The 131,741-nt window shown below is 53.3% G+C and overlaps 14 protein-coding genes and 5 non-coding genes across 28 annotated transcripts in view; 13 read left to right on the top strand and 6 right to left on the bottom strand.

Moving 5' to 3' along the window:
• Nucleotides 1–5,880, top strand: part of LOC135304572 (glycine receptor subunit alpha-4) — a 9,912-nt gene extending 4,032 nt beyond the window's left edge. The window contains exons 4-10 of one of the 3 annotated variants that reach the window (XM_064427132.1): nucleotides 1–53; nucleotides 184–266; nucleotides 468–608; nucleotides 691–905; nucleotides 1,151–1,300; nucleotides 2,078–2,182; nucleotides 4,415–5,880. The exon at nucleotides 1–53 is cut by the window's left edge and continues 171 nt beyond it. In XM_064427132.1, the coding sequence (XP_064283202.1) occupies nucleotides 1–53; nucleotides 184–266; nucleotides 468–608; nucleotides 691–905; nucleotides 1,151–1,300; nucleotides 2,078–2,182; nucleotides 4,415–4,702 (1,035 nt within the window). In that variant the 3' untranslated portion in view covers nucleotides 4,703–5,880. Of the gene's footprint in view, nucleotides 54–183; nucleotides 267–467; nucleotides 609–690; nucleotides 906–1,150; nucleotides 1,301–2,077; nucleotides 2,183–2,314; nucleotides 3,278–4,414 lie in introns of those variants that run through there. The other 2 variants (XM_064427134.1, XM_064427133.1) reach the window with 2 other exon arrangements.
• A 5,069-nt stretch (nucleotides 5,881–10,949) lies between these two features.
• On the top strand, nucleotides 10,950–16,393 carry GLA (galactosidase alpha). The gene is given in 7 exon segments (XM_064427092.1): nucleotides 10,950–11,158; nucleotides 11,160–11,439; nucleotides 11,606–11,783; nucleotides 13,267–13,358; nucleotides 14,191–14,352; nucleotides 14,924–15,121; nucleotides 15,272–16,393. Coding segments are annotated over 7 exon segments (1,350 nt in total). The 5' UTR covers nucleotides 10,950–10,982; the 3' UTR covers nucleotides 15,536–16,393.
• A 967-nt stretch (nucleotides 16,394–17,360) lies between these two features.
• RPL36A (ribosomal protein L36a) lies at nucleotides 17,361–20,328 on the bottom strand. Its single transcript, XM_064427096.1, has 5 exons — nucleotides 20,173–20,328; nucleotides 19,830–19,935; nucleotides 19,139–19,206; nucleotides 17,515–17,637; nucleotides 17,361–17,429 (listed from the first exon to the last, which is right to left on the bottom strand). Exons 1-5 carry the CDS (start codon nucleotides 20,173–20,175, stop codon nucleotides 17,409–17,411), a joined length of 321 nt encoding a protein of 106 aa, XP_064283166.1. The 5' UTR covers nucleotides 20,176–20,328; the 3' UTR covers nucleotides 17,361–17,408.
• Nucleotides 20,329–20,353: 25 nt separating this feature from the next.
• BTK (Bruton tyrosine kinase) lies at nucleotides 20,354–32,406 on the top strand. Of its 3 annotated transcripts, none has more exons than XM_064427089.1 (20): nucleotides 20,354–20,713; nucleotides 22,186–22,263; nucleotides 24,098–24,278; nucleotides 24,441–24,539; nucleotides 24,784–24,852; nucleotides 25,380–25,461; nucleotides 26,885–27,013; nucleotides 27,120–27,187; nucleotides 27,673–27,854; nucleotides 28,137–28,199; nucleotides 28,453–28,507; nucleotides 28,836–28,918; nucleotides 29,028–29,155; nucleotides 29,304–29,378; nucleotides 29,729–29,900; nucleotides 30,170–30,386; nucleotides 30,639–30,703; nucleotides 31,171–31,289; nucleotides 31,396–31,553; nucleotides 31,660–32,406. In XM_064427089.1, the coding sequence occupies exons 3-20, from the start codon at nucleotides 24,138–24,140 to the stop codon at nucleotides 31,729–31,731; spliced, it is 1,977 nt and encodes a 658-aa protein (XP_064283159.1). In that variant the 5' UTR covers nucleotides 20,354–20,713; nucleotides 22,186–22,263; nucleotides 24,098–24,137; the 3' UTR covers nucleotides 31,732–32,406. The 3 variants fall into 3 exon arrangements, with proteins under 3 accessions (XP_064283159.1, XP_064283158.1, XP_064283160.1); XM_064427088.1 differs by having other exon boundaries at nucleotides 23,832–24,278; XM_064427090.1 differs by lacking the exon at nucleotides 20,354–20,713 and adding an exon at nucleotides 21,033–21,221.
• A 143-nt stretch (nucleotides 32,407–32,549) lies between these two features.
• Nucleotides 32,550–33,751, top strand: TIMM8A (translocase of inner mitochondrial membrane 8A). The gene is made up of 2 exons (XM_064427094.1): nucleotides 32,550–32,683; nucleotides 33,005–33,751. The coding sequence occupies exons 1-2, from the start codon at nucleotides 32,561–32,563 to the stop codon at nucleotides 33,164–33,166; spliced, it is 285 nt and encodes a 94-aa protein (XP_064283164.1). The 5' UTR covers nucleotides 32,550–32,560; the 3' UTR covers nucleotides 33,167–33,751.
• Nucleotides 33,752–34,634: 883 nt separating this feature from the next.
• LOC135304558 (magnesium transporter NIPA2-like) lies at nucleotides 34,635–39,019 on the bottom strand. Its single transcript, XM_064427095.1, has 5 exons — nucleotides 38,733–39,019; nucleotides 38,574–38,630; nucleotides 37,119–37,209; nucleotides 36,835–36,995; nucleotides 34,635–35,887 (listed from the first exon to the last, which is right to left on the bottom strand). The coding sequence occupies exons 1-5, from the start codon at nucleotides 38,848–38,850 to the stop codon at nucleotides 35,265–35,267; spliced, it is 1,050 nt and encodes a 349-aa protein (XP_064283165.1). The 5' UTR covers nucleotides 38,851–39,019; the 3' UTR covers nucleotides 34,635–35,264.
• Nucleotides 39,020–39,023: 4 nt separating this feature from the next.
• On the top strand, nucleotides 39,024–44,514 carry TAF7L (TATA-box binding protein associated factor 7 like). Its single transcript, XM_064427093.1, has 11 exons — nucleotides 39,024–39,162; nucleotides 40,019–40,097; nucleotides 40,254–40,387; nucleotides 40,720–40,846; nucleotides 41,027–41,085; nucleotides 42,104–42,176; nucleotides 42,579–42,695; nucleotides 42,797–42,985; nucleotides 43,087–43,199; nucleotides 43,477–43,536; nucleotides 44,108–44,514. The coding sequence occupies exons 1-11, from the start codon at nucleotides 39,097–39,099 to the stop codon at nucleotides 44,150–44,152; spliced, it is 1,062 nt and encodes a 353-aa protein (XP_064283163.1). The 5' UTR covers nucleotides 39,024–39,096; the 3' UTR covers nucleotides 44,153–44,514.
• Nucleotides 44,515–44,627: 113 nt separating this feature from the next.
• LOC135304553 (aryl-hydrocarbon-interacting protein-like 1) lies at nucleotides 44,628–48,614 on the top strand. 2 transcript variants are annotated; one of them, XM_064427087.1, is made up of 6 exons: nucleotides 44,628–45,091; nucleotides 45,689–45,868; nucleotides 46,060–46,248; nucleotides 46,322–46,498; nucleotides 46,622–46,763; nucleotides 47,135–48,614. In XM_064427087.1, exons 1-6 carry the CDS (start codon nucleotides 44,996–44,998, stop codon nucleotides 48,400–48,402), a joined length of 2,052 nt encoding a protein of 683 aa, XP_064283157.1. In that variant the 5' UTR covers nucleotides 44,628–44,995; the 3' UTR covers nucleotides 48,403–48,614. The 2 variants fall into 2 exon arrangements, with proteins under 2 accessions (XP_064283157.1, XP_064283155.1); XM_064427085.1 differs by lacking the exon at nucleotides 44,628–45,091 and having other exon boundaries at nucleotides 45,385–45,868.
• An 880-nt stretch (nucleotides 48,615–49,494) lies between these two features.
• DRP2 (dystrophin related protein 2) lies at nucleotides 49,495–78,718 on the bottom strand. Its single transcript, XM_064427084.1, has 24 exons — nucleotides 78,295–78,718; nucleotides 70,466–70,587; nucleotides 66,448–66,581; nucleotides 65,491–65,647; nucleotides 64,368–64,488; nucleotides 63,495–63,763; nucleotides 62,802–62,948; nucleotides 62,222–62,300; nucleotides 60,986–61,046; nucleotides 60,518–60,579; nucleotides 60,188–60,262; nucleotides 58,062–58,263; nucleotides 57,344–57,429; nucleotides 56,519–56,676; nucleotides 56,228–56,394; nucleotides 55,801–55,912; nucleotides 55,289–55,425; nucleotides 54,972–55,037; nucleotides 54,219–54,284; nucleotides 53,793–53,936; nucleotides 52,939–53,176; nucleotides 52,697–52,817; nucleotides 52,456–52,542; nucleotides 49,495–51,713 (listed from the first exon to the last, which is right to left on the bottom strand). Exons 2-24 carry the CDS (start codon nucleotides 70,556–70,558, stop codon nucleotides 51,694–51,696), a joined length of 2,802 nt encoding a protein of 933 aa, XP_064283154.1. The 5' UTR covers nucleotides 70,559–70,587; nucleotides 78,295–78,718; the 3' UTR covers nucleotides 49,495–51,693.
• Nucleotides 78,719–86,526: 7,808 nt separating this feature from the next.
• On the bottom strand, nucleotides 86,527–104,513 carry CENPI (centromere protein I). Of its 4 annotated transcripts, none has more exons than XM_064427079.1 (21): nucleotides 104,363–104,513; nucleotides 101,585–101,895; nucleotides 100,796–100,933; nucleotides 100,350–100,468; nucleotides 99,164–99,271; nucleotides 98,021–98,069; nucleotides 97,662–97,708; nucleotides 96,900–96,989; nucleotides 95,333–95,461; nucleotides 94,919–95,083; nucleotides 94,564–94,684; nucleotides 94,272–94,360; nucleotides 93,845–93,962; nucleotides 93,685–93,749; nucleotides 93,077–93,162; nucleotides 92,528–92,663; nucleotides 91,652–91,776; nucleotides 90,556–90,604; nucleotides 90,164–90,397; nucleotides 88,276–88,317; nucleotides 86,527–87,486 (listed from the first exon to the last, which is right to left on the bottom strand). In XM_064427079.1, the coding sequence occupies exons 2-21, from the start codon at nucleotides 101,781–101,783 to the stop codon at nucleotides 87,355–87,357; spliced, it is 2,241 nt and encodes a 746-aa protein (XP_064283149.1). In that variant the 5' UTR covers nucleotides 101,784–101,895; nucleotides 104,363–104,513; the 3' UTR covers nucleotides 86,527–87,354. The 4 variants fall into 4 exon arrangements, with proteins under 4 accessions (XP_064283149.1, XP_064283152.1, XP_064283150.1 ...); XM_064427082.1 differs by having other exon boundaries at nucleotides 104,339–104,365; XM_064427080.1 differs by lacking the exon at nucleotides 104,363–104,513 and adding an exon at nucleotides 104,299–104,346.
• A 2,415-nt stretch (nucleotides 104,514–106,928) lies between these two features.
• Nucleotides 106,929–110,584, bottom strand: TMEM35A (transmembrane protein 35A). The gene is made up of 2 exons (XM_064427078.1): nucleotides 110,239–110,584; nucleotides 106,929–107,460 (listed from the first exon to the last, which is right to left on the bottom strand). The coding sequence occupies exons 1-2, from the start codon at nucleotides 110,356–110,358 to the stop codon at nucleotides 107,074–107,076; spliced, it is 507 nt and encodes a 168-aa protein (XP_064283148.1). The 5' UTR covers nucleotides 110,359–110,584; the 3' UTR covers nucleotides 106,929–107,073.
• A 938-nt stretch (nucleotides 110,585–111,522) lies between these two features.
• On the bottom strand, nucleotides 111,523–118,849 carry TRMT2B (tRNA methyltransferase 2 homolog B). 2 transcript variants are annotated; one of them, XM_064427076.1, is made up of 13 exons: nucleotides 118,461–118,849; nucleotides 118,054–118,327; nucleotides 117,267–117,321; nucleotides 116,692–116,811; nucleotides 116,180–116,279; nucleotides 115,961–116,031; nucleotides 115,387–115,533; nucleotides 115,168–115,262; nucleotides 114,426–114,640; nucleotides 114,226–114,327; nucleotides 113,941–114,060; nucleotides 112,966–113,065; nucleotides 111,523–112,425 (listed from the first exon to the last, which is right to left on the bottom strand). In XM_064427076.1, the coding sequence occupies exons 1-13, from the start codon at nucleotides 118,723–118,725 to the stop codon at nucleotides 112,299–112,301; spliced, it is 1,791 nt and encodes a 596-aa protein (XP_064283146.1). In that variant the 5' UTR covers nucleotides 118,726–118,849; the 3' UTR covers nucleotides 111,523–112,298. The 2 variants fall into 2 exon arrangements, with proteins under 2 accessions (XP_064283146.1, XP_064283147.1); XM_064427077.1 differs by having other exon boundaries at nucleotides 118,054–118,526.
• Nucleotides 118,850–119,422: 573 nt separating this feature from the next.
• F8A1 (coagulation factor VIII associated 1) lies at nucleotides 119,423–120,793 on the top strand. The gene has a single exon (XM_064427075.1). The coding sequence runs from the start codon at nucleotides 119,472–119,474 to the stop codon at nucleotides 120,537–120,539; it is 1,068 nt and encodes a 355-aa protein (XP_064283145.1). The 5' UTR covers nucleotides 119,423–119,471; the 3' UTR covers nucleotides 120,540–120,793.
• A 1,108-nt stretch (nucleotides 120,794–121,901) lies between these two features.
• On the top strand, nucleotides 121,902–130,743 carry DKC1 (dyskerin pseudouridine synthase 1). The gene is made up of 15 exons (XM_064427071.1): nucleotides 121,902–121,988; nucleotides 122,137–122,198; nucleotides 122,357–122,443; nucleotides 122,918–123,009; nucleotides 123,492–123,676; nucleotides 124,129–124,193; nucleotides 124,748–124,874; nucleotides 125,292–125,422; nucleotides 126,333–126,476; nucleotides 126,914–127,034; nucleotides 127,750–127,868; nucleotides 128,845–128,948; nucleotides 129,351–129,417; nucleotides 130,002–130,160; nucleotides 130,524–130,743. Exons 1-15 carry the CDS (start codon nucleotides 121,973–121,975, stop codon nucleotides 130,590–130,592), a joined length of 1,548 nt encoding a protein of 515 aa, XP_064283141.1. The 5' UTR covers nucleotides 121,902–121,972; the 3' UTR covers nucleotides 130,593–130,743.
• On the top strand, nucleotides 124,291–124,536 carry LOC135305544 (small nucleolar RNA SNORD17). Its single transcript, XR_010366663.1, has one exon. It is a non-coding gene; the product is annotated as a small nucleolar RNA SNORD17 (small nucleolar RNA).
• On the top strand, nucleotides 125,131–125,206 carry LOC135305529 (small nucleolar RNA SNORD83). The gene has a single exon (XR_010366648.1). It is a non-coding gene; the product is annotated as a small nucleolar RNA SNORD83 (small nucleolar RNA).
• On the top strand, nucleotides 125,563–125,697 carry LOC135305540 (small nucleolar RNA SNORA36 family). The gene has a single exon (XR_010366659.1). It is a non-coding gene; the product is annotated as a small nucleolar RNA SNORA36 family (small nucleolar RNA).
• On the top strand, nucleotides 127,261–127,506 carry LOC135305543 (small nucleolar RNA SNORD17). The gene has a single exon (XR_010366662.1). It is a non-coding gene; the product is annotated as a small nucleolar RNA SNORD17 (small nucleolar RNA).
• On the top strand, nucleotides 128,153–128,228 carry LOC135305528 (small nucleolar RNA SNORD83). Its single transcript, XR_010366647.1, has one exon. It is a non-coding gene; the product is annotated as a small nucleolar RNA SNORD83 (small nucleolar RNA).
• Nucleotides 130,744–131,741: the final 998 nt, after the last annotated feature.

Genomic DNA, 131,741 nt, shown 5'->3' with positions numbered 1-131,741 from the left:
GACAACAAGCTCCTGCGCATCTTCAAGAATGGCAACGTGCTCTACAGCATTAGGTAGAACCTTCCCCTCTGGTGCAGTGCCTGAGTGGGGAGGCAAAGCTTTCCTCTTGCCTTTCATGTGGTGACTTTCCCCCACTGACTGCCCCAGCTCTAACAACTCCCTCCTTTCCTCTGCCTCCTCCAGGCTGACACTGATCCTGTCCTGCCCCATGGACCTCAAGAACTTCCCCATGGACATCCAGACATGCACCATGCAGCTGGAGAGTTGTGAGTACCTCGGGGGGTTCAAGCTGTGCTTCATTTCCCTCTTCCCATCCCATCCCCTCCCATTCCATGCCATCCCAAAAGGTGTCAGCTCACTTTTTCTGAGGGACATGAGCAGGAAGAAGCAGTTGTTCAGGAAGTTGTTCAGGGTGGGGTTGAACGGGGTACGTGTCCCCATCCCATGGCTCCCTACATCCCCTCCAGTTGGCTACACTATGAACGACCTCATCTTCGAGTGGCTGGAGGAGCAGGAGGCCGTGCAGGTGGCAGAGGGCTTGACACTCCCACAGTTCATCCTCAGGGATGAGAAGGACCTGGGCTATTGTACCAAGTACTACAACACAGGTGAGCACCCCAGGGACCTGCTGCCACCCCCTGCCATGGCCCAGGGGTCCCTCTCACCCACTGGGGCCGCCTTTCCCTGCAGGAAAATTCACCTGCATCGAGGTGAAGTTCCACCTGGAGAGGCAGATGGGTTACTACCTGATCCAGATGTACATCCCCAGCCTCCTCATCGTCATCCTCTCCTGGGTCTCCTTCTGGATCAACATGGATGCGGCGCCAGCCCGGGTGGGCCTGGGCATCACCACGGTGCTCACCATGACCACGCAGAGCGCCGGCTCCCGCGCCTCCCTGCCCAAGGTCAGCACTGCCTGCCTGCCTGCCTGGCTGCCCCGCAGCACCCCAGGGGCAGGGAGAGCCTTTTCCTGGGAATGGCTTGGCTTTGGAGCCTCATCAGCTGGGGCAGCACACGTGCTGAGGGGAAACGCTGGCTGCTCTGGCCAGTGCCCAGGCTGAGAGGGCTGCCACGCTTCTTGGAAGCTGGCAGTGGGGGGGACGAGCAAGGTGGGGGGCAGTGGGTCCCTGAGCCCCTGTCACCCCAGCAGGTGTCCTACGTGAAGGCCATTGACATCTGGATGGCCGTGTGCCTGCTCTTCGTCTTCGCCGCCTTGCTGGAGTACGCAGCCGTCAACTTTGTCTCCCGCCAGCACAAGGAGTTCATGCGCCTGCGCCGCCGCCAGCGCCGCCAGAGGATGGTGAGTCCCCCTCTTGTGACATCTGCTCGTCCTCAGCCCCTGAGGGGACACCCCAGGGCTGCAGGGACAGTTTCTCAGCAGCCCCCAGGGCAGGGCTGCGTTCCACAGCAGCAGATGGCTCCTCCAGCACCCCGGGGACCCACGGGCACAGCAGCACAGGGCTCAGCACCCATGGGTGCTTCAGGCCCTGCTTAGGGTGCTGTCCTTCTCCTGCTGGGACATCCTCAGGCTGCAGAAAAAGAAACAGTGAGGATGGGGGAAACCAGCCTTTCCCCTTACCCAAACCTGGGCCCTTTGGCAGTGACAGGGACTCGCTGCTGTGTCAGGGAGGGACATGGTGGCACCCAGGGACAGGTCTGGGCTGCAGATGGGAGCACAGCAGGACTGGAGAGGCAGGATCACTCACTCATGGAAATTGTCCTCCCCTCTGTCAGCCCATCAACACAGGCATCAGGCCTGTATGGAGCTTGGGGAAGGCATGGGCTGCCCCACTCTCATTTTAAATAATGTTAGGCACCAGATCTCCACAGAAGACACGAATGCACACACACACACCACAGGCTCAGTACATCTCATGCAACCAAATCACTTCACCATGTGCTGAAGACAGACCCCAGTGCCAGGGCACACTGCGGGGCTTTTCCCCCCAACACACAGAGCCCCATCTCCCCACCATCCCCATCCTGGCGCCCAGAGCCACTGCCCCGGGGCCAGGGAAGAGCCCTGGGTCACCCGCTGTCCTGTTTCTGTTTGGTGCACACTGCTGGATGCCACAAGGGCCTGAGCAGCGGCACGGCCAGCCTGGAGTCCCTGCGGCAGCTGAGCAGCCGGCACAGCAGCGAGCACACCTACGCGACGCTCTCGCAGCTCTCCAGCTCCCGGGTAAAGCACGACCCTGCAGCCCCCGTGCTTCCCCAGCAGCCTCACCCTCCCCTCCCCAAAGGAGCCCCCAGGAGCCCAGCAGGGCCTGTGGAAGGAGCAGGCCAGTGATTCACACAGAATATGTGCCCGTAGGATGTGGCTGACAGTGCCTGGGCTCAGAAGTGTTGAGAGGGACGGAGTAGATTTCCCTGTGGACACCCCCACTCCATGTCTTGGGTTGCCCTTCTGGAAAGCAGCACGGGCACAGTCCCCTTTGCTGAGGGTGAACTGATGGCTGCTGCCAGCTCCCCAGCCGTGCCCACAGCTCTGGCAGGGTGAGGGCTCTGCCTCCCTGCAGGTTCCAGGCACTGCCAGCTGCCTGCAGTCACTCCTGCACAGGCAGCTGCTCAGGGAACGCGAGCACTTTGAGGCACAGGGAGAAGTGTGGGGCAGGACAAGCTCCCAGGATGTTGGGGAGATGCAGGGGATCAACCACAGCTCCAGGGAGGAGATCAGGCCTGCTCAGCCTCACCTCCTCTACACCATCATCAGCCCTTGGATGCCAGGAGAGGCATCTTTGCACCCTGCCCTTCACAGATGACTCCTGGAGATCAACACCCAGCCAGGACAGGGAGGGGGAGGCTCTGTCCAGCCCAAGGACCATGTGCTGGCTCAGAACAGACCAAAGTGCAGCTGCCCTGAGGTGGAGGCTGCAGAGCACCCCGGGGTGCTGCTGGCACAGCACTGGATGCAGCCAGGAGCACCCTGGGGTGCTGCTCAGTGAGAGATGAGAGCAGAGCCCTGCTACAGCTCCTGTGCCTGGGTTTCACAGCCTGAGGGCAAATCCCTCCCACAGACCACCCAAATCCAGGCTCAGGAACAGGCTGGGCCTGCTGGCTCCCCGGGCTGGGGGAGCAGCTGCTGGTCCCCAGAGCACACAGAGCACCCAGGTCCCCCATCCAGAGAGGCTGCAGGACTCAGCCTGAGGCAGGGAAATAAAACTGTATTGCAAATGAGAACTAACCTCAGCAATCTCAGCCACTGCTGCTCTTCCCACTGTAAAATCTTGCTTAGCTGGTGGATTGCTGAGTTAAATAAAGATGCCAGGGTACAAACTCTCTGCATGAGAGCCCCCGTGCCAGCCGAGTGCCTGCAGGGGCTGACCTCAGCAAGCAGCCCCTGTGTCCTGGAGGGCAGTGCCGGCCAGAGATGGTGTTTGGGATCCCAAGCAGCACCCAGACACAAAGTGAGGCACTGACCTGCAGCAGGCCCTGGAAGGAAGGACCCACCACAGCCAGATACAGCACCAGCAAAGGCAGAGGGGAGCTGAGCTCAGCCACAGAGACCAAATGAGTCCAGGGGCTCAGCAAAAAGCCAGATGTGCAGCCTGTGCTTGCACATGCCCATCCCTCATCAAATCTCTGCACACATAACCCTCTCCAAGGCTAAAACAAGGCAAGTGGCTAACAGTGCACAGCTGTGGATGGGGAGGAGGGCAGGCACTGCCGGCCAGCCCCTGAGGCACCCAATCGGTGAACAGTGGCAGTGGGCTGCGGCCAGACACTCTCGCGGCAGTTTTGCAGCCTTGATCATGAACATGCAACTCCGTGGGCACGCTGCCCCCTCTGCAGCAAGGGGAGGGAGAGGGTGAGCAAGGGCAGAGAGACCAGCAAGGAGTCCAGCTCTCTCAGCCTCCCTCCTCTGCTGCCCCAGGCAATCTCTGCCAAGCAGCCATGGGGAGAAATGAGGCCCTGGTTCTTGGAGGGACTGGGGTGCCCTGCAAGCCCTGGTGGTAGCCAGCTTCCTGCATCCCTGTCCTGCTCTGCCCCAGCAAGCTGCCTGTCCCCTCCCATCCACCATCACAGTCACACTTCCACCCCCCAGCAAACACAGCACACTCACAGCAGCGCCTGCACACCTCAGCTCCCTGCACCCCTGGGTGCCCCCCTCCACCAGTTCACCCCCCATCCCTCTGGCTGCCGGAGCCAGGCTGGAGCTGGGAGGAAGCCGGGGGGCTGTGTCGGGCTGCCAGGGTGGGGTTGCACCCTGAAACACGCGCTGGACGAGAATGAGGGGCTGGGTGCTCTGCCCTGCCCCGTGCACAGCCCTGGCAGCCCGTGCTCCTGCCTGCATGGCCGGGGCTATCTGACAGCCTGGCACGGGCACTGGCCACCCAGCACCGAGGGTGTGCGGGACGTGCAGCTCACCCCGCAGCACCCGCCGTGCCCCGGCTGAGCGCCTTTCCCTCGCCAGGAGGAAGAGCTCAGCCGCGAGAGCCGCTTCTACCTGCGGGGCTACGGGCTGGGCCACTGCCTGCAGCCCAAGGAGGGGGCTGGGGAGGGTCCCGGCGTGTACAGCCCCCCGGCAGCCCCCGCCGTGCTGCGAGAGGGGGAGAGCCTCCGCCGGCGCTACATCGACCGCGCCAAGCGCATCGACACCATCTCCAGAGCCGTCTTCCCCTTCACCTTCCTGCTCTTCAATATCTTCTACTGGGTCGTTTACAAAGTGCTGCGCTCCGAGGACATCCACTTGGTGCCCTGAGGCTGGAAAAGTACGGCTGCCTCTTGGTGTGACCCCCGCAGCGAGCCCAGGTGCCACAAGCTCGGCCAGAACTGCATTCCCTCTGTCCCGGAGCTGGGCTGGGCCGCAGAGCCTGGGCATGTGGCAGCCCCCGTGCCCCACTGGATCCCGTGGCACAGAGTGGGGGATCAACAATCACAGGTCCCCGTGGTCAGCTGGAGAGAGGGACCCCTCCTGCTTCCTGCATGGTGTCACCCCAGGTCCCCCGGGATGCTGTGCTGTCAGGGCACAGGGAAACAACGGCTCCCCAGGAATGCTGAGCTGCTGGGGATGCCTTGGGTAGCCAGGGGCACAGGAGAGCCCCAGGTACTCTGGCACAGCCAGAAAACATCACCTTCCAGAAAACTACCCTCCCCTTCTCCACACCTACCATGTCAGACTGCTGCTTCTCCAGGCAGCATCACTGAGCTGTGTGCCCCGAGCAGCCAGGGATTAGGTGCAGCCCTCTCCTCTGGCCTGGAGCCTGGCTGCAGGGAAGAGCAGGCAGCACCCCTGCCTGCACCTGCACTGTACAGGGTGCAGGCTATGGCCCCACAGCCCCCTGGCCATCAATGACAGGGCCCTGCAGCCCCAGCCAGCTCCAACACACAGCAAAGCAGCAGGGTGGGGCTGCTGCCCTCCCTGCAGAGCTCAGAGCTGCCCCTGAGGCCCAGGGCTGCAGGCAGGACTGTGGCAGGGACAGTGGGCAGCTCCAAGGAAAGGCCAGCCCTGAGGCAGGCAGCAGGCAAGCTCAGTCCTGCTGAAGGGGCCCAGATGGAGTCACTTAGCACTGGGGAGATGGCACTGCATTATCAGCAGGGTAGGGCCCACAGCCCACCTTCCAAGCAAGATCTCTTGGGATGAAAGCAGTGGGGAAAGCTTGGCCAGTCTGTTTGGAGGAGCAGAGTGAGTGGTGGCATCCCCAGACTGCTGCATTCCCACAGCACCACGGTGCCAGAGAGATGGAGGTGAGAATTGCCCCATTCCTCAGCCCAGCATCTGGGTACAGCATCCCCTGGGCAACTTCATCCATAATACTCTTCCACTGGAGAGGAGAGCAACTGGAACCCCAACAGGACAAGCTCAGCAAGGCTTCCAGCCCTCCAGACCTGGATACCCTCCATGCTTTGCAGGAAATAAAAGCAGCAGGTGATGCTTAAGTCCTCCAGAGAGGAGTGTGGTGATGCTCTCCTTTCCCTCTGCCCACAGTCAGCCTGGAGAAGGTTGCAGCCCAGCAGGGCCCAGGGCCATGGGTGCAGGAGAGGGCCCAGAGTCTTCCAGGCAGGGCAGGATGGAAATCAGATTCACCCTTTTTCTTGAGGCACAGTGAGTGCTCCAGTGACCCACCTGCCATGGCAGAATGGACCCTGCAGGGCAGGGGGACATGCCAGGAGCCAGCACTGCCTTCTGAAAGCAGAGCCAGGCAGAAACCCCTGCTACGATCCCTGGTCTGGCTCCTCAGGCACCACTCATCCCCCTCTTCCTCGCAGGACTGACTGGCAGCATCATCCTCTGAGCCCCCTGAGCCCCACAGAGTGCTCAGCCACAGGTGGGGCAAGCAGAGAACTGGCCCCAGGCCACCCCATGAGGGGACTGAGGGACCCACAGGGCCAGGCTGAGCCAGCTCCATCCCATTGCAGCCCTGTGCATGCCTCCCTGCTGTGGGGCTCCCCATGGGGCCCCACTGTGTGTCCAGGCCAACTTGCTTTAGGGGAGGCCCCATTTGGAGGCACCCTTGGCTCCCCAGCACCCGAGGCAGTGCCAAACAGGGAGGTGCCAGTGTCTGAGCAGCACCACAGGCACTGGGCAGCCACGCCAGCCTCCTGCAGTGGTGGGTTTTTAAAGAGCATCGACCTTCCTACGCAAATAAAGCTTTCTGGGATTTTCAGTGCTGTGTGCTGGGGATTTGTCTCTGCCAAGAACACTGCAGCCAGCTCCCACTCACGGCGTGGGGAGGGGACAAGGGCACAACTGCCCTGTGGGGACAGGAGCCCTGACCCACCATTGTACCCACACAGATATCATTACCTTTCCACGGGTGACTTTTCTGACACAACTGGTGACTGTCACATTTAACTCCCACGTGGGAGATGCCAGGAGGGCTGGGCAGGAGCCCCAAACCTCATCACCTTCTCTCCCCAGCCAGCTCTGTGGGGTGCTCCCCAGAGCCACCCCAGCCCTTTTCACCCACCCAGGGGACAGGAAGGACCGAGGATGAGGCGGAGCTGGGGCCGGGGGGTGCCAGCTCGGGGGTGGAGCTCAGACACCCGAGCATGCAGCATCCCCAGGGCAAACCTCCCTGCGCGGCCCCGCAGCCCCTTCACTCCGGCTCGCTGGGCGGGCGCCAAGCTTACAGAGCTGCCAGCTGTCCTGGGGGCTTACGCCAGCCCTGCAGTGCCACCCGGGGCCGGGGCTTTTGTCCCCAGCTGGCGCAGGGGTGGGCAGAGCCCGCAGCTGAGGGCTGAGCGCCCGAGCAAACATCAATCTCCCTCTGTGCTCCCGGCCAAGTGTCACAGAGCAGCTCTGTTGGTACCTCGCAGCCCCATCGCCCGCCCGGCCCCACCGAGGGCCTTCAGAGGCAGGGAAGAGGGAAAGCAAGCTGCACCCACCCCACTTGGGGCTGGGGTTGTTCTTTAGGTGGGACAAACGAAGCTTCCCCGGGGTCTTGCTGCTGTCCCCACCCCAAACTGAGAGAGGATGCAGCCAAGGGGAGAGCTGGGAGGCATTTCACAGCAGTATGGTACCCCCAGTTCCTTCACTCCCTGCTCTGGAGTCAGGACATCACGTCTGGGCACTCTGTGTCTGTTTGGAGACAAGCACTGCAGTCAGCCCTGAGCCATTCAGCTCCAGGAAACAACACACTACCAAAGAAAAGAAAAATGTAAAAACCCAACATATCCCTCCCAAGCCAAAGCCCCCAGGTCCCAGGCACTGCTCACAGCAAGGTGGGCAGCTCATTTCTGGCATCACATTTGAAAAGGCTTAAGGAAGTCAAACTGCCCCATGGCTCTGCAGGTTTTGTGGTTCAGGTGCCCCTGGGGGCAGTTTCAGAGTTGGGAGCAGCACTCAGGCCCTGCCCTTGGTACTCCCAGCAGCCCAGTTTGAACTGGGAGCCACTGGGACACCCTCAGAGCGGCAGGGCTGCCACTGCCCTCCAGCACAAAGCTCCAGAGGGTCCCTCACATCTTGGGATGGGGGTTCTGAGCTCCATGCCCTCTCACAGCATGGCCAGGGACCAGCCCAGGTGGCTCAGCCCCTCAGCAAAGCCCACAGTCTTTGGACAGAATCAGTTTTTTATTTCCTGTTCCAGGCTGTGCAGTGGGTGCATCCCAGCCACCACAGACAGCAGCTGTGGGCACAGGACCAACAGCCATGGCCAAGTTAATTGCTGGTTTTAAAGGAAGTTAATGAAGTTAACACCAGGTTAATGGAATTCCAGACAGTAAAATGAGCATCATCAGCACTGGCAGATTCCCAAGCCCTGCTTGCAGCACGCCCAGGGCCAGGAGCACACACAGGTTGGGGACAGCACAGCCCCTTGCCAGCCCCAAGGGCTCCTTGGGGGGCCAAGGAAATGTGTGAGGCCAAGGAAACATGCAGTGACATGCCAGCCTGGCCCCTGCCCCACCAACCACAGAGGGCCTGACCCTGCTGGCACTGAGCTCTGCTGCTGTCCCTGGCAGCATCAGGGTGTCAAACCTTCCCCTCTTCCCCCGCTCCCCCACCAGGGCCTGTCCCCACATCCACAGCCTGGAGCTCCTGTGGGGCCACTCCCAGTGCCAGAGGCTGAGCAAAGCTGTGCACACAAAGCAGTGCCTGCAGGACAGCCTGTCCCCACTGACCCCAGCCCAGGGCACTGCAATGCCACAGCCACAGGTGACAGCTCTTCTGGGGCTCTGAGCAACCTCTGCACACGGCCTGAGCACAGAATTCTTTCAAAGAAAACAGCAAGCTCCAAAAGTCAGCCAGGCAGTCCTGAGCAGGCCAGGGCTGCCCCTTTACAAGAGGGAAAATGGACACAAGAGGAAAGGAGCTGGACTGGCTTTGTGCCCTGCTGGGATCGGCCATGCCACGGGCACAGGACCTCCATGGGGCCAGGAGCCTGCTGGCACAGGGAAGCTCCAGGTGCAGGATGCACAGCCTCAGCACAGCCCTGCAAGAGCTGTCCCCCCATCAGAGCATCCCCTGCACCCCGGGGCATCCCCTGCCACTCAAGCTGTGGCATCACACCACAGCTGTCACCTCCACCTGCTCTGAGGCTGCACCCCAGCCTGCCAAACCCCCACCACCACGGCCACATCCCCACAGCATGGCCTGGGGACCAGCCTGTCCCACTCTGGGGACACCAGCCAGTACATGCAGGCCCCACTGCACCCCAGAGCTCCCCATCCCGAGGGCTGTGGGGGTGCCAGGTACTGCTGGGGACAGGCAGGACACCTGGGGAGCAGCAGAGGGAGAGCTGGAGCACAGAGAGCAGCAGGGATCAGCCCTGCAGCATCCAAAGCGCTGGCAACAGGGGACAACTGCCCGGCTCTGGAGTGTCACTTGGCACAAGAGAAAACAAAGCCGTGAGGTTTTTCAGCCTCCAGAGCGTCTTGTTTTGCCCCACTTTGAGAGATCTCTGCGCCTCAGCTCCCCAGGGGACAGGGGGAGGGCCCCAGCATGAAACAAGGAGTGATTATCAGCCCACGGGCTCTGAGGAGCTTTTGTTCCCTGGCTGTGCCAGAGCAGGGATGGGAGGACACCTAGCGAGCTGCCTCGGTGGCACCCGAGCCTGCTGTGCTTCCATCCTGCCCCTGCTGCCTGCTGGGCCCACAACAACAGCTCAGGGGGCTCCAGGGCCGGCCCAGCCCTGGGGAGAGGCACAGGGCAGACCTGGCTCCTCACATCCCATTTCCCACGGCTGCCTCCAAGTCTCCTTGAGAGGCCACACGTGCCACCAAGGCTGTGTTTCTCCTGCAAACACAGGGATTCAATGCAGGGCTCACCCCAGAAGTGCTGCCTGGCACACGGGTGCCCTTTCCAGCTCTCCAGGCCCTGCTGACACCAGCACTGCCCTTTCCACAGGTTCTCATCTCAACTGCCAGTCAGATGTAACTGGTGCAGATGGGGTGATGCCCAGTGACCATGACTTATTCCTGTGGCTGAACTTGTTGAAGAGAGACCAAAATCTTTGAGTGCAGGGATCTGGATGGGCCCAAGCATCCCAAGCAGAGACAGGCTGGATAAAACACCACAGAGTGCACACATGCAGGCAGAGAGGCAGCAAACAGCCTGGCCATAATGCACACTCTGGATCAGGCAGGATCTGATCACAGGGAGAGGTGCTTGGGAGGGGGGCTCATTCAGGAGCTTCTCACGGAGCTTTTGAGGCAGAGCTGAAAGCCCAGGGCCAAAGCCACATGCTGAGCCCATGGGGTACAAGCCCCTCTTCCCCAGGACCCTGTGCTGACACAGAGAACACACAGAGCCACACGCTGCACTCAGAGCAGCCCCCAGCCCCCCAGGCAGCCCCAGCACTGCTGAGCACTCCATCACTGAGGCCAGAAAAGATCCCTGAGATCGAGTCTAACCCGTGAGCAATCACCAGAGCACGGCACTGATTGTCATGTCCAGCCCTGAACACCTCCAGGGACCCTGACTCCATTTGCTGGGCAGCCCGTTCCTATGTCTAACCACCCTTTGTGTGAAGGAATTACTGCTGATGTGCAGCCCGACCCTCCCCCGGCACAGCCTGGGGTTGTGTCCCGCGGTCCCGTCCCTGTTCCCGGAGCAGAGCCTGGCCCCTGCCGGGAGCTGTGGGGAGCGACAAGGGCCCCTGAGCCCCCTTTCCTCCGGGCTGAGCCCCCAGCCTCCCTCAGCCTCTCCTCACGGGGTTTGTGCTCCTCCAGCAGCTCCACGTCCTTCCTGAGCTGAGGGCGCGGGGCTGGACACGGCTGCGGCCTCAGCACAGGGGACAACGCTGCCCTGGTCCTGCTGGCCGCTCTACTGCGGTCCCGGCCAGGTGCCCCCGCTCTGTCGGGCGGCTGGGCGCGCTGCTGGCGGGCACACAGGCGGTGCCGCCCCGGCTGCCCGCACCGCCCGTGCCCCTCACGGCCCCGCTGCCATGGGCACCGCACCCGCTCAGGTGACACAGCTACACGTGACCGCGCGGGGGGCGGGCCGATGCGCGCCTCGCCTCCCGCGATTGGCGGAGGGGCGGGCGGCTCCCCGAGGATTGGGCAGGCGAGCTGTCAATCAGCGGCAGAGCCGCGGCGGGGCGATGGCGGCCGCACGGTGGATGCTGCGCTGGGTCGCGGCGGCGGCGGCCGCGGTGGCGGCGGCGCTGGCGCTGGACAACGGCCTGGCGCGGACACCGCCCATGGGCTGGCTGCACTGGGAGCGCTTCCTCTGCGGCACCGACTGCGCCGCCGAGCCGCGCCGCTGCGTCAGGTACCGGCGCGGGGCACGGGGAGCCCTCCCCGCCCGGCCCCGTGGCCGTGCCGCTGCTCACGGCGGCCGTTCTCCGCTTCCTTTCCCGGTGGCGCGCCCCGGCCGTGCGCAGCGAGCAGCTGTTCGTGGAGATGGCTGACAGGATGGCTGCCGAGGGCTGGAGGGACGCCGGCTACGAGTTCATCTGCATCGACGACTGCTGGATGGCCCCGACGCGGGACGGGCAGGGACGGCTGCAGGCGGACCCCGCGCGCTTCCCGGGCGGCATCCGCAAGCTGGCCGACTACGTGAGTGCCACATGGCACTGGGAGCGGGGGCAGCGCGGGGTGGGCATCACTGCTGAGATGTGGCCCTGCCTGCCGCAGTGGGGCTTTGCTTCCCTTGCTGCTCCAAATCCTGCTCCTCCTGCCTTGGGGCTACCCCATCCCAGGCTCTGTTTCTCTGCACACACAGGTGCACTCCAAGGGCCTGAAGCTGGGCATCTACAGCGATGTTGGGAGCAAGACGTGTGCTGGCTTCCCTGGCAGCTACAACCACTATGACCTGGATGCCCAGACATTTGCTTCCTGGGGTGTGGACCTGCTCAAGTTTGATGGCTGCAACTCTGACTCACTGGAGCTGCTGGCAGAAGGTAGGCATGGGCTCAAGGCAGCTATTCCCATGGGTGGGAATATTCTGCAGGCAGCAGCAGTTCCAGGCCCAGCATCAGGCTCCAGGGACTCGCTTTTTCCTGACCATACTCATTTAAGGGACTTGCTTACAAAAGCAAATCTGAAGCTGTGTCCTCAAGCCCAAGGTGCTGAGTGTTGCTGTGTTAAGAGTTTTTACCTGTTCAGCCTCCTGGAGCTGTCCTTCCAGCACAGCTCAGGAAAGGAGCTCTCAGGCCTTTCTCAGTCATTTCTGGATCAGGCTGAGCACAGACACATCAGCTGTGTGCTCTGGGGGGGGCTGTGCTCCCTCAGCTCTTAACTCTGCACAGGCTTTGCCCTTCTGCAGGGGCTGTACTGGAGAGCCCAGAGCATTTCACACACTCAACCCTTAATCCCTTTGGTGGGGCCTCGTCAGCATGAATCAGCCTGAACAGTTTGTGTCAGCCATGAAAAGAGCAGTTAGGAGGGCTTTTAACAGATAAAAATGAAGGCAATTATGGCATAAAAATCCTACTGGGGTTTTCCTCTTAAAGCACACCAGTGTAAATACCACTTCAGAAGTTATTTGCACAAAGGCTGGCGAGCCAGCAGCTGGAAGCTCAGCAGCTCCCTGTGCTGAGGGGATTGGCTACAGCCTCATTTGAAGCACAGGCAAATCCCAGTGCCACAGGAGTAGATTTATGGGAAGAGCACTTTAAGTTAGAAAGCTTTTTCTCTTGACTGGGCTCTCTGGCTGCTGGCACAGTCAGCACCACCACGTTTGGCAGCAGGAGTCCTGCAGAAAGCCCTGTCTGTGCCTGGCAGGGAGAACCTGCCCAAGTGACAGTGCCATGAAGCCAGATGGTGGGGCATATGCCAGCTGCCAGAGACAGGAGCACAGCTCAGCTCCCTGAGTGACACTGAGCTGAGAGCTCCTGCTGCCTCGTATGTGTGACCCAGATACAATCCAGTTGCACTGAAGCAGTTCCAGAGGAGAGAGCAGACTTTTCATTCCCTCTCTGCCAATTGGAAGGGACTTAACAGGGCTGTTTGGGGACAAGGACAGGAAAAACCAGAGCTTTTGCATTCCTGCCCAGTCCATATGGCGCAAGGGCCTCACGAGAACCTCCTCCTACATCACCCAGCAGAGCTGCACTGCCTGATAGATACTGACTTGTGTTTCCTGGGGATCTAGAGGGAAAATGCCATACAGGAAAGCTTTTAAGCTCTTCCCCTGGCTGTATGTACAAAGGGATCTGCAGTGTTGGAGCGACAGCCTGCCCAAGCAAAGCTCCTGTCCCTGGGAGGCAGGTGACCAGCTGCAGACTTCAAATTCCCCTGTCCTCCCTGTGGTGTCTCAACCACAAAAATGTGTTCAGTCTTAGTTTTGTAAGAGTTGAACTGAAACCTGAACCTGTGCCATTGGCTGAGTTCTGCTGTGTGACCAAGGAGGTTGTGTAACCTCTGTCTGTGCTCTTCCTGCAGGATACAAGCGCATGTCTCTGGCCCTGAACAAGACTGGAAGGAGCATTGTGTACTCCTGTGAGTGGCCTTTCTACTTGAGGCCTGTGCAGCAGGTAAGAAGTGTTTATCCTGGGGCTCAAGTGGGAAGAAGAGAAAAACATTTTAACATTGCAAAACAGCACCCTGAGAAACTTGCTGCTCTCTGTTCTGACAGAGAACAAGGCTGTAAAATGGAGGAAAAAACCTTTTCTTCCAGAGCCCTGAACCATTGCTCTGCTGAAATAGATTCAGTAGGATTCTGCAGCATGAAGGCACAGCCCAGATGGAGCGTGCCAAAAAAACCACAACATCCATCTGCTTCCTCCCTCCAAGGAGCCAAGCAGCAAACCATTGGCAATGCAGACACACAGCCCAGCAGACAGCTCAGTGCAATTCCTCCTGGACACAGAGTGCTGCAGGCTCAGCCTTACAGACAGCTCTGGGGACCACGAGAGAGGCTTTGTGACATCCTCCACACTGTTCAGTGACAGATTTCTGCCAGCCAGGGTCTGTGATTGACACACTGCCCTCCACCCACAGCTAGAATTAAATGTATTACTCACAAAAGGGTGTAAACCCAAGAAATGGCAATAATTACTGGGATATTACAGTTTAATCCCACTGGCCTTGTCACACCTTCAGTAAAATTGTGAAGGAATTTTGTAACAGAGCTGGTGGTCACAACTGTTCTCCCAAGGGGAGCAATAGTGTTTTCTGGAACATCAGAGTGGAGTTACTGGGCACAAAGCACTCAAGAAAATCGACATGCACTGCATCATCCAGAGAGCTGGTGATGGAAGGTGTTACCTGGTTCTCCCCCAAGCTACCTTTGGTCCAGTCTAGCCTTGCTGACACTCCTGTTGTACAGCCAGGTACTCTGTCTAATCACACTCACTGTTCTGGCAGCCCAATTACACAGAGATCAAACAGTACTGCAATCACTGGAGGAACTTCTATGATGTCTATGACTCCTGGAACAGCATCAAGAGTATCTTAGACTGGACAGCACTTCACCAGGACACCATTGTGAAGATAGCTGGGCCAGGGGGCTGGAATGATCCTGACATGGCAAGTACAGCAACACCCACCCCACCTGAAGCATCAAAACCTTTCCTCAGCTGCAGGCTGAGAATGGGAAGGGAGAGAACTGGGGGAGGAACATTAAGGGGAGGGATTCTGATGGGACCCTAGGATCAGGATCTTGGTGAGAAGGTCCAGGGTAGAAAGGGAAAGAGAACTGCAGCTATGGCAGTACCAAGGAAGCACCATCTTTGTGTCATGCAGCCTCCACAAGCAGTACCAGCTCAGGACACAGGTGTGGCATTAGAGGACAGTCTCCAAAGTGCTGATGTCCCACCAGAGTGAAAACCCCTGGGTGCCAGCACTGCAAGAGTCAATCCAAAAGCATTCTCAAACACTGCCTAGCCACTTAAAGAGCTCTCTTCACTTCCACCAGGGACTCATCCTAAACTGCCACCCAGTCATGCCTTGCTTTTCCCAACTGGCTTGTCCTGCTCCTGGCCCTCAGCCTATCTAGCCAGGCTCCAGAGAGGTCCCACCCTGTGATTTCCTGGTACTGGTGGCCCAGTTTGTCCTCAGCAGTTAGTGTTACCAGGCACTTTTTGTTTGCTTGTCGTAGCTGGTGATTGGAAACTTTGGGCTGAGCTGGGAGCAGTCGGTGACTCAGATGGCCATGTGGGCCATCATGGCTGCTCCCCTGTTCATGTCCAACGACCTGCGGCACATCAGCCCCGAGGCCAAGTGGCTGCTCCAGAACAAAGAGGTGATTGCCATCAACCAGGACCCGCTGGGCAAGCAGGGATACCAGCTCTTCAAGGTACAGCAGGAGAGGGGAGGGATGGAGAGGTGCTCGGGGTTTGGGAACAGGAGCCCATTTGTTCCTGAAGCCTGCTGGAACAGACAGGCACAAAGACCACCACGTGAGCCTTGCACAGCCTAAGCCCTGGGTTTGTTTTCTCCTTGGCAGGACAAGAACTTCCAGGTGTGGGAGCGGCCCCTGTCTGACCGAGCCTATGCTGTGGCAGTGCTGAACCAGCAGGAGATTGGGGGACCCCAGAAGTTCACCTTGTCCCTCACCTTGCTGGGCAATGGGCTGGCCTGCAACCCGGCGTGCTCCATCCGCCAGGTGCTGCCGGCCAGCCGCGACTGCGGCGTGTACAGCTGGCTCTCCTCCCTCAGCGTGGAGGTGAACCCCACGGGCACCGTGCTGCTCAAAGTCCTGCCACTATAGGCAGCACAAAGACAATCTTTTCCTAAGCCTCAGGCTCCGTCTGAACTTGTGGCAGGAAATTCATCTCCTTCTTCCAGTCAGGTGCCTTTATTCTCAGGCATTCATTATCTGAACCTTCAGCCTAATGTGACAAATTGCCATCACTCCATCATCAGGAGGTGACAGGGAAAGGGTGAACAGCACAGCAGGGCCCCTTTCCCTGGCACCTCACCCAACTCCTCCTCCAAGGGGCTCGAAGGGCTCCAGCAGGGCACTGCCACTACCGAGCAAGGAAAGGCAAGGGATGCACAGGCAGCATCTTACAGCTGTCCTTGAGCACTTTAGGGACAATAGGGAAACACGCCTTGGCCACCTTGCTCTCTTTTCCAGACCAGGACACACAGTCCAAGAATTGCTGCTCCCACCCCCGCTAAGGAAACCAAACACTTCACTCAGAGCATGGACATGCACTTCCATCTTCTGACAACTCAGGGACTGACATGAACCGTTGCACTTCTTAGCAACTTCCTTGACAGCTGCTATCAGGCCTTAGGACTCGAGTTTTTGAGGGTTTCCCCTCACTCCAGGAATCTCTCACCAGTGGCTGTCACTTCCCTTTAGATGATAATTCCCTTTCCCCCCTTCATATGGCCACTGGAGTCCCTTTCTCCATGAATCCTGCCTCCCAGAAATCTCTGAGTGCTTGCTTCCCACTGCTGGCAGCAGCCTTTAGGTTCAATAACATGGGCTCTCCAAGACAGGAGATGGATAATCACTTAAGCAACCATCATGTACAAGTATATTATCTTCTGATTACAATGCAATCAGGATTTCTTTGTTCTTCTGTGATTAAGCACTTTGATTAAAATCCCTTTAAAAGGCTATGCTTTTTCTTACTGGCAGTGTACAAGAGTACAGCATGGTATCTGAAATTAAATAATGGTTTAGGAAACAGGCCAGTTTGTTCCAGTCATGTAAGTTTTTGTGAAATTTGTCATGATTACTAGAAACAGCACTCAGTGAAGCTGATGTAATACAGCCATACAGTCCACCCCACAGGCCAAAGCCACCACTGCCTACACAAATCTGAAAAGGCCATCACATCAGCCAATATTTAATAAGCAAAACCACAGATTCCCTTACAATTCAGTAACTGAGTGCTCTCAGTCATGATGAAGATGTGAAGAGGATCTCTCCATCCTCCAGCTCCACTTTACTACAAGAAAGTTGCCTGTAAGGGTGAACTCTGCATTGCCTTCCCAGCACCTGCTAACAGCAGACTTCCTACTCACAGAAATGTTCCTCTCTAAGGGGAAGCTGTCCTGGAGGCTGTCCCCACACTCTGGTTGCTGCCCATTTGAAACTTCACTGCTGTGCTTGGCCTTCTTCCTTCAAGGAAAATGCAGAGGAGCCAACAGCAGGGGAGGTCAGCTGAGGCTGTTACACCATGTGCCAGGAGCAGCCACAGGCCCGGAGCTGTGCCTCACCTCTGTGAGCTGCCACAGCTCATGGCACCTGCCTAATGGTGCAGGTGTCAAACCCACTGGCTGCTCCAAGGCCTCTGCTCCTCAGCTGTCTGTAAAAAGGGGCCTGGAGCCAAGTGCAGGGGCTGTTCAGGGGAGCTCATAAACGAGCCTGCACCATGCTCATGCACAGAAGTCACTGGCACCCATTACAGAACACCTCCTGGAAACACAGTAAAGAGATCCCAGCTACTGACAGGGATTTCCCAAAAGCCAGGTCAAAAACTGGTCTGTTAAATGGTTCTGCAAGCAACACCTCCCTGCTGAGCTGATGTACTCACAGCAGCCACCCCAAGAGAAAACACATTAAGAAAAGCAAGGGATCAATCTAATTACTTTAATGTGGTCCATAACGATGATCAGGACAATGCTCAGAACTGGATCACCTGGCCCTGTAGGAAGCAAGAGACAAGGGTGAGTTTATTCACCACTGAGTATTGCCCCCCCTTCTCAGCCACTCACAGAATACCAACTCACCTTTCTCTTCTTGTCTCCTCCCAGCTCAAAGTGCTTGCACCTCTTAATTGCCAGCATCCTCTTGGACCTGCAGTTGGGCTCCACACACTCCAGCCTCAGCACAATCTTCTTGGTGGTCTTGGCCTGGAAGGAGGAGGAGCAGGGTGTTTCAATGAAACACACATCCCCAAGCAGACAAACTCTCAGGGAGAGCTTGTTCCCTGCTCTCCTGAACATTCAGTTTATTCTCAAAGTATAGACAGACTACAAACACAGTTAGGCTCCCTCCACTGAAAAGAAGGCAGCACTTTAAGGATCAGGAGGACTGAAGTGGATTGGTATCTTCACACAAAGGGTGCTGGCAAAAGCATTCAGTGGGGCAGGGCTGGTTCCTGCAGGATCAGCCATGCTGGAGAAATCTGTTCCACTGAACAGAGCAAGAAACTCACACTTTTAGTGTGGAAGCACAGACCAGCAGTGCTCAGGAGAAATCCAGAAGAAAATTGGGCAAAAGAAACACCTGGAAGCAACACCACTGGCAAATTTTCTCTGAAGGAGCAGTGACAGCAGTGACACAACAGGCTCAGTGCAGACCTGCAGCTACTCCGAAGCTGGATGAAAGCTGAAAGACTGCAGAGGGAAGAATCCAAAGCTGGGAGGCTGCTGTAGCAGCTGGACAGGGCTGTAACCACCAGCTAAAAACCTCAGCCAACCATCCATACAATGCTGACTGGGAAAAATCAGAAATGAGAATTGCAATGTACAGGCAGAGAGTGCCAGCAATGCAGCTGCTTGGTGTACCCTGCTTGCAGAAGCATTTTCTGTGAGGTCTCCCCACTTCCTGGCACAAACTCAACTGGAAAACCTGCTGCCTCATTTTTTTCTTCTTGCTGGAAGGCTTCCTGTGCACCTCCAGCAGGACACCAGGGCTTCCAGCAACAAGCCAAGCAGCTCTATCAGCATAACTAAATAATTCACACCAAGCAACAAACCCACCCACTGGGGTTTGCTTCCCTGCTGTAAATACACCGAGCAAGCAGACAGCTCCTTTCCCTTTGCCAAGGCCTTCCCCCTGGGCAAGCAGTGAAGGAAACGTTCCCTTCACTGCAAATATCCCTCCCAGAAAGAACCCACTGCCCTGCAGCATCCAAGCTCTGGATGAGAACCTGCTCTGCAAACACACACCAAGTCACCCTGCAAAAGAGGAGCCTCTCCATGAGACAGGACAGCAAGGAGATGAGCAGTGCTCTTGATGGGAGCTTGAAAGGGAGAATGACTTTGTACAAGGGCACAGAGTGACAGGGCAGTGGGAAACAGCTTCACACTGACAGAGATTTAAAGTGTAGGAAGAAATTCTTCCCTGAGAGGGTGGAGTGGCCCTGGCAGAGGGTGCCCAGAGAAGCTGTGGCTGTCCCATCCCTGGCAGTGCCCAAGGCCAGGCTGGATGGGCCTTGGAACAGCCTGGGACAGTGGAAGGGACGGGAACAAGACTGTCCCTTCCAACCCAAGGCATTTGTGATGAAGGGAGAGCTGAGCCAGCACAGCACTGCCCTAACACAGCCAGGAAAGGGCACTGAGGAGCCCTCCCTCAGCTGGGCAGGGGCTGCCCAGGGCGTTTCCTGCTCCTGAGGAGCAAACCACTCACCTTTTTACGGAAGATGGGCTTTGTCTGGCCCCCGTAGCCGCTCTGCTTCCGGTCATAGCGCCTTTTTCCTGCGGGAGAAACAGCTCTGCTCAGGCAGCAGCCCAGGGCGTGCTCCAAGGCACTGCCTAAACCCCAGCACAGCCCAGCAGAACCAGTGCCACGGCTCCTGTGCTGGCCCCAAAAGTGGAACCTTCCCCTCACTGTGCACCCAACAGACACACAAGGTCAAGGCACTGGATTTACTCAGGGCTCTGTGCAGAGAAGCGTGCTGCGTGGTAAATCCTCTAAGGCAGCACACAAAGGGCTGGAAATATTTATACAGTCCTGTTCAGGTGATATTTGCATGATTAATCCACATCACTGCTGGTGGAAGTACCACTGGATTCACTTTCTTTCACCTGAACTTGAAGGCCCAGCACATTTCAAACCCACAGCAGGGCTGGCCAGCCTGGGCTCCGGCTGTGCTTTCAGAGCCAGCCAGGTTCACCCAGAGCACATTCCCTAACTAGCTAAACACCTCCATACAACAACCATCTGAAACTACTTTGGGCTGACACGTCCTTAGTCTTTCTCCCTGTATCTTATTTTTTCAGCTCCCTTTAGTGCCCCGCACATCCCTTCGGCCCAGCCGTCCTCCCCAGCCCCATGTCCCCAGCCCGGGCACAGGACACCCGGAGCGAGCCGTGCTCACCCTGCGCGTACAGCGAGTCCTTCCCCTTCTTGTACTGCGTGACCTTGTGCGGCTGGTGCTTCCCGCACTTCTTGCAGTACGTGCGGCGGGTTTTCGGCACGTTCACCTGGAGGAGAAGGAGGGGAGCCGGTCAGGGCCGCTGCGCATACGCCACATCCCGCTCCGAAGGCCCCGCTCCCGCCCTTCCCCTTCCCTCGGGCCCTGCGCTGCCATCCGGGGATGGGGAAGCCCCCGCGCCGGCCTGGCCGCTCAGCACGCACCCACGGCGGCGGAGGGAGCCCGGCCCGGCGCAGCCGCGGGGCGGATGCCGGCGGATGCAGCCCGGCCCAGCCCCAGCACTCACCATTTTGGCGGCGGCGGCCCGGAGAGAAGGAGCTGACCGGAAGCGGAAGTGAGTGTGAGCTGGGGACCATAGAGAGGAGCGCGCGGGGCACGGCGCCCCCTGGCGGTGGGAGGAGCGCAGGCGGCGGCCATGGCGGGGAGGCCGGGTCGGGGTGGGACGGGGGCTGTGAGGGGCGGGGAACCGCGGGCTGCAGGCCACATCCAGGTGTGTGAAAGACAAATTGTGTGTCAGCAGAGGTCCTTGTTAAGGTTTAGGGCTTCACATGTTTCAGATACCTCAGACCTGGCTGGAAATAAACAATGCTTGGGAAGAAGGATTTACCAGTGATAGCGGGCACAGAGAGTGCAGAGTTTGGGAGCACGGGAACAGCTGGCAGAACTCCCTAGACAAGGATGTCACTAGCAAAGCTAACTCAACAACTGCGCTGAAGCAGCTCTGAGTGGGTAAGAGAGACTCCAGGTCACAGCACCAGCCCTGGACCACCGACCCAAGAAACCCACTGACCCAAGCAAAGAGGAACACTGAACGTGTGGCCTAAGAAGTGAGGGAATAATTTAACACTATAAAACAGAATATTAATGAACTATGCAATATGTAGTCAATGAAGATTAATGTTTTCATTTGCTAAATTGTATAAACAGTGAAAAGTTTTGATAGTCACTCTACTGGCTTTGTGAATTTGCCACCAAAACATCTTTCCACACAGAACTCCAAATAAAAATACCTCGGTTCTGTGTGGGGGTCAGCCCCATCGGGTGAAAGAGCCCGTTTTGGGACAACACAAGGGTGGCCAGCCAGCTCAGCCAACACCCGGCACTGCCCAGAGCGCGGGGCAGGCTCCGGCCACGGTGACCCCACGGCAATGGCCCAGCTGTCTGCAGGAGGAAACACAAGCGCTGCCTTTGAGTCACAGAAGGCAAAAAGGGGAACCGAAAGGGTGGGGTTGGCCGGCCCCGTCCTTCCTCCCCGCGCAGCCCGCCGCCCGTGCCGTCGCTGCCGCCGAGGCGCCCCGGGCGCGGCGGGCCCGGCTGGCCGAGCGGCGGAGCCCGGTGAGTGAGGAGCTTCTGCCGGGGCCGCGGCCGCGCCGGCGCTGCCTCGGGGCTCCCGGGGAATCGTGGAGCCCTGCTGGGGTGGCTGTGGGCAGCCGGGGCGGCGGGAGGCTCCGTGCGGGCTGCGCGGGAGGGCTCACGCCTCTGCGGGGCTCCTGAGGGCAGGGCAGCCGCGCTGGGCTCGGGCGGCAGGCGGGGAGCCGGGCGGGAGCTCTGCTGCTCCCGCAGCCCGGCCGGGCCCAAGCAGCTGGCACTGAGCCTGTCACCCGGCCGTGGGGCTGTGGGGTGCCACGGGCAGGGATGGGGAGGGGCTGCCAGGGGCTGTGCCGGAGCGGGGATCGCAGCGCTGTGAGGGTGCCGGCGTGGCCAGGAGCCGGGCTGGGTTCTGCCCGTGTCTTTGGCCATTCCTCACCGTGCTTTCGCAGTGGGCACTGCTGGGTGCAGCTCTGGGTTCGCTCAGGAGTCTCTCCCATGCAGGAGGTTAGCACCTCTGTCCCTCACACCCATCGTTTTCGACACCCTCGGGGCTCAGCCGGCGACATGAGGGCTGTGAAGTTTGTCACTCTGTCACCCTTCCCCTTGTCCCAGGCATGCGAGGTCCCTGCCAGCCCCACATCAGAGCTGGCCTGTGGCAGAGGGTGGCCCCGGGGCCATGGTGGGACACAGTGCGCAGTGGCATGAGGCCAGCAGCATGTGGCAAGCCTGGTGGAGGTCTCAGAGCACGCTGGGCAGAGGTGTGAGCATGGCAGGAAGTCACACTGCTGGAGGGGGGACACAGGACGTGTCTGCGCACACCCACTCGTCACTGCTGTCACAGCACACTGCTGGCTGTGGGGCTGAGCCCACCACACCGAGACAGGCAGGGACACAGAGGGTCTGGTGGCAGGGCTGGGGACAGGGACGCTGTGCCATGATGAGGCACAACAGCCCTCTGAGATACTCATTGTCCTTTCTCCTCTGGCAGTTCCATCCAGAGCACACAGTGAGGACGTGTCCCACCTGCCTGGCACTGCTGGCCATGACCCCGCTGCTGTGACTCCAGGTAAAGCTCCAGGGAGCCAGCACTGCAGTTGGGATGGGCTGGAGCCCAGGGCCCCTCTGCTCAGCCCTGTGACTGCCAGGGAGGGCAGTGGGAGCCCTCCTGCTCTTGGCACACAGGATCAGCAGCCACACTTGATAAACAGGGAAAAGGCTACAGGGCACAAGGCTACAGGGTGGTTCTGGGGTCACTGTGGGCTCATCCACCATCCTGCCAGCAGTCTGGGAGTCAGGGGGGCCACACCAGCCACCTGCAGGGACCCCAGATCCCTCCTCCTGAGGCTTCAATCAGCACACTGCTGTTTTTTCCAAAAGACTCTAATTACTAATTTTAAGTTGTTTAAGTTTTTTTTGACCACCCAACAAGCTGGAAGGGTCTGAGACATAAGAGCCACAAGGAGGGAAGAAGGAAGCCTAGGAGAGGGAATCCTGCTTGTCCCCAGCCTCTGTGGGGGCTGTGGGGCAGGGTCAGTACTGCAGGGGCAGGGGCTGTGCTGGGAGGGTCTGGGCATTGCCAACAGATGGGAGGACATCTCTGCTCCTTGTCCCCAAGCTGGGGCTTGCCCTGGAGAGAGGCACAGTGTGTGGGACTGGGTCCTGGCATCATTGTTCCCCACCTGTCTGTGCTGTGAGTGATCCAATGTCCATCTTCTGTGTGTGGGGAATGAATACTCAGCTGGGGAATGGGGGCCTGAAGCCCTGTTTCTGGTCTACCTCTGAGCCTCCCCCTGAGGAGATGGGCTGTGGGGAGCAGGGGAGAAAAACAGCTTCTCCCAGGTTACTTTCCAAAGCTGTGCTTATAGGAGGAAAAAAGGGAACAAGGTGAGGGTGAAGGGGAAGCAGGGACTGTAGGTGGTCAGGCAGGAGACAGGGAGCTGGGCTCCGGGGGCTCACAGGTCAGCAGGGCCCCACACAGCTCACTCATCAGCTCCCAGACTGCAGTCAGCTGCTGGTCACAGCCCACAGCTCCAGCCACGTGGCTCTGGGGCTGCTGGGCCCACCTGGGGGTCACAGTTCCTGGGTACAGCATGGAGGGATGGGGTGAGATGCACAGGCTGCTCCAAGAGATGGGCCAGGGCAATTTCCAGTCCCTAAAGGCTGGGCAGCCGCTGGATGCAGGGCTCTCATGAGCCCTTTCCCGCACTGCCCTTCCCTGGAGAGGCCATGGGGAGATTTCCTGATGGCTGGGGGAGGATTTAACCCCTCTGCCTGCTGCCTGGACATTGACAAGTGCTGCTCAGAGGGGAGTTGAGCTCCATCCTGCACTCCTGCAGGCCCTGTGGACACACAGGGGAAGGATGACTTTGGGGCTACTCCGTGCTCCTGGCAGCACTGTGACTTTTCAGGGCCAGGCCCTACCCACAGCTTTTTAGGGATTGGTCTCCCGTGACCAGCCCTTGCACGCTGCCAAGTCAGCACGTCCCCAGCACGAAGAGGCTGCGGTGGGGCAGGAGGAAACAGCCCACACAGGCTCACATGCACAGAGCCGAGGGGAGGAGCATGTGGGGTGTCACAGCTGGCTTTGTGCTCCTCCCCGCGCTCCAAGCTTCCCCCGTTTCTCTCTTTCTCCAGCTCTCTGTCCATCTTGCATATCCTGGGGGCCTCTTCAGCAGGAGAAGGAGCCATCTGGGTGGTGGCTTGGTCTGCAGCCTGGTGTGGGGGAGATCACATCACAAACAACCCACACTGACCTGTCCTCACCCCTCTGCAGCTGCTCCCCCCCTGTGGGGGTCCCAGCACCCCCTGTCTGCCCCTGGGGCAAGGGGGAGAGTGCACTGAGTGAGGTCCAGCAGGTTTTGGGCTGAGCGAGCGCCGTGCCAGCATTGTCTTGCCCACAGCAAGCCGGTGAGCACAGCTCGGGGGACACCAGGGGCTGACATGGCCAGTGTCATCCTGGAGAGCATCTTCTTGAAGCGCTCGCAGCAGAAGAAGAAAACATCTCCCCTCAACTTCAAGAAGCGGCTGTTCCTGCTGACAGAGAGCAAGCTGTCCTACTACGAGTATGACTTTGAGCGAGGGGTGAGTGCAGCCCCAGGGGCAGTGCCATGCCAGTGTCCAGGGGTCACCAGCTGTCCCTTGCCAGCACGTAGCCCAAGGGGTGGTTGGACAGGGAGAGGGGCTGGTTTGAGTCTCTCCAGGTCTCCACTTGGTGACCATTTGAACCAAGACTGTCTCTTGCAGCGTCGGGGCAGTAAGAAGGGCTCCGTGGACATTGAGAAGATCACCTGTGTGGAGACAGTGGCACCTGAAAACAACCCTCCCCCTGAGCGACAGGTCCCGGTAGGAGAGTCCCAGGGTCCCTGCATCTGTCCCTCTGTCCCCTTGCTGGGGGAGTAGGAAGAGTTCCTGGGGTGGTGGCAGTGGGGGACAACCCTGCTTGGCATGGGGGGCTCTGTCCACACCATACCAGGGGTCCAGCTTGATGCAGAGCTGGGGGATGCCAAAAGCTGTGGGCCTGCTCCAGAGGAGATGCCAGCAGCTGAGTAACAGGATGCCAGCATCCATCTCTGCCTCTCTCTTGCAGAGGAAAGGGGAGGATTACAACAACATGGAGCAGATCTCAATCATCGAACGGTTCCCCTACCCCTTCCAGGTGAGTTTTCACTTCACCCTCTTTGCTGGTCCACTCTGCCTGGTGGCAGGTCCTGAGGGAAGGACCCCACAGGGGCCTGGGATCAAACATGGCATCACTGCCCCAGTGCCAGGTGTCACTCAGCTGCTTGGAGGCACTCTGCTGCTGTCCACACTGCATGGGACAGCAGTGAGCCTCTCTGAGCCCCGAGCCAGCTCTGTTTAAGATGGGAACCTGCTTCTGAGCTCTGTCCTGCCCCTTGCAGTCCCCGGGGTGATGCTGTAGGGATGCTGGCTGCACACTCAGCCCCCAGCCCAGCTGCCTGCCCTGCTGGCACCCAGTGCACCCCCGGCACACCGAAAGTTAGAGAAGGAAGTGGAAAGTCTCGGGGGAGGGGGCTTATTTTTAACCTCTGTGTCACGGTCCGCGAGCACCGTGCGGGGCCGGCAGACAGCGGCAGGGCTGGCTCGGGGTGGCCGCAGGGCTCGGCTCCGCCCGTGCCTGCCCTGAGAGCCCTGCCCGCCGCACTGAGGTGAGTGTTCCTGCAGGTGGTCTATGACGAGGGGCCCCTCTACATCTTCTCCCCGACGGAGGAGCTGCGCAAGCGCTGGATCCATCAGCTGAAGAGCGGTGAGTGCTGGGCTCGCAGCTCCCTTGGGAAGCCAGCCCGGGCTCAGCTGTGCCTGTGCCTCACCCACAGTGCAGGCTCCCAGGGCTCGCTGGCTCATGGTGACCTGTCCTGTGTCTGAGGGAGAGCGAGCTGCTCCTGCCCGGGGCAGGTGGATGCTGTCACCCTCTGCAGCACCACAGCTGCCTCAGTGAGGCTCCTTGCCTCCTCACAAACCTGCTCCAAAGTAGATCAAGCAGGCTCAGAAATCATTGAGGGCAAGAGGAAATAGCAGATGTGGCCATACAGCTGTGCTGCCTTGGCATGTGAGGGTTGGGTGCCCAGTGCTTTAGGAAACATGGACCACAAGCCTGCTGGGAGCCAGGGAATATTCCCCAAACCACCTCAAGCCTTGCTCAGTGCTAATGCCCAGAGCTGGGTGGGTGCTCCCTCCTCGAGCTGGCAGTGTGTTGCAGCAGCACTGTGCCAAGGGGCTCCAACCACCCAGAATCTCCTGGAGCTGGCTGTGTGTGCCTCCTGGCACATGTGTGTGTGTCTTTCTGTGGCTTTGTGCTGGCAGGGTGGGATTAGCTGCTTGAGTTGACACGGGGAAGTTGGCTCGAGCGAGGCGGAAGAGGGGCAGGCTGATAACGGGGAAGTCGGTTATCTCACAAGAGCCCCAGCAGAGCAGCCAGTCCTGTCCCACTTCCCTGCTGAGGGAGGAGAGTTTCTGTGGCAGCTCCAGCCAGTGTAGAATCCACAAGGAAAGGAGAGAAAATGCTGCCTTTTTGCTGACAGGTTGTCCTCTTACTCCACCAAAGAACGGGCTCTCTGCACCCCATGCAGCTGCTGTGGGCCAGCCCCAGGCTGTTGACAGTGTTTAGGCAGATCCAGTTTTCTCTTCCCTCTAGAGAAGTATGAGGAAGCTGGTCAGCCTGCCTGGCAAGGGAATATTCTCCCTGCAAGGGAAGTCTCTGAGCGGGCACAGGGTGGTGGCAGTGCCCTCCTCTTCCCATGGAAAAGCCAGGCACAGCATTGGCCTCCCACACCACTTCTGGGAAAAAAAAAAAGGGCTCAAAAGAGCTGTGAACCATGGGCTGGAGCAGCCTGGGGGTTATTGGATATTTTGGCTGGCAGGAGGGCCAGGTCCTTCTGTGACTGGCTCCAGGCATGCTCATGCTGCCCCTTTGCAGAGCTGCTCAAAAGCTTGAATCAGATCTGAGAGCCAAGCCTGGCCCTTCCCTGTGGCACGGGGCTTGCATGGCCACAGCACTGAAACAAGAGTGGTAAGCTGAGGGAAACCTGAACATCAAGGCTCAGGGGACAGCAGCACAGCTGAGAGGAAATGATTTAGTGCAGCTGACCACTTGCACTCAGGGAGCTGAGAGCTCTTGCAGCAGGCTGGGGACAAGCCCTGGGTCACACACATCTTCCCTCCTGCCACAGTGATTCGGTACAACAGCGACCTGGTCCAGAAGTACCACCCCTGCTTCTGGATCGACGGCCAGTACCTGTGCTGCTCCCAGACAGCCAAGAACGCCATGGGCTGCCAGATTCTGGAGAGCAGGAATGGCAGTAAGACACCAGGCACCCTCCCACTGCCTCGTCCCCCTGCCCTGGGGACCACTGCAGCACAGAGCCAGGGCTCTTTTCTCACCTTAGCCCCTCCTCTGTTCTGAAGGTTTAAAAGTCGGGCGGTCGCATCGCAAGACAAAGAAGCCCCTTCCCCCAACTCCTGAGGAGGACCAGGTAAAGGCCAATGTCAGGGTTTGCTCCAAAGTGTTGGAGAAAAGATCTACTTGGAGAAAGCCAACATGTTCAATGACTGCTCAGAGATGTACAGGCCAGACTCTGCTCTGGGGAGGGAGGTCAAGATGGTGACATAAGGGAGAAGGAGCTTGAAGCAGGGGATGGAGCCCAAAGGCCTATAGGGAAGTCAAATTATCAACTCTAAGGTTTCCCTGAGAGATTAAAGCTCTGATGTAGGCTGGAAGAGTCACAGGTTAAGCCAAAAGGTAAAGAGAAAACAGTTACCTTTTTGTGGAGATGGGGGAAAATATTTGGATAAAAAGTCCAGGGAGAGGAAATGGGTGTTCTGGTAGAGATACACATGGGAGCTGAGACAAACACTGCACTGACTTTGCCTGAGACCACTGCCCTCTCAGCCTGGGAAGGGTCTCGTGTGTGTGCCAGCCTGACTGTGTCCCATGCTCTCCCTCTGTCCCTGTGGGAAGATGGTGATGAAGCCTCTGCCCCGCGAGCCAGCCCCCAGCACAGCAGGGGAGATGAAGAAGGTGGTGGCCCTCTACAACTACGAGCCGATGAATGCACAGGACCTGCAGCTGCACAAGGGCGAGGAGTACTTCATCCTGGAGGAGAGCCACCTGCCCTGGTGGAAAGCCCTGGACAAGAACGGGTGAGAGCTCCCATGGCCATGCCCATGGCTCTGCAGCGCTGCCCTGCCCTGCTGCTCAGGCACTGGGGGGCAAACACACCCCTTGGGCACCCACAGGGGAGGGCAGCCTGCCTGCCCAGCTGTGGGCTGCCCTGGGGAGGAGGCTGAAACCAGCTGTGGTGTCAGCCCTTCCCAGATGGGTTTGCACCAAAGCTTTGAGCCCATTTCTATCAGCCTCCTGAGACAGGAATATTCTTTCCCCTTGGCCTCCTCCATCAGTGTGACCAGCCCTTTTCTCTGCAGGAGGGAAGGATACATCCCCAGCAACTACGTCACTGAAACCAGAAATTCCCTGGAGATCTTTGAGTAAGAGAGGGCATGGGCACCTGGCGAGTTGTACTTGGTTGGAGACATTTGCCATCTGGTTTCTACCCTACACAGCCCATGAGCCCAGCCTGGCTGGGTTATTCTCCCTCTTCCACATCCTGACAGCCTCCAGCCCCCGGCAGCCTCCCTGCCCTGCTCTCTGCACTGCCTGTCCTGGCTGGGCCAGGGTCAGCCTGGGCTGGGGACAGAGGTGGCTGTGGAGATATCCCTGATGCCTGTGTCCCTGTTCCAGGTGGTACTCAAAGAATATCACTCGGAGCCAAGCAGAGCAACTGCTGAAACAGGAGGTAAGTGTTACCTCCTGAGGCTGGGTCTGTTCTACACCAGCCCTCCATGGGCTGTTCTCACATTGTGTCCAGCATGGGACCAACCCTGGCTTTTCTGGGAGAGGAGTGTTGCCCCAACAGCCCCAGGAACCTTCCCTATCCCAGTGTGAGCTCCTCCAGGCAGCCACTTCAGGAGGTAGCCTCCCGTGCAGGGACTGAAAATAGGATTCTTCTGACTCAGTGCATCCTCTCCAGCCATGCTGTGATCTTCACTCACTTCAAGTTTTACCTGTTAGAGTCACACACAGTCCCCACAAACACCCAGTGCCCTTTCCCCTTTCTGTTTTAGGGTAAGGAAGGCGGCTTCATTGTCCGAGATTCCACCAGCAAGACAGGGAAATACACTGTCTCTGTCTATGCCAAGTCCTCCGTGTAAGTGGCTCTAAGAACAGCTTGTTCCTCCCTCAGAGGGCCCCTCCAGGCACCTCTCACCCTCTGCCTCTCCTCCCCATGGCACTGACCACATGTTCTCCCTCTCCAGAGATCCCCAAGGCACAATCCGCCACTACGTTGTCTGCTGCACCCCCCAGAATCAGTATTACCTGGCAGAAAAGCACCTGTTCAACAGCATCCCAGAGCTCATCACCTACCACCAGCACAACTCTGCAGGTCAGTGTTCAGGAGGCAGAGTGAAGCCAGCAGTGTTTGCACTGGCACCACAGCATCCCCACCTTCCTGTGCCAAAGGCAGGGGTTGTGTTCCCTGCTGGAATGTGGCAGGTAAGCCTAGAGTGGCAATCTCTGCTGCTGTGTTTCAGGGCTCATATCCAGACTGAAGTACCCCGTGTCTCAGCACAAGAAAAGTGCTCCTTCCACAGCTGGCCTTGGCTATGGTAAGCCAGCCTGGGCTACCTTGCAGTTCCCTGGTTACAGGGTTTGTTTCTGCTGGCAGCAGCCTTCCCAGGCTGGCATCCTGGCTGTCCCATGGCTCTTAGCCTTCCCAGGAACCACTTCCCAACTGCCCTCTGGTGACAGTATTGACCAAAAGACTCCACAAGCTACCTTGCTCCTAGCAAGCCAGGGGATGCCTGGAGTTACAGGTCTCAGACTTTGTGGATTTTGTGGATGATTTATCAGGCAGCAGATGCTTGTGAGCTTTTCTTGGGCTTGCTAGATGGGATGACTGGGAGCACCAGGCAGGGAGGTCACCTGTACCCACAGTACACTCACACTCTTGTCCTAGGCTCGTGGGAGATCGACCCCAAGGATCTGACCTTCCTGAAGGAACTGGGGACGGGGCAGTTTGGCGTGGTGAAGTACGGGAAATGGAGAGGCCAGTACAACGTTGCCATCAAGATGATCAGGGAGGGCTCCATGTCAGAGGACGAGTTCATTGACGAAGCCAAAGTCATGATGTAAGTGGTGAGCACCATGCAGGGCAGTGCTGGGTGCTCCTTGCCAGAATGGCTGCACTCCTGGGAGGTGTGGAGGGACACTCTTGGGCAGTCCCATACTCTGCAAAATGCATCCAAGATCCCACTCGTTTTGTGATGATTCCTCAGTGAGGTTTTCCACTGTCAGCTGGGCCAGAAGCACCTTCCCTTCCCAAACTCTCCTTATTCACAGGTACTTCTTTGCTCCCTGGCTTTCTAGATGCTCAGAATTGCCTTTGTCCCCAACACAGGAACCTGTCCCACGAGAAGCTGGTGCAGCTCTACGGGGTCTGCACTAAGCAGCGTCCCATCTTCATCATCACCGAGTACATGGCCAACGGCTGCCTCCTGAACTTCCTGAGGGAAACACGGCAGCGCTTCCAGCCTGCCGAGCTGCTGGAGATGTGCAAGGATGTCTGTGAAGCTATGGAGTACCTGGAATCCAAGCAGTTCCTGCACAGAGACCTGGTAGGGCTCTGGCTGCTTTGTTCAGGCAAAATCCTGCTGGGGAAGTCGCCCCTACATAGATAAACAGGATGCTTGGAGGCCTCAGTTGCTCTCTGTTGAGGGTTTTCTAGCTTGCCCCAGTCCAGGTGAACTTGCAGGACAAAGTGAGGTGAAGTGTTTGGTGGGTGGGGATGAGATGAAGTTCACCTGCTACAGGGGGATGGGAGAGACAAGAGCAGGGAGAAGTAACTGCCTGCACCTCTCCCTTCACAGGCTGCTCGAAACTGTTTGGTGAATGACCAAGGCATTGTGAAAGTGTCAGATTTTGGTCTTTCCAGGTCTGGTGGATGTGTTTGTGTCACTTTTCTGTCTCAGTACCCCATCTCCTCCTTCCATCAATTCTACACTTTGATCTTTGTCCCCACCACCGTCCAGCTCTGCTTTACCATTGTCTTCCCATTTCATCTGCTTGGCTCAACCTTCTGCCTCTCCACTTTCCATCATCCCTTTCTTACTTTCCCTGGCCCTTTCCCCACCTCCCTCTGTATCTTCTTTCTCACCCCCAATTCTCCTGGCTGCAGCTTTCTCTCCACATCCCCTTTTTGCTGTGCTTCCAGCAAATTGTCAGCATTTGTCAGCAAATCTCTTCTGCAGTCCTGGCTAACACGCATGTACTGCTGAAACCCATGCATTGCTGCAGCCTCTGGTCATTCTGAGCTGCCATTCCTTTTGAGCTTGGTCAGTTGTGTGGAGGAGGGAAATGTGAAATGCAGGTGAGGCACCCTGATCCATTTTCCTGCTGCAGGTACGTGCTAGATGATGAGTACACAAGCTCCATGGGGTCCAAGTTTCCAGTGCGGTGGTCTCCTCCTGAAGTGCTGCTGTACAGCAAGTTCAGCAGCAAGTCTGACGTCTGGTCCTTTGGTAAGGGCCCAGCATTGCTGATTTGGAGGCTGGGAACCCCTCTGCAAACCAGCTGCAGGCACAGCTGCTCCAGTGCCATGAGCTCTCCGTGCTGTTCCCCCAACAGGAGTCCTGATGTGGGAAGTTTACTCCCTGGGGAAGATGCCTTACGAGAGGTTTAACAACAGCGAGACAACCGAGCACGTCATCCAGGGGCTGCGCCTGTACCGGCCGCAGGCGGCCTCGGAGCGGGTCTATGCCATCATGTACAGCTGCTGGCACGAGGTGAGCGGCCTGCACCCCGGAGACAGCCCTGGCGGGGTGACGGGGCTCCCCAGGGCGTGCCTGGGGCACACACGGGCTCCAGCCACGCTCCCCTCTCGCCCCACAGAAGCCTGAGGAGCGCCCCACCTTCACCGTGCTGCTGAGCAGCATCCTGGACATCGCCGACGAGGAGTGCTGACCGCGGGGACTGCCCGCTGACCCTGCCCGGCGGGACACGCCCGCACACCGGGGAGTGCAGGAGCCTGGGGGACACCCACGGCCGTGCCACGGCTCCACCACATGCTCAGAGCTTCATCACATCCCTGGAGCTCCATCACCACCCCAGAACTCCATCGCATCCCCGGAGCTCCATCACCATCTTGGAGCTCCATCGCAGCCTCGGAGCTCCATCGCATGCCTGGAGCTCCATTGTGTCCCCAGAGCTCCATCACTGCCCGGGAGCTCCATCATCGTCTTGGAGCTCCATCACAGCTCCGGAGCTCCATTGCATGCCTGGAGTTCCATTGCATCCCCGGAGCTCCATCACCATCTTGGAGCTCCATCGCATCCCTGGAGCTCCTTCACATCCCTGGAGCTCCATCACGTGCTCAGAGCTCCATCATCACCCCAGAACTCCATCATCACCCCAGGACTCCATCACATCCCCAGGACTCCATCACATCCCCGGAGCTCCATCATGTGCTCAGAGTTCCATCATCATCCCAGAACTCCATCACATCCCCAGGACTCCATCACATCCCCAGAACTCCATCGCATTCCCGTGGCTCCATCACCATCTTGGAGCTCCGTCACGCCCCGGGGCTCCATCACACCCGGTCGCTCCGCTCCCGGACAATGAAGGGCTGCACGGCCTCCCCGGCTGCGGCCGCTCCGCCGTGCCGGCAGGGGGCGCGCGGCGGGCGGGCGCGCAGGCGCGGCGCGGGCGGAAGGGGCGGGCGCGGCACCGGCGGCACGTGAAGGTCGCGGCGCGGCGGCGCCGGCGGGGAGCGGGGCACAGCGGCAGCGCCATGGACCCGCCGTCCGCCGCCGGGCTGGGCGGGGCCGACCCCCAGCTCCAGCGCTTCATCGAGGTGGAGACGCAGAAGCAGCGCTTCCAGCAGCTGGTGCACCAGATGACCGAGCTGTGCTGGGTACGGGCGGCGGGCAGGGCCGCCGGCTCCGGTGACCCGGTGGCGATGGTGGGGCAAGGCGGGCTGGGAGGCCGCGCAGACCTTTGTCCCCGGGGGGAGGAGGCTGATGGGGACAAAATGGAGCCGCCGTGGGAGCAGCCCCAGCTCCGGTGAGCACGGGGCGGGAGCGGGCGGCTCTCCGGGAGCCAGGCGTGGGCAGCGCTCGGCTGCGCCCCAGGGGTCCCGGGGGCACCGGGACCCCGAGGTGGCGGGAGAGGCCTGGAGGCGCGGCCCCGGTGGGGGGATCGGGCTGCGGTACCAACGGGACCCCGCTGTGTGCAGGAGAAGTGCATGGACAAGCCGGGCCCCAAGCTGGACAGCCGGGCTGAGACGTGCTTCGTGAACTGCGTGGAGCGCTTCATCGACACCAGCCAGTTCATCCTGAACCGGCTGGAGCAGACGCAGAAGTCCAAGTCGGCCTTCTCGGAGAGCCTGTCCGACTGAGCCGGACCCAGCCCCGCGGGCCCGGCCCTCGCCCATGCCCACCCCTGGTCACTCCGCTGCCCCAGGGAGCCAGGATCAGCCCGGGGGTAGGATTTGATTAAATGCCAGTCTCGGGGAAGTCGCAGCCAGATGAGAGCCCGCACCAGACACGAGGACGCTCCGCGGTGGGGTGCTGTGCTGCTCCGGGCGGCCGCCTTTGTGCCGGGAGCCGGTGCCACGCAGGGAGCGTTTGGAACCCTCGGCTGGGCAGGGGGGTGCTGATGCTCGTTTCACTGGATGCTCCCAGCTCTGGGTGAGGCCAGCCTGCCTTAAACAGTGCTGCACAAAGCAGCCCTCCTGGGCACATCCTCACCCATCGCTCTGCAGGCTGGGACAGGCACGCTGAGCAAGAAGAGCATGTTGGGAACAGTGACCATCCCAGGCAGTGCCACTGCTGGAAAATACTTCCAGGCTTCCATAGGTAGATCGTTCATACGGCCAAGTGACCAATTTTCACACTGCAGCACAACTCTGTCGATGCTGACTTGCTCCATTAACTGCTTTCCCTGGGTAAATGTAATAAATATTAACTGGGTCAATTTTTAATATGAGATTCTCCTTTTTTCAGAAAGATGACTACTAAGAATGGAAAATCTGGCCTTCTTGTCACTCCCCCTCCTTCCCAGTTATCCTATTTATGGCAAAATTAGTAGGAAGGAGACATAACTGTCTTCTGGCTAGAAGGCCTTTTCTGAATTCTGATTTGTTGCTCAATTAATCTGTTCTCCTGAATCAGACTTGTTTCTGGGAGAGGCTGTGCCCTTTCCTCTTCTTCCCCAAAACGTTAACAGCTCCTGCTGTCCTGGAGAGTAGTTTCTTTAAAGAGACTAACTGCAGGGAATAACTAACTAGCTGCTTTATAACCTCGTGCACCTTCACCTGTGGAGGTCACTGGCCCGAGGCCTGTGGGTGTGTCTTCTGGACCTCTGCCCCCAGGACACCAAGAGGAGCTTCAAACTGGAAAAACAACCAAGTACTGATCAGCTCTCTGGGAAGGCAGCAGCATTTCAGCAGTGCTCATATGCTGCAGGGCTCTGGGAAGCCTGGAGTGACCCTGGCAGTGGTCTGGAGCTCTACACAGGAGCCTGGTGAAGCAGTGCTGCACACAACCCACTGCAGGGGCTGCTGGACAGAGCGTGGGAGCTCCTAACGTGGGTGGCTTGGAGCCAGCAGCCTTCCTGGGAACAACCTCAGGGTGTGTTCAGCAGCTATGCAGATGTAAACCCATGTCAGTGAGGACACAGCTGTCCAGTTACCTGTCAGAAACTTACCTCAGTAGCTAAGGACTAGGTTCCCAGAGTAGGTGGTTTCCTCTCCTGTCCTAACCTGAGTTTCTCTGGAGCACTCAGAGTTCTACCTACCCCTGCGATCCTCCATGCCTTCCAGTGTTCACCCAGCTCTTGGTATAAATGTATCACTCACCACTGGATAACTGAACAGATCAGTCTTTAATAGAACACAGGAAGCTTCATCAACCTGCATTGCAGACATTGCACAAAGAGGTTGGTCCCTCTGTAAGAGCCACAGCAGCATGTGGCAGCACCACTGAAGTTTCCCAGTTTGGGCTGTATTCTGTTTTTGGATGTGAATCTGTAAATAAATTCTAGCAGAGTGAGCAAAATCAAGTACTTGACAGAGGAATTTTTGCATTAATACTCTTTGAATGTCACCTTTAAAGCCAGACATCCATCTTCTCTCTGTGCAACCTTAGCACCATGTTAGATCATTCTGTAACTGTTAATTCTGGGTTTTAAAAAACAGTGTGAGCCTCCCCAGATGTGTGATCTGCCACGGAGTCAGGGTTAGCACTGCGTTAGTGCTGCAGGCCTCTCTCTGCCCTGATGAGGGCAGATTAATTCCTCACATAAAAGAAGAGTGAAGAGGCACAGGACACCAGGAACTGGGCAGTTCCCAGGCTCCTTCCCTGCTGCTCTGCCAGCCTCCTGTCAGCGTGGTGGTGCCTGGGGCAGGCAGAGGCTAACACAGCTCCTGCAGCAGCACATTCAGCCTCAGCAGTGGGGGCAGGAAGCCAGCAGATCAGATGCTTCCTCACCTGCTTTCACTTCTCCTCCTCCTCCTCCTCTGCACTCTGAGAGCCCTTGTCCTCTGCGGGCAGCAGCGGCTGGTGCTGGCAGGAGTGATGTCTGTCTGCACTGCTCCAGGGCGGGCGTGGCTCTGCCCTGGCTGGCTGCAGGGAGAGGGGCAGCAGGCTGGGGGTGAAGGGCATGTCCCTGAAGGCGTGCAGGAGGAAGATGCCGGACACGATGGTGAGGAAGCCGCTGATGGAGCCGACGATGTTGTCCAGCACCATGTGCTGCCACTCCTTGAAGAGGATGGCAGAGCACGTCATGACGGCCGTGGTGAACAGCACGTAGTAAATGGGTGTGACCACAGAGGTGTTGAAAATGTCCAGGGCTTTGTTCAGGTAGTTGATCTGGATGCTGATGCAGATCACCAGGCACACCAGGAGCACCCAGCCCAGGGGTTCCTTCAGCACTGGCTTCCCAGAGAACAGTTCTTTCAGGGCAATCCCCAGGCCTTTGACACAGGATACGGACAGCGAGCCAATGGCAGAGCAGACCAAAACATAAACCAGGACGTTGCTCTGCCCATAACGGGGTCCAGCCACAAAGATGAGCAGAAGGGAGCTCACCAGGACGCACACAGCAAACACAATGAATCCTTGGGGAAAGAAGAATTCAAGAACTCCATCAGAACACAGCAGCACCAGTGACAGATATGACCGAACAGCAAGTAGAAATGGAGGACAGGCAGGTAAGTGCCCCATCAGCCTTTCTGGCCTCCATCTGAAGGGAACAGGGTTGGCAAGCCTGAGCAAAGCTGCAGAGACAACAGCAGCTCATTACAGTGTGATCACAAGTCAGGTTGTTGGGGATACACTCTGCTGGGAGTGGCAGGGGCACAGCCAGGCTCCACAGCACTACCAGAGCTGGGGGGCTTTTGACCAGTCCAGCAGCAGGCCAAGAAGGTGACAGAAGGCTTGGGAAGCTGTGGCTGAACGCTGCAGACTGGTGGGATAAAAAGGAAAGTGCCACATCACAGGAATGCCCTGCCAGTGCTCCTCCTAATGAGCAGCAACATCTACCTGTTGTACCTGGCTGGTGTAGTCTGCTTTGATCCTCTCCTTATGCTGCTTTCCTCCATCTCTTTTGACTTATTCTGCCATTTGTGCTATTGCCTACATCATATCCTTGTGACTTGATTCATCCTCTAACATAAATACCAAGACTACCTGATCTTGGACACAACTCCTTGAATTCTTTTGCGTTGAATTCTTCTGACTGAATTTCCTCCTCTGTCTCCTCTCAGCCACACCACTACCACCCTTATGTACAGGAATTCCCTCTGCAATTCCTGGCACTGCCACAGGCCAATCCCTTCTGCTGACAGCTGCACCTCATTTCCCTGCTCCTCACTTTTTTGCATCTATACCTCACAGACAGTAAAAAACCAGCCCACCTGGTAACCAGTAATGATTCCAGTGGGGTGTGCAGAACAAGAAACAGCTCAATTGCCATTCAGTTCAGTCTTTTCCAATCTATCCAAGTTGTGTCCCACCTCCTACTGTCATTAGCCTGAAGTCAACAGAAATCCTTTTATTTTAGTACCTGGATCTTTCAGCTTCTCTGCCATTGACTCCAGGCTGGAAACCTCTTCTTCCTGTGGAGCATGGATCACCATGACAGTGGAGCCCAGCATACTCAGGATGCAGCCAATCTTCCCATGAACATTCAGCTGCTCATTCAGGAAGATGGAAGACAGAACTGCGCTGAAAAAGAAAAAAAAATCCAAAACCATTTAGGACAAGAAATGGATACCTGAAGGAAGAGAGCAGAGCAACTGCTTTCATCACTAAGGTAGGTGAAGTGAGGCTGTTTCTGGGGCTGCTTACCTAACAAGGACACTCAGAGCACCCAGTGGAGTTACCAGTGTTGCAGGGGCAAAGGCATAGGCAGCAAAGTTTGCAGCTTCTCCAACTCCCACTGCAAAAGAAACTCCTGTGAGCATCAAAGTGGCAGCAACTCACCACAATACAAGTTTGAGTGTAGTCAGAAAAGCCTCAGCTTCCTCCTGAGCATGCTGTTTCTCTGAGGTATGTTGAGCAAGCAGGGAAGAACAGCACCAGCAGGAACAAGCAGAAGGCCCACACAGGTTCTCTTGGGAAGAGAAGGCTCAGTGTTATGCACAGTGATCCTTAGTCACATGTGCCTCTACAGTGAGCAGCAACCACACCAAAGTATTTCCATAATGTCCACAAAGCTGAAAGGCACCTCTCCTTTTCCTGGAACAGCTTTTACAGCTTTTTAAAGGGTAAATCAGTTACAGTTGGTTCTTAACATTGGAAAGTGTAAAGTAAAGCTGCTGAAATTGCTGTACGTGGTGCTGGATGTGCCATTATCACTACATCCTCAGGGCAGGCCACTTCAGAAGCACTTAACCCAAACCAGCCAAACCAGCTCCTCAGCTCCTGCTTAGCAGAGAAACTTGGTAATGCACGAGACTTTAGAATAGTTTAATTACAACGAGACCAACATCATCATCAGAAACCTGGATAAAACTCAAGCAATCGAACAAAAATGGTACTAATAAAACATGAAAGTGACTGGAAACAACCACAACCACTCTTAAAAGGGAAGGCTCTGGAGTGACCTAATTGTGGCCTGCCAGTATGCAAAGGGAACCTACAAGAAAGAGAGAGATACTTTTTACAAGGGCATGTAGTGACAGGACAAGGGGGAATGGGCTGAAACTGAGTGAGAGTAGGTTTAGATAAGATGCCAGGAATTGTTCCCTGTGAGGGTGGTGAAGCCCTGGCACAGGGTCCCTGGCTCCTTCCCTAGGGAGCTGCTCGTGCTGCTCAGAGCAGGAGGCTCAGAGACAGCCTAGAGGGTTCGGTAGGACTTTCTGTAAGGGTTTAACCAGTGCTGGCTCTTAAGTTGCAGTGGCTGTACATCCCCTTGCTGCTGTTTGTTATGTGCGTAAAGCTGAGGCTCTTTTTGTGTAAAGTGACTGGATGATAGACTAAAACACAAGTTCCACCTCACCATGAGGAACAACTTTCCATTGAGAATGGCAGAGCACTGAAACCGTGGAAAGGGAGGCTGTGGAATCTCCCTGTCTGGAGACATCCCAAACCCACCCGGATGTGTCTGTCAGAGAAGCTGTGGCTGCCCCATCCCGGGAAGTGCTCAAGGCCAGGTTGGACACTGGGGCTCGGAGCAGCCTGGGATGGTGGGTGTTCCTACGGGATGGGATGGAACGAGATGATCTTGAAGGTGTCCACCATCCCAAACCACTCCGTGACCCCACGGTAAGCGTGGAGACACAGTCCGAGCGCGGTACTTACTGCACAGCAGCCCTGCCCACCAAAGCCACTCTCGCAGGTACGCGTGCCCTCCTTGCCCTGGGTGCGGAGGAAACAAACGAGAAACCTCAGATGAAACCAAACATTCTGTTCACAACCCTCGGGGGATCCAGCGGGAGCAGCGCCCGGCAGCGGCCGTACCTGCCCGGGCGCGGCCGCACAGCCGGAGCAGCCCCTTCTTCTTCAGGACGAAGCTGCCACCGATGAAGGCGCTGGAGGCCAGGGCGAGCGCCAGCCCCGCGCCGAACCCGGCCCCCATGGCCGGCGGCACCCCCGGCGGAGCGGGGCAGGGAGCGGGCAGGGAGCGGAAGGGGCGGCGCGCCGGGCCCGGCTTCCGCGGGGCGGCACCGGCCGGGCCGGGAGCGCGGCTGAGGGGGTCCGGGAGCGCGGCTGAGGGGGCTCCGGGAGCGGCTCCGGGAGCCGGCCTGGGCTCGGGCCGCCGGGCAGCAGCCTTCCCCGGGCGAGGTGACGGCGTGTTTGTGGCGGCGCTGGAGGAGGCGGCGGCATGAGCAAGGGCAAGGACGATGCTCCGCACGAGCTCGAGAGCCAGTTCGTGCTGCGGCTGCCCCCGGTAAGAGCTCGCTCCGGGCCGGCCCTCGCGGCACACCGGGCTCGGCCCGGCCAGCACCGGCTGCCGGAGGCGGGAGCAAGGCCGGGGAAGCTGCGGCTCTGGGGTGGGGAACAGGCTGGGTGCTTTGGGGCCTGGGTAGCCCTTCCCACCCTTTTGAACGGATTTTCCACGGCATTCCCTAGGGAGCTGCTCTTGCCGCTCAGAGCAGGAGGCTCAGAGACAGCCTAGAGGGTTTGGGAGGACCTTTCTGTGAGGGTTTAACCAGTGCTGGCTCTTTAGTTGCAGTGGCTGTACATCCCCTTGCTGCTGTTTGTTATGTGTGTAAAGCTGAGGCTCTTTTTGTGTCCAGTGACTGGATGATAAGCTAAAGCACAAGTTCCACCTCACCATGAGAAACCATTGAGAGTAGCAGAGCATTGAAACGGTGGCCAGGGAGGCTGTGGAATCTCCCTGTCTGGACACATCCCAAACCCACCCGGATGTGTCAGTGTATCACTTTCTCCAGGTGACCCTGCCTTGGCAGGGGGGTTGGACTGGATAATCTCTTTTTCCACCCCCAGTTATTCTGGGATTCTGTGAGGAGCTCTAACTGCTCACAGTGCTATGGAGCTCTGGCAGGTGTCTCTGTCAGGGACCTCACACCACTGTCACAGCTGTGTTGTGCCAGGGGCATGGAGAGCACTGGGAATAGCAGAGCCACATTAACGTGGTGTTGGGAGGAGGCTGCTGTTCACCATGGGTCCTGTGGTTGGTGTCCAGCATGTGGATGGCAGTGTTTAAAGCTGGGTAGCTTGGGCAGAAGCCTTTGGTAACTCTTGGAGGAGGCACACCAGCTCCTGAAGAATTCCCTTCTCAGGAATATGCCTCGACTGTGCGGCGAGCAGTCCAGTCTGGGAATGTCAACCTGAAGGACAGGCTCACCATTGAGCTGCACGGTGAGTGAGCAGCACCAGGGCATCCGCTCCAGCCCTGTCCACAGCTGAAGCTGTGCCACCTGCACGTGTTGTCCTGTGAAGTTCCTGCTGCCCTGGGCTGTATTTCCCGGGGTGGCTGCTGAGGCACAGCCCTGACCTGCCCCTGGTTCTCCGCAGCGGACGGGCGCCATGGGATTGTCCGTGTGGACAGAGTGCCACTGGCAGCCAAGCTGGTGGATCTGCCCTGCATCATCGAGAGCTTAAAAACCATTGACAAGAAAACCTTCTACAAGACAGCGGATATTTGCCAGGTATGAGCTGTCCTTCTTGCTTAATTCACTGCTCCCCTCCCCAGGAAAACCCCTGTACACTTTGGCAGTTGGACACCCATTATAACATACCCAATTCCTGTATCTCACAGTATTAGCAGTTTAAAATTCCCCATTCCACTTGGTTTTTAGAAACTTCATTCCTGAAGCGTGAAATGTGATTGTCCTTGTGACAGCTTAGCTGCTGCTGTGTCCAGCTGAGCTGGGGTGCAGCTGTGTTTCCCACACCCTGTGCCCCTGAATCCCCTTGGCTGACAACGTGCAGTGGGCAGTCACTGTTCCTTCACATCCCTGTGTTCTTGTGGGGATTCCAGATGCTTGTTTGCACCGTGGATGGTGATCTGTACCCGCCTTTGGAAGAGCAAACAGTGACCACTGACCCCAAGGCAAACAAGAAGAAGGACAAGGACAGAGAGAAGAAATTCATATGGAACCATGGCAGTGAGTAGAGGCTGTGCACACCCCTCCACCCCAGCACCCCACATCTGAGCCAGGTACTGGCAGTGCTGCTGCTTCTTTCCACAGCTCTCTCTGTTGCAGAAGGGATCTTCTCCCTTCTGACATGTGCTTCTCTCACTGGGCCATCTGCCTGACACATGAAATCTGTTTCCTCTGTCACAGTCACTCTTCCCCTGAAAAATGTCCGGAAGCGGCGATTCCGGAAGACAGCTAAGAAGAAGGTGAGTTGCTTCTCACCCAGATGCAGATGAAATACCCAAGGGTTAGGAGAGCAGAGACATTAGAGCTGTAACTGTGATTGGTCCAAAAGTCATGTGTTTTATAACATTTGTTCACTTTTCCTTGCCTGAGATGAAGATGAGGGTAGGATAGTAGTTTTAAACACTTCTTTGGGTGCTTCCTCTGTATTTTCCAAGATGCTCCTTAGGGGAAAGTCTTGGGTTCAGGGTACTGCTGGACCTCATTCCTGTGGCTGCCTTGCCAAACCACATCTCTTCCTGCTCATAGAGAAAAAAGGAAGAAAGACTCACATGGAAATGAGGCTTCACTCATTCCTGCTTTCCCAGCTTAAATCTTCTCTTTATGCATGGCCCATTCCCTTCCCCAAATAGTACCACTGTCACTTCAGCTGGGGGAGTGACAACAGATGGAGCTCAGAGACTGTCTCTGTGCATATGCACAAGCCAGGCAAGGTGTTGGGGAGATGCAGCACCCTGAGGCTGGGAAGACTTGTTCTTCTCTCCTTTGCAGTTTCTGAGAACAGGGTTGAGTGTGATTTTGCATGACATTTGGGAAGCAAATTACTTGAGACATTCTTGTAGCCCACAGGAGAGATTTGATATCACTGCAGTAAAATTCCTGACTAATTTAAAAGTGAAAAATGAAGTCTTTTTTTAAGTGGGATGGGAAGGATTTGAGTTCAGTTGAGTTCAGTTGAGTTGACCGTCAACACCTCAAGGGCTTTCTGCATAGACACAGAAAGTCTTATGAAATACGTAGTATAAACAGAAAAGTGAGAGCACTCAACCTACCAAGGTACAAAAAAGAGGGATTGTTTTTGTGGGGGGTGCATAAATTACTTCACAGTTAAATCTGAGGAAATTCTGTGCAGAAATCAGAAGATAAGAAAGCCTTGAAACAGTGCTCTATCCAGAGGTGGATCCCTGTAGTTGGCCAGCACCAGCAGCATGCACAAGGCATTTAACAGTGTGTCTGTTCTCTTTCCCCTCTCTGGCCCAGTATATCGAGTCTCCTGATGTGGAAAAAGAGGTGAAACGTCTCCTGAGCACTGATGCTGAGGCTGTCAGTGTCCGTATCCTTCCGGTGAGGAAAAAAGCTCAGGAGGAGGACAAGGGCATGTGTGTGACCTGGGGGTTCTGGGAGGAGCAAGCTGAGCTGTGCATGGGTGTGGGGCACTGGGACATAAACACACAAGAGGCACCAAAGTTTTGGAGCTTCATCTTTGCCTTGCTCAAAGTTAAATGTTTCCTCAGGGTGACCTTTCTTGTGGACTGTGCTGTTGTAGTGAGAAGGAACTGAAATAGTGGAGGAGAAGTCATTAGAAAAGAGGTCTGGGATGTTTCATCCTGGGGATCTATAGGTACAAGGCCACACTGGTTGGAGTGGCAGTGATCTGCCATTTTTAGCCTCTTCCATCACAACTGCATCTTCCAAGTTCCTCTTTTTCCCTTGACTCACCTGTTCCTGCTATCAGGCTGGGAAGTCATTGCTGAAGATGAAACAAAAGAAGTGGACAACCATGGGTCACTCACCAGCCTGGACATCTCCTCCCCAGGGATATCGGGGCATAAGCAAGGCCATGGCTCCTCAGGTGCAGTGGGGAGGGCTGTTTTATTTCTAGGTCTGGTCCCTGGCAGGCAAAGGGCACTGGCAGGTCATCAGCTGTGTTTTAACTCTTTTGCCCCCAACTAGAACACGATGAGCTGCGGGAGATATTTAATGACATCAGCAGCAGCAGCGAGGATGAAGATGAGAGGGATCATCATGATGATGAAGACCTGAACATCATGGACACTGAGGAAGACTTGGAGAGACAACTGCAGGACAAGCTGAACGAGTCTGATGGGCAGCAGCAGGAGAATGAGGGGTCCAACCAGATTGGTGAGTGGCCAGCAGAGCATGGCAGAATTGTTGGGATGCTGGGCAGGCTGTGCTTCCCAGCTCTGCTGCTGCTCTGGGCCTGAGCTCGCTCTCCCTTCCAGCCATGGGCATCCAGAAACAGATTGACAACCTGAAAAGCAAACTCCAAGAGACTCAAGACAGGAGGAAGCGCCAGGAAGATCTCATCATGAAAGTGGAGAACCTTGCCCTCAAGGTGAGAGCTGTCCTGGGGTCTCTTCAAACCTGCTTAACACTGGCTTGCCATTAGATCCAGCAGGCTGATTTGGAGAAGCCAGGAGCCTTTGCCTGCTGGGTTAAAAATAGTTGTGCTGTGGCCGTACACACTCCAGCGTTTCCCTGTGGAGGCAAAGTAATCTGTGAAACTGGAGGAGACTGGGGGGTGGTTGTCACTGCACCATGTGACGTGTGGTAGCAGCACCATTCTGCTGAGAGCACACTGGTAGCTGTGGTCTCCATGTTTGTGTCTGCAGACCCGTCTCCAGGCCGTGCTGGATGAGTTCAAGCAGCAAGAAGAGAGAGAGAAGCAGCAGGTGAGGAAACTCCCCCAGTGGAGTGGGAGGTACTGGGGCACAACACTGCTCTAGGCTTGGTCTGGCAGAGTTCCCTGAGTCTTCTAGCACAGCAGCTGCTCTGAACTCCAGGTGGGGTTGTATCTGTACCTCAGGTGGGGTTGTATCTGTAGTTGCATGGAGCTTCCCAAGGCAGAAGGAGATACAAGGAGTAGGGTTGACTGCAGCCCACCTTCTGGAGGAGCCAAACCATGCCCAGTCAGCAGTCCAGAGCTCTCAGGATTGCTTCCTGGGGTAAAACACAGCACACAAACCTGTTAGCACCCCTGTAGAAGGAAGGCAGTGGCTGGAGGGTTGTGGCAGATTTCCTGCCTGGGCAGCTCTGTTCCAGCCTGGTACCAAGGCAGGAGGTTCTCCCTCTCAGATCCCTGTGGGCAGTGCCAGTCCTGTCCCAGAGGAGCCCAAGCACAGCTCCAGGCAACACCCAGGGAGAGCAGCCACTGGTGTGGGTAGAAGATGTGCAAGAACAAAACTACTGGGGCTGCCTGGGGTCCCAGAGGTGCCTTACTGTAACATCTCTCTCTCTTCCCAGATGGCATCCCTGCAGGAGCAGCTGGAGTCCCTCATGGAGAAGTGAGCAGTGGGCCTGGGTCTGTGAGCAGAGCTGGGAGTGGTGGTCACCTGCCACACTGAAGTCCTTGTTTTAGTCACACACTGCTGCTGCCACGTGCTGCTGGGCAGTGCTACAGGGTCCCTGTCCAGATTTCACATCCACTGTGCTGGGTTTGGCTGCTGGAGCTAAAGAATTGGACTATGCCTGTGAGAGCAGCCAAAACAACAGATTTACTTGTCAAGAGTCAGCACTGGCCAGGACAGCATGGTGCTGGTTTCTGCATCTTACTGAATCTTGGGTTTGGTGGGCTGTGGCCTGGTAAGAGTTTGTTCTTGTGTTTGAGGAGTGTTTGTCTGCAAACCAAACTCAATAAAGTTTCCCTTTCAGCCCTGGTCTGCTCCTTTGTGGTCTCCCACCCACACAGCCCCTGGCAGGGAGCCATGCCTGGGCACCTTTGGTGGGGCCCTGCTGGGCTCCTTCCCCAAAGTGCTCTTCGTGGAGCTGGGTCAAAAGTGCTGGCACTCTGTGGGAGGAAGGAGGCCCTCCTGATCAGGGAGTTCCTGTAATTCCTCACAGACTATGCAGGCAAATCCCAGATTAACCTGACAGGGTGGGAAGAGGATTAGAAGGGCGGTTACAGAAAGCAACAGAGGACACCGGGGGCTTCAGCAAGTGTGTGCTAGGAAGGGACACCCCTCACAACCCAAGGGCAGGGAAGAAGGCTCTGCCCCAGCACAGAAAGGAAAAGGGCAGCAGGAGCCCTGGAAGATGTGTATGTCCAGATAATCCAGAAAGAGACACCTAAGGAAGACGTGGAGCTCCAGAAGGGCCAGAGTGTGCTGGGGTGCGTGTGACCTGTGAGCGGCCATGGAAGAAACCTACCTGCTGAATGTGGAAGGGGTCAGAAAGAAGATTCTGCATGGAGGCCAAGGGGAACTGCCGAAGTTGCAGGATGGGAGCAAGGTAAATGGTCTGGGTTGTTCCTCCAGAGCCCTGGGAGAGGGAGTGGGTCTGACATCCCTGCCCATTATGGTTCACGAGCCCAGCTCCAGTTCTGGGAAGAGTGAGAGCCCTCCCAGGGGTGTAGGAGGGGCTGGTTTGGGCACAGGCAGCCACATTTCTCACAGTGACATCTGGCAGTGCCCACGGCCTCACCTTGCAGTGGGCCTGGGACACCCCCTCCCCCTGGCACCCTCAGAGCTCAGCAGCCTCGGTGGGTTGCTGAAATCTGTCTTTCCTGCCATGTGCCAATGGGTTATTCCTGGGAGATTCCCCAGCCTCTGATGACTGTGGGTTCCACCAGGCCCTGGAGCACACTGTGAGAGCTCTCTCTGCACGGGGCCATAAAGGGGATCCAAAGGGAGAAAGGAGCTACAGCATGGATGGATGTTAGGACATTCCACCATCTGCTTGCTGTCTCAAGCAGGCAAGAGGCACAATCTGCTGTGGAGGGAGAGCTGCCAGTCAGAGCAGCACAGTGCTGGGAGCAGGCTTGACCCCACAGCTGAGGTCGTGGTGGCTGCCAAGGGCGGTCTCACCCCTGGGCCCTCTCTGGGCCAGTTCACCTTCCACTTCCAGACGCTGAAGGATGACTTTGAGCGGATGGTGATCGATGACAGCCGGGAAGCCGGCATGCCCATGGAGATCATCGTGGGCAAGATGTTCAAGCTGGAGATCTGGGAGACGCTGCTCAGCTCCATGAGGATTGGGGAGGTGGCAGAGTTCTGGTGCGACGCCATTGTGAGTGAGGGGCCCAGAGATGCCCACTTCCCTCCTTCCTGCACAGCCAGGACACACAGCCACGCATCCCAGAGATGCTCTGGCCTTGTCTGGTGCAAACACAGCCTGTCACTTGGCCTCAGCACTGGGGGGGCTGCCCTGACAAGGGGGTGCAGCCCCCCAGGGCTGAGCAGGGTGCTCCCTCCTTGCAGCACACAGGCATGTACGCCCTGGTGTCCAGGGGCATGCGGAGGATCGCGGAGGGCCGGGACCCCCTGGAAGGGCAGAAGCACCGCTGTGGCATGGGCAACATGTTTGACTACCACAGCACGGGCTACGAGGACCTGGACGAGCTGCAGCGGACGCCACAGCCCCTCATCTTCATCATGGAGCTGTTCCGGGTAAGGGCGTGCTGGGGATGGCTGCCGGAGCGGGAACAGCGGGACAGCCACTCAGCCCCTCCTGCTTGGGCAGGTGGAGGACCCCTCAGCGTACAAACGTGACACCTGGGCCATGAGCAAGGAGGAGAAGCTGGCAGCAGTGCCCGTGCTGCACAGCGAGGGCAACCGGCTGGTGCTGCGCAGGGAGTTCGCGCAGGCGGCCGCCAAGTACCAGGAGGCTGTCATCTGCCTCAGGAACCTCCAGGCCAAGGTGAGCAGCACCCACACCTCCCCAGCCCTGCCTGGGCCGCACCTCAAAGCCCTTCCCCATGTGCCTCGGTGCCTGGGAGGGGATGGACACAGCCGTGAGCTGCCCTGGTTGCTCGGGGGGCAGGAGAAGCCGTGGGAGGATGGCTGGCTGAAGCTGGAGAGCCTGGTCACGCCGCTGGTGCTCAACTACTGCCAGTGCCAGCTGGAGCTCGGCGAGTACTACGAAGTGCTGGAGCACACCACGGAGCTTCTCCAGAAGCACAATGGTACCTGTGCCCTGCATCCTACCCCTGCTGTGCCCATGGCTCCCAGGGACTCCATCCTCTGAATCCCCCACCCTGACAATGCTCATCCTGTGTCCCTCTGCCTGTGATAGTGCCTGTGTCATCTGGATCCCTGTGTCCCAGTTTGCCCCCACCCACCACCATCCTTCCCCTTCCCACAATGATCCCTGCACTCCCTGTGCCCTGCTGCCCACATTGGCACTGCACAGCCCAGGTGTCCCTGCCCTCCCTGCAGGTTTGTCCACCCCACACTCCACGTGTGCTTGATGTCCCCTGGTCCCCAGGTCTCCAGCTCCCGTGGCTGGTGGCTCTGAGCTGCAGGACGCCCTCTGAGGGCTCTTCTCTCCTGGCAGACAATGCCAAGGCCTATTTCAAGCGGGCAAAGGCCCACGCTGCTGTCTGGAACGAGAGGGAGGCACGGGAGGACTTCCAGCGCGTGGCTCACCTCGACCCCTCCATGGCGGCCGCGGTGAAGAAGGAGCTGAAGCAGCTGGGGGAGAGGATGAGGAAGAAGCACGTGGAGGATCGGAAGCGCTACCAGGGCCTCTTCCAGTCATCCCAGGGTGTGAAGGGCCGTGAGAGCAGGGAGGTGGGTGATGGGGCACCTCAGCGGGTGGCTGGGGTCCGGGAGAGCCCCGGGCAGGGGGAGCAGGGGGCTGAGACCGGAGCCACAGCACAGCCCAGGGCTCCCCAGGCAGAACAAGGGACCCCCAGGGCTGGGGGTGAAGGGGCAGCACCAGGAGGAGAAGAAGCCCGGGGAGAGCCTGTGGGAGAAGAGGTGGAAAGGAGGGATCACACAGCAGTGGGGAAAGAGGAAAACTTGGGCACCTGTGGGGCAAAGCCAGAGAGCCTGGGAACAGAGGAGGGAGATGAGAAAAAGGAGGAGGGGAAAGAGGAAGAAGAGGGGGAAGAGGAGAAGAAAGAGGAAGAAAAAGAGGAGAGCAAAGAGGTAAAGGTAGAGCGGGCAGCAGAGGAAGAAGATGGAAAATTGGAGGAGGAAAAGGAGGAGGTAGACAAGAAAGAAAAGGAAGACAAAGTGGAGGGGGGAGAGAAGATGGAGAGGAGAGCAGAGAAAGAAGATGAGAAATTAAAAGAGGGTGAAGAAGTAGAGAAGGAAGAAGAAAACAAAGAAAAAGAGAGGGAGGAGGAGGCAGTAGTGAAAGGAAAAGAGGAGAAGGACAAAGAGAAAGAGTGTCTACCAGCAAAAATGGAACAGCCTGAAGCTGGGCAATGCAGGACAACAGGGGAGACAAAGGCAGCTGGGCTACTGCAGGGCTTGGGGCAAGGAGCCAGCAGGGCAGAGGGAGCTGGCACAGGCAGTGGGGCCCAGGCTCAGCCAAAGAGAGCCCCACATCTGGGGCCTCCCAGCGAGGGCACCCCAGGGCTGGAGGATAAAACATCTGGGGAGGCTCTGGGAGAGGTGAGCTGCAGGGAGCAGGGAGCAGGCAGGGGACAAGAAAATGCTGGGGAAGGCAGCATCCCCCCAGAGAGCTTCAGCCCTGGGGAAGGCGAGGAGCTGGCTGGAGGGGCAGAAATACCCCCGTGCCCCATCACAGCCAGAGAAGGGGGTGCTGCACCCCTGGAGCAGTGCAGCAAAGAGCAGGGCAGTGCCCAGCCCTGAGCAGGGTCAGCATCCCTGCCCGGGGGGACAGCTGCCAGGCCACTGACAAAGGCAGCAGGGCTCCTGTACCCGGAGAGGAGCCCCGGGGCCGGGGACTGGCCCAGCAGTGACACGGGAACAATGCTGTCCTGACCCTGCCACCGCCGGGCACGCCCTGCCCGACTCGGCGGCTCCAGCGCCTTTCAGCTGGTGCCACCGAGCTCTGCTGGCTGAGAAATAAAAGCTCTTCCCTGGCACCGTGGGCTGGATTTGTTCCTGAGCGTGAGCAGCTTCCCTGAGCACATCCCACAGCTCCTGCCTCGCCCTGAGCCCGTGGCACACGCATGGGGCAGGTTGTGCTGCTCCTCTGCAGTCAAGGAGGCTGCATTTCATCCCCTAAGCTCCTGAATCTCTCCTGTGGGAGTGTCCCCAGCCTGCCCTGCAGTGGCACCGTGTCAGGCCTTGCCCAGCGCTGCCAGCCCTGCCAGGCAGGGTGAGAGCAGCTCCAGCCCAAAAACTCTGTCCTGGGCAGGCTTCACCGTCAGCCAAGTCTGGGCAGGGGAGAGAGCCCGAGTGTCCCTGGCCTCACCCTGAACTATTCCTCTCTGAATCCCTCACCCTGAACTATTCCTCTCTGAATCCCTTACTGTGCCACACGGGCACAGCAAACACGGGCAGCACTCGGGGCTGGGGCATCCAGACACCTCTGGGCACTGAAAACTTCCTGGAGCTCCAGGGAGAAAGGAGGGAGAGGACAGCCTTGCCCACCCAGCACCCCACTGCTGTCTGCCTCCTTCCTGGGGCTGAAGGGTTTCCCACAGCCGAAGTTCCTGGGGGAATGGGGTCTGTCCCCACAGAGCCCCTGTCCCACCCCCCAGCAGCCACATGGCCTGGACAGACCTGGAAGAGGATGAGGATGGTGGCTGGGGGCCAGGCTGTGTCTGGGGATCCTGGGGCTCTGCTCACAGCTCCTGCTCTGCCTCAAGTGCTGTGGGCAGCCAGGGTGACAGTACAGGCTGTCCCCAGTGCAGGAGCAGTGGCAGCATGGCACAGCCACGGGGGCTGGCTCAGCAGAGACACACAGAGAGAAGAGGCCAGAGCACCGTCCAGGAATCAGTATAAATACAAATTTATTCTCTTTCCAGAGCAGAGATGCCACAAAGCAGTGAGGACAGCAGCACCAGAGTACATGGTTACCAGAGCATTAGCCAGCCTGCTCCCCTCCCTGACACATCCTGGCTCCCAAACACAGCCCAAGCACCCAGCCTGGCCACCTCTGCTCCCCACACCTGCCACTGGGGCCAGCAGCCCTGCTCCCAGAGAATCCTGCCCTTTTCCTTCCTCCAGTGCCCCCCAGGGCTGGATACTCCTGATCACACCCTCAGGCCAAGCCTCACCCTGCTGCTCCCCACGCTGCTCCCACCCTGCCCCTGGGAGAGCAGAGGGCTCCAGCTGGGTCTCACAGGCTGGCCCGGGCTCCCTCTCACCACAGCCTGACACAGCATGCCCAAAGCCACCCTAATGCCACCACACTGCCCTCCTGCCACTCACCTGGCTGGCACAGGGGACAGCAAGGACAGCCACCCACACTGGAGCACTACACGCTGAACAGCCCTGGCTGTAAGGCTCACACCGCCTGTCCCTGGCGTGGGCACTGCTCCTCACCTCTGCCAGCAGCCCAGAGCCAGCCCAGAGCCCTGCTCACAAGGTCCCGGGCAGCTCAGCCCGTGTCCCACCCCAGGCAGCAGCAGCAGCCCGGCCCTGTCCCTGCCAGCCCCGCTGACTGGGATCTCACCCCACTAACTGGGATCTCACCCCGCTGACTGGGGTGTCTCACCCCGCTAACTGGGGTGTCTCACCCCGCTAACTGGGATCTCACCCCACTAACTGGGATCTCACCCCGCTAACTGGGGTGTCTCACCCCGCTAACTGGGGTGTCTCACCCCGCTAACTGGGATCTCACCCCACTGACTGGGATCTCACCCCGCTAACTGGGGTGTCTCACCCCACTAACTGGGGTGTCTCACCCCTCTAACTGGGGTGTCTCACCCCACTAACTGGGGTGTCTCACCCTGCTGCACAGCCCTGCCCTGCCCGAGGGCTCCAGCCTCTCCTCTCCCCACACCCTCTGGCCCAAGAGCAGCAGGGCCATGGCAGCCCCGGCTCTGGGCCACCCTGCAGCACCTGACTCTGCCTCTCTCGACATAACTCAGCCCAAGACAGCCAGCCCGCGGGACCCTGGGTACAGGAGCCAGCCCAGGCTGCCCTGGCAGCCCCCCTGCTCTGCCCCAGCCCCAGCTCCTGGGGACAGCAGGAGCTGCCCTGCCTGTCCTGCTGCCACCCGCACTGCCAGGCACTTGCACCACACCAGGGTGGGCTCAGGGCTGGGGAAACCCTCCCTGCAGGAGCTGGGGCTCCCCAGGCACGGAGCTGGCTCTGTGCAGGCTCTGCCACGGCACAGATCGCCAGGACAGCAGGCAGGGTGAAGGAGCTGCTGTGGGCACAGCCTCAGTGAGCTCCCTCACAGCAGCCCTGCAAGGCAGCACCAGCAGCAGGGAAGGAGCTGCTTCCCCTGGGCTGGGCTGGGAGTGAAGGGCAGCTACACTTAAGGTATTAGAGTTTAATAGAGTGAGTCCATGAGAGCATTTAAGTACAGTATATATATATATATATAATATATAGAAATATATGCAAATTAAACAATAAGGCTCTGTTATAAAGACCCTCTCAATATAAGGCTACTAGCTGGGCTGAAGCTCTAACATGGACTCAATCCCTACTCCATAAACCTCACACACTCTCTCCTGGTGGTGTGTGCCTGGCTGGCTGCAGAGCCTGGGGTGGCAGAGTTCAAACATAAGGCTGGCAGCTGGTCGCTGTTATAAAGAGTTATTTTAAAAATTGTGTGGCTCCAGGAGTGTTTTGGTGCCCATAGACCTGGAGGCTCGCGGGCACAGATGAAGAGTGGGATGCTGAGCTCTGCATCCCCCGAGGGCTACAGGCAAAGGCAGCAGCCCCTGGGTGCCAGGGGACACTGGCAGTTTTCATGGCTTCAGTTCTTTCTTTTCAACCACCCCACCCAGGCTTGGACACTGTGGCCAGTGACCAAACCAGCCTCCTGGGGAGCCCACAGTCCCACCCCTGCATGACCTATGTTCCCCTGAGATCTTCTGGAGCTGGCAAGCATCCTGCACCACCAGCTCTGAGGGAGTCTGTGTGAGGTCTGCTGCAGCACAGGGAGCATGGCAGGGACAGAGGGGAGGAAAGCAGCCAGGTAGCTGGTTAGGAAAAGCCTCTGGCTCACAGGAGGTGTTAGATAAGGGAGGTCATACCTGAAAGAGAAATAGACAGGTCAGGAAAACAGGACCCAGAGCCACCTGGTTAGAAGGGGGCTGCTGCAGAGCCAGGAGGATCCTGCTCAGGGATGGCAGAAAGTGGGCAAGAGTCTGCATGGGCACACACCACCTCGTGTTAGTGCTGGCACCAAGCAATGTCTCCCTCTGGCAGCCTGGGCAAGAGACCAAGTGCTGCCCCTGCACTGAGCACAGAGGGAAGGAGCAGAATGACCAAGACCAAAACCCACTGAGAGGAGTGCCCTCCATCCCTGCTGGGGAGAGCTGTCCACGAGCAGCCAGGAGAGCCTGCACCATTGCCTCCATCTCACAGGCCTCTGGGGCCACGACCTCTCCTGCAGAGGGGTCTGGGCAGGGATGAAGGCAGGAGGGGCTCAAAGCTGGTGGTGCTGGCAGCTCTGTCCATCCTCACGGTGGAACCCCGTGGGGTGCAGGTCCTGAGCAGGGCAGAGGCTGCCTTGCAGCTCATCACAGGGATCTGTTTGGTCTGTGCTCTTGGCAGCTCTGATGGCCTCTCCTTGCAGGTGTGAAGCCTCCTCCTCCTCCTCCTCTGCTGCCAGGCCACACGCCCGTCCCAGCAGCACTGCAGCAGCAAAGCTCTTGGCTGAAGCACTGCAGGTCGTCAGCTGTTGCAGGGAAGCTGGGACAGGGCCAGGGCTCTGTGGGGCAAGCCTCACCTGGTGGAGCAGCAAGGAAAGAGAGGAGGATTTCACTCAAGTACCTCGGGAGCTGGGGAAGGCGCTCCGCAGCTTCTCCATGATGTCTTCCAGGCACATGCTGACTTCCTGCGTTTTGGCTTCCACCTCATCTGCAGGGGCAAGGAGGGCAGCTGGGTAGGAAAAGGCTCTCTGGGCATCCACTTGGCTGCCAGCATCCCTGCAGGATGGCAGGGTGCAGGCAGCCTCCTGCAGCATGGGAGCAAGGGAGCAGGGCTGGGAGCCCAGCCCGAGCACAAAGCTCACCTGCAGTTTCAGTGTCAGGGGTGTTGTGCTCTTTCTCCTTTGCCTGGCTGCCTTCTGACTGATGTGGAGATGAAGCCAAGGAGGAGGCTGCTGAACCATTGCCTTCTGACTCTGCTGGAGGCTGGAGCGAGAAGAGTTTTTGTGAGAAGGTTGTCATGACCCTCTGTCCTTGGCTTCCCCTTCTCTGCCACTGTCCCAGCTCTGCTGTGGCACAGCCCGCCCCAGCCTTGCCCTGAGCACACCTGCAGCAGCAGCTCCCTCAGCCTGTGCAGCTGTGACTCCAGCTGCTTGTTGTGGTCCTCCAGGATCTGCATCCGTGTCTCCAGGCGGCTCTTGTGCTGCCGGAGGATCCGTGCTTCTGCCAGCAGCTCCTCGTTACGTGGGTCCTGCACTGACTCAGGAGAGCCTGTGGCCAAGCTTGGAGACTCCACTGCCTCGTCATGCTGCCATTTCAAACGTCTCAGCTCTCCCTGGAGGATCCTGCAGGACAGCCCAGGTCAGCATCCCCTCCATCCTGCCTAGAGGCTGCTGGAAGCCCCCGGGAGCTGCACGCTGGGGGTGGCCACAACTCAGACAAAGCTTTGCCATTTGTGAAGCCTCAGGGCCAGGATGCTGCACTGCAGAGTGGCCTGTCTGTGGTTCTGCCCCACACAGGGGGTTCACAGATATGCAACCACTTCCCAAGAGGCTGAAAACAAGGGCAGGGAAAGCATCAGCTCCTCCTGAGCTGGTGTGCCCTGCCTAGAGCCTCACCCTGGTCCAGCAGCAATACCACTGTTCATGAGGGGCTCAGGGACAAGACAGAGTGCCCTGGACTCACGTGAACACATTTGGAGTTCAGGAGGGAGCAGGTTCTGTAGATGTAGGAAGGAATGTTTTGGGGAGCAGAGTCTTCTCCTTTCCTTGAGAGCAGACTCTCACTGAGTTTTAGTGCTCAGCTTAGCCACCCTCCAAAACTGCCCTCTCAGCACCTGCAATCCCCACCTCCAGACCCAGCAGCATCCCCTGCCTGCACTCTGAGCTCTGCAAGGCTTCTCCAGTCCCTTCCCCTGTCTCAGTCTACAACCCCCACTTTCAGGGCTGCCCATGTCTCTACCTGTTTTCATCCTCCAAGTGGGCCAGGACTCTCTCCAGCTCTCCCTTGTCGTCCATGTTGAGGCCTCCTGGAAGCTGCTGGCTGCCCCCAGGCTCTCTGTCCGTGATGGGGCTGGAATGGCGCAGCAGGTACTGGTCCTCATCCCTGTTCCAGCAGGAGGAGAAACACCTTCATTAGGAAAATCAGGGGGTTTGTGTGCCCTTGGGGAAGGACAGCATGAGGGAGGCAGTTTCACAGGGGAGCTCCTGGCTGCTCCAGAGCTCAGAAGGGGCTCAGCATCCCTGACGTTTGTTGTTGGGGGTGCCCAAGAGCCTCTCACTCAATGGGACTGGGAAGGAAAGCATTTCTGTACCCTGGCTAGGCATGGTTAGAGCCACAGGAGCCCTGACCCATCAGGAGGTGAGGAGAAGGGAAAGGAGAACTCACAGGCTGTCATCGGGGGACAGGCTATCACTGAAGAAGGAACAGTTCTGGCTTTCCATCTCTGCAAGCCTGGAGGGAAGAGAAAAAGGTTGAGATATGGTCAGAGACACCCTCAATGTTTGCTCAGCTACTTGCAGCAGGCCCTGCAAGACCCTCTCTGCAGGGCTTCCCACCTGGCCTGCACCAATCTGTCCTGCACAGGCTCTAGAGAGTTTTGCCTTTTTAAAAACCAAAATACACTGCTGCTCTGGGTATAAGTCTCTAGAATAAAGAGCTGCTGCTGTGCAGTTGGCTCAGCCTCCTCTCTCACAAGCAAAGGAATGGGATGTAAGAATTCCATGTCCAGCCTAGGACCTGAGCTACAAGTACAGCTCCCTGTAACCCCTGAGTCCCCACAGCCAGGGCAGAGGCGCCACAAACCCCAAGGCAGCAGCAGTGGGAAGCTGGCAAACAGCTCTGGTGAGGACACAGAGCAGAACAAGACACTGAGGGATGTGCCTGCTGAGAGCCCACCCAGCAGCTCATCCTGGGGAGAGCAGGACAGCACATGGAGGCTGCTGCATGGTGAGACATCTGCTGTGAGGTGTTTGCTGCCAATTTACACAGCACCACCACGTCCCAGGCAGGTTTGCCTGGCTGTGCAGAGTGTTGGGGCAGGTGGAGGGGTCTGTGAGCACCTGTGTGCCCCAAAGCCCCCCCACACCCAGCAGGGCCGTGCTCTGTGCCCCTGCAGGACAGCAGAGCCCATGGGGGTACCTGCTGGCAAAGTGCTCGATCCTGGAGTGTGTGTCAGCGTGTGGCAACATCGGGGACGAGGCTGGGCTGCAAGAGATGCACACGGGTCAGAGGCTGGGCACAGACTGACCCCACCTGGCTGGGAAGAGCCAGGGAGGGGCTGGACAGAGAGACTGAAATCTCTGTTCCTCCAAGAACAAGGTGGCATATCACCCCCAGAGCAAGTGCTCCTCCAGCCCTCCCCCAGGAGCCCTGCATGAGCTGAGATGCTCTTTCCATCCACAGAACTCATGTCTCACTCTGGGCCCAAAGACATAAGCCAGGGCCCTGCAACTCACGTCTCAGAGAAGTCAGCCTCGAGCACAGACTGGACGGGCAGGTAACCTCTCTGTGGGTGCTTGCTGAAGTACTGCTTGGAGCGGAACTTGTTCTTCAGTGTCGTGGCAAAGTCTCTCATGTTCTCGCTGGATGTGGTCTGCAGAGACACAAATGGGACACGGGCGCCTGTTTGGTGAAGAGTGGGGGACCACAGCTCAGCACCCTCAGTAAGATATCCCCTCAGGATGGGCATGAGCTCCATGGGGGAAGAGGCAGATGAAACTGAGGAAGCAAGGAGGGCACACAGCAGCTCTGTGAGCCTGCCAGGGGGCCTGGCACAGGCCAAGCTGGGCACTGGGGCCATGCATCCTGCTCACCACGAGCCCCAGAACAGGGACACAGCATGCACAGGGTGCAAAACTACACAAGGGATCCACCTGTGGGGCTGCACCAGCCTCAACACCACGAGGCTGCTGCCACCAGTGGGCCCTGCTCTGCACCAGGGCCCCCCCAGCCCAGCCCAGCCCTGTACCGGCGTGTAGTACTCCATGATGGGGTAGTGCAGCTTGTTGCCCTTGCTGGCTCTCCCCGTGAGGAAGCAGGTCTGGCAGATATCCACATTGAACTGCTTCAGGCTGCGATACCTGGGGAGGTCAAGAGGCCATAGGGAAGCACTGGAAGTCATCAAAACACGCGTTTAAAGCCCAAGAAAGTGTCAGTGGGAGGGGACAGAGGTGGCCTGTGTCGCTCTAACACCCCAGTGAACCCACAGTGCTGATGGCTGCACTCCCCAGGAAGGCACTCTGCTCCTTCCCCTTGGCTGGCACCTGCTCTGCCCTGCCAGGAACACTGCTGGCTGCAGAGCTCCAGGCTCCCCCAGGAGCACAGAGCAGCTCAGCCCTGTCCTGCAGGACAGCACACTCTCCCCTGGGGCCGGGGTCCCGTGCCACAGCCCTCACCTGAAGCCCTTGATGGGGCACTGCCGGCACACGGAGCACTTGGTCTGGTGCTTCACCTGCTCGGCCATGGTCACCCGGTGCAGCACGGCCAGCCACACCATGGACTGCGGCTCCAGGTTGGCCCACTCCAGGAACTGGGACGCCTCGATGGCAGACTTCCCGTTACTCTGGGGGGACAGGCAGGGGCTGCTCAGAGCTGGGAGCTGGCTGCCGTGGGGAGCAGCCCCCCTGCCAGCCGGGGAGCCTGTCCCCAGCACAGACACAGTGTGAGCGCCGCGGCCCCGCACTCACAAAGCGGAAGCAGCTGCGGATGCTGGGCTCCACGTTGCTGCCCCCGAACGCTGCCACCTCCCCCAGCTGGCGAGGCACCTGGATGGCCTCGTGGAGCAGGACGCCCAGGTGCCGCTGGTCACACAGGCCCCCGGCGTTGGCCACCTGGCTGAAGAGATCTGCGGGCACACACACACAGCTGAGAGCCCAGCAAAGGGCAGGAGTGTGGGGACACCAGGGACCCCACTGCCCACCCCCAGCACAGAGCTCAAATATGAGTAAAAACCTGAGCTACGATTAAATTACTTTTACCAGTGTCCTTCCAGCTCCTAACAACCAGTTTAGTGTCTTTGGACAGGGGTTACATACATCATTTATTAAACAGCCCCAGCTAGCCTGTCCTCTATGAATCAGCCTAATCCCTTCATTTAACCCCTTGGTGCTCCCTGTGCTACACAAGATTCCCCTCCACAATATTCCATGGTTAAAATGCAGTGAGGAAAGCAAATTGCCTGAAACCTACTTCCCCCAGCCATGCATCCCCTGGTATTTTCCTAATGGAAAGCACTGGATAACTTTCCTGTGTGCCTTCTCTGCACTGTTCCTTACAGTGCCATGCAGCAAGATCACTGCAGCACCAGTCACTCTACAGAAACACCTCCTAATTTTGGTGGCGTAGGCCTGGGGAGGGAGGGAGAGGTGATGATGCAAGCAGCTTAGTCACTGCAGGAAAGCTGTCTCTGTGCTCTTCCTGGGCAAAGAGGGTCTAAGCCAGGAAACAAAACCACTCCTGTTTTCCAAGGTGAATTCACAGCAGGTTCTAGGGGAGGCAGACAAGGGACTCACACTGGAACTTCTCCTTGACCTCTGTCCCGCACAGACACGCGATGCCCGTCTTGAAGGAGAGAGCCCTCATCTTCCCACTGCGGCCACTGCAGGACAAGACATTGCACAGGTCTGAAAATGCTCCAGAGTGGGGTTTTTTGGCAGGGGGGTCATCAAGGCAAGCACACAGCAGGCAGCCTCCCTTGCTGGCAGCCAGAACCTTTGTGCAGCACTGCCAGCTGGAAGAGCAGCACGGGGGTATTTTATTTGCAGGGACCCTCATGGCAGGGAGGAATGATGCATCTGACTCCATGTGCTCAGAAGGCTAATTTATTATTTTATGGTACTATATTATATTAAAGAATACTATACTAAACTATACTAAAGAATACAGAAAGTATTCTTACTCAATGCTAAAAAGATAATAATGAAAACTTGTGACTCTCTCCAAGGTCCTGACACAGCTTGGCCCTGATTGGCCAAAGAGTGAAAAAGAACTCACACCAGAAACCCAATGAAACAACCAGCTGTGGGTAAACAATCTCCAAACATACTCCAAAGGAGCAAAACACAGGAGAAGCAAATGAGGTAATAATTGTTGGGGTTTTTTTCTCTGAGGCTTCTCAGCTTCCCAGGAGAAAAATCCTGAGCAAAGGGATTTTTCAGAGAACATAAATGCCACACAGGGGTTTCCTCCCAGGCCTGGCAGCCCCACAGCTCAGGGGACACCGAGAGGTACCTGTCGAAGACGTTCAGCAGCCAGTTGAGGCTCATGTCCACGCAGAGGGGCACGTTGACCAGGATGCCGCGCTCCTCCTCCAGCCGCTCGTACAGGGCGGTCAGGCAGTGGATCACCTCCACCACGTCCATCGCCCGGTCCCCGGGCTGCAGGTCGTGCTCGTTGAAGATTTCCAAAGCCGTGCCCAAGGTGACCATGTCCACTGCACAGAAAGCGCAGGCAGAGGGAACAGAGGGGAAATGAGAGAGGTGAGAAGCAAGAGGAGGGAGATGCTGTCCTGCCCTAGCCTGGGGCAGTGTTAGTCCCACTGTGTTGGGAAAGATGCTGGAAAGGATGGGTGCAGCTGCTAGAATTTCTCTCCTGCCTGTGAGCTTCTCCCAAAATACCACATCTCCACCTTGAGCCGCCATTCTCTGTGACCTTCCTCCCTCATTTCTGTGTCCAGCCATGGCCATGAAAATGCCCCCCATGGAGGGCTCTGTGCAGAGCCCAGGGCTGGCCCCTCAGCATGGACCAGGTCCCTGTGGGGCTGCTGTGGGGAGGTGAGGGGCACAGACCCACATAGACCCTACAAGCAACTGCCCAGAGATGGGTCAGTCCTGTCTCCAGCTCTGACAGGGTGAGGGAATTAAGGCACAAACCCAAAACAGGGCTAGGACAGTGTGAGCTGCCCGGCTTTCAGATTTCTGTGGCTGCAGGTTGTACGTGCTACTGTGTTAGCAACCAGCAATATTTCTTTCCTGAAAGTCTTTCCATCTTTGAGACCTTTAATATTCACAGTACCCAGGGGACTGTGTGCCTTTTCCACACTGTAACTTCACTCTGGGGATAAATCCTCCCTTCTCCTGTCAAAGCTGCTACACTTGCACTGGGAAGCCCCAGTTTCCATGCCAGGGAGTATCACTCCTGCCCACCCTCGTGTCCACACTGCCCACGACTGCATATGGCTCTGATCTATCCCTCACTGCCTCTTTCCTACACAGCCACTCTACCAAACTTCTCATGATGGGAAAGCTGCCTTGGCAACCTCCTTGCCCTTTTCTCAAGTATATCTGGAATAAAGAGCACTTATCCAAGTAATTTCTGGAGTGGAAAGAAGGTGACAGTGCAGCATGTGAGGTGCAAGAGATGCACAACCAAAGATGCACAAGCAGCACACGGAGAGTTCTCCTTTGCTCTTAGCCCTTGTTTCCTCTCCACACCTTGCCTGCTGCTGCATGGACACCTTAACAGGGTGGCAAAAGCTTTCTTCCATTTGATTTACATCATCCCTGAATGTCCCTGGGACAGGACAGCCTGATCACCACAGTGTTATGAAAATACTCCACAGCCAGGGTTTGACTCCACTGAGAACCCAAACTCCTCCTCCCCTGACTCACTGCCTCCTTCCAGCCCTTTCACAGGATGTCAAGGAGCACAGCTCTGCCTGGGCCCCACTGCTGCTCCCCTTCATGAACAATTATTTCAGGAGGAGGATTTCCTTCATCCTGCTGCTGCTTAATTTTGACAGAGCCTTAGGTGAGAGGCTTTGTCAAAAGCTGTGGGCAGCCAAGGACGCTGCATCTATCGGATTCCCACCTGCCTGCTTGCCAGTTCCACCAGAAACTCCTCCCTTCCATTTCCAGGGAGCAGCTACCTCTTGAAGAGATGTGTGAACTCCTGTTGTATCATATTCACCTGGCTATGAATCCTCCAGTTTTCACCAAGAGTGCAGAAGTCAGCTTTATTAGCTCCCTTCCTCCTCTTTAAGCAGTGCAGCCCTCTCTGTCCCTGACAGTGAGTCTGGTTTCATCTCTCAGTTACATCCACGCCTCCTCCATGCTCCTTTGGAGCTGCTTGGTGAGCTCCTGCCTGGTGCTGCAGCTTTGTAACCCCGAGCTGGAGCACTTTGTTCTCACATCCCTTTGGACAGCACCTGCCCTTGGGTCACCTCCACCCCAAGCTGTGAGGAAGGCACTGACACAGCCTGGTGCATTTGCTCAGCTTCCCAGGCTCATCTTCCTGGTTTCTCGCCTCAGCTACCTATCCCCTGGTGCCTGCTGCCTTTGATGTGCTGATAAGAGCTTGTGTTGGTTTCAGCCTTCACTGAGGGAGAGCCAGCAGGAGGGAGCCCGTGCCTCACTCACATCGAAGGGCTTTTTGCACCCGCCGCAGCTTCATGGCTGTCCGGTACGCCGAGAACTTGATGTTGTTCAGATCCGCTGCAGGGACACAGGAAAACAGAATAAAACCACAGCACAACTTCCTTATCTCCAGGGCAGGAAGCAGCAGCTGCAGCCCTCAGAGCCCAGCAGAGCACGTGCAGGAAGGACAGTGAGGAGCAGAGCCGGGCAGGGGTCACACCCCGCTGCTCTGGGGGACCCTGAGGCACAGAGGGGAGCAGGTGGCCTGGGGGAATCTCACAGGCACCCAAAAAGGCAGGTACTGCTCCAAAGGTTCTGTGACAGCCTCCTTACCCAGCGTCTGGTACAACTCTGTCATCTTTGGGTGGTCCCAGCACGTCGTCTGGGCCTGGTGGCTGGAAGCAAAAGAGATGGAGACCAAGAGTCAATGTGGTAACCAAAAGCTGCAGTGAGAAATTTAAAAAAAGGACCAAAAAAAGGACCTGGCTAGTGCTGGGAGCAAGTGTTTCAGTGTCTGCAGACACTGCTGCATGCCCCGGAGCACAGTCCCCAGCCACAGCAGCATGAAGGATGCCCACAGCAGGATACCCCCACTTGCTGCCAGCCCTTCTCCTTCCAGCTGGGGTTTCCTCTCATCTTGGGATCCCAGCAGCCAGGGAAAGCCTGGATCTGCCAGGCTGAGGAAGCCCTGCTTCACTGCAGGAGAGTTCTCACTCCAGTGTGCCCCCCCCTCCTAATTGCCCAATTCCTGACCCCTCCAGGCCAGAGAGGACCTCGGGCTGTGTCTGGGAGCACACTCACTTGATGTAGTATGGCACTTTGTTGGGGGAAATGGCTCGCTCCCAGGGGACCTGGACAGAGGCTGCAGGGAGAGAAACACGTGTCAGTTCAACACCAAATGCTCCCCTAAGCTGCTGCTGTTTCTGATGCCAGCCCTGGCACGGCAGGACTGTGCCAGCAGGTGGGTGCCTCTGAAAAGGCTGCATCTTCCCAAATCACCAGCTGGAGGTGTTGGGGCAGGCAAGGGGATGCTGCCCATAAAAAAGGCTCAAGACTGCTGGTCTTGTTAGAGACATCTTGCCTCTTGAGCCAGGAGCTTTGTATCTGGCTGAGCTCAGAACTCAGGAAGAGGCATTTCCTGATGTTTTGGATGATGCCCAAAGCAACCTTGTGGTGACCAGTGGGCAGGGCTCATAGCAGATGGGATTTGGGCACACAGACACAGCACTGCCTGTTATGACCAGGCTCAGACACCCAAAGCATCTGGTGTTCCTGCTCTGTGTGCCAGCTGCAGTACCTTGGGAAGATGAGGATTTGTCCCACACCAGCTGCCTGCCACCCTGTGTTACATAAGAGGATGGAAGCCAAGGCATGACCCTTGGATATTTGCCTTTTTCACAGGTAGAGTATCAATTCCAGCAACTGGAAAAGTCATTCTTCCTTTCAGATAGGAGTATTCAGTCTGCAGAGCAGCACAGGCCAACAAATCCACTGACATCCAGAGACTGCAGGGCTCAGCACTTCCAAGGATGGACCCCAGGCTCTGGAGCACAACTGCTGCCCAGCCTTTGCAGGCCTGAGAGCTGTCAGCCAACAGCTCTGATCTGTAAAACCAGCATCCCTCTGCCTCGCCACATGAATGAAAACCTCCCGAAAAGGCACATTTTTAGCCTCCAAATAACTAACACGGGCTATGAGGGACTGCCTTTTCCTGCCATCTGTTGTCTTGCTCTGAGGCTGACACAGTCCCAGTGTCCCCTGGGAGCTGCTGCTGCTGTGAGTGTCACAGCTCTGTGCTCTGAAGGGAAACCACACTCACATCGGTCCCAAAGGTGAGGCAGCACAGTGCCAGCCTGGGAGATGCCTCCTGCTTTGGTCCCAAAGGTGAGGCAGCACAGTGCCAGCCTGGGAGATGCCTCCAGCTCCCGTGCACCAGGCACCAGCCTGGGCACTTTTCCAGCCTCAGGAAAAAGGACTTTGCACCCTGTTTTGCTGTGCCACAACAAAACACAGAAGCAGGGGGACCCACTCACGTACAGGAGAGGAAGTGCTGGGAGCCTGGTCCGAAGTCCCGGTGCGCGTCTTGGAGCTGCTTCAGGCGTTCGTTTATGGAGGCCTGGGGAATTGAAAAATAATTCACTGCCAGTCCAGCAGGCATTTTGGATTGATGACCCATTCAGGAAGGCCTGTGGGTGGACTCAGACATGCCCCAGCACACAGATGCCCCTCCTTCCTCTCCTGTCTTGGTGTTTGTGTCCTCCTCCAGCCTGCTAAGCCCTCTACACCTCCTCCTCCCGGGGCAGCACAGCCACATCTCCAGCTCACCTGCATCCATACTCCCACAGGCATCAAAGCAGCCACAGCTGGCACTGACCCCCTCCAACACATCCTGATTCTCCCTTTGTTCCTCACACTGCCTTCTCCTGACCAAATCTGCAGACTTACCAGACTCTTTCCCCACCCTGAACTGATGCTCTTCTCTTCCAGGAACACCAGCTACAACGTCCTGCTGAGCCAAACCTTACTTTATCATCCTTGAAGGTCAGCAGTGACAGCCCTTCCCAGCACCCTCCTGCCCAGGGTTTATCTGCAGTGCTTGCTCCTGACTCCTTCCCACCTGCAGCTGCTTCCAGCGGGTGTTGATCTGCTCCAGGGTCCGGGAGTTCTCCATGCACAGGTGGACATCTGAGATGGCGAGCTGGTGTGCAAGATCATTGACCACTTTCACCCCGTCCTTCATGGGGGAGAGCTCCTCTTTGAACAGCTGAGTCCAGTGGGGAGGGGACACAGGCACAGAGCAGGGGAAGAAGGAAAACAAGCAGGTGAGCAGCCAGGACTTGGATGTGATTCCTTTGCTACAAGCTAGGGTGGGTTAGTGACTACCAAGCCACTTACTAGCTGACTAACCCTCCCACGGGGCACCTTAGCAGGGGAAAAAAATACCCAACCAAACGAACTAGGCTGCAGATTACTCCTGATAAATGAAATGGGAGGTTACTCCTGATAAATTAAATGGGGGCTGCAGATTACTCCTGATAAATGAAATGGGGGCTGCAGATTACTCCTGATAAATGAAAAGGGGACAATGGCTTGACAGTGCTGAGCCACTGTACCTGTGTAAGGTCTGTGCCATGACAAGGTGCTCAGCATGGCCAGTTGCTCAGGACACTGCTGGCCAAACCCCCCTCACGAAGCAGGGGGGCTGTGGGAAGGAGGCCCTGGCCCTGAGATCCCACTGATGAGGCTGATGATCCCAGGAGCACCTCACCACCTCCACGGCCAAGGCTGAGCCTCCCCGAGCCAGCCGTACCTTGGTGGACTGGATGTGCTCCGGCAAGGAGTCGATGAAGAGGTCCCCGATGGGCTCCCAGGTGTCCCGCACGCTCTCAGCCTGGTCCAGGGTGGTGCTGAGCTCCTCCATGGCCCCTTTAATCTCCAGCAGCTGCTCCAGGGTGCGCTCGATGTGGCGGTGCTGGTCCACGCAGCGGGCCGTGAGCTTCTCCCACAGCTCGCTGGCCACGTTGGCCTGCTTCCACACAAAGCGGCTGATGTTCTGGATCCGGTGCCGTGGAGACACATCTGGGGAGGGAAAGAGGGGGAAATGGGGAAAAAATGAGAGCCCAACCTGAGGAGAGAGGGCAGGGAAATTGGAGATAAAAATAATCTAGGATGTTCTGGATCCGGTGCCGCCGAGACACATCTGGGAAGGAAAGTGGGGGAACAGGGTAAAAATGAGAGCCCAACCCGAGGAGAGAGGGTCAAGGGGTGGAGGGACAGCAGGGAAATTGGAGATAAAATAATCTAGGGAAAACTGGGAAAAGGGAAGGAAAACAAGTGATAATAGTATCCATCTCTGCACCAGCTCCTCGAGGTATGCAGCCTCTACATCCTCACAGGCTGTGCTGCTTTTAAAAAGCTGCCCCAGAGCACATCTGGTGCTGCCCCATGAGGTGCCCCCACCATGGACTGCACCAGGAGCCTCTGCCTTTTCCTGGACAGTGACACTGCTCTGTGCCAGTGTGAGCTTTGGCCCAAGGACTGGGCACAGCCTGGGCACCGAGGTGTGAGGCAGGGCACTGATGTGCTGCTTTGTGTCACCGCAGCCACCTCCACTCCACCCTGTGCGGGCCAGCCCAGGAGGAGCTGTGAAACCAGAGAACAAAAAGGGGGCAGCTGCACAGACCTTTGCTTTCCAAACTTGGTTCTTCTAATTCCTCAAATGGGTGCTGAGAAAGGAAAGCCTGTGCTGACTCCAGGACAGAGTAAATGTATGGCCCCCGAGACTTCACTTCTTCCATGAAAGCCTGCAGAGTAGAGCACAGAGATGAGACAGCAGGCTGAGCCACAAAGCTGTGCCCTGGCTGCCCCCTTGCCAAATGCTGCAGTGATTTATTCACCCCAAGGCCCAAACCTCCCTGGAGGCACAGAGAGAAGTCAGTGTTAAGGGAAATATTTGTTCAGTTCAGGGAAGCAATGACCACCTGGCAGGAGGTGGCTCCTGCAGCTTTGCTGGAGTGGGCAGGCAGAACAGCAAGCCCAGAACAGTGTTGAGCCAGGGCTGCACAACAGGAGCTGTTTTATTTATGGTGCCTTCAGAGGCACTGCTTGGAGATGCTCTGCACTTGTGCATGGCCACGCTAACAACCCTTCCAGCAGCTGCTCAGCAACAGGTCCAGCTGCTGCAGGAGCAAGGAGAGGAACAGCAGGATGCCCCAAAGCAGCACATCTGCCAGGGAAGGCTTCAGAGGCACGCTGGTCTAGTATGTCCTCTCCTCCCCTCCCACACCAGTGCTGTCTGCTGGATGGGCTGTTTGTGCACCAGGGAACCCCAGCAAGGATGAGGGACAGCAGCAGCAAACATCTTAATTTTGTTTCCAAGGTAAAAACAACCAAAGCCCAACAGCCACTGGCAGTGAGAGGAAAATGCTGTGAACCTGGGAGCAGGAAACTCTGATCTGCCTGGGTGTATCCCAGTTTCAGGAATGATGATAACATGTTCCTGCAGGCAGCACTCATGTCCCAGCCACAGGACTGCCCCTAGACCAGCCTTCCCAGGCTCCAGGATCCCAAAAGCAGAGGCCAGTGAGAGGTAGGACAGGGAAGCCACTACAAAGGACAGGGTTCATCACCAGCTGCAGGTGACTGGAGGCTGTAATGTGGGTTTGTTGTCTAAAACCAGACGGGCTCTGCCTTTTCTCAGAGCAGAGATGGAGACCCTGAGGGACTGGCTGTGCAGGGCAGTGGCAGGAGGCAGGGCTGCCCACGCAGAGCCCCGGAGCAGGAGCAGGGCAGCAGCAGGAACGCACCGCGTGTGTCTCCTTCTCCTGCTGCACCAGCAGCACATCGCCCCGCAGGGGCAGCTGGGCCGACAGCTCCTCATCCTTCTGCCCCAGCCAGTCAATGATCTCCTGCAGAGGCACCTGCAGCTTCCCACTGTGGTCAGAGAAGGCCTCCAGCCGAGCCCTGGCGGGAGAGCAAGGACAGTGAGACAACAGACAGACAGACAGACAGACAGACAGGAGAGGAGCAGGTTCCCAGAGCAGGGGAAGCACAGCACCACAGCTGGGGGCTGAGCCCCAGGACCCCCCAGGGATGGCAGCACAGCTCAGCACGGGCTGTGCACAGCCCCAGCCAGCAGAGAGCCTACACTGCCAGGTGGGGTGAGGCACGGGGGCACTGGGGACAAGAAAGTGAAGCCATCCCTCACCCTGGAGCCCAGAGTGGAGGACAGTCATTCTGTGCTTGCCTGTGGGTCAGAACTGCTCTGGCTAGCAAGGGGGGCTTGGAATGGCATTTACATGTCTGGGCAGCTTCCAGGAGCCTTGGATTAAGGCAGGAAACAATTAACACGCCCCAGTTAAGCTCTCTGTCATGCTGGCTGTGGAGCTGCAGACTCTGACAGTCTGGAAGGCATGTTCCCCTCACACAGTGGGGATGGCTCCCCATGAAGGGATGGGCACAGAGGAGGTGCAGGCAAAGCCACGGGGCAAAAAGAGACAGCTGCAGAGGTGGCAGAGGAGAGAGAGAGCAGCAGAAAGCAGGAGGGAAGGAGGGGAGGGAGGAGAGGTTGGGATGGGTAGAAATGGAGGAGATGCTTTCCAGCAAAAGGACATCTGTGTACCAGAGGGGGAGCTGAGCCAAGGTCACTGTGAATTCATGTGGCTCATCAAGCAAAAAAGTTCAAAAACCTCCTGACAATCACAAGCAGCAGGCAAGGCTGGAGGGCCAGGCCAGCCTGGAGCTGCTGCAGGCAGGACTCTTACCGAAGGCTGTGGGATTTTTTTTTGATCTCGTTCCAGCAAAGATTCATCTCCAGAGGGGCCTGGGGCCCGGCAGCACTGCTTGGAGCCCGGGGGGTTACACTCGAAGGTCCTGCACCATCCTGTGAGGCTTCAACCTGGGCAGAAACAGAACCACACTGCATCCAGAGAGTGCTGCCTGGTGCTTTGGGATCCTGCCTGGAGACACCCACCCAGCTCTGCCCCAACCCTGACTGGTTTTTTGACCCTCAGTGAGGCTGCTCTGTTCCTTAAGTGGTTTGTTAGCAGCTCCCAGGAAACTCCTGGCTGTCTCTGCAAGAAGGCTGCAGTGCCAGCTCCAGCAGCACCCAGAGCAAAGGTTGAAGGGAGGGTTTGCTGCACATCTCCTTTCTCCTCAGCCACCCAGCAATGAGCTTATCTTGCTGAGAGCTGTTAAGCCAGCGCTGGTCCTTGTGTGTCACAGTGCCTGCAGGGCCAATGATGATTTTTCCCGTGTTATACAGAGCTGCTGTGCTTCGAGAGGAGGCTGATCCTGCTGTTCCTAGGGACCAAGGGGATCTGCCAACATCCTTTATGCCATCCCCAATGCTGGCACTTGCCACCTGCTCCTCTACAGAGGCTCCAGGATATTCCCTGCCTGCATGGCAAATCTGAGAAGCCACTTCTCCTCCACAGATGCTGCTTCTCCTCCGCAGCTCTCCAGAATGAGCAGCCGTGGGAAGGGTGCTGCAAAAGGCCACGGAGAGAAGACAGCAAATCCCAACCCAGCCAGGCAAGGGAAGCACATCCAGCTGGAAAAACTGGGTTCTGATCCCTGGACAGCAAATCCTTGCTGGAATCCTCTCCTGAGCCTTCAGCACTGTATCACAACACACTCTGCTGCATGTGCTGGTGACAGCAACACACAGGATCAAAAGCCCCTCACGCAGGACTCCGTGAGTGAGAGGGGATTTTCTCTCCAAAAACCACAGTTTGTCAAGCAAAACACATGGACACTTTCCCATAAGTGAGACATCAATGAGCTGTGTTGGAGAAATGGCAGCATTTCGATCGAATGCTGCTTTGATATTAGAGAGGTAATTATCCCCAGGTGCTTAATCAACCATAATTAAATGTGTTAGTACTTTCTAAGCAGCGTACAACAGGCCAGATAAGGGCAGCAGCCTTGGGGGAAAAGCAGCAGCTCTTTCAAGGGGAATGTGCACATACTTGTCACTTGTGCTGTCCAAGGGCTCCTGGAGGTGTCTGGAGAAGGGATGCAGCCAAGCCGAGGGAAACAACAGGCAGGAGAAAACAACCAGACAAGGAATTTGGCTGTACAGCTAAAAATACCCCCTCCACACCAGTTCTCAGAGAAAAATCAAACGATCGCCAAGACTGGTGCTAAGTTTGATTCATCTAAAAACATCCAACAGGCTGTTCTCTGCCTCCCCATCCTGCCACTCCAGAAACACCAAGAAAACAGAGAAAACCATCACCCACAGAGTTCACAGCGTTCTTGGGGCCACAGCTAATGATCCACTGAAGCTCAAACTGCTGCTTGCACACATTAAAACCAGTGCTCTGCATGTGCAGGTGCTCGTGGCACTGAAGTAGGTCAGTCCCAGGGAACGCTCCAGCCCTCCCCTCTGTCCCAGGGGACACCAAAGGAAGGGATCAGCTCTGCCTGGGGGCACCTGCAGCACAGCTCTGCAGACAACTCAGCCTTACTCCATAAGTTAAAAGCCCACCACGCCTGCAGCTCCCAAGCCTCGCAGATAATCTCATAGCAGTGACCAAGCAGAGAGCAGGTGCCGAACACCAGCTTCCCGGTGCGAAACCCCTGCAGGCGAGCAGAGGCAGAAATCAGCGCTTTCCCTCCGAGCACCCCTCAGCATCCCTTCCCCAGAGCCCGGCAGCGGCAGCCCGGACCCTCACCCCCCGTCACCCTGCAGCAGGGTTATTTTGGGACTCACGCTGCTGTGGCAAGCGCCGCTGGCCGCGCTCAGCCCGGCCCGGCCCGAGGAGCGGCATCGCTGCCGCCGCCGTGCCAGCGGGCACTGACCCCCCAGGAATGCGCGGGGGGCGGCGGCCACACGGCCAGCCTCAATCCCAGCTTTGTCCAGCGGCATTCCAGCAGCCTCCGAGCCGCCCTAACCCCGCGGCTGCCCTCCCAGCACCGGAGGGCAGGGATGTGCCCGCCGCAGGGCAGCCCAGGTGGGACAGCAGCGGTGGGACAGCAGCTGAAGAGCCGTCCCTGCGAGGCCAGGGCAGGGGATGCTCTGCCATGACCAGCAGAGACCTTGGCCCCCATGCTGGAGCACACAGGGGTGCTTGCCAGGAAAGGCATTTAGCCAGGAAATCATCCCATCAAGGCTCAGTGACCCAGGAGGTAAATGGGTTCTTGAGATCTAATCCCAAAAAAAGTCAAAGATGCCCTTGTTGTGCCCCAGCACGGTGTTGGGTACCAGCAGATGTTCATGCCAGCTTGGACCAAGTGCAAATAGTTTCTTTTTGCCAAAAAGCTCTGGGCTGGCTTCTTGTGTCCCCCACAGTCCTGACGCCCTGAATTTTTATCATGCTCTCTTCCACCTACAGGGAGGGAAAGAAAAGCTCCCAGTATCTCTCCCTCTCCTCTCTGCCTGCACATCTGATGGGTGCTGGCCCTCCCCCTGGGACCAGCCAGCTCCTCTCCCCAGCACCCTCGGGTCCAACAGATGGGAGGGCAGCTCCCAGACTGGAGGAGGGGGCTTCAGGGAGGCACAGCTAAGGACGGGCTGTGCAGCCTGCCCAGAGCTTTCAGGACCAGCAAGGACAGGACAGGGAGGCTGTTCCCCAGGAGCCAACAGCAGCCTCCTCTAACAGGGAGCTGTCATTAACCCTGCTCCTGCTCCCCTCCTCTCTCCCAGCAAATCCCACAGAGCTCTGATCCCCTCACAGAGGCTTGGGCTGCTCAGGCAGGTCAGGAAGGCTTTTCCCTGCTCATCCTGTTCTGTCCCTCTCCCTCCTCACTTCATTTGCCAGGCTGTTTATAACCACTGTGCACTGGCCCACACAGCATGGCACCAGCCACCCTGGGGCCAAGAAACCCGGACACCAAGAGCCTGCCCCTGCCTCATTCCTGCAGGCTGGAGCCTCTCCAGAGACAGCTCTGCCTTCCCCCTGCAGATCCCAGCCCCCGGGGCAAACAGGCCCAGGCTGGTGGTCAGCCACAGTAGGGAGAAACCCCAGGCTCAGCCCTTGCTTCTCTTGAAGCATGACAGAAAAGGAAAAGGCAGAGCTGAGACCTGGTTTGTCCTGGCAAGAACACTGCCAGTGCCCAAGGGAACCTTTGGCACTGTCCAGACAGGTGAGAGGTACCCTGGGACCAAGAGCTACAGGCAAACAGGGATCCACAGCCTGGCAGAGCCCACTCCAGGGGTGCTCAACCACCTCATGCCAGCTCAGTGCAGAGCACAGGCAGCTTTGCAGACAGTTGCCAGCACCTTTCTGTTTTTCAGTCTGCTCCGCCATTCACCCAGGGCTCCCCAGAGACCTTCCTGCCCCTCTGGTGAGGAGCCTGCCCTGGGGCTCCAAGACCCTGGGGGAAGGAGGAGGGACACCAAGGTCTGTGCCTCAAGATAATTAGATTAGTAAGAGGTCAGATTCCTCCTCTGCCTTACAGCATCCACCAGGGGTTTATTTCCCAGCTCTTCTCTGCAACCAGGAAGAGTAGAAAACCTACGTTTTCACCAAAAGCTGACATTCTTCCAAGTTTCCAGGGAAAAAAAAAAAAAAAAGCCCAACCAAATACATAAGAGCAGTTAACCTCTGGTTCTTTACTGTGGGAGAGGCTCGGAGTCCAGCCCTGCAGGTGCTCTCTGCCCTGCTCTGGGGAACGCTGTGCAGCAGGAGTGCCAGAGCAGAGCACACGCTCTCCTTCAGCCATGGGGGCAGGAGCTGGCAGCCCTCCTTCCGCAGGCACAGAGGGCCTGTCTGCCCCACAGAAAGCCGCCAGCTCTGCACCAAGGAGCCGGAGGAGGCTCCCCGAGGCAGCTCTTACCTGGGAGAGCGGGCGGGCAGCCGGGGCCGGCGGGCGCCACTCAGCACAGGGAGGGAGGACATGGAGCCATTCCTGCATCACCAGGGGCTGCATCAGAGCTGCTGCTCACGGGCATGGAGCACCTGAAAGGCAGTGTTAGAGTCCCCGGGTCAGCTTGCACCTCCTCACGGAGCTGACCCCCCTCCCAGCTGCCGGCAGCGCTGCCTCCATGGCAGACTAAAACGAAACCTTTTTTAATTTAATGTGCTTCTGCTAGTGTTGCAGTCTTGTTTCATCTAAGCATCCAACTCTTTTCTTCCACCTGGTTATGCAATTTGCTGTTAGTGAGTCCCACAGACTACACTGCACTTTTAGAAAGAGTTGGGTTTCTTGAGCTGTACAAGATGCCCGTGGTTTAAAGAAAGGGAGAGAGGATCTCACTGTCATGGCCATTGTTATAGTTTGGTTGAGATAACATTCACTTTCTTCCTAGCAGGTGGTACAGTATGGTTTTTAATCCAGAACAACTTATGTTTAGACAGAACAGACATATCCCTGTAACAGACAACATTTTCAAACATATTTTTTCCTTTTATATTCAGAAGGCAAATTGCCTAGAGCCCCAGCTTCATGTATCTCATACTGTGAGCTAGCTTTTTATGAGTTTTTGCTCATTATGAGCTATAAAATTCCCTTCATTATCCCCATTTTTGAACTGCATGACCTGTAAAGCCAGTTAGCAGTGGCCCCTTGACTATTCTATAGATCAGAAATGCAACCCCTGGTCACAGTGCTGCTGGGATTTGTTGTTTGGACTCTAAACGAGCTAAAACAGGGATTCATTTCATTGCCAGCACCATCTCAGCTTTATGGAAAGCCACGAGAAATGAAGCTCAGAGATAACTTGGTGACTGCTTTCCTACTTTGAGAAGGTAAAAATCACCTTCTCCAGCAGACAGAGCTCACATCTGCCTGGAGATGAGGCTGCTTTGAGTGATGCTGATGGAAGAAGGCTGCTGGCTCCTTCACACCCAGCTCAGCTGGACAGCTGGGGGAGCCCTCCTGGCAGGGCAGGAGCAGGAGCAGGAGAGGCAGCACATCCTGCAGTGACAGCTGAGGAGAGCCCCCCGGCCCCGTGCACACTGCCCAGCTCTGGCACCCTCACAGCCCTCACTGCCTCTCTGCCCTCAATTACACACATTAAGAGATTATCCTGTGATTTTTTTTAATCTCTTAGTGATTTTTACAGCCATAATTCGCTCCCTTTCCAGCAGAACAGCCTGTGCTGAGCTCTCCAGCAGGCTGACAGTCCAAGGTCTCGTCCTCTCCCTCTCCTGCCCATTAGCACCAATGAAGGCTGCAGGCTGTGCATCCCTGCTCCTCTCCCCATGCAGCCAGGGGATTATGAGGGGATTATGAGACCCACACTAATCATTATAAATTCCAGGGTCTTCAAAGCCCTCCAGCCTCTCGGTGCAAATTCACCACACCCAGCCCCAAGGGTACAGAAGATTTCTGACAGAAGGTAACAGCACCTCCTTTCCCTCCAGTGCTTGTGCCATTTGGGCTCTGTTCCTCTATATGACCTCTGGATGACACTCAATGTAGCCAAGATACAATTCTCAGGGTGTGAAAAGTTATTTTTCCTCAAAGCCCCCGATAGAGGAATGCCGCTGAGCTCTTCCCCAGGACTAAGAAATCCATGGCTTTTGCAGAGGGGTTCTGTGATGTATCCCTGGAGTTGCCATCCCGAGGCCTGGGTTTTTCTGTGGCACAGTGCAGTGAAGCTGCAGGGATGTGTGCTGGCCAGAGGAGTTCAGCCAGCCCTCCAACAGCACACCCAGGGGCTCTCTGCTCTTCATCCTCCCAGCACAGCCTGGCCCCAGCTCCTGCCAGCAGCACAGAGAACAGGAGCAGTGGTGGGCAGCTCACGGTGCTCTGACTGCACTTTGCTGAGTGCCAGACGTGCATGCACGGGGCAGGTGCAGCTCTGAGATGGGGTGGGCAGCCCTGGTCCTGCAGGTGCCCACGCTCCCTGCCAGCATCGTGGGAATAAGGACAGCCATTGCTGCCCTCCTGAGGGCTGGCTCCTTGAACTCCTCCAGGGATGGCAAAGCCCATCAGGACACAGATGGCACAGGGAACTAAAGCCTGCCCAAGGCAGCAGTCAGAACAAGCTGAGTGCCAAGCAAAGGGCACTACCCTGTCATGTCCTGTGCAGCCCCTTGCTGCCAGGAGCACTAGAGCAGGGTGGAGGGCAGGGGCTCAGCTGCCCTTTGCCACTCTGCAACAGCAAAGGCAAAGCCCAGGGGTAGAGAACCCAGGTAGTGTGGAACTGCCTGAGCTCTCAGCAGCCAGCACAAAGGAGCACATTTGGGGAGAGAGAGACAACCAGACTGAGAGGCACGTCTGCAGGCAAGCCAACAGCTCCATGTGACCCCTTGCCAAATTCCCTGCTATTACTGGAACCAAGCAAGGAGAAATGCTCTTGGATCTGCTCTGCTTCTCTGCTGAGGCACACAAAACAGCTCCAGTTCTGGCACTCCTACTTCAGTGCTTCCATACAGCTCTGGGGCTGGGCACTGCAGCATGTGGAGCAGAGATTTTGTGGATGCTTCCTGGCTGAATTCCTCTTGCCTGATGCCTGTGCCTGTCAAGAGCCAAACCTGGGACCCACTTTGCCTCTCCCACACCACCATTCACCCTCTGCACTCTGCTTCAGGCTGGTGCTGGAGACCCAGCACACGACAGCCAAGGTTCAACACCGTACAAACCAGACTGAAATGCAAACAAAAACTATCATCCCCACAGCCCACTGCAAGCCTCTGATTGAAAAGAGTTGAGATTCTCCTTTGGAGGACTCAGGGAACAACGTGGTCAGGCTGTTCAAACAGATATAAAGTGAGCTTGGTCCCCTGGGCACAAAACAAACATCAAGGCTCAGGTGAGCAGAAGCAGGTGAGAATTTCCACAGGTGGACACTGCAAGAAGCAGTGGCAGAGTCACCATGGAGCACTGGGGCACTGCACTCACACAGTGGAGACAGCAAGGAGGGAAACCTCTTCCTCTGGTGTGCCTCAGCTGTCTGTGCAGGCACAAAGGTGTCACATCAGCCCTCAGAGGCACCAGGTACAACCTTCTTACCTGGTGCTGCTTTGCATCCTCCCCCAAGCAAAGCACCCAACACTTGCCTCTGCTCTCAGAGCACCCTGAGAGATGGAGCAGAAATGTTCCACAGTGCTGTGCTAGAGCTTCCAAACACTTCAGCACCCAAACCACTACCGAGGTGAGACCTGGATGATCTTCCAGTTGAAAAATGAGAGAGCCAAAAATCTGGATGTTGCTTTTCAACAGTTGAATGCCTGGGCATTAAAGGTATTAAAACCAAAATAATTGCCTTTTTTTCTCTTCCTCCATGAGCTGTTACAAATTCAGCCCTGGAGAGCCTGTCCCACTCCCTTCTTTCCAGGCAGTCTGACAAAGGCAGCTGGAGAGCCTTGGCTCAAGCAGTCCTGTTTCAGCTCTGTCACACAACTCACTGCACCCCTCAGGGACCTCTGTGCTCTCTCTGCTTTCCAGACCTGCTGCAGAGCATCCCTGCTGGCTGAGGGGCTGTCCCAGCTCCTGCAGCACCTCTTCTCCACCCCAGCCAAAAGGAAGGTGACAGCTGGCCACCAGGGCACATGGTGCACAGAATTCTCCAATTCTGCTGCATTTGTTTAAAACCCTCCTGATAGAAACCCATACCCAAGCACTGAGGGAATTCACACTGCAGCTGACCCAGTGCCTGCAGCCAGCCCCCAAGATTAGAAACCTGTCACAGGCAGTAGAGTGTAATGCTGAATTTCCAGCTCCCTACCACACATAACAGCAGCAAACACAGCATACAGGTCAAGAGGTCTCTCACTCACACGGTCTATGCTTTGAATTCCTAATTTCCTCCTAAACATTCTTCCCTGAAACTTTCCACTTCAGATCTTGGCCTATAAGGAAAAAAATATGGGAACATCTTGAGGCAAGGCAGCTCAGCTCAGCCTTTATCCCATGAGGAGAGTGGAAATACAAACATGTTCCCTGCTGCTGGAAATGTTAATGACTTTGTTGTTGTTTAACTTACTGTACGGAGAAGTAATAACATTTCAGCTCAGCATGTTCAGTGTCCTTTCAGGGGAAAGGTGGGAGGCTTGTGGATATTTCAGAGTTCAGCTCCCATGTAGATGCTAACAAAGGCAGCGTTCCCAGGCTGGCAGACAGCAGGACTCCCTAGACAGCTTAACAACACATCCTGTTTCAGCAAAAAATTATTTTCTGCACTTGTAAGTAAATAATTTAAGCCTGAGATCGCAGGCCAGACGACCTAATTCCCAAGACCCCACTGGTCAAGGTTTGGTGAGAGAAAAGCAACCTTTGTCCCACTGGGATCAACAAAAAACAACACAGTTCCCTCTCAGAGCACGGGCCCTTCATCTCCATCTCTTTACAAACCCAGAACAGACACCCAAACACACTCCCACAAAAATCATCCCAACATTCTCCTGGCTGCTATGTGCTCCCATGCACCCTGGAAGGAGACTGCCAGCAATCTTCCACATGTGGGAGCATTTCCAACCCCAGCATCTGAGGGCTAAAAATCCCAGAGGCCAAAGCAGCCACTGGGCTTCACACTGCACTTCCACCAAAGAACCAGCTCCCCTTTATCAATTAAAATGAAGGGTGCTTCAATTAAGCACCTGTCCATGAGAAGTAGCATAAAACCTTGGCTGTACCTGGCAGTGAGCAAGCAGCAGAAGCTGTGTTATTCACCGAGGGTGGGTGAAGTGGGGACTCACATCTAATGAGCTCCTTTCTTAAATGGCCACTCGGACTTGGAGTTCATAACCAAAATGTTATTTTAATTCAATGGATAAACAGGTGCCACACATCTTAATAAGGAAGCAGCATCCTTTCCCCTGGCTCACTCACTCTCCATCTTCCTAAGCAACAGAATATACACACTCACACAACCTCAAACTGAAAAATCTCACCAGTTGGCTTTGCACTAGGAAACTGTGGTGATGATGATGTCCCCACCTCACCAGGTGAGTGTGGGTGTATGCCCACAACACGGTCATGCAAAACTGACTACCCCTCTCTCTGCTCAAAAATAACTTGGGGGATTTTTTAAAGGAAGATTGAAAAACCTCAATTTCCTTTGTGTGTCGTTTCAGACTCCCAGCTGGGTTTTAAGTTGCTCCCTCTAAAGCTCACTTTTCCTAGGAACTCTTCCCATCTCTTAGCAGCTTAAAGTACTGAAATAATGAGTGGAGCAGGCAGAGGAGCCAGCTGTGAGCCCACAGCCCTGCTGGGCTGGACACAGAGGAGCTGCTGCCTGCTGGACCTGACAGACAGAAGGGGCAGGAGAAGAGCAAGCAGCAACCTCCCAAAAGGGACAGCAGAATAGGGGGCAAACCACTTGCTTAATGACTGAAAGAAGGTTGCACTGAGCATAAAAATTGAAGACATTCCTTCAGAAACGTGGCTCCTGGAGCCCTGAAACCTGCCAGTTTAAACCAGTAAAACCTCAAGCCTTTCTCCTCTAAGCACCTGAACCTTCCCTTCCCTGCTGCTGGAAGCAGCAAACAAGTTTTGCTGCATTGTGAAAAGCACATCACCCAATTGCCACGCTGTGTAACTGATCAACAGCAGTGGGAAGAGCACACCCACACTCAGTTCTGATGGCCAAGGCAATGCTGCTGACTCTGGCTGCCTTGGCACTTTGCTTCTCATTCTCACTGTAAACCTGGCACCTCCTTCTCTAAACTGAATACTCTGCCTTGCCCCCAAGGTCGTTTTTACAATAAACTCCCTGCCAAAGCACAAGGCTCCCTGGCCTTCTGAGGCCATGAATTTTATGACCAGGCTGTGTGCCCCATGGAGTCACATTTCCTTCCCCTACTTGAGATGTGTCAGAGTGACCTTATTCTTATGCAAAGGGAAACAGCAAAGGCAAATGGGATGGAGCAATTTTGGCTCAATTCTGAAAAGATTGGTTTCATCTTCATACACCTATGAAAATGAGTTTTTTGAAGACTGAGTTCTTTCTGGTCAGTATGTCTTATTTCACGAGACTCATAATTCCTCTGTTATGGTTTTATCACAGACATCCAGGCTGAAGTGGAAGCCTTGAATGTATTTCTCAAAACATGATTATATTCATAAATTCACCATATGTCTCCAGAACTCAGGACTTTGTTTCAACCCATTCATTTAATCCCTTCCCTGTCTCACTTTGTTTGGTTTTGCAAAGAGCCACTCCAACCTGAGCAGCCCATTCACAGTTACAGCCCGGCCAGTTTTAGAGAGCAGCATTGATCTGACTCAGGCATTAATCCAGAGACATGATCCTCATCCCATCTCAGCCCCTTCAGCTGACAGAGAGGACCTGAGCACAGCATCAATCACAGCAACCCTCCAACACCTCCCCTCCCTGCACCCCAGGCTCCCACACTCCTGGACACAGCTGCTAAATGAGACTGTGGTCCCGTTCCTTTCCAGAGTGGCACCACATCCTTGCTGACTCCAAAACCCTGCCTGGACAGCTCCACAGCAGCAGAGAAAGAGCTTTCAGCACAGGAGCTGGCAGGGGAGGGTGTGAGATGGCACCAGAGCCACACGTGAGTGCCAGGAGAGAGGAAAACCCCCAGCACAGGTGAAGCTGGTGGCTGGGACCTCACACAGCTTCCTCAACAAGGGCACCGTGGTCAGGCAGGAAAGGCCATTAATGGGAATAACCAAACAAGAACTCTCCCAGATCCAAGACAGAGAGGTGAGCAGCAGCCGGAGAGATGTGAGGGACCTTGGATTAGGGCACAGGGAAACAAACTGACAAAAAACTGACTAGACTTTTTTTTTTTCCATCACTAAAACTCAAAATACAAACAAACACTGCTTTCTCCCAGAGAAAGTGTGGCATTTAAGGGTATGGGAATAACTGCTCCCCACCCCTGTCACTGCACACGGGCAACCTCAGCATTGAAACCCCACAAATACAATGCTGGCACTTCCACCAGTGGATCTCCACGGCTGTGCTGCTGTGCTGGAGGGAAGGCTGAAGGAACCAGGCTGGACTGGGCACCTGTAATAATCTGTGGCACTAAACCTTGAGACACCACAGCCCAGGCTGTGCTGCATGGCAGGGAGAGGGAGGCAGAGCGCTGAGCCCTGGGAGCAGGAAAGGTCCTGTGCTTGCTGCAGGCCATCCTGCAGCCGGCCAGGGCTCATCCAGGGGAAGGTCAGTGCTGGCAATAGGAGCCCTTGGGAGGGGAGGAGGAGGAGGAACGATGAGTGGAAGGAGCTGGGGAGAAGCTGGGGGAGGGGAGGGCGGACACACGAAGGAGCAAGGCTGGCCCGCGTAAGGTGCTGAATGGAAAGGGCAGAGCCGGGGCTGATCCTGGCTCGCTACGTGAGGAATATCTGGGTGCCTGCCTTGCCCTGCTGCCTGATGCTCCCAGGAAGGTGCTAGAAGGCCACCACGCTCCCTGCCCGGAGCAGCCCTTCGGCCCGGGTAAATAAACCTTCAATGAGCGGAGCATCACAGCGGCGTGCGGGAGGCGGCTGCTGCCCGGACCCGCATCCCTGGCTGCTCCCCAGCCTCTCCCTCGTGGAAATGCTCTCGGCCGCCTCTCCGGCTCTCACCCCGACACCCTTCCTTTCTTCTCCGCAAGTTTCCTCAGCCGCACATGCATGGGCAGCGCTGCTGCCGAGGGACACGCACACCCCCAAAGAGCGCATTTCCCACCTTGAACCATCCCTCCACATCCTCCCTTTTCCAGCCCGGGCAGGAGTGGGAAACAAGCGTTGCCATGGCCTACCTTCCGAGCCGGCCGGGTCCGAGGCGCGGGGGCAGCGGGGCTGTGTGAATCAGCAGAGGATCCCTGTGACAGGGATGCATGCTGAGCCTCAGCACCGCTGCCTCTCCTCCTCCACCGCCCCGGCTGCTGTGTTGCTATGCGATCACATCACCGCCGCCGGCAGCTCGCCCGGCTCCGGAGAGATCCCCTTGACTCGGCAAAACGCGGCGGGGAGCAAGGACGAGCCCAGCAAGCGGCGGCCCCGAGAGCCCGGGCGGCGAGCGGGGCCGGCAGCGGAGGGAGAGCAGCGGGGAGGCAAAGACGGGCACGCACGGGAGGAGGAGACAAAATACACACCGAGAGGGGACAGGGGAGGGAGGAGGGGGGATGCACACTCTGAAAGAGCCGTGCTCTGACCTCTGGAGACCTGGCACGGGCTGCTGGGCTCAGACACGCTGCCCGCCGGCATCTCCCACCGCCCCTCGGGACGCGCGGCTCTCATTTTAGGTTAGACAGGGCCAGGCGGGTGCTGGAAAATGCCAGACACATTCGACTGCTTCCTTAAGCGCAATTTGGGTATCTGACACAAGATTTTTACAATTTAAGAATAGCCCGTTTTAAAATTAAAGGAGCAAAAATAGGATTTATCATTTAATTTCGGATGTGTGTCCCGTTCTTCTTAGAAAAGAAAAATAAGTAAAGGAAGGAGGCATTTCTCCAGGCTGGGGAGATCTTTTAAATGTCAGGGTATCTAGTCTCAGCTCACAAGAAACAGGAGGATTTGAGCTGCTAGCTTGGATGAGGACACAAACAGACCCAGAGCTGGGATTTTGGTCCACAGATAACAGTTTACAGTTCTTCAGATCATTCCACCCAAGGATTTCAAATTGCTCAAGCCACCAAGTGATGTTATGTTCATATAACACAAAAAGAAACAGAATTAAATTACTTGGTGAGAAAGAGGATTCAAATGTAATCCCAGCTCTCTGTTTTAAGCACTAGACTGTCTCAGCCTCTCCATAGGAAAATTAAAAGTCAGAAAATACAATCTTCCTGGTCCTTGTCAGAACAGTCTTTAGTGAGTCTTAGCCCATTTTTCCCCAGAGTTGACAGACTAAAGATGTTACTTTTCTGCTCACAGAGTCATGTTATCCTGAAATATCAGTGCTGTTTGTAAACATTTTCCATTTCTATACATTTATTCCCTATCTCAGGTGTATTCCAAAACGCAGGTTCACTCAGACCCAGGAATAGAACAGCTTCGCAACTCCAACATAGTCTTGAAAAATCATTCCTGGTCAAGGCAGCACTGGAAATAACAACTGGCAAACTCTCTGCAGCATCACAGGGCTTCCTGTGGGTTTATGGACAATGGGCAGAGGATGCAGCACAGAGGGACAGTGCCCAGGCCAGGGCTGTGCCCAGCAGGGTGGGGAGCCCACCACACCTTTCAGCCAGTTGGGCACCTTACAGAGCAAAAACTTTAATTCCACTCCATGGGGATGCAAACAGATCAAAAGCTTTTCTAGGTCACCAATTTAAACATGGAGAAGGTTTAAAACTCAAAGCATAGTTGATTTTGTGTAAAATATGCTTGACAGAGTCCTCAAGAAGCAGTGAGCTCCTTGGGGTGGTACCAGCTAGAAGCTGCAGCAGGTGGGTGGCTGACCCTGAGGAAGTTCTCCTTCATCCCAGATGGGTGCACCAGGAGTCAGGAGCAGAGCACACTGAGGCACAGAGAACTCCTGCAACTGCACTGAAAGGAGATTTTTAAATAGCAACCTCCTCATCGTTGGTTCCAAAAGGAGCAACACTGAATACTTGGAGTACCAACCCAAGAATACTTATTCACTCCACACCTTCTGCTCTTAAAAGCTTCTTCAATAGCTCCTGCTTCCACAACAGCTGTACTGATGCAATAAAATCCCTCCTGGAAAGCTGTACTTAGACCAAAAAAACCAGATATGGATCAGAAGACAAAAATGAGCAGAGACTCTGCTGGGCTATTTTTGTCCACACACACAAATAAGAAATCTTGGGTTAAATAAGGAGAGTGAGGGGAGAAATAACAGCAGAGTCTGGAAGGGCTGTCCAGGCAACTCCAGAGACACCATTCTCCAGAGAGACACGAGCAAACCCGATGGCAGCATGTGTCTGTCAGCACCAGCAGCTGCAAGGGACATGACAACATGGATAAACATATCAAGCCAATTTACACATGCACACAAGACAGACATCAGCACAGAGATGTGAACAGACAGCATGAACCTCAAAAACAAGGTGCTTTCCTGTACAAGCATCCTAAATTATTGATTGCTTAAATGCAGAAGAGGAAAAAAATCTCTTGTGTCAGCTTAGTTTAAATTATGAGGCAAACCAGAATCTCTGCTGGGAGAGCTGCTTCCAGGGCTGGGAACATCTTCCCAAGTCCTCCAATACTTTCTGTTTTAAGGATAAAATTAGGGCAAGGAGAGGAGGAATTCAGAACTCAAGGGGAAGGAGGGAGACCAGCTCGGATGTGTCATAATCGCAGCTTCCACATAAGCACTACAACTTTTTTAAGTGTATGGGAAGGTTTCTGAGATGAGAGGCTAAATTTGGTGTACTTTGAGTTCTGAAGAGAACTTAAGCCAAAAAAATCTCCCAAGGAGCTCCAAGAGCTGAGCTTCCAGAAGATACAGTGGTACTTACTTTATGTATTCCCTTAATGAAACATTTCAGACATTTTCTGGTTTATGAAACAGCAAATATGTACCTTTTTAGGAAAACTAACAATGTCCTCCCTCCCAACAGGGATATCTCAATATGCACAATGCTAAATAGAGTGTACAATCATACAATAGGTAAAAATTGGGACAGGTTTTATAAGGCTTGAACATAAAATTGACATAGACACACACACACAGAAAATATTTTTAGTTTGAAATTTTTAAAAGCTAGAAATAAGGGCTGTGCTTGCTTTCAGCCTAAATTCTGTATTACATTCTCCATATTTATTATTATTATTAAAGCCATTATTATTAATCACTTGCAAGCTGGAATATCCATAACACTAACTATTCTTGCATTACCAACCAAAAACATTACCTAAAATTCTGGCATTCACATTTTCAACATAAAACTTGAGGGTTCAATATAATTAAAGGCTATTACTTCTACATTTTTCTTCCCATAAGTTCCCACCAATTAACTTTATCTTCTAAAATAGTCCTTGTCACAGGGTTCCCAAAATGTGCAGTGTCTCTTCCCTCCTCTGAAACATCACATCTCCTGAAAGTTCATCTCTCTGGTACAGAAGAGAAAGTATTGTTACCATCCTTTGGAAACTTTGGTACATTCTTTCCCTTTCAGAGTAAAACTTTATCCATTTATCCCAATTAAAGTGTTTTGGAGAAAGATGCTTTAGCCAGGAACAGAATGTAGACTTATCCTTGTTAAAAGGAGAATACAGGCAGACACCAAGCAGAGCACTTTTCCTAGAGCCATACACCCACAGTCCTTGTGGATCCATCTGCTGAAGAAGAGTCTAGTGAGAGGCTTGTGAGCCAGGACAAGGTCCCTTATGGCTTGGAGAACTCCAGTTTCTCCCCAAGAGCCTACAAATCCCTGTTTTCCTGAGACACAGGGCTCCCTCACCTGAGTCTGCTCCTCATTAAAGCATCAGACAGCACTGTGCTCTCTCACAGCTGCCCACACCCAAACAGCTGCAGCTCTGTTTTGATTCAGGATCATTGATCTCAGTGGTTGTGCTGTTCCTGCCTGGGAAGGGGAAGCCAGAGGAACAATCTTGCACAAAGGGACAGACCTGCCCATCAATTCCAGTACATTAGACAGGCCAGCAGGTTGGGAGCAGAGCACAAAGAGCCTCCCTTCAACAAGAAGGAACAAAACTAGAATTTGGGCCCTAAGAAAATAATTTAGTTGACTGGATATTTTAACATCCTGGGGGCTTTTTTTCTTGTTTTGTTTAAATAACTGATATAAAATAAATAACTGTACCTCTTTTGCTAGCATCAATAAGCACAAAAACCTTCCCAGAGCAGATTCTACCCTGCTGAAAGCATTTAGAAAAACAGCAGGGTACTTTCTAAACACATGGTACCTGGGGTGAGAGAGAAGAATGGGCAGAGAACTGATGCAAGCCATGCACTCAGAAACAGAATTAATCCCCCTTTTCATTTGTTCCCACACAGGCCTTGAAACAATCCCCCCAAACGAGAAATGGAGACTATAAGGGAGGAAGGAAATCTTTTCAGAGCAGCAAGTGCCAAAAGAAAAGAGTGGGTATCAAAAGAATGTAAAATAATTTGGGAGAAGAGATGAAGAAAAGATAAAATGGTAGAAAAGAAAGCAAAAGCATGCAGAAGAGGAGGGTAAGGCAGACAAGGCAGATTTCAGGGGCTGTTTTGTTCTTCAAAAGCTGTCAACACATTTACAATGTGCTTTCCATCCCCCTCCTTATTTACTGGGCCGTGCACTCAAAGGAGCAGGAAAGCAATCACACAGGAGATGCTGAAGATTCACTTGGACACAGAGCAGAGGTGCCCTAAGAGAAAGGAAACTGCTTAGTGATCCGTGCACAACAAACCATGATGGGGATGGTACAGGCCCAGAGATGAGAGAGAGGGCTGGCAGGAAACCTGCAGAGAGCAGCCTCTTCCTGCAGAGATCACACTGGCAGCACAGACACTGGAGCAGAGCAAGTCAGGCTGCACAGGGATACAGCTGCACATAAAATATATGTTCACAGCAGAAGCTTATCCCTTAATTCTTGCAAGGAAGAGCCCAAAGGATTTGGGCAGAGAGTAAAATTTTTCAAAGTATCTGTTGCAATTTGCAGCCTAAACCCAGTGCCTGAAGCTCAGGAGCTCAGTCACATTACAGTGACTTAAATATCCCATGAGTGAGGCTGTGCTGGAACAGCCCATCCTGTGTCACGTTTCTGGCAGGTACCACAGCTTGTCTGATGCATGTTCACTCATTCCACTGCAGAAGGGGATCACGCCTCAGCCCACAGATTTCTAAACACTGTCAAGGTTAAAATGGTATTTAGAGCCTGTGTAGGTACCTGCAGGGTTTTTTTGGTATTTTTTTAAGATCAACTGTTTTGGTTTCTACATTTGTGCAAGAGCGAGCCTGGAGATTAAAGCCTTTATTAAAAAAAAAAAATCTTACCCTCTGTTATGCAGACTTTTTACTCCTACAAGACAGGAAGCTGAGAGGCAGAGAGGCATCCTCACAAGGTACACACACACCTTGCAGGATGTTATTTGTGTACTTCAACACCTCCCTTGCCAACTATAATTACTTGGACAGGTCTAACAGCTACCTACAGTTCTCTCAGGAATCCTGTGCCCAAAACCACATCACCAAATGCTAAGGACATAAAAGGCATTCTTGGTCAAAAGCAAGGTTTGGTGGCATCCAATCTTCATCAGAACATAATTGTTGCTTCCATTTTAAAAAGCAGAGCTGTAATGAGGGAAACCCATTGGTGCAACATAAGTCATCTTTCCTGGAAGAAAATACTTGAAGACTTTGTTCTTTCATAATCCAGAGCACGATTTTTACCAATCTCTGTCATTTTTCATCCAGACTAGATGCAGCCTCTGACTAAAGAGCACATAAAGAGCTCCCTCACACACTCTCTCAGGAGCCATGGAGCTACAAATCAGCCCAGTGTGTATTATTAATGACAAGTTATCAGAAGATCTAGGACAACAGCCAGGCAGGAGTTTCACTGTGCTGTGATTCTATGGAGAAAATGAACCCTTTGCCAGGTCAGACCCCACAGTTTTCCCTGCTCCTGTGTCCACTGTGCACAGATTTGTGATAAGCCATTTTGTCCCAGCAGCCAGGAGGTGATTACCCTGCCCCAGAGGCCTTACAACTGAGCTTTGCCTAAAAGACAAAGGTAACCAAGTGAGGAGACACTGGGTAGAGGCACAAAAATCTCAAAGATTGTATCAAAAAAAGGCAAAGTGAATTTTATTTTGGTAGCAGTTAAATGTTATTAGAAGAGTTCAGGAGCACCCATATTGGCAGTTGTTAGAGCTGCAGTACAAGCCTCAGAGATTCCATTTTCTGAGTGGTTACAGCTGTACCACCTTCTAAATCCTTGGGTCCTGATTTATTCATGGCATTAGGAATGCAAAATGCAAGCAGAGGGAAGTAGGCCAACAAAAGAATAGAAAGCAGGGATACAGAGGAACCAGTTTCTTCATTCCAGCTGAAAACAGGTTGAAATTATTAACTCTTTCAGAGCAAGCTCTCTCTGAAAGGGCAGTAGACTCTGATGCATAAAGATGCACAAACGAGCCTCCCACCACAAAATCAAAATAATGAACAGAAACACAAAGCAAACATGGCTTCAGAAGAATAATTCAGATTCACTCTAGCCCAAGGCATTTGGATTTTCAGATGCATAATGCTCACTGTGCCTGACGGGGAGGGGTTAATGGCTTTGGTTGTGTGAACTGGGGACCAGATGTTCAGCTGGTGCAACTCCACACAGACCCATTAGAAATCAGTGGAGCTGTGGCTGCTTACCCCAGACCGGCTTCTGGCCCAGTACCTTGAAATCCTATTTAATACCCACTCAGATTTTTCCAAAGGGAGAGGCCTCACTTTTTGAAATCAGATAAAAAGCTACTAGCAATGCCACAGGATGCAGTTAAACTGAAATGGCCACTGGCATGGCCTGTTTATGATGTTACAAAACCCCTAAATCAAAAGCCTGCAGAAGCCTTGTGATAACACCCAGCACTGTTGTTTCTGCTACAATTTCATAGTGTCCACCTACCTGACAATGGCAGAAATAGGCATGAGAGGTAAATCACTCATTTGTCACTTACCAGGAAATGGATGGGTCTTGACTGTGTCCATTTTAGTCCTCAGAGCAGCTTTGGTCAGCCAAGTCTTTGAGCACATGCTTTTAAGAGAAAATGGTCTGCAAAATTTGCTGTGATGATTCAAATGCAAAGAGCAAGCAGGGGAAAAAAGATAAGAAAATAAAAAAGATACAGTAGCACATTCCTCCCTAAAAGGGCCATTCTTGCACTCAAGTGAAATACTACTCAGATAGTTAGAGGGGGAAAAAGAGAAGAATAATATTCAAATGTCAAAAAAGAAAAGTTACCACAGCATAAAGAGGCTAAAAGTCATCTCTGGTGCCCAGTAATACCAGGCACATTTTTGCTTCATGGGATGGATTTTAAACAGGCATCTTGTCCATCCAGCAAAACTAACAAACAACCCATAAAAAACAACCTGACAATAAAATCAAGTTATCTGCCCTGTTGCTGTAGTTCTGCACTTCTAAGTGCCCAGCCTGTGTATTTGAATGTCAAAAGTGTGCATAGTTTGGTTAAATACTTTCACAACACAGGGTATAACAAACACCTGTGATGCTGCAAGTCTTCCATGACATGATTCTGTGTTTCCTCAACCAAACACCAATCCTGAGGGAAAACTGATCTCAGGACCAGTAACTGTAAAACATTCAGTATATCCTAAAGGATTCTGCTATGAGCCCCTTTAAATACATTTACACACATCACACACACTCTTAAGAACCCTGGCATCTTTCTCAAGTGAAATGAAGCTTCTGGCAGCACCTCCAGTCTGACAGGAATGCAGCTTCCACAAACTCCAAACAGTACCCAGCTAACAAGAGGCCTTGTCTTCCTGGCTATTGCTTCTTTGGGATGTACACAGCCTTTCCAGCATAAGTGGAAATAATATTTCCAACACCTTTTTGAAGGTAGCTTCACAGAAAAATTATAATACTCATTGTATGTTAGGGCCACATCTTGAAACATATCCACTTGGAGGAATTTTTAATGCATGGAGTTTCTCCTGTTGAAAAAATAGAATCAGGGTTTTGAAGATCTGTTTCTCTTGACAAAAATTAGCAAGCTGCACTTATACTACTTGGGATAACACAGATGAAAGAAAAGGGCAGTACTTTAGACATTAACCAAATGTACTTGAGCTGAGAACCCTGGTACTCAACCAGCCTGATTTTGAGGGGATGAAGAAAGCAAACGTCTTGAGTGGCTCCAGAGTCGCTCTCAAGACTGATTCCTTTACTGAATCAAAGCAGAGATTCACAATGCAAAATTCACTATAATCTAACCCAACTCTCAAGTGGTTACAACCCTGTTTCATGGCAGAAAAATAAAGTTCATTCAGATTTTGGAAACCTCAGTTCAGCTTCTACTCAGACTTAAAATGAAACGACAGGAGAAGACATTTTGTAAAAGAGTTTTTTCAATATGACACATAAGAAATATTTTACAGAACATATATTATACATATGTACTCAAATAATATACAACACCTATGGAGCTAAAAACACAAAAAGGAAAGTTACATTTGCACTTATCAATATACAAACTGGTGAGCTGGTGGCAACACTGTGTAGGTGCTCACACCAATAAATCATCAAGTGAACACCAAACCTTCCAGCTGTACAACATCATTATAAACAGAGTTGGCACAGAAACTGTTCCGTAAGCCTCAAAATGCAAATTAATTTAATTAACTAATTCTTCTTTAGGAAGATCAGTTTGGTCAGCCTGTTAAAAGTCACACAGAGTACAACAGGGAATTGGGAAACTCACATTGCTCCAATCCAAGACAGCACAGGACCCCTGAAAGGCTGATTAAGTTGTTTCCCATTACCTGCTGCTGAGGAAGGCAAATCAGGGCAGGGGTCAACATTGCTTATAAATGAAGCACCACTGTTCACTGCAGTTTTGAGATGGAAAATGTTTGCTTCTCAATCAGAACAGATACTCCAACAGAGACACACCAGGAGAAAAAGGTGGATGTCACACCACACAGAGCTCACCAGCTTCAGACCAGAGAAGTTTAGCAGGGACAAGAGGAGGCTCAGTGTTAGTGAACCAAGCAGCTCAACATCTGTATCTTCACTTTCACAAGAGAGATGTCAGTACAAAAGTGCAGGGAAGAGTCAGTGCTCTGTTTCTCTCCTGTGAGAAGGGAAGAATTAGTGACACAGTCTTTCAGAGTCTGCAGTCTGCTCCAGATGACAGAAGAAGTCCAGTGAGCCCCAGGTCACGCTTCCACATTCCCAGCTTTGCTGTGAGAGGCCTGGGAAACCCGACTGATGCTGCTCTCAATAAAGACCTTCAGCCCCTTCAAGCCTTGGGTGTAGAGATATTCCAGATACCAGTCCCACTTCTTCCCCTGTAAACCAGAAAGAAGAGTCAGATGTGCAGAACAAAGCTTTACCTTGCTTCGGACAATTTGGAAAGGTCTGCAAGCTCTGCCTTCCTGTGGGACAACATCCACATGTTGGGTGACATCTGTAAATACCCACAGGTACAGGGTCACCTGCTGTTCCTAAATGCCCACAATTACACAGTACACATTCTTAGACTGAATCATCATCTTTCTTTAATACTGAGAGTTTTTATAAACCCCACTTCCAAAAAAAAAGAAACGTCTATTGGATCAACAGGGAATATGTCAGGAACTAAAAGAACATGGCTGTAAAAGCCTTCCTTCCATCACTAGTGGCGATTCCTCCAGATCAGGTTTGAAGTACACTGTGGCATAGGAAAGGAAACCAACTGCCACTGTATTTGCTCAGTGAAGGATTCCTGTTCAAAGCTGTAACAAAGCTACACATCTGTCTCAGAAATATAATATGAAGCAGAATTTGTATTACCAATGAACTTTAAGTGCATCAAGAATGTAACGTTTCCTGGAGCCTGCAGAGAGCAATAAACAGCCCTGCACTGACTCATGAAGGAAATACATAAAACCTCAAATCACTAGCCACAGATACTTCTCAGGTGTTGATGCTTTCTTGTTTGGCCCTGTTAAGAGACTGAATCAAAGCCTACAGCTGTAATTTTTCCCCTTCCAAAATTTTTCTAGAGCATTTGTGAGTTTGGTGAACACTGAACCTGACACTCTTCAACACAGCTGCTGAAAATTGCCTGCTTTATTTACTAAAACAAGAAATCTTACCTTAATGAATTTGAAGTTGAAGGTGGTATCATCAGGACAAATCTTAAGGAAAGGGAATAAAACAATATGAAGTCAGATAAAAAGTATGTCCAGGGTTGCTAGATCTCTGCTAAGTCCTCTCCTAAATCAGCAAGTGCAGGCATGCAAAGAAATTCAGAGATTTTTAACCCTGTTTCCAGCATCATGCCCTGTGCATAAGTGGCAAGGTGACATCTGGACCCTCTTGTCCTGTGCTGCAGCATTACAGGACAGCAACAGAGAATATTCACAGGTATCTTTACTACTCTCTGTGCAGTGTAAAAGTCTCCCTTTCTAAACATCAGAAATTCACAATAAGAGCAAGAGGAGAGAAGTGGCACTGAGATCAGTGCTTGTGTTCCCCCAGTGCTGCAGAGCACTGCCCTCTGGTGCTCAGCACTGCTAAGGAAAACATGTCCCTGCAGCTCAACATTATTTCCTCCTGCCTTAAAACACATTTGTCATAGCTGCTAAGCAAAATTTCTCCTGGTTCTACAGTAGAAAGAGAATGCAAGAATTCCCCACCAGAAGGTTTGGGGGTTTTTTTTAAGGGATTTTGAGGTTGGGTGTTTTTTGGTTTTGTGTTATGGTTGTTGGTTTCTAGTTTGGGGTTTTTTTAATGTGCAAAACTTAAAAAGAAGAATTAGGAACCCGTGTCAGGGCAAGTTTAGGTTGGATATCAGGAAAAGGTTCTTCCCACCAAGGATCACTGGGTACTGGAACAGGCTCCCCAGGGAGGTGGTGACAGCACCAAGTCAGAAAGAATGCAAGAAGTGTCTGGAAAACACTCCCAGGCACAGGGTGGGATTCTTAGGCTGTCCTTTACAGAGGCAGGAGTTGAACTTTATGATTTTTGTGGGTCCCTTCCACTGCAGGATATTCCATGATTCTAGGAAGCCTCAGAACAAAAATTATGAGGACAAAAGATATGAGATGTATACAACTTCTTTCCTTGGTCTAACAAAACCAAAATAGCTTCCTTAAGCAAAGACAAAATCTGAGTTTAATCAGCAGTAAGATATAAATTAGCTTGATTCAGGACACTGAGCACATAACAAAGGCTAATTTGTCAAGTGTTCCTAACCAGAATTCTTTGCTTCAACTTCTCAGGTGCCCCTTGCTGCATTCCAGGAGTCACACCTACACTTGCCTTGAGCCTGCCAGAGTTTTCTCACAATAAACTGGCATCTCTGTGCAGCCCTTGGACAGCCTACAAAACCTGGTTTCTTGGAGCAGCACACACATCTTGGGACAATAACAGCTCTGGCAAACTGCTCTCTCCACTCTTCAGCAGCTGCACTGAACACATGAGGGCACCCAGAGCTCAAGAGAACTCCTGGCAGAACTCACACCAGACAATGCAAGACAATGTTATGTTACCTCTGTACTTGAAGCAGCTACTTGTATTTCTATTTTAGTAAGCCAGAAAAACTACCTCAAGAGCTAGAAAATACTGCTAACAAATTCTAGTACAAACAGCTGTATATAATTTAACCATGCATTTCTTGACTTTCTAGAGTTTAAATATTTAGATCACACTGCCTATTTTGTGGGGCAGAATGCACCTTTGGTAAGCTTTTACTGAAGTGTCATTTATTTCATTAATTTGCTATTTTAGTTCTATCTCAAAACTATCATGAGTACAAATTCACATCCAAAACTGCTACATTCATACATACAACCCTCTCACACCACACAAACAATGACTTTTCAATAGCCAGTAATCTAACAAACACAGAATGCCACAGCAGCTTTTGAAAGCTCAGTTGCCTCTACCAGTCAGCCAGGGCACAGAGACCCTTCTCTACAGAAACAGTCAAGACAGAACATCTGGTGCCATGAAAGATCCAGATCTTGGCTACACCATTACCTGCTGCAGGAATTGAACAGAGTAGCCCATCATGGCTGGATGATAAACAATGTTAAAGCTGTTTTTTAATTCCTTCACTGCAGTTTTACTCAGCAGTTTATCATCCATACAAAGACCTTGAGGATGAATATCCTTCTGGAATGCACTGGATGTCCACAGACAGCCCACCATAGCTACTATGTACTGGTTGTACTCTTGATATGTCTGGTTACTGAACTTGAACTGCAGTATTTGCTGAGGGGAAAAAAGAAAAAAATTAATAAATAACATCCTCAAAGCAGCTGTGTGCTCCCTGCAGTCCTTAAAAGATGGCCATTAGTACACCTCCCCTCCACTCAACCCAATTACTTGCTACAGTCTGTTCTAGCTCATAACAGATGTGCCCACAGTACCTTTTTACTGAGCTCATTTTGTTTTGCAGCCACCAAGTTGGTTCGATACCTGAAAAAAAAAAACCCAACAAAATAGACAAAGTTAGGGGCCTATAAATTTTTACTACATGGCTGTGTTGAAAAAAAGCTGGAGGAATGTATCAAGAAAATGTATTTCCACCATGAGAAAGATCATCAAACTTTACTGGTGAAAGAGACATGAAAAAGAATTCAAAGGACTATCACTTGGCAGAGTAGGGACATACCTAATAATATTGGTACCTTAAATGATTCACACATGACCAGTTTGCCTGGGACAGTCACCTTCATAAGTGCAACACACAAGAATGGACATCCAGCCTTTAAATCAGCAGAGAAATGCAGTGTGTTTTTAAGAAGGGAGACTTTCATTCACTAAGCAAAGAAACAGAAGCCACTGGAAGTAATGCAACTTGACAGTTGTTCTATATAATAAGCACTAGCTCTTCTTATTTCCTGGAGACCTTCCTGTCATGTTAATTACCCTGCAGATTCCTTAGAGAAAAAGCCACATGGAGAGCCCTGCACCAGCTGTCAGCTATTGGCCACTCTTCTCCTCAGATGCAGCCACTGGAACTAACAAGGCCAAGAAGTGCAGCCTTGGTGGTGGATCCTGCAGAGCAACAAACAGTGCTGTCTTTGGCCTTGCACAAGGCAGTCCTAAATTCCTGGAGTCTGGAGGTGGAAGAAGTGCTTCCTACCCAGCACATGGCAGAATTTGTAAGGAAAAGCTCAAGTGTAGTAGCCAAAGAACAGGAGTGAGAAGTTGTGTAGTTACTACCATTAATCCCAGCTGGCTGACTTTAGTTCCCTCAAAACAATAGGGGAACTTCTTTCATATCAAAGATATGGAAATAATGCCAGGAAAGAGGTCAGAATCCTGCTATCTTGGATAACAGACTGAAAAAAAAGAGTAGGAACTACAGCTATAAAATCCTTCATCATGAAAGCTGGACACAAGTGGAATTTTTACCTTGCACAGCAAGAAGATCCCAGATTTTTACAACAAAGTCATTTCATTTCCAAAAGACTGAAAGAGAAGACAAGGAGTTCCTGCAGCCTACACCTGTTGTAGTACCTGTACATAATGTAGCAGAGCTGATTCAAGTTGACAGAATCCATGCTGAGCAGTGCTGGGTAGAAAACCCCAGCAGGAGGCATTATCAGCAAAGGCAGGTTGTACTTCAGGTATATGTCACACACCTGCAGAAATGAAACACATCCAGGCTGATTATTACTGCTAAAGTAATGATTGTTACAAAGTGCCAAGGGAGTGAGAGCAACAGAGAGCACAACACTGAATTCCAGCCAGATCCATCCAGAAGGGAAGGCCAGGGTGTCTTACACAAGTGTTGTTGCCCATCACTTTTGTGCATTTTTAGTGGACAAATTCAGTTACAAATAGATCCCAGAACTGTCATTGTTTTTTCAGCTATTCCCAATCTGAACTGTAGAAGCCATTGCTGTTGTTACAGCATGGCTGCAGTTCACAATAAGCACAACTACAGAGAGGACATGAGGAAGCTGGAGAATACTTAAGGCTATTTGATGATGTTCAGTGTGCCTACAGCACAAACTAAAAAAAAAAGCCCCACATTTTTAAGGAAACATTTAAAGAAAAAACCCAAGATATGTTATTTGAAATTGAACTGATCACTGTTCTTTTCTTTAAGTCAGCATTTAAAAAAGCAGGTTATGGCCTACTGTTACTTCTCCTTCCTCAGTTCACCTCTGAATTCAGAGCAACCACTTTCTAGTAGCACATTTATTTCTGCCTGTGGATGCAACAACAGCAGCTTTCACCTGCAGATCTACCAAGTATGTGGAATATTCTGGCATTTAATCACCAATTCTGTAAACTAGAATGAGGAAGATGCTTTTATGCTTTAGCTTAAAAATGCAAACAGGCCTTAGGAGTACTTGAAAAGAAAGACAAAATCGCTGGGATACACACAGTCCCATAGAAATCCAGAATGAAGTAGAGCAAGAGTGTGGAATTGTTTTCCAAACGCAGTGCAATTGTTGAGAGCCATCCCACAAAGTGAACCAGTTCAGCCACCAAGTTCACTAGTCCAGAGAGGGTGGTGTTCCTGCAGCAAAGACATGGCACAACATTACAGAAACCTCTTTGCAAACAGCAACATGGAAAATGGGAAAACAAAACTGAAGTTTATGCTTTTGCCCCATCGAATACTCAACAACAGACACTTGTGCTTCAATACAGGCAGTAACACACTGTTATCAGCACCATTATGAACACCCAGCTGTCAGTGGTATGAGGATTTTGAATTCTGGACACCTCAATTTCCAGTGCCAGCAGAAATACTTCTAAAGAAAGACAATGAACAGGCCTGACAAGGTAGCTCACAATACAGCAGAATCATAACTGCATTATTAACCTTCTGGCTGTCTTTAAGCTGGGTGTTAGGGCTAGAATACAGGTCTAAATACACCAGTGAGGAATGCACAGAACATGGCTTGCATTCTTTAAAGACAAACTTACACAGAAGAAAACTCCAAATCCATTTGAATCACATTGCAATTTAACCAGTTCTGCAACAGCTCCTTCAGGCTCTCCAGAACACTGCACTGCAATAGGCAAAAAGAAATCAAGTTGATGACAATTTATGCAAGAGAATAATTTCAAACAAAGAATGCTTTGAGAAATGGCATATCCAAGGAAAGGTACCAGGAGTTTCTCAGGAGCAGTGACATAGCTGCATGGCCCCTAGAACTGAATGTATGTGTTGTATATAGCCTTTCCTGAAGAATGTGAACTTCAAGTTCTGAAAAACTGCAATAAAACAGTTTAAACAAATAGTTAATACTGCAATAAAACAAATGAACTATTGTGTTGTGTGCTATCAGTTATTTTTATCTCCAGTGCCCCAGCTTAATTCCACTCAGAAAAGGAACACATATTAAAGCACCTATTTCCTAATGAAGTTAAACTCTAAGTATATATTTTATCCTGTTTGGGCACAGACTTCTCAAAAAGATGTTTCTTATAGAATCCCTCAGACTGCTACACCTAACACAAGTACAGATAGTAGTATCAACCAGATGTTTAGTGAATACAGTCATTGTATTCAATGTAATTAATTAAATTACCTTAAAGTAAATAGATGATGTGAAAAAGAGCTGTGCCAGGGGATCAAAGAGATATGACTTAATGTCTGAAAAAAATGAGAAAGCAGTATATCAGTGCACAAATTCTATGCCCCGAGATATCCCACTGTGCAAGCTCACCCACAGGATCTGAGGCACATACCAGAGAAACTGCTGAGGGGGATCCAAGTCAGGAGCCTGAGGATTTCTGAGCGGCAGCAGAAGCCATCCCAGAGAGGAAGGGTCTTATACAGGAACTCTTCACAGGCAGAAAATCCATCCTGAAAAGCAGAAGAAAAATATTCAAAAAGCCATCTGACTGCAGTTTGCCACACTCACATCACTCTGCAGAAAGCAAGAGGCTCACAGCTCCTTCCTGCCATACTTGCCAGACATTCAAATTATCATTCTTAAGATCATTTTTCCTGCAGAAACCAAGGCTATTTCCAGAATATTGACTTGCCATAGGTAAAGGTATTTTTATCACTTGAGTCATTGTCTCAGAAATACTACAGGAAACAAGTAACTGCCAGAAGCTCTTTAAAGGAAGACTTTGTGAAACCCTTGGCTTCCATAAAACATGCACTTACCTGCAAGAAACATTCTGCCTTGTAGATTGTTTCCAGGAAGCTCTTGAATTCTTCTTCATATGGGTTATCAACCACACACCAGGTGCATTCTGAACAGGAGAGAATACTGTACTTGAATATGAGCACAGCAAGAAAAGCACAATGAGAAACCAAATTCAGCTCTCCTCCAGTAGCTGTTTTAACACTATGCTTATCTCTGTAAATCTGAATAGCAAAGAACCATTATTGGAAAGTGAAAAGCCCCAGACATCCTTTAGCTCCCTGCCTCACAAGATAATACTGAAGTTTTTACCTTCCTGGAGCATCTGGCCCATCCAATAGTAAAGCCTCAGGTAAATAGATTCATCTTTCACACAATTCATGTAGTGAAGCAATAAGGGGTTTGCTAGCACTGAACCCATCTGGGAAGGAAACTGCAAGGAAAAAAAGAAAATAATTATTCAGTATTTACATCAATAAACTGCCAGAGAACCTCATGTCCAATCTTTTTACCAGCAACAAGACCATTCCCAGGACTCATTCACCATCCTCAGTTAGGACTAGATGCTGTTAGAATTAGGTAGCCCACACACTACTCACACAAATAGGGCAGAGAGGAACACCCTTTGATGTCCCAAAACATTCACCAAGACCTTCCTGGAACTCACCTCTAGATGGTGGATATTCTGTAGGAGCTGAGGGAAGGTCTGCAGCTGCTCCACTGGAAAAAACTCATTTGTACTGTACAAATAAAAAGAGTTATTTTCTCTGTCCTCTTCTAAATTATTTATGTTTGCACTGCTTGCAGGTATAACCAACTGGGCATTCCATTTCTGTAGAAAGGAAACACAAATGGCTCAGCTTCCAATGCCATTGGCTACACTCATGAACAGTGTTCCCAGAAAAACCCAGTTTTACAAAAAAGGTACCCAGGCTTTCATTATAATTGATTGCTGCATTTCTCTACAGTTACTCCCCCCTTTCCAGTGCCAAATAAAGCCAGACTCCCATTATGTGCCAATATTCATAATGAAAGCCACTCCTTGGCACCTTCTGGGATGTGCCTCATGCCCATAACATACCCTTTTTCGTGACTGAGGCTGAGATATGCCTAAAAACACTGCCTTGGACAGGGGAGAGGTTCCCTGGGTTCTCTGCCTCACTGCAGTGATTGCTGCTTTCCATGGGCCTTCAGAGTTCTTGAAGTAAGTCTGGAAACAGAAATCAGACATCCATGCAAGAAGTCAAGCTAGGACAAAGCAACAAAAAGATCATTTTCTATTCTGATAAACATCACCACAGTCATGTAGAGACACTCAGCTCTACTTGACAGATTTTCACAGCACAGAACTCTCATCATTCCTCAGTTTCATCACCTTTGGTCTACAATTCAACAGTTGAGCTTTTATTTCCTTTGGAAACAACATCCCCCTTTTCACAAGGGATCTCCAACACTTCTGTCTTATAATCTTAATTCAAACCAATCATCAATTCATAGATTAACCCTCAAGTACGCCTTCAAATTAAACATGACATGCTCAGTTAATAGAAAAATTTCCTGAATTCAGCAGCAGTGACACCTACATAACAGAACAATGCCATGAGTAACTAAATACTAAAATTATTGTAGATATTACTACAAAAAATTGGAAAAGCTAACACTTTTTTGCACTTTTTTGGACATTTCAATGCCAATCAATATTTAAATTCTAATCAGGTGCCAAACCATCACAAAAGTATTTAGATTGGCTTGGACCTAGTTAATCAAGCTTTTAGTACACAATACAGTGTGTTCATAAAAACAGTTGAAGAAATATTTGGGATCTAGTTGCTAGTAATTTACTGCACTTCTAAAAAATGTAAATGTGCATGCTAAAAAATGTAAATTCTCCAGCAGATGACTGTGCAGCACAATGCAAAATAAAAATTTAGAGAATAATATAAATACACAAATTGAAACAAATTTTATTGAAACTCAACTTGCCTGCATATAAATTAAATGTCTGTTCTAAAAAACCAACAAAAATCTCAAACTTTTAAGTCGATCCCACTGAAATAAATTTTTGTTGCACAATTTAGGTCTTACCAGCTGCTGTTTTCTCTTATAGATCTGGTTCTATTACATGTTTCTACTTGGTCAAAGGGCTGAGGACACAGGCCTCTCTAAAAGGGGAGTAATTTTTTGTTGTTCCTTGCAGCTCTGACAAATCAGTTTCCTACATTTTTTACCTGCTTTTTTCTCTCTCCTATGACAAAGACTTTCCAAGTGCAGAGCTACTTACTGATTTCCACTGTCATTTGTACTTGAGCATGGCAGCAATTAGAAGAATACCTTGACAAATTAGACAGTTTGTTTCCTTCAGAAATTAATATTGTGTGAAACAAGTCAAACCCAGCAGGAACACAAAGAAGGATTAAAGTAATCCTCATAAAATAAAGGTAGATGTCATTCCTTACCAAATCATCTCATTATGCTGGAGAGGAAACAAAACACAAGGCAAAGAATCCTCATCTAAACCTGATTTTACTTAGTGAAAAGAGGAAATAGAATTAATTCTCACCAGTAAATCTGCCATAGCTTGAATAGAAAGCTCCATACAAATACTATAGTAAATCGTGGTTTTGAATTGACTAAATCTAATTCCTTACCTTCATTTTCCCAGGAAGAGTTATGGTAACATGTTGTGGGCAGAAAAGTTTGTAAAGTGATAGCAGAGCTTGCAGATGAGACTGCATTCCCTGTAAAATAACAGAACAAGAGAGAAAACACGTGAGGTATGTTTTTAATATAGAAACTGAATGCTGTGTTTCAGAAGTAGAAAAGATCAGTAAAAGCTAAATTCCTAGAGCTACACATGATCAAGTAACCATAGATAAACAACTAAAACTGACAGAAACAACAGAAACTGGGTCAATTAAATAACAACAGCAAGAGGACTGAAGACCTTTCTGTAGTCATAACTGATAGAAAGGAATTTAACAATCAAAGTGATAAAACATGGTCTTCTGCTGTCTAAAAACATGTTATTATAGCAATGTTTTTTTCTAAAAAAAAAAAAAAAGCAAGGTCCTCTACAATCTTACATTTTTCAGTCATTTTTGGTACCACTTGAAAAAGGAAGATGAATAGAAAATTAAAGACTGTAATAGGTAAGTGAAGCTGCCCCTTGCTTCAGAGATTTTCCCATACCTGGTCATAAAACATTGAGCTTTGCGTATATCACTGCATGTGCTCACAAAACACACATGAAAATTAGGAATGCACGTGCAAGAGAGAAACTTTAATGCTACAAAGACTAAAACCTACAATTCCAGGTCCAAGTCACACTTCTCCATTGTGTAAGGACATTAGTCTTACAAAGTACATTATTAACCACAGTTCAAACTCTACAAGATCTGAAATAAACTCACCATTTTTGCTTGGAGGTCAAGCAGTATCCTAATCCGAAAAGGCTTGACTGGAAATACAATTAGGAATATAAAGGATTTTAAAAATACCATATTAGACATCTAAGCAAAAGTTATATAAGTAACATTTTTATTATAAAATCATGACAAAGCAAGCAGAACCAATAATTCTTATTTCTAGGGTAATAGAGAAGTTTCCAATTCAGCAAGTGTTACACAAAGCTTTGCCTGAACTACCACTCATTCTTCCTTGCATTAAAAGCACAATATTGGCTAATCATTCTATCAGCTGCACTAGAAGAACAGGCAGCAAACAGAATCAGAAATGAAATGGTATTTCAGCCCACACAGATGAGACTCACCATTTTCCCTCCTGGTCAGCAGGTAGAGCAGGTGGCAGATGTAGGGGCACTGCAAAGCAAGGGCAGCCATGAGCTCTGCTGCTGCTGCAGACACAGCCAGGACACACAGAGAGCAGCACAAGAGACAGCCCCACACAGCAACTCCATCTAGAGCTTCACCTGCACTGTGAGCAGTCCTGACAGTAACCAAGCTGTTTAATTCACTTGGATCATTTCTTTTGGAACATGGTCTAGAAATTACAAGAGCCACCAGTGAAAGTGCAATTGCATTTTCAAAAGCAAAGGCACCTTTGAACCAATATACTTTTTTAGAACTTTTAACTGCAGTTGAGGCTCTAAAGAGCCTTAAATTAGTTTCAAACCAACTCTGATGCACTTTCCAACTGATCCATCATGTCTGAAAAAGCTATTTCAAACATTAAGAACTTAATTTATAATCTTTCCATAAAACTGGATTTAAGTTAATCTAAAGCCATTAAAAACATTACAAGAAGTATAATTCAGAATTTTGGGAAGTTGTTTTAACCATAAAATATAAAGTGAAAGAATATTAACAATTTCATATCTAACATGACTGCCAAGATTATCTTACTATGCACTGAATCCAAACACTTCAAAATTCCTGGATTTTACAGTTGCCATATGGCAGAAATTGCCTGAATGCTTGTTCTCTTTTAAGCTATAATTCAAATTAATTAAGTAGAACGGCAATTAGTTTTTCACCTTAAATAAACACTGCACTATTTTTTTCCTTTTTTTATTTTTTGCCTAAAGTATACAAGTCAGTTTCTGCCCAAGAGCCGGAGACTCCACCTGCTGATGTCTGACAATCCCAGAGACCACTGTTACTCTTGGGAATTTAGACAGAAAACATGGTCACACTCTCTGTGATACAGTATAGCAGTTCTTGAAAACATGTTTAAGCAGACAGATCACAGCAATCTCACAGTGCTTGCCGGTCTATGGATCTAAATTACCCAGCAATCTTATAATGCAAAGAGAAAATAAATAAAGAAATCCAGCCATCAGAAAATGCTCTCTAACCAACACCTACTCCAGACTAATTCTAGCATTAATATGTATATTACTAATGAACATTTAGGTTTATTTTATCAGTTCCATATGTTCTTCAGTTCTCCTTACCAACTTCTCATCTTGCAGGAAGGAGAAGAAGAAACCATAGAGGGCATGAAGCTGTTCCTTGTGATCAATGAAGTCAAACACTGTGATCAGCCACTTTAAAAAAAGCAGCTGCAGACAGGAAAAAAAACCCACATTACATTGAGTGATGGGCAAAAGCAAGGCAGGGGAATCAGGAGCCAGCTCCAGAGACAGTCAGAAAGGATACACCATTCTCAAGGATAACCAGGAGCTACAGACAAACAGTTCAGGGGTATTCAGATGAAGAAAGTCTGCCAAGGGATTCACCAGGCAAACAACTGGCCCCATCACTGCTGTTGGGAACTGGGTGTTGGTTTCTAGAAATATGGGACCCTATTTGTGTATCAGTGGTGATTGGGAGAGAGGGAATCCAATAAATAGGGCACACGTGGGCTCAGCCTGGAGAAAAGGAGGCTCAGGGGAGATCTCTCTCTTTACAACTCCCTGAAAGGAGGCTGAAGTGAGCCAGGGCTGGTCTCTTTTCCCAAGTACAAAAGTGGTAGGTCAAGAAGAAACAAACAACCAGTTCTGCAGAGGAGGTTGAGATTGGAAATTTCATCACAAAAGGGTTGTCATGGAGGTTGAAATTGGAAATTTCATTACAAAAGGGTTGTCAAGCACTGGAACACACTGCCAGGGAAGTGGCTGAATCACCATCCCTGGAGGGATTTAAAAGATGTGCAGCTGTGGCTCTTGGGACATGGTTGGCTTGGCAGCATTAGCTTAATGGTTGGGTTCTGTGGCCTTCATCTTTGCCCACCTAAATGATTTTACCACGTAAACCTTTGAGCAGGCCATGTGAACATAAAAAAGACTCTTTTCCTAATGTTAAGTTATTGCCACAGCCAAGGTGCACATAACCTAAGGGACACCTCACTGAAATTAAAGGATGCCTCACAGAGCAGAAGGATTTCACAGAAGCGTTGGAGACACCATTCCTGAGGAGTTCAAAGATACAAGACAAGCAGGAACCAAATCTCCACAGAAACTTAATGTGTTTCTTGGTTCCCATTGCCATTCTAGCAATGGGCATCTCTGCCAGCCTTGGTAAATGACAATAAGTAAGACCTTGTACAATAAAACCTCAGGATTTTTGATTCCTCAGAATAACCTGTTCTTATGGTTCCTGTGCAGAAGCAATAACTACTGTAAACACTTGCTAAGTTACCTGAGTGCTGCCTGAGCATTTGCTGACACACAGCCAAGACACAGCTGTAACCACAGAACTTTCTGGTACCACTGAGGCAGGAATCAGGCTCTTCAATAAACGAGTATTCACTGTATCAGCTGGAAAAAAAAGTAAGATGGTGCTCATGTACCAGGTACTTCATTATTCTTTTGCAGCTTAAGCCAAAATTCCCTCTGGACAAAATTATTTAGAGCTTCCTTGCTCAAAGTAATGGTGTATATGAATTTAGTAAGGACCTACGTATACCTCAAAATGATGACAAATAATTCATTTCAGCTTAACAAAGGAAAATGGAAACGACACCAAATCATGCCAGAAAAATTAATTTCATGCTACAGTACCATAAGCACATTATCTCAGCAGGTTTGATTAGGGGGGAAAGGCACATTCACAGAAGCTACACCAGCAGTACAGAAATGCTGTACCAAATCTGCCACTGAGCGCCGCCTTCAGCAGTATCTCAAACCCTTCAGGGGGCAGCCCTTGTTTCAGGGCAGTGCTTTCCACAGCTTCCAAGTGTTTCTGCACAACACTCTTCTTCTTCAGTGCAACATAGTCTTGAACTAGGAAAAACAAACAGGACAAGCACATGATGAAACTACTTCTGGACAGAAATTAACTTAAAGCTTCTCTGGACTGTCCCTGCACATATTCTTTTTCTTGACATAGTAACAAAGTAAAAACTTCTAAGACATTAAAGAAACATTACATAGCTCAGGTGTTAAAGAGGGAGAAGAGAAGCGAAATTATTCTAAAATTATTCATATTATAATAAGAAATATATAGAGAGACTTCTTACAAGAGCATGTAGTGACAGGACAAAGGGAATGGCTCCAAACTGAAGGAGGTTTACATGGGATATTGGGATAAAATTCTTTCTTGTGAGGGTGGTGAGGCCCTGGCTTAGGTTGTCCAGAGAAGCTGTGGCTGCCCCATCCCTGAAAGTGTTCAAGGCCAGGCTGGATGGGGCCCTGAGCAATGTGATCTACTGGAGGGTGTCCCTGCCCATGGCAGGGGGGTTTGGTCCTTCCAATCCAAACCATTCTATGCTATTCCTTTTTTTTTTTACATGGTAGTAACACAAAACTTCTAAGACATTAAAGAAATGATACATAGTTCAGGCATTAAAGAGAGAAAACAGATATAATTTTTTAAATTAAAAATTTATCTGTCATCTTCTCAATTCTAGATAGGCACCCAAAAAACTCCCTCACCTTTCTCAAAGTAGCTCAAAGCTTGCTCTAGAGACCCTTTCTGGCTGTCATATTTCCCATCATTAGCAGATTGATTATTCTGCAAACTTTTTTCAGAGTCAATTCTCCCTCCTTTTCGCCAGGCAGAGAGATCAGTTTGGCTTTTATGGTGACTGTGCAGAGGCTGTTTTGGGGTCCTGGAACAACTCCTTCGCTTCATCTTTTCAGACTCCCAGCTGAGAATGGAGAATTTTACTCATTAGTCACGTGAGAGCCAATCCTTCCTTAGGTAAGAAAAGTGATCAGCTGAGGAATGTCAGAGAGCTGGTTCCCTGCAAGGAAAAGAAACATTTATTTTGACAAGCAGATTTTAGAGGGATCCTGCATAACATGAGAGTAAATTCAGAAGAAATAGTTTAGAGCTGACTGCTCCCCAAGAGATCAGACAAGATCCTCAAAGATGCAAAGACAACAGTGTATCAAAACTCTCATCTTACATTAAAAAGAAAAAAATTCCCAAGTAAAAATTAACACAAGCTCCTTTCAAGTTAAACATTATCTGATACAATCTTTATAGCATTTTGATTAAAAAAATCAACATAATCAGAAAGTTAATATAACACAACCAAGATTTCTTCTAAGTTAATTATTATTTTCCTTACTTCTATTGTGTATGACAATACAACCAGTCAACAAGTGATGATTCTCTGCAAGGGTTATGTACAGATGTTAGAGGATCATAACAACACTTCTCTTCTATTTCACAAAAATTACATTCCTCTGCAGCCTTCCTACTAACCAGCTTGGATTGCAAAAACTAAGAAATTTTGGTAAACTTCCAAATGAGGCACAAGAGCTACCAACAGTGTCAAACTGCACAGCTGTGGGTGAAATACAGCCACAAAAAGTGGCATTTGCACCTCAATATGCCGGAGAGATCAACCTTTTATCCATAAAATAAGAAATTTTGCTACAATTTCCTGAACTTGGTAGAGTGTGCACCCCTGTCCCTGGATTGCTGGAACCTATCTTTCCTGACACAACAAAACAGAATGACTTCACTTCTTACTCCCTCTCCACCTCTCACTTCCTTCCGAGCTTACAAACATCATTATTTCCCTAAAGGTTTGTCTGTCTCTTTCCAGTGCAGCAAAGCTCGGTGACCACTCTCTGAAGTACAGCACCAGCTTTCTCTCAGCTCCCTCAGCACCTTCCCTACATGTGTTTTGTTCTCTTTTGCCCTGCAGGAGTTCTACCAGAAAGGTTTGGTGAAGGAGAGCGCAGCTGGAAGGGCAGTTCTGGCTGACAGCGAGCCCACACAACGAGGAGTGTGGCACCAGCAGCCCTCACGCTGCTCCCCAGGACCCCCTTCCCCTGCAGCCCCCACCGCGACCCCCAGGGCCCGGGGCACGCCGAGGGCACGGCCGTGGGGAGGCCTCCCCGGCCCGGCCTGGGGGCCCCGGGGCACCCAGAGCGGCGGCGGAGCCCCGGGCCTGGGGGAGTCACTGAGCACCCCCGGGCACTGACCATTCCCCTGCTCAGGGCCACTGACCACCCCTGCCCAGAGCCACTGACCATCCCCGGGCACTGACCACCCCTGCTCAGGGCCACTGAGCACCCCCGGGCACTGACCATTCCCCTGCTCAGGGCCACTGACCACCCCTGCCCAGAGCCACTGACCACCCCTGCCCAGGGCCACTGACCACCCCTGCCCAGGGCCACTGACCACCCCTGCCCAGGGCCACTGACCACCCCTGCCCAGGGCCACTGACCACCCCTGCCCAGGGCCACTGACCACCCCTGCCCAGGGCCACTGACCACCCCTGCCCAGGGCCACTGACCACCCCTGCCCAGGGCCACTGACCACCCCTGCCCAGGGCCACTGACCACCCCTGCCCAGGGCCACTGACCACCCCTGCCCAGGGCCACTGACCACCCCTGCCCAGGGCCACTGACCACCCCTGCCCAGGGCCACTGACCACCCCTGCCCAGGGCCACTGACCATCCCCGGGCACTGACCATTCCCCTCCCAGGGCCACTGAGCACCCCCGGGCACTGACCACCCCTGCCCAGGGCCACTGACCACCCCTGCCCAGAGCCACTGACCATCCCCTGGGCACTGACCACCCCTGCCCAGAGCCACTGACCATCCCCTGGGCACTGACCACCCCTGCCCAGAGCCACTGACCATCCCCTGGGCACTGACCACCCCTGCCCAGGGCCACTGAGCACCCCTGCCCAGAGCCACTGACCACCCCTGCCCAGAGCCACTGACCATTCCCCTGCCCAGAGCCACTGACCATTCCCCTGCCCAGAGCCACTGACCATTCCCCTGCCCAGGGCCACTGACCATCCCAGGGCCACTGACCATCCCAGGGCCACTGACCACCCCCTCCCAGGGCCACTGACCATCCCCGGACACTGACTACCCCTCCCCAGGGCCACTGACCATCCCCAGGCACTGACCACCCCTACCCAGAGCCACTGACCACCCCCGGGCACTGACCACCCCTGCCCAGGGCCACTGACCATTCCCCGGGCACTGACCATCCCCTTCCAGAGCCACTGACCATCCCCTCGGCACTGACCACCCCTGCCCAGGGCCACTGACCATTCCCCTGCCCAGGGCCACTGACCATTCCCCTCGCACGGCACCGACCACTCCGGGGCAACTGACCCTCCCGCTGCCCTGGCACTGACTACCCCCCTCACGCCGCCCCCTCACGGCCACTGACCATCCCCTGGGCACCGACCCCCGCCGCCACGACCGCTGACCCTCCCGCCGCTCTGGCCACTCACCATCCCACGACCGCTAACCGTCCCTGTGTCGGGGCAGCACCGACCATCCCAGGGCAGTCAGCCCTCGTGCTGCCGCAGGCACGGATCGCCTCCCACAGCCGCCAGCCCTCCGGGGCCGCCGCCCGCCGCCTCCAACCGTCCGTGCGTTCAAACCCCGCCGCCAGCGCCCCGCACATGCGCACTGCCCGGCGTGCGCCCTCCCACCCGCCCAGCCGCGCCTGCGCGGAGCTGCCACCAGGCGCGGCGGGCGGGCTCCGCGCATGCGCGGTGCACGGTGGGCGGGAGCCCCCCGTGAGGGGAAGGAGTCTCTCCCCTCAGGTGTGTCCGGGCGGGGAACGGCACCCTGAGGTTACGTTGTAAAACAGAGAGGCAGGGGAAAAATGCACATATAAAGCGAGGCAGTAACCCTGAGGCCGACCGGAATGAAATGAGGGGCGTGGAGAAGAAATAAAGAATTAAAGAAAACGGAAAAAAGGAAGAGTAAATTAGCATCGAGGTCTTAGAGGAGGAGTGGATCTCTACTTGTCACTTCCAGCGAGCACAGATGGCTGGAAACGTCCAAAAATAGCTGTTTAATGCCGGGGGGCAGTGACAGAGGTCAGCCCGCTAAGATAAATACAGAATTCTTGATACTGGGCTCCAGGATGAGCTGTCTCTGCTCTCTCTATAACAAAGAATGCAGGCACTGCTGCGGGTCAGTTGTTCATATCCATGCAAATGTGAAAAAGGGGTTTTTATGGTAGTCACTGAACAGTCTGAAGCTTTTACAGAGAGAGGCTTTGCTCCACGGGATGCTTTATTATCATCATCTCTACAAGGTTCAGTGAGGAATGTTACAAAAGATAAACACAACAATTGTTCCCAAAGCTTTCCTGGGTTGGATGCCCAGGTGAAAGTTCAGCAGTTCAGTCAGGTTTCCTGGGAATGCACAGTATTTTTATTTGGTTTTGAATTAAAACACAATTAATAACCCCAGTTGGGGCATGGTAGTTAAAGCATCTTTTGAGAAGTGAAGGGAATTTTGTGTATATATTTTGAATGATCTTGAGATAGTCTGTGAAGATGAGATTGTCCAACAGAGGTGGCCTGCTGCTTCCTTTGCTCAGGGTGCACATCTGATTAAGAGTTAGTCCATCTGGAGCTCTGGGAGGAGGCTTTTTCGGCATATATATGTGTATTTTGCTGCTAAAACAGATGCAGCCCTATATTTACATATATACACATATATATAGGGCTGTATTTGTTTTAGCAGCACAATTCAGGAGAAAACTGTGTAGGAATATCCAGCATCAAGTTTCATAGAGATACAATGTTTACTGGAGTTACCTTTTCTCACTGCTGCATTGAACTATAGCAGAACTTTATTTAAGACTGTGTCAGTAAAATACCCAAATGTTTCTTTTGAATGTCTGTGGTTATTAACATGTAACCAAGTAGAGTTTATCTGACTTCCACTCTGCATCGCAGTGTCTCTCAAATTGCCTGACATAGTTCTGCCCATTTTAGGTGGAGTGTTTAACCAGAGGGAAATGTTTTCAGACACGTCTCTCAAATAAGAAATTTGTTTCTGTAAAGACATTTTTCTCCAAATTTCAAAAAGTTTATTTTTGTGACTAATTAAAAAAAAAAAAAAGGAAAAAAACTGAGAACAGACAAACATTAAGAAAACCAGTCAAATTTCAGAGGTAACACATGCTCCTTATGACACTCTAATATTTCAGATACACCACAGGGATTCGGGCTCTGGTAACAGGATTTATCCAGCTCACTGAGGCTGTATGTGGGAGGAGCAGTGAGGTACCTGTGATTGTTCAGACCCTCATCTTCCAGAAATGGACAGCAAATCTATAAAGTCACAGTAGCTGTGGGAGGGGACAAAAGGAACTTGCAGGGAACTGGGGAGCACAATGCTACTTGCCAACATCAGAGAGATACTTTGGAGTCCTTTGGGCAGTCCCACTCCCCATCCCCTCTCCAGGCACCCTTACTCTCTGCCAAGAAGGGTAAAGAGATAACACTGCCTGGTGTGAAGCGGGCAAAAAGTTACTGTTATCAGGCCATTGTCCCAGTTTTGGAGCCTCTGCACAGAAATACAGAAGATGTAAACAGAGCATCCCATGTTTTCTCTGGACAAGCACTCCATAGAAGGGACTGGGCACAGAGGAAGCAAAGCCCAAGGAATCCCTCTCTCCAGCAATTTTTGGTAACAGGGTCCCTTTTACCCCTTGACCATGGAAAGGGAAAGGCAGATGTGTGTGTGGGGCTGCACAGGGACACTGGCCAGGCCTGCCCAGCCTCTGCTCCGGGCAGCAGCAGCACCCAGGCCAGCTGTGCTGCTGTGGGCTCGGGGCTGCTCTCAGGAGCGATCTCCCCACTGCAGCAGGGCCAGGGTGGCCTGAGTGCCTGCCCAGATGAAGGGTCCCAGGCTGGGTCTGCAGCTCCTGCTGAGGCCAGCACTGCTCCAGCCGGGTTGCTGACTGCCTCCAAGCTGTCCCTGTGGAAGCTAGCTTGTGTTTTCCTGCATTACAGGGCAGCAGCAAAAGCAAGACTACAGTGTAGACATACCTTGTATCTCTCAGACCCCAAGCGCAACTTTATTTAGACAGACCAAAAAACAAAAAAAAATGCAAGTAGGTAAATAAAAACCAAATTTTCTGGGTGATTTTGGAGAGAGCTGCCTCGAGGGTCCGTGTTTCCTCACGTGCACTCAACTAGGACACCTTCACTTTGCCTTTCTCGGGGGCTGCTTCGTGGATGAGTGGCTGCTCCTCCCCGTTCACCGACAGCATCCTCTTGTCCGGCGGCAGCTCCTCGGGCTGCCGAGCGATCAGCAGGCGGCAGGTGAGCAGGATGCCAAAGACCAGGGCGTGGGCGTAGCGCTTGAGGGGGTCCCCCACGAGCTGGTGGAAGAAGAGCACAGCCAGCACGAGGAGGAGCAGCAGGAAGTTGGCCACGTCCTTGGGGCGACCAGGCACCAGTGTCATGACAATGCCGCACGCCACTTCCAGGGCGCCGATGCTCTTGCGGAGGAGGATGGAGCTGACTCCCATCTTCTTGAGCATGGGCAGGGCCCGCACGTAGCTTTTGTAGGCTCGTTTCTGGAAGCAAGCAGCCAAGGACATCATGAGAGAAACCAAAGGCAAAGGTGACTTCCATTGAAAAAGACTGATGTGCAACATGACCTAAAAATTATTCCAATTGTCACAGACCCCTTTGGCACAATACCCCAATCTGTAAAGCTTCTGTTTGGGGGTATATTAAAATACCAATCTGCAATTTCCCCTTTCTGAGCTGTTGTCTCCTCACTGAAAAACAGTTCTGCAACCTCTCATCCACCTTTGGAACTACAACCAGGCCAGGTGTACCTTACCCCAAAATCTGAGGTTCCAATTGCTGAAATTAGTAGTGCAGAACCCTGTTATTAAAACAAACAAACCTCTTTCTAAGAGTACGCTGTGCTTTGAAATTGGCTAATACACGCAATCCCTGCAAAACCAAAGCTCAGCGAGTAAATACAAGTATCTTTCTACTCCAAAGCAAATTTACAATATTCCAAAACAACTTACAGTAGTTATGGGCAGTGCAGGCTTAGGGTGGGACTAAACATCAAAGCTGAGATTCACCAGTCCTATCCTGTGCTTACATACCTTCATGATCCTTTCTTTCCTCAGGTGAAAGCAAGCTGACATTTGACTTTACTTGTTCCCTGGTTTATGCTGGATTTAGAAGCACTGTAAACTGCAAGACTCAGCCTGCTTTTGGGGAAAAAAACAACCTTTGTCCTTACACATGTCCTGGTTCTTGCATTTGAACACTAGGTGCCAGTGGCCTTACTGTTTCGTTTGGGTTTTTTTTTTTCTTTTTGTTTTGCAATCAAGTATTTCCTTTATATTTATAGATATTTTAATAAGGCTCCTATATTCAGTGTGAGCCACTGAAATTATTTCCACTTATACTTGAGGATAAAATCCCTGAAGACATTCTTGCCATTGTGTTCTCTGTTTTCCAATCAGCGTGAGGGAAATGGAAGCCAAATCTCAGTTACAGGATTGTTCAGCTCTCACAGGCACTGATCAGACTGTGGATTTATTTCCACACAATTTTGGAAACCTACATTACAGGCATACAGAACTTTCCCACGTCTCCATAGATTTTGATGCTTCCTTCTGAGAGGAACTGATGCTTCACAGGTGGTTAAAAAATATCCAGCATTGTCATTTTTGCTACAAAATAACTGAAGATCTCATGGCATGTTTACTCAAAGTGTTTGCATTGTAAGGATGTATTTTAAACCATCAGTGACTAAAACCTCAGAGAAGAGTATTTTTAGACACTTGTGAAAAATACAACATTTTTAAGAAATGTACTATAAGCATGTCCTAGAGTACTCTGGTATTTTAGGTATTTTAATAGGCAAGCTAATGTGGTTTTTTGCTGAATGAAAAACTACAGGTTTGCTGTTTTAGATAGATAACAAAGGTTCTCTGTTTGCTGGGGGCAAAAAGCCATGGCTTTGCAAGGTCAGGTTTTTTCCTAACTGTCTGCATGACCTGACAGAGCACCATAGGATGTAGCCCAGCAAAGGCAGGAGAGCCTAATGAGCCATGAATATGTAACATGAATGTGGACTATGAAGAATAATGGTGCTGTGTAATACCTGCTTTATAAAACCAGAGATCATTCCTACCTGCAGGCCTGACTCTTGATAAAGCAGCAGGGGACACAGAAGTGAAATATTTTACAGAACAAGCATTTTGCAATGCTCCTAAAGTCTCTGTGCTTTTTTTTTTTTTCTTTCTGTAGGAGAAGCTTAAGAGCTTTGTTTTCTAGGGGTTTTACCTCATGTGTCTCTTGCCTATGAGATACTTCTAGGGGATTTTCCTCTGTGAGATCCCTGAGCTGGGCTGCAGACTAGGCTCTGCAATTCAGATGTTATTTGAGAGCTAAGGAAAAGCAGCTGGGCAGGTGGAGCAAAGGGAGAGAACAGAATGTGCTGGAAACTTCCAGCACTATTTATTTAAGGGCACAAAAAATATAGTAATCTTTTCAACCACCACAATAAATAACTGGGGAAGGGGGTGGGGGGGAGCAGGAGAATAAATAAACACAGATGAGGAAGCAAAATGTGGCAGCCAGTCCCTCACCTGCCTGCAGCTGGCAGGGCTCTGCAGCAGGGCTGGCCCTGAGCAGAGGAGCATAAACCAAGTGAGAAATGAAGACAGGTGAGAAATGCACACAGTGCCTTCTCCCTCCTCTCCTCACCCCTTTCCTCCTAGGCGAGAGGGGGAGAGCCTCATTTCCCAGGCCAAAGAGAATAATAAGAAGATATTAATAATACCTTCCTCTGCCAGCTAAGAATCTCAAAGCATTTCACAATCATTAATTAATCCCTGTACAAGTCTGCTGAGGTAGGGACAGTAAGTGTCATATCCTTGCTTTAAAGCACGGAATTTTCAGGATGAACATCTGCCAGAGCTGACATCTGCTTTTCCCACCCCCATCCAGTGGCTAGGTTTCCCCTCGGGGATCAGCTGCATGTCTGGCCCTCCTGCAGGCCTTGCTTTTCCAGACCCTTGTGTCCCCACCTCCTGCAGGCTGTGTGTGCTGTGCCACCCCATCCTCCCTGCCTCCCCTCGCCATCCTTTTCCACCAGAGGTTCCTCCGTGCATCGGCTCAGCCGGAGCCAGAGGGCTGCCAGGATATGCTGGGCACTGCTTTTTATTGGCTTCTCTCCATGTCTATCAAGCAACGGGTCAGATCAGCTTCTTCCCGCTCGGGGCCCTCGCTCGGGGTTCCAGGGCGGTCTGCCACCCCCCGCTGCTCCCGCTGCAAGGGGGAGAGCCCTCCGGCACCTCCCTGCGTGCTGCCCCGCTTACCATCTCATTGTAGGCATCCCTGCTGAGCCGGGGCGTCAGCTTGATCGTCCCCATGAAGACGAAGAAGAGCCCCAGGGCCACCGAGAGGGCGACGATGGTGATGGTCCTGGGAGATGCCATAGAGCCGCAGGGATCCGCTCCTAGCGAGGCCTTGTGGCTCTGGCTGGCAGCCCGGGAGGGAGCGAGTCCGTCACCATTGAAGGCTGTAGGAATAAAGCTGCAGAGGCAGGAGGATGACAGCGGGAGGGGATTCAGCCTCCTCCACTCGGCAACCCCTGGGTCCTAAAGCCCTGCAGCCACAGCCAGGCAGCGCCAGGCGGGAGAGCAAGAGGAATTCACCCTCTTCTTCCTTGCGTGCTCCATAAACCGCCCACAGAAAGCCGAAACGGTGTCAATGCTAGGGATGTGGGATGGCAGCCAAAGGCAGAGCACAGTGTTCATTAGTGGGAAAACGAGGACATGTTAGCAGAGGGCACAGGAGGAGCGTGCTGTGGAGGAGAGGTGGGCAGGGGTCTCTTGTACACAGAGAGCTTTCAGTTTCAGATATTCGGATGCTCGTACACAGCAAACAACATGTTGCTTCATTTATTTGCACCAGGAAAGAAAAATAAATGTTTTGTCTCTGTGGCGCTCCTGGAACCTGATGCTCAAAAGGGAAGGTGAGGCCACTTGTGTCACCTGCCCCCACTGCTGATAAAACCTATCCTGTATGTTCAGCTATCCAGAGGCTAGTGGAAAGGTTTTATGATCCTCTGGTACTTTCTGATTTAAAGTATTTTTCTCCCCTGCAATTAATGCAACAAATTTCCTTTTGACCAAAACCTAGTAGAAATCTATTCAGATCTCACAACGAGAAACCAAGGTATAATTACACAAAACAGAACTGCAGGAATGTTGCATCCTTTGGTATAAAATGAAATCAAGAGCCTGCAACAGTGTGTAAAAACCTACACTCATGGGATAGTGCAAGAGTGACACTTCCTATGCCTGTCAGGAATCTCACCATCATTCCCTTTACAGTGCAGTAATCCTTAAATCCTAAACACATGTATTTTGAGCCCCCATGGCTTGAGAACTGGTTGCTGTTATTATTCAAAGCTGAGGTCTGGAATTAAAAGTCTGAAAAATCTCCTAGTTTTCTTGGGAGTTTATCAGCCTTGACTCAAAATATTCTGGGGCACACAACAGAAGGGAACTCTGCTCAGACTCCCCTCCACATTACAGCAGCTCCATCTCTGGAAGAGCTGGAGAAATATAACAACACTGTAAGCAGGACAGGACACATACAAAACAGAAGAAAAATTTTAATTAGCTATTGCAGAACATCCTGAAGAGGAAAAATATTGCAGCTGACATTTTCACAATGCACTTCATACTTAGGCATCAGGAATCATTAGTGGAGAAGGGGGAGGCAGATGTGAAAAGAGAGACGCTGAAATCTGTTCTCTTTATTTTGTTTTATAGAAAAATCTCATTGTCGAAGCTGGTGCCTCCTCCGGGCAGGGACCCCAAATAGGAATCCCTGGGCTTTCATACTCTTCCAACTTAAATCTCCCACAACAGCTCTGACCAGTGGAAAATTAGACTGGTGTCTACTCATTGCTCTCTGGTTTGTGCAGAGTCTGTGGGTGAGAAGCCACCCACACCCAGCCAGCGCTGGAAGTGCCGTGTCCTTTGTTAGGGACAAGGTCAGCGCCCATTCACGGCTCCTTGCCTGGGGCTCCAGCGATTTCCCACTACCCAGGGCACAACTTGCAGCTCGAACGCCAGCTACAGATTCCTCAACACAGGGAGAGTCTTTTCCAGGCTGCTTTAACCAGCAGCCCGAGGTTTGCAGGGGAAGGAAGGGTGATGAAGTGCTACAAAGAACCTTTCACCCCAGAAATCCAAGTAGATCTTTACAGAACAGTGTTGCTAGGCAACCCAAAGTAAGAGAAAAACCAAAATTATTTATTTTTATACAACTTCACAGAAAATAAGTTAAAATCCTAACTACATTGGCTCTCCAGGACAGGAGAAGGTTGCTTCCCAAGCTCTCAGAGCTCATTCCTGCCTCCTTGTCAGCGGGTGAACAGCAGCACCAGCTCACAATGAACAGTGTGAGGAAACAGGTCAAAAGGAATGGCCATCACGGGGGCAAATGGCTCCCCTGCCAGCTTCTTCCGTGGGTCAGGTGGGCAGCACAGCCTGTGGGAAGCAAAGAACATCCTTTAGACACAATCCAAGGGGAACCCACACAGGAGGTATCATGTGTTTGACTAACATTCCTCAGAATCTGCAGCTGACACTGGCTGAGGTGTGGAACCATCAATACAGAATCCCCAACCAGCTCTGAAAACCTCAGGGAGAAGCTGAACAGTCAGTGGCAAGTTCAAAGCTCCTTTTCTCACAAGCCATCCCAGCTGACAGACACTCAGTTTTCAGTTTTAGGCAGCCCTTATGGCTGCCTGCAGACAGATTTATCACCTGGGTGTACCCCAGCTAAAGGCTGGGGTAAAATAAAGCTACATGATTAACCCCTAGGCAGGTGACAAATCCTCTTAGCTTCCCTTTCTTGGAAGGGTCAACCTTCCCATGGACTCTGCATCTCACATACAGATGTGCTTTTTTTTCAGAGGGATGCACAGTGTCATTGTGCCATTTTGAATTATTTTCTATTCCTCACTGATGCCTTGTCTGGACTTAAGAGGGCCTGTCACTGAGCTCCAGAGAAAGGAGAGTGCTCACTCGAGGAAGTTCCTCATGGCTTCACCCTCGGGCTTGCAGGAGATGTAGAGCAGCCTGCGGATGGCCCTGCAGTTCCGGATGGCTCGAACGACCCTGTAGTCTGCAAAAACAAACAGCCTGCTTTCCCTCCACCACCCTGAGCTCTCCAGAAGGGATGACTGCACAGAACCATCAAAAATACAGATGCACATTCTGCCACGTTCTGTCTCAGATGAAGGCTCTCAGGAGGCCACGGGTGTGACCACACTGCTGACAGCTTAGCCAGTGTGGCAGGCAGGGCAGAGCAATGGGAGAAGTCCCTCTGCTTCCCAGGGGGATGGAGGATGAGAGAAAAAATGTTAATTAAGCAAAGGCATAGAAAACCTTCCACACACACTTGTGAGAGTGCATCTGAGCACCAGGACCAGTGTGTGACTTCCCAGTACACACTCCAGGGGAGACCACTGAGACAGTTTGAGGGCTGGGTTATTCAGCCTGGGGAAAAGAAGGTAAGCAAAGATCCATTTACTATCTCCAGGGACCTCATGGGGCATTACAGATAAGTGAGAATCTTCTCAGATGGGCATGAGAAGCAACAGATGTATGGCAGCAAGGAAAATCCTGATTAAATATATTAGGGAAAACATTTTCAGGAGAGGGGATACACCCTCATCTAGGCTTTATATCCCTATGCAACCTCATACAACTCTGAAGTTGGCCTTGCTATAGTTGGGAGATTGCACCACAGACCTCCAGAGGTCCCTTCTCACTTAAATAATTGTGTGAGCCTGTGAAAGATGGGAAAAGGGTTAGAGCTAAAGAGAAAGCATGATGAAAGCACTGAAAACAACAGACTTTATGGGATTTGAGCTGCTGTCAGTAACAAGAAACAAGAGACTAAGCAAGGGAAGGGTTTGGAGCCAGTATAACAGGTCTCACAGCACTTGTTCAAAACTCTCTGTTTACAAGATGAAAATAAATAGCATTTTCTCTCACGTAGGCCAGCCCGAGAAGGGTTCACCACAGCAACAAGCGGTCGGGCATCCTCCCACGATGCCAGGAGCTGTGGTAACACAGCCTCTGCCTTTCCACTGTGGAACTCACAGTTTGAGATCCCTGTGAAACAAAAAAGCAACCACATGAACTGAGTCTCACCCAGACTTAGGTATGAACCACCCTTTGCTGTGTGAAGGTAACTGGTTAGGGTCCCTCTGCTCACTTCTACTCTGATTTTTCAGCATTTAGTTTGAAACTTTTTTGCCACAGCAAATTTGAGCTCACCATTGAATGCTGCGTTCCACTCAGCATCCTCTATTGCCTTCTGCACCACCTCAACACCAATAACCTTGGACACTTGGTGAGCCAGAGAGAGACCAATTGTGCCTGGAAACAAAGAACTCCATACATTCATGCTGAAGAAACGCCTTCCCATAGCAAGGATCAGCTCTGGAATGCACAGCTCTAGGAGCCCAGGACCCCACCTGTTCCACAGCAGATGTCAAGGAGGACAGTGTCCCCAGTAGGCTGGCAGAGCTCCCTGACTGCCTGGTACAGAAGTTCTGCTCCAGCCGTGTTGACCTGGAAGAAGGCGTCTGGAGAGATGCGGAACTGCAGGCCCAGCAGCTCTTCCAAGATGTGCGGTGCTCCGTGCAGGAGCTGGAAGGGGGACTGCTCGTGGGGACAGCGTGTCATGGTGCTGGCAGAGCACACAAAAACAGCTCTGAGAAGGCAGCAGAGAGGAGCTGGTTTCCATTCCCAGGGTGCTCGTGGGCAGCAGAGGATGGTTCATCCCCCCCAGCAACTTACATTTCATGTGAGCCTTTCAACAAGATTAAAGCATTTTGATTCTTTGTAAGGGATCTGGGACTTGCACAGTCTAAATTTTATTAAAAGTATCAAAATGACTTAGCAGAAGGCAGCATTCCTCAAGTCTATTCCCCAGTTTTGCTGCTAATGTGATTTACTGTTTTGGGATAGTCACTGGAAGTTTTTTTCTTTAAGTTTCCCAGACTCATAATTCCCAGAGGTAGACCCATAGTGTGTTCAAGTAAGTCTGGAAGTATAAAAGATAGGCCCAACTTAAAGCCACATCTTCAAGAGGGATGCAAACATCTCTCATTCTCTTCCAGCACTCCCTGAACTGGTGGAATTTGAATTTGGCCAGAAAGGGTAGAAGAAGGAGGTGTCTTTGTTTCCACTCATTCCCCCTGTTGAGGCACTTACCTCTCTTGGAAATAAAGTGAAGTCAAGGCACAGACTGCTCCAGGCCCACATGTGAAGAACTCCTTCAGCAATGCTTTCTGATCAGCCAGTGCCTCCTGTCAGGAGTGAGAAAGGCAAAGCTGCCTCTTTGGGTACCCTGATGGGACCCCTCTCCCAGCAGCACAGCCAGCAGGCTCAGCTCAGCCAGATGTGCCTCCTGCCTGTCCCCCAGGCGCTCACCGGGCCCAGCTGCTGGGGGTGGAAGGTGATGACAGCCATGGTGTGGCCACAGCGGGTGGTGCGAACCACGAGCTCTCGCCAGTGCCCGCCTTCATGGAAGAGGATGCAGGAGTCCAGGGGGGAGTGACAGATGAACTCCTCATAGCACTGAGGGAGGGGAAATGGCACCCTTAGCACCATGAAGACAACTGCCCTGCTCTCAGCCCTTCCACCACTGTGCTCTGCTTTTTCTGTTTGATTTCAATACACTGGCTGAATGCTCCTTCCAGGCTCTTGAAAGACAACGTGTCTTAATAATTTCAATTTGCAATTCTTATGTATTTTAATAGATTGTCAGGAATTCATTGTCACTTGATTAACTTCATTACTTGGCACACTTTATGGGCTGTAATATCAACATGTGAATTTATATAAAAGTACTTATCCATCAACTAGCATCAGGCATGAAAATTTTCAGAACATGAAAATGGACTTGAAAACACAGCATAATTAAAATTACAGTGTTCTCCCAAATAAGTGTTATTGCAGTCTCCATATTCCACAGTGAAGGAACAGACATGACTTATTTATTTACCTGAGCTACTTGTTTGTGTTTTGAGGGTATGTTCTCCACATGGTTGGCTTTCACACAGACAATATTTCTTTCTGTTGAGAGATGGACAGGAATTTAACTGCTCTGGTTCTGGGCACGTAAACCACTGTAGCACCTGACATGATAAACTGTGGAGAGTCCTCTCCCCATTTCCACAGCCCATGCCAGCAGTTTTCTCTGAGTTTCTTGTCCTGCACTGACCTCTGCCAGTTCCCACATACAACCCCACAGTTTTGGGGTTCCCATCTGGCCCTCGGTTCACAGAGAAAGTCGATTTGTTTCGGTAGCCATTAATGATGGGCTGAGGGAGAAAAGAAGGAAAAGCAAAGCCTTGGATTAAAAGAAAAAGCAATGGAGGAAAGCCAAACCCCAGCCTGGTTATTCTGTTGCCAACATGGGAAGATGTACGTGAATGGGCAAAACACAGAAACAGAGCTTGTGCACAAGAACCCCAGTACTGCCCCTTGGGGACAAGAAGTGGCTCTGTGACAATGGTGACAGGTTTAACAGGGAGGCCTTAGGCACAAAAAAAAGGGTTCCTAAGCACAGAGCTTATGTCACTCTTGGGCAGACACAAACTGCAAAGCACAAGTTAGCGAGGACTGACTCAGACACACTCTCTGCAAGCAAATGATGTCCCCCATGGGACTCTGAGCTGTTGAGTAAGGACTGTTCGTGGCTCAGAGGGAAGAGCATTCCCATGGGACACTCACCGAGGGGACTACAGGCTGCAGAGGACAGCAGAGCCCACCAGGTTTCTGTGCATCTATGCCCAGCTCCTCAAGACGAGATGCCAGTGTCTGCAAAATCTTCCTCTGGCTGTCATACTTTACCTGCAGAGGAGTTCTAAGGCAGAAACACTCTCACAGGACCACACGATGGTGGGCAGCTCTCCATCACCCACCTCTGAGGAGTCCAACAGGAGGGAAAACTGCAAGTGAAAATATAGCCCCAGAGGAACTCTGCCCTTTTCATAACCACAGAGAAACAGGAAGAGTGAAAAATCCTGTGTCTGTGGTCCCCAAATGCTGGCCTGGAACACTTTGTCTAACCTGAAGCCCCAGTGAAGCAGAGCAGTCCCACACAGGACAGGATCACTGTGCAAATGCCCGTCCCCTGTAGCACCAGGAACCTCCCAGTTCTATCCTTCACAACAGCAGGACTGAAGCAGCTGTAAATGGGGTCTGGACAGTTTGCAGCATTAAGATGCTAAGGACTACTGCTCAAGGGGATAGGAGGGACAGCTGGGGCAACACAATGGAGAAAAGTCTGTGTAAACACATCTTACCTGCAGCTGCTCTTGGTAGGGAAGTCTCCACAGGGGTGTCACTGCATTTGCTAACCTGGAAAGAACAAGGCAGAGTGCCCAGAGCTACTTGAGTCCTCATTCCTATGGCATAACATCCCTGTCAGCTACTTCATGGGCAGGACTGTTCTGGCGTGAGCTCTGCACCAGGCTGTGAACATCCAGGGAACCAAGGTGGAATGTACAGTTTGTGTAGCAGGAGGGAATTTCAAGCTGCCCATTCTCACTGCCCCGGCCACCCACACAGAAGCAGTTTAGAGATAAACCCAGAATTTGCCACTACTCATATCCAAAGCAGAACAAGCAAGAACAAAACACATATAAACTGGATAAAAAATCCCCAAATATACATATCCTAAAAAGACCCCAAAACAGAGGTGAGGCTGATATGATTCAAGCACTCAAACTGAGTCTCTGAGCCCATTGGGAGCACCACCTCACAGCTGGGTAAGTTGCAGCTATTCCTTACGTATGATTTTTGCAGCTGCTTCCAAAGCACCCAGTGCCAACTACTCTGAAGTCCAGGACTGCAAATCAAATGGACTATCACATTTTGCTTGCCAAAATGGCAACTTATTTGCTCCTTTCCTCTCAGAACTTTTCATTTGTCTTCTCCACTATCCCCTCCCCAGGCCAGACTCCAGGCAAACGAGCCGAGCCCTGGCTCTTCTATCCCTACCGGGTGGGAGCAAACCCCCAGCCCACCACGTTCACAGCTTTCGGCGCTTGCTGCTTTGAAAGAACGCTTTTCATTTTGGTAAAGCCGTACCTCTCCTCCCAGGAAGGCTCTGGCAGGCTGCAGCTCGCTCTGGCCTTTCCCCTCCGCTCCCACGTTGTCGCTGTGGCTGTCGGCAGGCCGGGCACGGGCAGGCGGGGCACGGGCACGGCGAGCGGCGGCGGCCGGAGGCGGCAGCGCGGCGGCCGCAGCGCCCAGACCGGAGCCATGGCGGCTGCTGGGGAGCCGGCCCGCCCCGGGACTGCTCCGGGCAGCGACAGCGACTGCTCCGGGCACAGACCGGGACTGCTCCGGGCACAGACCGGGACTGCTCCGGGCAGCGACAGCGACTGCTCCGGGCACAGACCGGGACTGCTCCGGGCACAGACCGGGACTGCTCCGGGCAGCGACAGCGACTGCTCCGGGCACAGACCGGGACTGCTCCGGGCACAGACCGGGACCCGCTCGGCCAGCGGCACCGGCGGAAGGGCGCGGTGAGAGCCCAGGGCCGGCCCGCGCTGGCAGGGAGGGCTGAAAAGGCTGAGCTTTCAGCCCCGAGCCGGCGGGACACAAGGTGTCACAGCAGCTGCGTGGCCGCGCTGAGCTGGCCCGGGACAGACGGAAGGGGCTCGGTGCCAGCTGCCACCGAGCCTGTCCGGTGGGATGCCCAGGATGGCGGTGTGGCTGCCATTCACCCCGGCTCGCAGGGTGGGTACGTGTGCTCATATGGACAGAGTGCGAGAACAGCCTGTCCCAGCCAGCCCCGGCCGTGCCTGCAGCAGCGGCTCAGCGAGCAGGCAAGCACACGTGGTGCCATGCTCACCTAATCTCTCCACTACGAAATATTTTCCGAGTCAGACGTGGCTTATTTGTTTAGGGACCCCAAGGATTCTCTTGTCCAAGTGTCATCCTTTGATGTCACCTAAAATTCCTGCCTCCACGCATCCTTTGGCCAAGCGGCTCACCCACCCACTTGCTACCATTTGGGTGAATTGTTGTTCTGTGAACCTGGCTGCTGCGGTTTCCCCCAAGAGCTCCAGAGCCTGACCCGCTCCCGGTCCCGGTCCCGGTCCCGGTCTCGGTCTCGGTCCCGGTCCCGGTCGCGGTCTCGGTCTCGGTCCCGGTCGCGGTCCCGGTCTCGGTCTCGGTGGGGCCGGAGCAGTAGCACAGGTCCTCCACTCCGCAAGGGGGCGCCACACCGTTAAGGTCCACTACAAGCCTCGGGCGGTGCTCGCCGGGTTTGGTCCCGCCCCGTGGGCGGGGCCTGTGCCGCATGGCCGCGCCCATCGTGGGCGGTGACAGCCGGGACGCGCTGCCGGCAGTAGCCGCGCCCTCGCCACGCCCCACTGTCCACGAGACGCCGGCGCGGGCGCCGATTGGCCGGCGGTGCGGGGCGGGGCGGGCGCTGATTGGCCGGCGGCCCGCGGCGGAGCGCGGCGCGGCGGGGCGCGTCAGTTCCGCGCAGGGCCGCGATGCTGTCGGCGGCCGGCGGCTCCGGCCCCGGCGGGGCGGGCGGCTCCGGGCCGGGGCTCGGCGGCGACGGCGATTTCCTGTCGCGCTACCGCCTGGTGTCGGCCAAGCTGCGGCGGCGGTTCCTGCGGAAGCCGAACGTGGCGGAGGCGGCGGAGCAGTTCGCGGCGCTGGCGCGGGAGCTGCGCGCCCAGGAGAGCCTGCCCTACGCGGCCTGGTGCCAGCTGGCCGTGGCGCGCTGCGCGCAGAGCCTGTTCCACGGCCCCGCCGAGGCGGCCGCGCTGGCCGAGGCCGCGCGGCTCTTCCTGCGCCAGGAGCGGGACCTGCGGCAGCGCCTGGGGCTGCGCGGCGGCTTCGGCGAGCACGTGGCGGCGGCGCAGAGCTGCGGCGCCTTCGCCGCCCGCCTGCACCTGGAGCGCGGGCAGCCCGCGCTGGCCGCCGGGCCCTGCCTGGAGCTGGCGGCGGCGCTCCGCGACACGGGACAGCCCGCCCGCGCCGCCGCGCCCCTGCAGCGGGCGGCCGAGCTGCTGGCGGCGGCGCGGCTGCCGCTGCAGGCGCTGCGCTGCCTGGCCGAGCGCGCCTCCTGCCTGCTGCTGGCCCGCGACTACGCCGGGGCGCTGGCCGCGCTGACGCGGGCGCAGGCGCTGGCCGGGGCCGGGCTGGGCGGCGCGGCCGGGGCCGGGGCCGCGCCCGGCGGCGCCTTCCTGGACGTGCTGGCGCGCTGCGAGGTGTCGCGGGTGCTGCTGCTGCTGCTGCTGCAGCCGCCGCCCGCCAAGCTGCTGCCCGAGCACGCCCGCACGCTGGAGCAGTACTGCTGGGAGGCGCCCGACGGCGGCGCGGGCACCGGCGGCGCCTCCGGGGCGGGCGGGGCGCTGCCGCCCGCCGCCAGCTACCTGCCCGCCGAGCTGTTCCTGCTGCTGCAGTCGGCTGTGCTGGCCTGCCAGGAGAAGGACGCGGAGGCGCTGAAGGCGCTGCAGGCCGAGCTGTGGCCGCTGCTGAGCGCCGAGCAGAACCACCTGCTGCACCTGGTGCTGCAGGAGATGCTGAGCCCCGCCGGACAGGGGCTCTGAGCGCCGCCGCCCGCAGGGACCGCCCGGGCTGGCCGCTTCAGCCCGTGCCAGCACAGACTCTGTCCCGTTATTTATTTTTAATACGAGTTGAAGCGATGGTTGGTGAGAGAATGCGTTCATCTACACGTTCGCCTTGTGTCATAGTAAACTGCTCACTGTATGTACTGAAAGTTGTGCTTGGAAAAAGTGTAACCCTGAAGCAGACCATTTCAGGGCAGAAGGAAGCTGTTCATTAAAAGACTGGCTGCAATTTGCATGTGTTGGAGGATTTGGGTATCTATGAATCAAATTCTGTCAGAGTTGCTTTTTCTAAAAAGTCAAACAAACAAAACCCCCGTATAAAAAATAAGGTTTTCATTTTTCCCCCTCCTGAAAACAACTGTCACTGCAGCCAACACGAGGCCCTCAGTTTTGTGGTGGGTGAAGGGAGTTGGTCACTGGCCTGCAAGTGGGGTGGTGATGGTTGGACTCCAGTCCCTGTAGCAGCTGTTAACCCCAAGAACTGAGCCTGCACGGTGGCAAATCCACTTCATCTCAGGGAATTTGGGATGGGAATTCATGGTGGAGGTGGTGGCTGCAGGAGTTATTGCAACGTGGGCTATTTGTTTAATTCCTTTCACCTGTTGTCCCTCTGCTCTTGGGCATTTCTGTCTCTTGCTTTCTGCTTCTTGGGGTGTGTAGGTGAAGGCAGCTGGCCTTTAGAGGGGAAAAAGCCCTGCTGTGTTTGGTGCCCTCAGCTGTTGGGTGCAGGCTTTGCTAAATCCCAGCAGTGCCAATACACAGCCTCAGGCTGGGCAGGCTTTGTCCTGGAGGCTGGAGACGCCCCGGGGGTGCGTGTTGGGTGGATGAAGAGCAGTTCCAGGGTACCCAGCTACCGCTGAGTGAAACAAACCCTCAGCCAGCACTTCCAGAGACCCTGCAGGGGCTGGGGCTTCTGGAAAGAAGGCAATCCCGTTTGTACTCCGGGGGAGAAACCAGAGCTTAGAGGCAATCGTGTTAAACAGCGGTTTTATGTTTGGGTCCGGAGACAACAGCTTTTTCAAACGCTTTTCCAGTGTTTGTTTTTCAAGTGTTTTTCACCTTCCACACTTAAATAACGAAGGATTTGCCGTTTTCCCCTCTGAAAGGCAAACAGAGACGCTGCTAATTTTAAGCATTACCACAACCCTCTCGTGACAGGGTGGAATGGCAGTCGGGAAAGGCTCGGAGCCGAGCTGGGTGATGCTCTATGGCTGAGTTCGCCAGGCCGAGAGGCAAAACCAAGAACCCGCGCGGCGGAGCCCTTACACGCAGTTCAAACGCGGCACACCGAGCGGTGCCCGGCCGGGGCGGGGCGGGGCCCGGGACGGCGGAAGGGGCGGGGCCGGTGACGCGGCGCGCGGGGCCCGGCGGGACGGGGCGCGGCGGCGGCGGGGACAGCACGCGGCGCGGCCATGGCGGACGGGGACGGTGCGCAGCGGTGGGGCCCGGCGGGGGCGCGGGGAGCGGCGGGCGGGGGCGCGGCGCGGCGCGGGGAGGGCTCTGCGGGCGGCTCTGCCCGCCGGGCCTTGGCCGTGCCGCGCTCCCGCCGCTCACCGCCGCCGTGTGGCTCCCGCAGGTTCCGGCGCGAAGAAGCGGCGGAAGAAGGAGAAGCGGGCGCTCGCCGAGGACGATGTGGCGGTGAGCGCGGGGTCGGGGCGGTGCTCGGGCTGCCGGGGGTCCCCCAGCCGTGGGTAGGGCGGGCTCGCCCCGCTGCTCCCGGCGGAGCTCCGCGCCACGTGGAGAGCGCGGCCCGCCGGCTCCCCGCGCTGATCCCGCTTACCTTCCCCCCCTCCCAGGACATCCAGCACACCGAGGACTTTCTCATCAAGCCCGAGTCCCGCGTGGCCCGGCTGGACACGTCGCAGTGGCCCTTGCTGCTGAAGGTAGGGCGTTCGCTCGGCCTCGTGGCCCCGCCGCTTTGTGCTCTGCCCCGCACGTGGTGCTCTGCCCTGCCCGCAGAAACCGCCTCAGTGCCTCTCCAGCTGTGTCGTTTGAGTTTTCTGTGCCTCGGGAAGATCCCGCCATAATTCTTGAGTTTTTAATTTGGGTCTGATCGTGGCCTGTGCTATGTGTAGGCTTCCAAGTTGCTTCTGCTGAGTTTCTGGGGAATGTTTGGTTTATCCTGCATTGCCAGTGCATATACTGTGCTGCTTCCCATCTCCTTCAGTCCAGGATTTTCATTTTTCTCTAATTCTTTTAGAATAATATCGTGGTTTCATTGTTGGGTCATTTTCATTTTGGAAGTGGCTTTATCACTTAAATCAGAGCTGGTGGATCTGGGGAGATGTACTGCAGCACAGCAGCACTGAAATCCAGGGAGCTTAAAAAGACTTGTAACCTCTGCTTGGATTTTGTAGAACTTTGACAAGTTAAATGTGAGGACAGCGCACTACACACCTCTTCCTTCTGGTGCTAATCCCCTGAAGAGAGAGATTTCTGACTATGTTAGGTGAGTGCAATACAGGCCCGAGTGGTTTGTTTTTCTTTCACAGGTAATACCTTCAAAATATTTTCTGTTTGGATTCCTCTTGTACCTTTCTTCTTCCCTCAATGCCTTGCCAGAATCCGTAAACATTTAAATAGGACCCACTGATGTCTCCCTGTAAAGTTTTCTTTATTTTGGGGTTGTAGAAGGTCTATGGATGAACGTGCAAACCACCTAAGGAATTCTCTGGGGTCTTCAGGAAAGTCCCTTGGCCTGCTGGGCTTTGAAACTGCTTGGAGTTCTTAGGATTTGGGGATTTTTTATATCACCTGTTGTGCATGGAGCAGCTCAATGCAAGCTTACTGAGAGCTGCTGGGGGGCTGATTGCTTATCTGGCTGTATAGAAATACATTTCTTTGCAGCCAGGACAGTATTTCAAAGTCACTGCACTGTTGCCATGTCTGCCCTGATGCTCAGCTCCCATTCCCTGCCATTTTGCCCCCCAGGTCTGGCTTTATTAACCTCGACAAACCCTCCAACCCCTCCTCTCACGAGGTGGTGGCGTGGATCCGGCGCATCCTGCGAGTGGAGAAGACGGGGCACAGTGGCACCCTGGACCCCAAGGTGACCGGGTGCCTCATTGTGTGCATCGAGAGGGCCACGCGGCTGGTCAAATCTCAGCAGAGTGCAGGTTGGTTTGGTGCTCGGGGCCATTTCCAGTGACTGGGCTGCATGAAGTGCTTTTGGAGACAAAATGGAGGTTTCTAAAACTTCAAAAGGCCAGTTTTAATGTTCAGTGCCTTGACATTAAGAGTTATTCCAAGCCACTGAGGACACATCCATGTTGTCTCCGATGGTTTTTTCATTGCTTCTCTGGTGCTTGGTCTGTTACAAGTCAGTGAAAACACCTCTGACATGGTTTGATGTACCAGTTAAACTTCGGGCTTCAGCCTCTACCAGTCCAGAGAAGAAATAAATGCCACTTAGTTTTATTTCCCTGGAAGAAAAACCAACTCTGTAATAAACCATGCCCATTTCCTAGAAGAGGTGGTAGGATTTCAGGGTGGCTGTTAAGCAGGGTGGACCTGGAGGTCAACATCAAATGCCAGTGGCCGTTCCTGACTGCTCTTGTCATTCTTTCAGGCAAAGAGTATGTGGGAATTGTTCGGCTGCACAATGCCATTGAGAGTGAGGCTCAGCTGGCCAGGGTAAGTCTCATGTGCTCTTAGCCACGCTGGCATCTGGCATGCAGAGTGCTGGGCACTGCTGGGAGATGAGAGGCCAGGAGGGGAGCTCAGGTGTGCTGTGAGGTGATGACACAGTTTATCCATTCTCCGAATGCAGTGCAGCTGCCCTCCTGCAGCACCCCAGCTCCTGTTCTAGGCTCTGGGTGCTGTGCAGCCTCCAGACACCCTGCAGTGTGCCAGTGTCCTGCTGGGGCTGCTGGGATGTGTGGCTGGCTGCCTGCAGGAGGGGAGCAGTGCTGGCAGGGTTGGAGCCCCTCTCTGGGGGCTCCATCCTCACTGGGACGAGTCACTGGTGTCTGATCACATGCTGCCATCTAATGGAAAAATCCTGGCTGTGTTCACTGGCATCTTGACCACATCACTGGCTTGGATTTGCTGTATTAAATACGGCATCACCAAGTCAGGATAAACCTTGTGGTTTCTCACTCTTGGAAGTGGGCACAGTTGCTGCAGACTCCAAGGTGCTCCAACACTAGGGCACAAGTGTTAACTCCTGCTTCTCCTTCCTCCCTCAGGCCATAGAAACCCTGACAGGTGCCCTGTTCCAGCGGCCCCCCCTCATTGCTGCTGTCAAACGACAGCTGAGAGTCAGAACCATCTACGAGAGCAAGCTGGTGGAGTATGATCCTGAGAGAAGATTAGGTAAAACAGGCCTTTCCTGCCTTCTTCCTACAAAACTGACAACTGATAAAATTTTCTGTGAAAGGAGCTTTTTTTTTCTGTGAAGAAAAGAAAAAAATTGTGAACAATTTTGTCTGTGAAATGGACATCTGCTTTTGGCAGATGTCTTAAGACTTTAATCCTCCCATTGTCCAGCAGTAACTGCTTCGTGCATTGCTTTGGTGTGCTGGGAAGCAAATCCCATCTCTTTCTGTGCTGCTGCACCCTTCACAGAAGAGCCAAATGATGTCAATTAGATGGCATTAGCTCTCAGGGCAAAGATGACCTTCATCTATCACCCCATGCTGATGGCTCTGGGAAGGGCTGGGCATACAGCTTCTCTTGGAGGATCTGGTTTATTTTCTGCTTAAAAACCCTTCATCCTGTCATCCCTTCCAGGTATCTTCTGGGTGAGCTGTGAGGCAGGCACGTACATCCGGACGCTGTGTGTGCACCTGGGGCTGCTGCTGGGCGTGGGGGGCCAGATGCAGGAGCTGCGCCGAGTGCGCTCGGGCATCCTGGGAGAGACGGTACGGTGCCACCTCTCATGCCAGCCCCTTTGAGATTGTCACTGCTGCAGCAGCTCCCTGGGACTCTGAGTTTTAGTGTTAGGAGGAGGTTTGTGAATAGCCCCCACAGTGAGAGCTCTTGCTGTGGGTGGATGGTCTGTAACCAAAGTGTTGAGTTCAGTTCAGGATGTTGCTCCTGTTCTGGTAATTAAACTTTGGGACAGTGAGTGACTGGGAAGTGCACTGTGGTGGCTGAAGGTTTGTTTTATGCCACCTGTGTTTCTCAGCCTACAGACCCCAGTGTCCCTTGAGTTCAGGAGTGTGAGGTGGCTGCTTGGAGTCAGCACAGCTCAGGGAATGTGCTTCATTGCAGTGTGCCTGGGAGGTGCAGTCCTGTGAGATCTTGGACACTTGTACAGTCTTTTCACTCTGGTCATAGACAGATCCTGCTGCTGGTCCAAGCTCCAGAACTAATTTATTTCTTTGCAAAGCAGCAGTATCAGTGCAAGTGCTTCCCCACCCATCTGTGCTCTTAGCTCTGTAATCACTGGGTCATTTATGAATTCCAGGTGTTGGGTGCTCACAGTTTCCTCACAATTTATTCCCTGCCACAGGTTAAAGAGCTAGTTAATTTAGACTTCTACTCACTAACCTTTGTCTGGGAGTCCCAGGAATTTAAGTTAGGTCATATTTAAGAGTTTCATGTGGTAGACTGTAGATCCAAATGCTGTCTGAGATTCGGAAGGTGTGAGTCTGGTAGCTCAAGCCAGGCTGACCTCAAGCTGCTGATGGAAAGTATGTCCTTTTTAAAGTTTTCATGCTTGTGGTGGGCGTCTGGTTTCACTCCCTATTTGCTGTTGGACTTCAGCTATTCCCTTGGGCATGTTTCAGTGGTGGCTAGTGAGAGCTGAGAAGGGATTTGCCTTTGCAGGACAACATGGTGACCATGCACGACGTGCTGGACGCCCAGTGGCAGTACGACAACCACAAGGATGACAGCTACCTGCGGAGGGTCATCCTGCCCCTGGAGAAGCTGCTGACTTCACACAAGAGGCTCGTCATGAAAGACAGTGCAGTGAGTTCCTGAGGCACTGCCGGGGGACAGACAGACACTGCAGTGTCCCCTGACTTGTGCAGCTGGTAGAACACACAGGGGTCAGCAGCCGTGTGATGTCTGGTGCTGTCCTGATGGTGGCTTGTGTAGATCCTCATGTGGGCTGCTGCCAGAGCAACACTAAGATGCAGGAGCCATGAATTAAATGACAGAGGATCTGTTCTCCTCACTTGAGGAGGATGCTGATGGTTTTGAGAGATCTGCCTCACCTGTTGTTTGCTGTGATAGGTGCTTTGCTTTCTTCTTGCAAAGCTCCCAAGTTTTATATAGTGGACAAAAATGAGTAGTTACTTAGGGATGATATTGCTGGGATGATAATGGCAGTGGGAAGCTAAAAAGTAGAGACACTTCATACTTTGATTCTCATAATAACTTCTAAGCCCTCCCTACGTTTTCAGGTTAATGCCATTTGCTATGGAGCCAAGATCATGCTGCCTGGTGTTCTGCGGTATGAGGATGGCATTGAGCTTAACCAGGAGATTGTTGTCATCACCACAAAAGGAGAAGCCATCTGCCTAGGTATGAGATGCTCCTTCTCCTTGTGTCCAGCTAACTGCAGAAATAACAGACTGTGTGACAGTAAAGGCACCACAAATTAGTTCCTCTGTGCAGAAGGTTTAATTCGTGCTTCCTGATAGGGAATGTGGGCCCAAAGCAGTTGGTTTGGGCAGGATGTTAAGCAGTGGCTGATCAGTTCTGGGCCAGGTGTGAGGGGTTCAGCAGCTGTGTGATGCTCAGGTGTGCTGTGAGGTGATGACACAGTTTATCCATTCTCTGAGTGCAGTGCAGCTGCCCTCCTGCAGCATCCCAGCTCCTGTTCTAGGCTCTGGGTGCTGTGCAGCCTCCAGACACCCTGCAGTGTGCCAGTGTCCTGCTGGGGCTGCTGGGATGTGTGGCTGGCTGCCTGCAGGAGGGGAGCAGTGCTGGCAGGGTTGGAGCCCCTCTCTGGGGGCTCCATCCTCACTGGGACGAGTCACTGGTGTCTGATCACATGCTGCCACCAGGCACACCTCACCTCCTGGTAGATCAGTGCAAAGGGACTCCAGCCATGGCCAGCTTGACTTGAAATGGTGCCCAGTTGTAACCAGGGTCTTCAGAGAAGCTGTGTGACAGCCAGTGTCACCTTGGGGTGACACTGGTGGGGGGTGTTGGTCGTCTTTGTGCTGACAGAGGCAGAACAGGCTGTCACAGTTCTGCTCTTCAAGAGTTACTGATTCCATGCCTGCTTCTGCAGCCATTGCCTTGATGACCACAGCAGTCATTTCTACGTGTGACCATGGTGTCGTGGCAAAGATCAAGAGAGTGATCATGGAGAGAGACACGTACCCCCGGAAATGGGGGCTGGGTCCCAAGGTGAGTGCTGCTGTGGGCCTGGGGTCAGTCCCAGGGCACTGGTGGGAGCCCAGCCATTGGCATGTGGGGCTCTGGGACCCTTGGGCACAGCAGTGCCTGTGTCTTGCTGTAATTCTGCTGTGCTCTCCTGGAGCTGTGATGGTGCACTTCCCAGTGCCAGGGCTGTGGCAGCCAAGTGCTGGTGGGAGTGAGGCTTTCCCTCCCAAAAGAGCCTGGGGGGCACTGCTGGTGTTCAGGCGTGGGCTCCTCAGATCTGTGCAGCACCAGCCCTCCTCTGGGGAAGAGCCAAATGATGTGAAGTGGATGGCATTAGCACTCTGTGCAAAGATGACCTTCATCCATCACCCCATGCTGATGGCTCTGGAGGGGCTGGGCAGGAGCTTCTTTTCCTTCTGGAAAATGCACACTAAACTGTGCCTGAAGGAGAGAAGCAGTGGGAACATCCCACTGGGTTCCTCTCCCACCTCAGGCATGTGGTAGTAGCTCAACTGCAGCCAGGCTGGCCTGATGCAGGTTGGACCCAGAGCTCTGTGTCAAGTTGCAGTGGCTCATCCCATTCCTGTGGTCCAGGTGAAGCTTTGGGGCTGCTGACACATCTCTCACATGGCAAAGGTGGGGTAATACAGGACAGTTCAAGCATTTTGGAGTCCTTTGCAAAACCTCACAAACAAGTGGTCCAGCTCAAATGCTGCAGGTCATTAGGCTGGAAAAACCCAGTCAAAGATCCAGACTCCATGATGTGCAGGTGTGTTACTGTTGCTGTAACTCCCCCATCAAATTAGCCATTATTGACTGATAAAGATGCCTCTGAGATTTAGGCTTCTGTACAGGGGATGTTTGGTCTCATTTGTTTTGAGGTTCTTGCAACAGTGGTAAATAGATAATGCTGTAGTTGTTGTAGCTGATTCCCTCTTAGCTTGAGGGAGGATTTTTTCTACCTGGAGCTGCAGTTTGACTTGTTGCACTTTGCTTTCAGGCCAGTCAGAAGAAGATGATGATCCAGAAGGGTCTGCTGGACAAGCATGGAAAGCCCAATGAGAGCACACCAGAGTCCTGGAAGATGGAATATGTGGATTACAGGTGGGTATTGGGTGTGTGGCTCCCACAGGGCTGTTCAGAGGGGACCAAGGGCTGGGCTGGGTACTGCTATTTGTGCATGGGTCTTGTTAGGCTTGGCTGTGGGGATGCAGTTGCATTTCCTGGAGTGTGTTGCTCTTGAGCAGTGTTGGAAGGAAAGGCCCTGGGCAGACAGTTATCCCTTTTTAGCCTGCTGTGGTTTTAGAGGGAGTCAGTCTGCTAAATGAAGTGGGGGAGGCCGTGCTGTTGCCCAGCCCAGCTGGCCCTGGTGCAGGCTGCAGGTCTCCCCTACACACCTTCCCCCAGCTCCTGGGGTGGGTTACAGAGCCCTTGTGAGGGGATTTGTACCAGTCCAGAGCATGAGGCAGTGACTGTCCTGTGCAACACTGGGATCTTTTCTTTCAGGGATACTTCCAGGAAAGAAGCAGCTGCTGATCACCAAGCTGTTTCAGAGGTGGACAGGGCTGCAAAGGTGAGCATTGCCAGTGCTCTCTGGCTCTTACTTTATGTTCCCTGTTATTATCTGCACATACCTTGCACCTGCATTTTGGTCCAGTGATGATTTTCAGTCCAGGGTCTTCCATGCCTTGTTGAGCACAAGGTCAGTGCCCATTCACAGTTCCTTTCCTGGGGCTCCAGCAATTTCCCACCACCCAGGGCAGGATTTGCAGCTCAGACACCAAGCTGCTGGCCCTGGGCATATTCTTCAACACAGCACAAGAAAATACATTGTATGGAGCCACAACAGAGATTTGTTGTGCCAGAGAACCTTTTTGGAGACTACAGAGAGCTGCAGAAATGTCCATGCAAGAGTTGCACCTAAAATTCCCTAACTCAGGGCTTCTGCATGCCCTTGGAAAGGTGCAGCAGTGTTTTAAACTAATATTTGGGATACAGGAAACACTGAGGAATACAGGGGGCAGTTCTGGCAGAAGCAAATCCTAGACAGTGTATTCTGTTGTTAAATGGAGTTGTATTGAATCAGGCAGTCAGTTTCCCCTCACCTGAGCTCTCTTGGAAGGTGTTGGTGTGTCTGACAATGTGTTCCCCCAACAGAGAAAGAGAGACTCCGAGAGTGAAAACGAGGAAGCTGTGACCCCACCATCCCCTGCCACCCCACCACCAGAAGAGCTGAGCAAAAAGGAAAAGAAGAAGAGGAAGAAAGAGAAGAAGGCCCAAGAGGCAGCTGAGAGTGGGGGAGAACAAGTGGAGAGGGTAGGTAATGGGGTACTGCCAGGGTATGGTCCCAGCATGGCAGAGATTGCTGTCTGTCCCTAACACCTCCAGGATTAATGCAGCAGCCTGCAGTGTGTGTCCACAGAGAGCCAGGCTTTCCACAGCACAGAGGGATGTTTTAGAGGTGCCTTTACCTGAGCTGGTGGTTGGAGATAGGGTGGGTGGCCCAGGACACTTGGTGGGTTCCTGCCAGGTCACCTGTGTGCTCTGGTGCCATGTGGTGGGTCCCTGGGGGAGGATGGTGCTGGAGTGTGCTGTGGGGAGCCTGCACTGTTTCCTGTTCTTCCTGAAATGGGGGATTCCTTTTTGATGGCTTTCTGACCTTCCCCAACCTCTCCACAGACCAGTGAGAGCAGCAGCAAGAAGAAGAAGAAGAAGAAACAGAAGGAGGTAGAAGAGAGCTCAGACTAAGCAGCTGGGTGTGTCCAAAGCAGGCACTCTCATCAGTGCAAGGAGGGAGGAGTTTTAGGCCTTGAGAAGAGGACTGGCTGCATGGCAGGGGAGCCAGCAAGCTCAAGTTCTTTTCTGCTGTTTATGAGTGAGTGGGTGTTTGCCCTGCTCAGGTGCCCCTCCTCATCCTGTTTTAAGGGTTGCCAGAGGAGCAGGGTGCCTGTCCCTGCACTGGATTGATCTCTAAAGCTGAGCACCATGATGCCAACAGAAGTGGTATCTTCAGGGAAATTGTAGCTTCTGGCTCTTCCTTCATCTCTGTTTCCACTGAGTGAAGGTGGAATAATCTTTCTGCCCCCTCATGTACTGCCTCTTTCTTCCTTTTCTCCCAAGGCTGAGGCTGTTACCTGACAGTTAAAGAATGTGTTGCTTCCTGGAGGAGTGGCTTTGTCACAGCCCATGTGAATGGGTTTCCATGGGGACAGTCAGATCAGTTATTTCTGAAGGACTGTTTTGTTTTAACCTGGCCACATGCTTGGCTTCCTCTTCAGTTAAATGAGAACAAATAGTCCACTCAGATTGTTTTTCACTCCTTTTTTGACCTTTATCATGAAAGGATTAGAGAATTTAATTCCTCCTTTTTGCTTATAGCACGAGGACGTGCTTGTGCATTGTGTGCAGATTCCCAGGCCCAGTAGCCTCAGTGACCTGGGCAGTGTGTCCCTTTTGCTGGCTCTCTGCTCTTCTCTGCCCCCTTGTTGGCCTGCAAAGCTTTTGGTTGCCTGGCCTGGTTCTGATGCCCAGTGTGCTCTGAAGGCTGGAGGTGGGGATGTGGCTGGAGGGCAGAAGGTGACCAGGAGGTGACTGACACGTTCTTCCTGCTGCTGGGACTGGAGTCCTGAGGACAAGCTTGGTCAGAGGCAGCTCTGCCCAGGGGCACTGGCTGTGGGCTTGAACGGTTTCAGATCAATCTGTTGCTGACCTATCTGGAATTGCTGGGGGCAGGTGGTCTCTCCTCTGTCACAGGGGTAGTGCTGAGCCAGAATTGAGTTTGTTTTAATGAGGAAGGACCCCAGGCTGTTCTGAGTTTCATCCCTGCAGAGATTCTGTTAACTGTTGGTTTAATTTAACCTCGTGCATTGCTTTAGTCTTAACGGTCTATCCTCCCCT

Source organism: Passer domesticus, chromosome 7 (assembly GCF_036417665.1).
Source record: "Passer domesticus isolate bPasDom1 chromosome 7, bPasDom1.hap1, whole genome shotgun sequence".
NCBI lineage: Eukaryota > Metazoa > Chordata > Aves > Passeriformes > Passeridae > Passer > Passer domesticus.
Note: the sequence above shows the minus strand (reverse complement) of the source record. Positions and strands in the feature narration are given on the sequence as shown.

Excerpts from the sequence above, each read along its gene's own strand:
- LOC135304558 (XM_064427095.1), bottom strand. The coding sequence starts at position 38,850 with ATGGGGGCCGGGTTCGGCGCGGGGCTGGCGCTCGCCCTGGCCTCCAGC. Across the intron at positions 38,631-38,732 it reads GTGCGGCCGCGCCCGGGCAG|GGCAAGGAGGGCACGCGTAC; the intron begins GTACGGCCGCTG and ends CTCCGCACCCAG. Across the intron at positions 35,888-36,834 it reads AGAGAAGCTGAAAGATCCAG|GATTCATTGTGTTTGCTGTG; the intron begins GTACTAAAATAA and ends TCTTTCCCCAAG.
- LOC135304553 (XM_064427085.1), top strand. The coding sequence starts at position 45,515 with ATGTTAGGACATTCCACCATCTGCTTGCTGTCTCAAGCAGGCAAGAGG. Across the intron at positions 45,869-46,059 it reads AGTTCTGGTGCGACGCCATT|CACACAGGCATGTACGCCCT; the intron begins GTGAGTGAGGGG and ends CCCTCCTTGCAG. Across the intron at positions 46,764-47,134 it reads GCTTCTCCAGAAGCACAATG|ACAATGCCAAGGCCTATTTC; the intron begins GTACCTGTGCCC and ends CTCTCCTGGCAG.
- TRMT2B (XM_064427076.1), bottom strand. The coding sequence starts at position 118,725 with ATGAGCACACGTACCCACCCTGCGAGCCGGGGTGAATGGCAGCCACAC. Across the intron at positions 115,534-115,960 it reads AACACAAACAAGTAGCTCAG|TGCTATGAGGAGTTCATCTG; the intron begins GTAAATAAATAA and ends CCCCTCCCTCAG. Across the intron at positions 113,066-113,940 it reads CCCTTCTCGGGCTGGCCTAC|ACTACAGGGTCGTTCGAGCC; the intron begins GTGAGAGAAAAT and ends TTGTTTTTGCAG.
- DKC1 (XM_064427071.1), top strand. Across the intron at positions 122,199-122,356 it reads TCGCCGAGGACGATGTGGCG|GACATCCAGCACACCGAGGA; the intron begins GTGAGCGCGGGG and ends CCCCCCTCCCAG. Across the intron at positions 123,677-124,128 it reads CAAATCTCAGCAGAGTGCAG|GCAAAGAGTATGTGGGAATT; the intron begins GTTGGTTTGGTG and ends TCATTCTTTCAG.
- TIMM8A (XM_064427094.1), top strand. The coding sequence starts at position 32,561 with ATGGACCCGCCGTCCGCCGCCGGGCTGGGCGGGGCCGACCCCCAGCTC. Across the intron at positions 32,684-33,004 it reads AGATGACCGAGCTGTGCTGG|GAGAAGTGCATGGACAAGCC; the intron begins GTACGGGCGGCG and ends CGCTGTGTGCAG.
- BTK (XM_064427089.1), top strand. The coding sequence starts at position 24,138 with ATGGCCAGTGTCATCCTGGAGAGCATCTTCTTGAAGCGCTCGCAGCAG. Across the intron at positions 28,508-28,835 it reads AGCAACTGCTGAAACAGGAG|GGTAAGGAAGGCGGCTTCAT; the intron begins GTAAGTGTTACC and ends TTTCTGTTTTAG. Across the intron at positions 28,919-29,027 it reads GTCTATGCCAAGTCCTCCGT|AGATCCCCAAGGCACAATCC; the intron begins GTAAGTGGCTCT and ends CTCCCTCTCCAG.
- DRP2 (XM_064427084.1), bottom strand. The coding sequence starts at position 70,558 with ATGCAGCCCCTGGTGATGCAGGAATGGCTCCATGTCCTCCCTCCCTGT. Across the intron at positions 65,648-66,447 it reads AAAAAATCCCACAGCCTTCG|GGCTCGGCTGGAGGCCTTCT; the intron begins GTAAGAGTCCTG and ends CTCTCCCGCCAG. Across the intron at positions 57,430-58,061 it reads CTGCTGAACGTCTTCGACAG|TGGCCGCAGTGGGAAGATGA; the intron begins GTACCTCTCGGT and ends CTTGTCCTGCAG.
- CENPI (XM_064427079.1), bottom strand. The coding sequence starts at position 101,783 with ATGAAGCGAAGGAGTTGTTCCAGGACCCCAAAACAGCCTCTGCACAGT. Across the intron at positions 97,709-98,020 it reads GCTGACCAGGAGGGAAAATG|TCAAGCCTTTTCGGATTAGG; the intron begins GTGAGTCTCATC and ends TTGTATTTCCAG. Across the intron at positions 94,361-94,563 it reads GGGCCAGATGCTCCAGGAAG|AATGCACCTGGTGTGTGGTT; the intron begins GTAAAAACTTCA and ends TCTCCTGTTCAG.
- RPL36A (XM_064427096.1), bottom strand. Across the intron at positions 19,207-19,829 it reads GGACTCGCTGTACGCGCAGG|GAAAAAGGCGCTATGACCGG; the intron begins GTGAGCACGGCT and ends TTTCTCCCGCAG. Across the intron at positions 17,638-19,138 it reads AGCCCATCTTCCGTAAAAAG|GCCAAGACCACCAAGAAGAT; the intron begins GTGAGTGGTTTG and ends TCCTCCTTCCAG.
- F8A1 (XM_064427075.1), top strand. The coding sequence starts at position 119,472 with ATGCTGTCGGCGGCCGGCGGCTCCGGCCCCGGCGGGGCGGGCGGCTCC.
- TAF7L (XM_064427093.1), top strand. The coding sequence starts at position 39,097 with ATGAGCAAGGGCAAGGACGATGCTCCGCACGAGCTCGAGAGCCAGTTC. Across the intron at positions 40,098-40,253 it reads GCTCACCATTGAGCTGCACG|CGGACGGGCGCCATGGGATT; the intron begins GTGAGTGAGCAG and ends GGTTCTCCGCAG. Across the intron at positions 42,986-43,086 it reads TGAGGGGTCCAACCAGATTG|CCATGGGCATCCAGAAACAG; the intron begins GTGAGTGGCCAG and ends TCTCCCTTCCAG.
- TMEM35A (XM_064427078.1), bottom strand. The coding sequence starts at position 110,358 with ATGGCATCTCCCAGGACCATCACCATCGTCGCCCTCTCGGTGGCCCTG. Across the intron at positions 107,461-110,238 it reads GGGATGCCTACAATGAGATG|AAACGAGCCTACAAAAGCTA; the intron begins GTAAGCGGGGCA and ends GCTTGCTTCCAG.